This window comes from Emydura macquarii, unplaced genomic scaffold (genome assembly GCF_026122565.2).
Source record: "Emydura macquarii macquarii isolate MOO-44397 ecotype Brisbane River unplaced genomic scaffold, CSIRO-AGI_Emac_v2 contig_2473, whole genome shotgun sequence".
Classification (NCBI taxonomy): domain Eukaryota; kingdom Metazoa; phylum Chordata; order Testudines; family Chelidae; genus Emydura; species Emydura macquarii.
Genome location: NW_027132610.1, coordinates 39,864,609 through 40,008,787, shown reverse-complemented (window position 1 = coordinate 40,008,787; position 144,179 = coordinate 39,864,609). Strand labels below are relative to the sequence as shown.

Below are 144,179 nucleotides of genomic sequence, written 5' to 3'. Positions count from 1 at the left end.
GACACGCTGGGGCAATCAGTATGACAGGAGCTTCATCATGAGGAATTTTGTATGCTACTCTTGATACTAATGGGATTGATGGGAATGCATATAGTAGTGTTGCTCTCCATTTAAGGAGGAAGGCGTCCCCTAGAAATTGGGGTCCTATCTCAGCTCTCAAGCAAAAGCGAGGGCATTTTCTGTTTGCTGTTGTTGCACACAGGTCTATTGTTGGGACTCCCCATAGTTCGAATATAGCATGTAGCACTGTTTTGTTCAGTTCCCATTCATGTTCTTGAAAGAATTTTCTGCTCAGCACGTCTGCCACTGTGTTCATACAACCAGGGAGGTATGAGGCTGAGATGTTTATCTTGTGGCCTTGTAAGGGTGTGGCTCTGTGCCCCCTCTATTCTCCCCTTAGTAACCATCATACTGTATATAGTTATAGGGAATCCATCCCTATTGTTAACATTGAGATGGGCCCCTGTCAATCAGGAGCCTTGGGTCAAAAGGTCAGGTCAGGCAGTTGGCTTAATCTGCCTAGTAACATAAAGCTGACCTATCAGAGGCCAGGATCATCTCTGAGGTGCCGTGCGCAAAACACCAGCATACCGTGTGCACAAGTAGAGTGCCGGGTGCAAAACCCAGTACGGCGGGAAATCCCTGTCTTGTGATTGGGTATGGGAAGCCCCTGTAAGGTTATATAAGGCCTGTGTGACCGACAGTTGGGGCTGTCCATCTGAGAGACAGTGTGGAGGGAGGATAGTTCCAACTGTGGTTTATAGGTATTTGGGTAGGAATCATCGGACCAGGAGGAGAAGAAGAGGTTACCATTAAGGAAGAGAAGTAGATGAGAGTAGCGAGGAAGAGAAGTAGACGGAGACTAGATCGATAACATCAACGCCAGGAGGTGAAGAAATAACCGTGAGAGAGAGACTTTGGGGAATCACCAAGGGTTGCGTTTATTAAGGTTTGGGTCCTGGGGTTCAGCCCCACATATGTTCTGACCCCTGTGTTCTTGTTTTGTTGTCACCTTAATAAATTGTCACTCTTTGTTTTCGAAGAAGGATCCCCTGACTGCGTGTTTGTTCATCGCCTGAGCACGTAGTTAAATAACGTCAGGGTCAAGACCCCTCACTCTGGCTTCGGGAGGGAGGGTATTTTAGGACACTGGCCCTTTTAGACCCCTTCTTTCAGAACAGCCTAGGCACCATTTCCACAGTCTTATGGCTTCCAAACATAAGGAGTAGGATTGGGCACCAAGCAGTCTGCTGGTTTATGTAGAACATGCAAGCGATATTTTCAGTCATCATTTGCACTAACCTGTCTGCATTCTGCAGAAGAAAGTGTAAACACGCGTTGCACACTGCCTGTAACTCAAGTAGACTGATGTGCAGATGAGCTTCTGTAGGTGACTACTGCCCCTGGATAGTGCAATGTTGCATATGGGCACCCCACCCAATTAGCAAGACGTCTGTTGTGATTATCATTGATGGTGGTTCTCATTGGAATGGCATCCTGTTGCAAACATTTTTTGGTTTCATCCACCAATGTAGTGAGTCTTTGATTTTGGGAGGTAATACCAATTTTTTGTTTAGGCTGTGCTTGTTCGGAGTGTAGACTGAATGTAGCCATCCTTGCAGGCAGCACACAGTGGCTGCCATATGCCCCAAAATTTGCAGGCAGGTATGTGCTACAATATACAGACTGGTCGTAATTACAGAGATGATATTTGTTAGTGTGTGGAATCTGTGTGTTGGTAATGATGCTCTGGCCTCTATGGACATGAGGTGTGCCCCTATGAATTCCAGTTGTTGCACGGGTATCATGGTTGATTTCTTCTCATTTATTTGTAATCCTAGGCTTTGAAAGAGGTAGATGGTCCTCTGTGTGTTGTTTAATGCCTCTGATCGCGTGCGACTTCTCAAGAGGCAGTCATCTAGGTATGGGAATAGGATATTCTCATGACTGAAAGGGTCTTGGAGAAGACCTGTGGTACTGTAGGATGTGGTTCAGGCCCCCTATACTGTTCTTCCCCACCTTGTATATAGTTGTGTGACCTTGTATATAGTATACCTCAGAGACTCTACCAGCACCTGTCAATCTTCCGAGAAGGGTCAAGAGTTCATGCCAGTTGGCACGTTCATTAACATAAATAAGTCAGATTAGCCAATAGAAAGAGACCACGTTCCCTTAAGGGCCGTATGCAAAGGCATTGGTGCCGTGTGCACATTAGAGGGCCGTGTGCAGTCCCTCAGCAGGGGCGGGAAATCCTGTTGACCTGATTGGTTCTCAGGAACCATCGCCAGCCTATATAAGATCTTGGCTGACGACAGTTGCTGTCTGCCGCCTTGCAGAGCGAACGCGTGAGGGTGTGATAGAAAGACTTGGTTGTAGGATTGGGGTAGGCTCGCCAAAGACCAGGACGAGAAGCAGACGCTGCCAGGACGAGAAGCAGACGTTACCAAACAGACGGCACCTCCATCCGGAGAAGAGAAACTGTGAGACTGTGTATAATATCTGAGACACGAAGCCCTTGGGTTATTATTCTGGGACCTTGGGTTAAGCCCTACTTACCTTTTGTGACCCTGTTGATCCCCTAATAAATTTGTTATTGTTTTCGAAGAACTCTTGGTATTGGACTATATTTCTGACTGCCCGCTGGGACCCATATTGCATGGGAGGAAAGGTACCTGCGATCCCTCCTTTTGAGGCTAACAAATTGGCGACCGCGGCAGGACTTTCCAGTCAGAAATATATTAATTAAAGGCAGGACCCTCAAATTCTTTATTGAATTCGGAAAATCCCCTGGTTTTATTATTTGAAATAGAGTGAGTCACAAGCAGTCTCAACTGCGTGGGAGGGACCCCCGGCACTAACAAAAGGATCTGATCACCCCTTTTGGGAGACCGCCCCGTCCCGCGTCAGTGCCGTCCACCGTCCGTTAACCCCCGTGAACCCCTACCAGGACATTAATTTGGGGACGCCTAAATTGTGTTCTGTCCGCGTGTGTCATCCGCACTGCATGGTTGTAACCCGTAGCCGGTGTGGCCGAAAACCCCCGACTGCATGATTCGTCTCCCCGGGAAGAGGGCAGAGGACCCTTTGATTTGAATAGGCTTGGAAGGCATTGCACCTGTAGCCTGTTGTGGTCCGGAGGATGGAATACAACAGGCAAGACTTATGCAAAGAAAACCTTTATTTAGGGAAAGAGGAAATACAAAACGCGTCTAGAGACGACTCACCCAATCACCGCGCCAGCTTACAACATAAGCCGGGTCTGACAAGCTTCGGTGGGCTATCAGAGACAGTCAATGTCTGGGTCATCTGAAGCACTGTCCCCCCCCGCCACAGGAGTTTTATTAGATCCCAAGGGACGTGTCTTGACTGCCCCCTTCTGGTCCCACCAATACTGATATGATTTGAGAGAGTCATATCTTATTTCCTGATACGTGACTGCCCGCTATCAACCTAATGGTGGATAGTAAGTTGTTTGATGCATCCTGACCATTTTTCCCGCCATTAGAAATTAACATGGCTTCTCCTCCCCCGATCCTAACGGTACGCTGTGGCTCACTCCACCCTTTGATTCTCTCAAATCATTCATCATAGAATAACAATAAAAGTTACAGTAAAAATGGTAAACGCCTGGAACTGTAATAATTAATGCATAAGGAACCTTTAAGCCATAAGGCGAACTGGCGAAGAAGAAGAGGTGATGACTCATATCCAGTGGTGTTCGTATCCCACTGTATTTATAGGTGCTTGTATAATTCGGATATTAATAAGGTTTGCAGTACATCGAGTAACTAACATTTTTAACAAACTACACAGTATGATAAAGAGTAAGAAAATTCCCACTCCCCAAAGTAAGTATTCAAGAATATTTCGTCCCCACAACCCTAGTTTGGTGGCAGCCCATTCCCAAAGTGACCATCCTCGCATGGAGTTAATTTCGGAGGCTGTTTTCCTTATATTTTTAACTACCTCAGTTACATTACCAGAATAGTCAGGTATGAAGGTACAGCATGGCCCCCCTTTTATTAAAGCACACACACCTCCCTGTTCTGCGAGGAGATAATCCAAAGCCAAACGATTTTCCAAAGTCATTTCTCTGTTAGCTTTTGCTTCGTCCTTAACTAAAGTCAAACCGGTAGCTGTATCATTAGCTATGGTCTCTAGGGCATGAGCCAATTCCGTAACTCACTGATCTACAATGAATGACCCTACACCTGGTGATAATAAACCGAGACTTCGAAGCAGATTCTTCCACCATGCTGGTGCTCGTTTTGGTCGTGATGGCCACTGTTCAGGGAGTTCAGAGTCATTAAACAACGCCCCAGGTCCTAGCAGAGCTAATCCAAAGGTACAGCGTCCCGACCAGGCTTCGGGCCATCCTGAATAACCATGCTGGCCACAAATGAGGAGATGTCCGGCCCTACTTGATCGAATAATATTAGGGTCAGTACAATAATATGTTTCAGCGTCAGAATTAGTATATCTCCATAAACAGACCTGTCCATCAACAGAACCACTGGGGGCATTCCAATGCCAAGTCTCGTTTTTATCGGCGCAGCTTAAGGCTCCAGCCATAAGATTCCAGACGTATGGCAGCCTATGAGTGCAATCAGGATCGGTGATGTTCCATGGCAATAAACCTCGTCTAGTCACTTCTGCAGCTGATAAGATAGAACCATCGGTGTGTTACCCTTCAGATCCTATCCAGGTAAACTCGGATTGACAGGTCTCCCTGAAAGCATCAATCGCTTTGCTCTAGGCGCTGGAATAAAGGGGTCTCAATCAAATCTGTTCCAAAACAAACTCATTTATTAAAGGTGACAGTAATGTACAGGGGCCAAAACGTGTATATGAATGAATCCCAGGACCCTTTAACCAACAATACAACCCATGGCAGATGTTTCCCCAATGTCTCTCTTTTAACACTCCTCACAATATTGCTTCGCCTCCTGGCGCTGGCCTTCGATCTGGTCAGATGGTATCCGTCTACTTCCTTTCCTGGTCTGACAGTCACGATTTAATAACAACGAAGCAACAACAGAACAAAACAGCAACAGCAGCAGTAGCCAGCCAGTCAGCATAAGCGTACGCAGCCTTATATAACTTCGCCCGGGTCTCTAACAGCCAATCACCTGGTCGGGATTTCCCGCTGGTGGCCGGATTTGCGCACGACACCACCCTTTTCGCACGGCACACTTAGGTTTTTGTGTCCACGGCACCTCAGGGTTGATGGACTCCCTGGTTGGCTGTCCTGGTCAGGCAGTTAGTCATTTGAACTTCCTGACCTTTGCCCAAGTGGCAGATTGGCTCTTTCATTTATAGCCACTAGAGACTCCACAACTATGTACAAACCTATATACAGGAAGGGAGGGTGTACTGCAGGGGGACAGAGCCACACCTTACAGGTGAGGGCAGCATGAGTGGCGTTAATAGTTAAATGACATCGTTCCTGGGTTCCTAAAAATATTCTTCCTGGTCCGGGTGCCACTTCCCAACATATTTCAGCTTGAGACAGAGGGTCATTGAAGAATACATGATGGAACAAGGGGCTTATTCCCCAAGCACGATCCTTAGTTGCAAGCTCTTCTGACCACTCTTCAAAGTCTGTTAAATTTCCTTCTATAGGGGAGAGGGAGAAAGGGGATTCATTGGCTGACGGGGGCTGTCGCCCACACACCCAACATCTAGATAGCCTCAGGGCCTTGGCGACCACAATAGTGGTCGTCACAAAGGTATTATCCCGCCAATCTTTGTCCTCCCCTGGGAATGAGCGCCACCAAGCTCCCTGTACCGTTATCATAGTTACAGCAATAAGTGCGAGAATCATCCCGCCCTTATAATCGTGGTTTGCAACACACAATGAAAATGAGAACAATTAATACAGCAGTAGTAAACAAAATAATAGCTGGAGGGTATGATAAGTCAGTCCAGAACTTTAAGTTGGTCCACTGGTCTTGTTGGGTCCACCAGTCGTTCGGTTCAAAGAGATACTACCTCTAGGACAACCACCTAGAGGAGATTAGCACTTCCCTCCCTGAATCATCAATAGCCACCCAGTGCCCTCCCCGAATTGGTTTTGCCAAAATCACTGACATAGATCCTCGTTTTGGGTGTTTAACTTTCACCGCCTGACCCACACATAATTTTGAATGAATGTTATATTTCATTGTTCCCGGTGCTATGGGCTCATCCGTAGAGGTGAATGCCTTCCAGAGTGGAGAGCCTGTACGACCTTGTCGGTTATTTAAGGCAGTTACAGAGGGGTATAAGACTGCTCCCCATCCCTTCAGAGGGAAAGAGGTACCGGGTGGCAACCGATTAGTCATCTGTGATTTTAACATTCCGTTCCAACGTTCAATAAGACCATTAGATTGCGGGTGATATGGGATATGATACACCCAGCGTATACCTTGATTATGGGCCCACTGTTTTACAATGGCATTTTTAAAATGCGAGCCATTGTCTGATTGTATCTCAGCTGGCCGGGGAAGGTGAGAGAACCATTGCGATAAACCTTGGATAACTGCCTCAGCAGTAGCTGACCGACATGGGTATACCATGCCGAGTCCGCTAAGGATCTCAACCCCGGTAAGGACATAACGCCACCCCTTGGAAGCAACTGGGAGAGGGCCAATAAAATCAACCTGCCATGCCGACCAAGGAAGTTTGCCATCTCGAAGATTAGCAAAAATCTGGCCATCATGGGTGGTCTGTCGACGATTGCAACATACCGGGCAAGCTGAGATTACATCCTTTACGTCTTGCCAAGTGAAAGACCAAGCTCTCAAACGCGCTTGTTTCATGAGATCTTCCTCCCCCGAATGACCCAAAGACATATGAAGCCACTCTAGTAAATTGCGATCAGGACTAGTATGAACAATGGCAACCACGGCGTGGACCATATTATTCCAGTGGGCAGCATCTCCGGTGTTAATAGACCGCTGGTGAGCCGAGACATGGCTGATGGCAATGTCTCGAGTACGAGCTATTGACAACAGCTCACGCCACCACTCCTGTCGCCAGACAGCCTTTCTTCGCAGCTCCCACCCTCGGGCTTCCCAATCTACTACCCACTTAGTGGCCCCTGCCCATACAGCAAAAGAATCAGTGTAAATGTAGTCTGCTCCAGCACGAGCGGCCAAGAGAGCTGCAAATAATTCAGCCTCCTGAGCAGTGCCATCAATTTCTTCACGGAGGGTCTGACCCGTTGTGGGTTCAATTGCACCAGCTACCCCCTTCCAGGTGGCTTTAATTCGTTTTGCACTACCATCAGTAAACCAGACACCTTTCCAATTTTGGGAATCGGGACCAAAAGATGTGACAGGAGGAGCATCACGAATAGGGGAAGGGGGAGACATAGAAACACCGGGTTCACCTTCCCGCCAAGGAATGTAAACTTCTGTAAGTTTACTAGTCAGTGGGGGTTTACCTTCTGTCCATGCTCGATGAGCGATATACATAATCAGTTTATGCATAGTACTGGCATTAGCAGTACCTTGTGGAATGGGGCGTGATTCTCTGATTCCCTTTAGAATGGGAATAGGAACTCTAAGTTCAACAGGGTCCTCCTGGGTGATGTCAGCAGTTCCCAACAGAGCTGCATGTGTGGCCACGACCATCTTTTCCCATGGAGAGTATCGCTCCTGAGCTTCCTGCCATCGTTTGCTACCAAACATAATAGGGAGCTCCACTGGTTTTCCCGACCCCCGTTGCCATAAACCAAAGGTATAACCATGGTTCGAGATATTAACATGTAGAGAAAAGGGAAGACCAGTTTGTATCGGTCCGAGAGCTTGGAATTGCTCCACGGAGGTGAGTAAAGTACGTAGGGCATTCTCGTGTACCTCTGTCCAATGCCAGGTTGATCGCTTCTTAAGAAGATCATAAAGTGGGCGTGCCACAAGGGCAAAAGCAGGAACATGGTGCCTCCAAAACCCCAATGTCCCGCGTACAGCCCTGAGGTCTTTAACTGATTGGGGAGTAGCCAGGGTTTTGAATTCAGACAGAGCCTCCTCAGGAATTAGCTCCCTACCCCCAACCCACTTAATTCCTAAGAAAATGACCTCTCTAGCGGGCCCCTGACGCTTAACGGCTGGAATGACAATATCCAAGGATTCCAGATGGGAGATCACTGCAGTCATGGCATGTGTCACAACATCCTCGGTGGGGCCCCCAAAAAGGATATCATCGATATATTGATATAATTTCACCCCTTGAGGAAGTGGGATCGTTATTAATTCTCGGGCAAGCATTGCATGGGCGATAGTGGGGCTGTGGACAAATCCCTGGGGCAAGCGAGTAAAAGTGTATTGGAGCCCTTTCCATGTAAATGCAAACCGCTCACTGTCTCCGGGCTGCAGGGGGATCATAAAAAACATATCTTTTTAAAACATATCTTTAATATCGATCGCAGCCAACCATGAATGGTTAGCGCGCTCGATCTCAAACTTTAATTCTAGTATGGAGGGTACGGCGGCATGTAGGGGGTCGGTAGCCTTATTTACTGCTCGGTAATCCACCGTTAATCACCATCCTCCATTAGGTTTTCGCACAGGCCATACAGGAGAGTTGTATGGAGAATGTGTAGGAATTATAATACCCCTCTGCACAAGGTCAGTAACTAAATTGGAAACAGCCTCAGTGGCTGTAGGATCGATTCGATACTGTCGGGTATGGACCAATGCGGTGGGAGGCAACGGTGGGGCTGGCTGAAGAAGGTAGACTGCTGAGTTAGAAGCAGCCTCAGCAGGAATCCACTTTCCCCATGTACCTGACAAAGCATGACAGCGCAACAGATCCATTCCAATAATCTCGTCTCCCCCATGACGGACCACCTCTGCCCAGGTAGGTTGGCGGTCCCCAGGTCCGCGTAACTGCTGGAGGGATAGCTGTCATGTGTCCAGAAGCAGCCTTGGCCAAACGTCGGCGCCCCCCATCAGATGCCACTAAACTTAGGGGGTTTCTCCCAACGCCCTGCTGGTCCAGAAGGTCACTAATAGCCAGTTGTTCTGTGGTGGTCTCAAATTGGTCGATAGTAGACCATGAAGGTATTTTGAATTCACGTTCATCCCTGGGCAGTGCGCGAACCATGCCTAGAGCTGCTTCCCAGAGAGTAAAAATGCCTCCTGTCGTTTCGGGTGGTGCTACGAGTTGTACCTCTGGGCCGAGGGAAAGAACTGCCACTTCTGCCTCATTCAAATATGTCAAGGCAGCTCCAGTGCGCCATAAACAGCTAAGCCACTCTATCCAGCGCTCACCCGGTTTCTTATGAAAGCGATCACTCAAATTACATAATTGTTCCCCCGTATATACCTGAACTCGTCGGGTACCCAGCTGACTCACTATGGTTGCTGCCGAGTCGGGAGGGCTAATTTGCCTCCCCTGCCGCCTCCCAGTCCCTGGCCCCCTCTGAGAGCTCCGTGGATGGTGGTCAGTTAGCTCCTCCTTAATTACGGGGTATAAAGGTATTGGACCCTCTAGTTGTTCTGTATAGGGAGGTGCCAGCTCATCCTCCTTTCCAAGGTCAGGTAGTAAATCAGAGTTGGGTCTGGGACTAAGAACATCACCGTCCCAGTCGCCATCTTCCTCGTCCCGGTAAATGGTAGCCCGAATTTGAGCTTCAGTAACCGGACGACAACGCTGAGCTTCCAAGGCTCTCTGCGTCATTGGGATCAATTTCCTTTCTAAAAGGGAAACCTGCCCCTGGGTAGCTAAGCAATTAGAGCGCCAAGCAGCGGCATCTCATTCTGCTCCAGCTCGAGAATCCTCTGCCTTATGCAGAGTCTCCTTTAAACCTTGTACTTCTGTGCATGCTGCATCTAATGCTTGACACAGAAGTCCTATGAAGGCATCCTTGCCTTTTCCCCGTCTACATTGACTGGCCTTTTGCCACTGAGTAAATTCAGCTTTAAGATCTTCGGAGGAACCCCAATGCTCCTTAATCCATTCCCCCACCCACTGTGGGGAACCCCATCCTAGCTCCTTTCCCCAACTATCAAAGAGTTGCCTGAAGGATCCCATCCTGTTCGTGACGCCAATTAATGTGGTCCGGAGGATGGAATACAACAGGCAAGACTTATGCAAAGAAAACCTTTATTTAGGGAAAGGGGAAATACAAAACGCGTCTAGAGACGACTCACCCAATCACCGCGCCAGCTTACAACATAAGCCGGGTCTGACAAGCTTCGGTGGGCTATCAGAGACAGTCAATGTCTGGGTCATCTGAAGCACTGTCCCCCCCTGCCACAGGAGTTTTATTAGATCCCAAGGGACGTGTCTTGACTGCCCCCTTCTGGTCCCACCAATACTGATATGATTTGAGAGAGTCATATCTTATTTCCTGATACGTGACTGCCCGCTATCAACCTAATGGTGGATAGTAAGTTGTTTGATGCATCCTGACCATTTTTCCCGCCATTAGAAATTAACATGGCTTCTCCTCCCCCGATCCTAACGGTACGCTGTGGCTCACCTGTCACGAGCCCGAAAGGCCGGCAGAGCTGGGGATTGGAGGGAGAGACTGCCCGTCCGATTGAACCGTCTGGTGAGAGGCCGAAACCCTCGGGGATCCGGCGGGAAAAGTCTGGTGAGAAGCCGAAAACCTCCGGGATCCAGCAAAGGTATAAGTCCGGTTCGGGAACAAAACTCCCGTGGACCCGGCATCCTGCGGTGGGACGGACACAGTATCCGAGCCGCATAGCGTTGTAGAAGGCCGAAAACCTTGCCACAGTAAACCGCTAGTTTTAAAAAGGGAGTACGGACCGAAAATCCGCCCTTGGATAAAGACGGTGCGTACTGTGACGCCATTTTGGGACAGTGTCAAGGACATCTCTCTGACACTGAGGCGAATTGTCTGTGAGGCGAAAGCCGCCATTTTTTAATCGACCCAACGGTCAATTCAAACCGTTAAAGAACCATCTGAGATTCTCGGGTGGATATTTGTGAAAAATCGTAGCATCTGAGATTCTCAGGTGTCTATTAGTAAAAGGTAATCTAGTGGTAGTGTGTAATAGAAGCACACTGTAAAAATGAATACTAACATTACCACAGGAACATCAAGGAAAATGAGCAGGAGTGAGCGGAAAAATAAAATTCAATTTGAGTGCGATTTCATTGATTATGCCAAAATAATGATGTATGGGAAGGTGTTGATTTTGGGGAGGTAGCACCCCTGCAGGTACTAATTGATCAGTGGAAGGACTTTGTCACCAACAAACCTAAACCCACTAAGAAATTAAAGAAAAGATCTATGCTATATGGATTGGTTAAGGTGGTAAAAGCTTTGGAAAAGGCTAATCGGAACCTTAATGACAAGCTCAGCACGGGAGCCGCAACGCTCGCCGCTTGCGAGGCCCGAGTGCTCGAACTTCAAAAATCAATCGAATACGGTAATGCGGACCGTCGCCGTATCGACGAAGGTGCTGCTGTCAGGGAACTGACTCAGCGTAAACAGATAGAGAGGCTGGAGGCTAAAGAAGCCATAATTTCTAAGGATTTAAAATCAAAAGATAAACAATTAAATAAAATGACAGAAAGTTTTAAAGATTCTCAGGCTGCGGTCAAGCATCTGTTAATAGAATTGAAAGAGGCTACTACCTCTGGGAATCCTGAAAGCCATAGGCAGTGTCAGAAGCAAATAGGACAACTGCAAACTCAATTAAGGGAAGCAAGGGGGCTTCTTAATAGCAAACCGGCAATGCACCCTATTAAAAAGGTCACGTTTAAGGATGATCGATATAGCTCAAATGAATCATTGGTATCTGAAGATTGTGATTATGATTCAGATTATTGCCCGGATTTCTGGAATAATCCTGAACCGTCAGCACCTATCGATCATGATCTTGAAATACCGATTAACCCTTTGACCACCACAATTGTAAAAAGACCTGGTCGGGATGACATCACCCGTCAAGAGGTTAAGAGTTATTCACCTGAACAGGCCAGAGCTATGGGGAAAACCTTAGGCCCTTTGAGCCGGGAAACGGTAGTTAATTGGCTTGCTCGAGTGGGGGAAACCCTGTACCTTCAGTGGATGATGCGGTGGCCTTGACTCGAGAGTGCATGGCGCAGGAAGAATTTGCCAGCCTACCTGCAGACCTACAATTGGGATCTTTACCAAGCATGACAGAGTTTTTAACAAGAATTTTAAATTTCTACAAACCTGGGCAGAGTATATTTGGCCTCTTTTATAATGAGAGACAACAAGCCCATGAGAGACCCGAACAATACATGTTAAGAAAGAAACTCCTCTACAAGTTATCAGGAGCAAATTTCATGGACACTCCAGGTTTTCAAGAAGAACTGGTACGAGGTTTGGCACCTGCTATGAAGCTAGCCCTGAGCGCAATTGACCCTACCGAAATGACGCTAAATGAAATTGAGGAGAAGGTCAGAACAGCTCATGATCTTCACGACGAGGCTTAAGGTAGGAGGGTACCGTCCCGTAATGCTCATAATACAAGAGAAACATCAGGAATGGGAAACAGAAATTTCGGTATGCCTCAGCAAAGTAAATACGACAAGAACTTCAATGACACCTACCGGAGAAAAGGAAACATCAGAATCGGTCAAGTGAATACGCCATCGTCTGAAAGAAGCAAATACGGTAATGGGAAAACGTATGGTAAAAGCCCGCAAAGAAGCTCATCTCTGGACCGGAAAGACTTCAGAAAAAATAATAATGGACAGAACAATCAACGATCAAGTAATACTGATTGGGAAGAAAGAGCTTCTTTAAGACGAGCAGTTTTTCAGCATCTGTTAAAGTATGAGAAGTTTGATGATATCAACGGGCTACCAATAAACGAACTGATTCACCTTTTGAATAAACATGAGACAGGACAAGGCTTTGGTCCCAGCAGCAAGGAACGTAAACCCAATTTGCAATGAAGATACCGAGTTCCTCTGGCTCCCATTAAAGAAGTTAATGAAATAGAAGAAGACCAGTGGGGGAGACCAGTAGTAAACACCATCATTGAGGGGAACTTCGGAAAACATGCAGTAAAAATGCTGGTCGATACAGGAGCAGCAGCTTCTGTAATCTCAAATCAAAATTCTACTAATCAAAATGAGTTTCCTATTCAAGCTTGGAAACAACTTGAAGGCTTCAACGGGAAGACATCCTTGGTCCCATTTACAACGAAATTGAAATACAGTATTGGAAGTATGACAGGTTATGCATCATTTGGAATAAAGAACTTGGGAGAAGTTGGAATCCTAGGAAATGATATTCTAACTAAATTAGGTATTATAATTTATATTCCCAATAAACGCTTATGGAGCAGAGGTGGAGATTTGATCCCATATCAGATCTCAGATACCTGTAGAATCAACGCAATAAAATATCCTGATGAAATACAGTTGCCAACATGGGAAAAAGACATCGAGCAAATTACACAAAAATGGATAAAAATATTTTCCACCCACAAGCTACAATGTGGAAAAATCAATCAAGAAATCATGGTATTGGGACCAGACCCAAAACCTCAAAGACAATATCAGTATCCAGTCCAAGCCCAGGCAAGTCTCCATAAAGTAATTAAAACACTAATGGACCAACATGTCATCGTGTCAACCAGTAGTCCCTGTAACGCCCCATTGTGGCCGGTTAAGAAAGCAGATGGTGTATCCTGGCGCATGACAATAGACTATCATGCCTTAAACAAGATCACTCCACGAATGACGCCAGTAGTTGCAAAATTTCCCGATATCATGTCAAAAATCAGTGAGGGAAATAGATGGTTTTCTGTTTTAGACCTAGGAAACGCCTTTTTCAGCATCCCAATTCATCCGGATTGTTGGCATAAGTTTGCCTTTACATTTGCTGAGGAGCAATACACGTTTACCAGGCTCCCTCAAGGATTTCATAATAGTCCGACCATATGCCACAAAGCTGTAGCAGGCATGTGGAAAGAATTTAAAGACCGTGAACATGTAGTTTCCTACGTCGATGATATCTTAATAATGACCAAGACAAAAGCTGACAATCTCCGTGTATTAAATAATGTATTGCAGAAAGTATATGAAACCGGATTTGTCATAAATCCAGAAAAGGCGCAATTGGTTTCGAAGCAAGTGACACACCTAGGGGTAACTCTGGGTATTGAAGGCAGAAGTCCAAACGCGCAACGCATAGAATTGATAAGCCGACTACCCATTCCAACTGATGTCAGCGCTTTGAGATCCTTTTTAGGTCTAACTGGATTCTCAAGAGACTTTATATACCAATATTCAATGATCGCCAGACCTTTATATAAATTGTTAAGAAAGAATAACGATTGGGAATGGGGAGAAGATCAACAAAACGCATTCGTCACTTTGAAACAATCATTGATGTCAGCACCAGCTTTAGCATATCCGGACCTGTCCAAACCTTTCCTGTTGCAACTTGGAGCCACAGAGAACAGCATCAGTGCTATCTTAGCACAAAAACAAAATGAAAAGGAAAAGGTAATAGCTTATGCGTCGCGCAACTTAAACAACATTGAAGAACAGTATACTGCGTGCGAGAAAGAAGTTTTAGCACTAGTTTGGGCCCTTGCCCATTGGGAGTACTTGATCGGACTGTCGCCTGTGGTGTTAAAAACTAAACACACTCCCACGAAATACGTTTTAACTGGGAAAATTAATAACGGCAAAGTAAGTAGTCCCAGACTTGCAGGATGGACTCTTGCATTAGTAAATAGAGACATCTCCATCACGGATCCTAATGCGAATGTATTAGCGCCCTATGCATTGATCATTCAAGGAGCAGAGCATCAGTGCCCAATTCCATCCGAAATGATATCACACATTGAATCTCCATTCAAAGTAATCAAGGAAAAAGATATATAATTGCAGGAAACAAACATCTGGGCTACTGACGGTAGTGTAACCCATGGGTCCTAGACCCTATACTGCCCCTCCCCTGTATATAGTTCAGTCATCTTTTATATAGTAGCCATTAGAGAATCGCATTTAGATAAGGTCAAAAGTTCAGCCAAGGTGGCAGTTATGTTTACAGATTCATAAGATAGGAACCAATCAGATGGCGCCAGCACCACTAGGGGGCCATGTGCAAACCTTAGAGGGCCGTGTGCACAAACGGCAGGGCCGTGTGCAAAAGGCATGTGAGGCGGGAAAATCCCCTTCACTGATTGGTGCTCAGACTCCTCTGAGAACCTATATATAGACCTGGCCAACGGTTCGGTGTGTGTGTGTGTTTGGTTGGGTGTGTGTGTGCATGTATGTTTCTGGTCGGTTTAGCGTGTTTAGTTGTGTGTAAGAGCTTGGGTTATTGTGGGTTGGTTAGATTTGGTTGTAGATACGGGTAGGAACATCGAGGAAGAGAAGAAGACGACAGCGGACCGGGAGTAGAAGCAGACGCATTGATGGTTGATGACACCACCAGCTCGGTGAAGAAAGAGCGTGAGACTGGTTAAAACCTAGAGACATACTCACCTGATTGGATCCCTGTATACCATCCTAGTTATATGTGACTCTGTTTCCCCCTTTTTAATAAATCAGTTTTGTTTTCGAAGCATATTGATTGACAGCATATTCTTCCGGTCCTGCGGGCCCCTACCACTGGGGTAAGGGAACCCTCCTTCTGGTGAATTGGGCTTAGCCAGTGATACTCGTGGTCAGGGTTAGGCTAACAAATTGGCGACCACGAAGGGACCCTTAACTGGAAGAATATAATTAAATGAGAGCCGGACTCTCCAGTTTTGATTTATTTGGAAACAGTATAAAGGTCTTGGGGATCCTCCCACGCCGAGGACAGATCTTACCTAAGGGACTGATCACTCCTGGGAAAGACTGGTAGTACACCGTCTGCCTTGGAAAAACCTACAGCCAATAGTTCCGTTTGGGGACGCTCAAACTGGATTTCCCCCCCAATAGACTCACGGAACATCATTATCCCACCACCACATCCGGTGTCGGAGGGACCGAAAACCCCTCCGGGATCGTTATTTTTGTATTAAAATAAAGGACAAGGTGGTCCTGCTTGGATCGGCCTAAGAGCCGTTTGAAAAGGCATAGCGCCTAGAGCCTGACGTGAGCCCGGAAGGCCGTCAGTGCAGGGAATTAGCAGGAGAGACTGCCCGGCCAATATTGGATCGGCGGGAGAGACTGCCCGACCGGTAGAACTGTACGAGAATGGGCCGAAAACCTTAAGGATTTGTACAGGGAAAAATTGAAAAGAGGCCGAAAACCTCTACAATATAAGTCCGGCTAGGGATCGCGTTCCCGGAGACCCGGCGTTGAAACAGGCTTGGACTGCCAGCCTTGAAAGGTGTTGCCGCGGGCCGAAAACCCGTTAGACGTCATTAGGGATCAGCGGGGAAAGAAAGACCCACTGACGTCCTTAATCTCTTTGGGGAAAGAAAGACCCATTGAGGGAACGGTTAAACCTTTGGGGAAAGAAAGACCCATTGGGAAAGTAAGTGCACTCCTTGGGGAAAGAAAGACCCATTGAGGGAGCGGTTAAACTTTTGGGGAAAGAAAGACCCATTAAGTAACCATTACGCCATAAGCGCCCTGTGGGAAAAGAAAAACCCACAGAGAAACCACCATTTTGAGCCTCGTATAAGGCGTGAGAGCTTGTGAAAGCCAGTGAACTGCCATATCAAGTGGCACTTTAAAAAAACAGCTTAAATTTTAAGGTTTTGAATTTCAGGTTATCCTGAGGGTGAACGGTTTACCGTAACCCCTGGACATCATTTTGCAGATCTAATATAAGTCCAATCACTTTTTACATACTCGCTTATATTAGCTAGTACCACGTTTTACACGGTATCTTCTAATATAAGCGCAACTAAAAACTAAGCATGAGTACTACAACGGAAACAACAATGAAGATGAGCAGGAGGATGGAGACAAATAAAATATCTTTTGAATATGATTTCAATGAATTTACTAAAGGAATGAATGTATGGGAAACAACTGATTTTGGGGAACTAGCCCCTATGAAAGTTTTGATAAAGCAATGGGAGGCATTTGTATCTGGGAAGCCTAAACCCAATAAAAAGCAAAAGAAAAGGGCAATGCTATTTGGATTTTTGAATGTGGTAAATGCTCTGGAGCTTGCCAATGGCAAATTGCAAGAACAGTTAAGCACGGGAGCCGCGGCACTTTTTGCCAGCGAGGCCCGAGTGCGGGAATTGGAACAAACAGTCCAGTGTGGTAATATAGATAAGCGCCGCACTGAGGAGATAGCTGCTGTCAGGGAGCTGACGCAGCGAGGCCAAATCGAAAGGTTAGAGGAAAGAGAGGCCCTGGCCACAAAAGAATTAAAGATTAAAGAAAAACAATTAAACAAAATCATGCAGGAGTTTAAAGACTCCCAGTCAGCTGTAAAAAGGTTGCTGGTGGAGTTGAAGGAAACTTCTGCCTCCAAAACGGGAAAAGAGCATGTACATTGCCAGAAGCAATTAGACCAACTGCAGCAGCAGCTGAGTGAGGCCAGGGGCTGTTACAAACCAAAACGGGTTCCCTCCATGTTAAAAAGGTGCACTTTAAAGATTCATTCTATGATTCCCAAGAATCAATTGTGTCTGACGATTATGATTCTGATTACCCCGATTTATGGGATAATATTGAACCATCGGCACCTAACAATTATGATAATGATGATAAATTACCTATCAATCCATTGATGACCACTATTGTAAAGCGACCAGGTCGGGATGACATCACCCGACAAGAGGTGAAAAGCTATTCACCAGACCAGGCCAGAGTAATGGGGAAGACCTTGGGCCCATTGAGCCGGGATACGGTCGTAAATTGGCTTTCCAGGGTGGGGGAAACCCTATATATACAGGTGGATGATGCGGTGGCCTTGATTAGGGAATGCATGTCCCCTGAAGAGTTCGCCAGCTTACCCTCGGATGTACAGCTAGGTACAGTTCCTAACTTAACTGAGTTTTTAATGAGAATTTTACAATTCTTCAAACCGGGAGCCAGTATTATAGGACTCTATTACAATGAGAGGCAATTAAACACAGAAAGGCCAGAACAGTATATATTAAGGAAAAAACTGCTATACAAGCTGTCTGGCGCAAATTTTATGGACACTCCGGGATTTCGAGAGGAGGTGGTCAGAGGTCTTGCACCTGCAATGAAGCTCGCGTTAAGCGCCGTGGATCCAACCGAGTTAACATTAACAGAGTTAGAGGAAAAGGTACGAATAGCACATGATCTCCACAACGAAGCATATGGAAGAAAGCCACAATACCGTAATACTTCTAATGAGAGGTCCAGCGAACGACAAAGATATGGAAGTGGTAATCGGAACGTGAACGTACCTACCTCAAATAAATACGACAAGGAGTTCAATGATACTTACCAACGAAAAGGCCATATACGAATCAACCAAGTTAATGCGCCCTCTGCTGAGAGAAGTCGAGTAAACGATAGAAGAGTTCCAAACAAAGGGGATAATAAACAACGAGCTACCTCTTTAGACAGGAGAGACTTCAGGAAGCCTGACTTCAGAAGCAATAATCAGGGCACCAACAATAACAACTGGGAAGAAAAGGCATCCCTGCGTCGAGCAATTTTTCAACGACTGCTAAAGTTTGAGCGATTTGATGATATTAATGGACTACCTCTCTCAGAATTAATGAGATTATTGACAAAGCATGAATCTGGAAGAATTCCACCTACAGATAATAAGAATCATCGTCCAAATTTACAGTGAAGTTGCCGAGTCCCTCTAGCCCCAATCAAAGAAGTTTCGAAATTTGAAGAAGATCAATGGGGTAGACCCATTGTAAAAATGATCATTGAGGGGGATTTCGGAGAAAGAAGCCTAAAGATGTTGGTCGACACTGGGGCGGCGGCCTCCATCATTAGTGAAAATCAATCAGAGAAGAAAATCAGCTGGCCTATTCAATCGTGGAAAAGGCTTGAAGGTTTCAATGGAGCAACATCCCTAGTACCATTCACAAAGGAGCTAAAATGTAAAATAGGAACTATGGATTGCAGAACATCATTCGGAGTTAAAAATTTAAACGACGTGGGAATCATCGGGAACAACATCTTAATGAAGCTGGGAATAATAATTGATATACCCAACCGCTGCTTATGGAGCCGAGGAGGGGATTTAATTCCACTGCAAATCTCCAACAATCACCGGATCAGTGCAATTAAGTACCCGGATGTGATCAAGATGCCTGCGTGGGAAGAAGATGTAAATCAAGTAGTACAAAGATGGATTGAGGTATTTGCCAAGCATAAATTACAATGCGGGAAGATTCAGGAAGAGGTGATGGTAATAGGACCAGACCCGCCTCCGCAAAAGCAGTACCCATATCCTATCCAGGCACAGGCAAGCCTACACCAAGTAATTGATGTATTGATGGACCAGAAGGTAATCATACCCACGACTAGTGCTTGCAACGCGCCGCTGTGGCCGGTAAGAAAGGCGGATGGATCGTCATGGAGGATGACAATAGACTACAGAGCGTTAAATAAGATCACGCCGAGAATGGCACCCGTGGTAGCAAAATTCCCACACATTATGTCAAAAATAAAAGAAGGAGCAAAATGGTTCTCAGTACTGGATCTGGGCAATGCGTTTTTTAGCATCCCCTTGCATCCAGACTGCTGGCACAAATTTGCTTTTACCTTTAACAATGAACAATATACTTTTACTCGATTACCTCAAGTATTCCACAATAGTCCTACAATTTGTCACCGAAACGTCACCCGAATGTGGAAAGAATTAAAAAATAAGGAACATGTGGTTTCCTACGTAGACGACATACTAATCATGACGCACACTAGACTAGAAAATTTACAAGTATTAAATGATGTCTTGCAACGGATATATGAGACAGGGTTCATAATTAACCCACAGAAGGCTCAACTGGTTTCTGAATCTGTGACGTACCTAGGAGTAACCCTAGGGGCCGAAGGCAGAAGCCCAGATAGCCAACGAGTGGAAATTATTTCCAGATTACCAGCACCTACTGATGTAAGCACCTTGAGATCCTTTCTCGGGCTTACTGGATTCTCTCGAGATTTTATTTATAAATACTCCGAGATAGCAAAACCCTTATACAAGTTGCTAAGGAAGAATATAGAATGGGAGTGGACCGAGGAACAACAGAATGCCTTCGTCACTTTAAAAAGAGCACTAATGGACGCGCCTGCCCTCGCATACCCAGATTCCTCAAAACCTTTTACCCTGCAGTTAGGGGCCAATGAAATCAGTATAAGTACAATACTAGCTCAAGTCCAGAATGGGAAAGAAAAAGTAATAGGGTATGCATCTAGAAATCTATCTACTGTGGAGGAACAATATTCCTCATGTGAAAAGGAAGTATTAGCGTTGGTATGGGCACTTTCCCATTGGGAATATATTATTGGGTTATCCCCTATTATTTTAAAGACGAGGCATACCCCGACAAAATATGTATTGACGGGTAAGATAAACAACGGAAAAGTTAGTAGCCCTAGGTTAGCTGCCTGGACACTAGCATTAGTGAATCGAGAAGTGTCAGTGGCAGATCCTAGTAGCACTTTATTAGCACCTTATGCACTTATTTTGCAAGGTGTGGAACATAACTGTCCTATCCCTACAGAGATTACAACGTACCTAGAATCACCGTTTGAACTAGTTAAAGAAAAGGCAATTATGATAAAAGATCATTGTATATGGGCGACAGACGGAAGTAGTTATTATATACAGGGTGTTCCATCTGCGGGTTATGCTGCCATCCAATTGGATACTAACCATATACTACAAGGACGAGTTAGACCTCCGTCGGCACAACTGGGCAAGGTAATAGCAGTAGCCGCTGTGCTTGAAGTATCTGTGCTGGAAAAATCAATTGTAATAGTACTAGATTCAGATTGGGTTCTGCGAGCATTATTAGATTGGATGCCAGTATGGCTTCAACATGAAATGAAGTCAAGTGATGTGAAACCTGTTATGCATGCCCAGCATCTACAATATATCTGGAATATAGCCACTAAAAGGCAGAGCAAAATACAGCTGTGCAAAATAAAAGCTCATTCAAAGTCCAAGTCAAAACTGCAGGAATTAAATCAGAAAGCAGATTCACTGGCCAAAGAAGCGGTCACTATGGATGATACTAAACTATGGATACGTCCTTACATGGAAGCTGCTAAAGTATGTGCAATTACTAGAAGTAAGACCAATGTTGTAAAGGATGAATCAAATCTACCGGACATCGCCACCCTGCAATCATTGGACCCCGATATACAAGAGTTACTGAATAAGGGCCAACATAAATTATGGACTATTTATAGAAATAAAGATAATCTAATCATGGCATGTAATAAAGAATACGACTTACCGGTAATTGTCATGCCTGCACTTTTGAGGAAAGAATTAATTAGTTTAGCTCATAATCAAGGCCATTTCGGGGCTGAAAAAGTGGTGAATAGAATTTTAAACATAGCATGGTGGCCCGCCATCAACGACGATGTCTGTCGATTCATAAATAACTGTTTACAATGTGCTGCTAACAATGCGGACTCTAGAATAATCAAAGGACCATACCAGCATCAAAAGATCGTGGGTCCATGGGAACGCATCCAGTTAGATTATATAGGACCGTTACCAATCACTGCCAGAGGTTTTAAATATGTTTTAGTAATTGTTGACAGCTTTTCCAAGTGGATAGAGGCCTATCCGACACGTAACAATACGGCCCTAACAACCGCAAAGAAATTAGTAAATGAAACTATTGCCAGGTTCGGCATTCCAAATACCATCGATTCCGATCAAGGCCCCCACTTCATTGGAGAGGTCATTAAACACCTGAGTATAGCTCTCGGTATTAATTGGAAACTGCATATTGCAGGCCACCCACAATCATCGGGGTTGGTAGAACGATCCAATCGCACGCTCAAGGCTGCGATGAGAAAAGTGGTGAATAGTTCAGGGAAAAATTGGGATCAACAGCTCCCAATAATACTAATGGCGATTAGATCAACTATTGGGTCGCATGGGTTCACTCCCCATGAAATAGTTACAGGTCGCAAAATGAGAACCCCAGAAATTTGGTGGGTTCAAGGAGGGGTGCCTCCGGACGAATTTCAAAATAATATTAAAATGTCTGAATGGGTACGACAATTACTAGATCATATAGCACAGATACAAATTAAGGTTGCACACCAATTAGGCACCAATATAAAAACCATGAATCATAAGTTAGACAACAAATTTAAATACGTGCAGTGGCAAATTGGAGACAAAGTACTATATAAATGGTTTAGTGAGACCGGACATGTATTAAGCCCAAGATGGGTAGGACCATTTTCTATTGTTAATAAGGCTAGCCCTACGGTCTATCAACTGGCAATAAAGGACCACAAGGGAAACACGTGGTTAAAGTGGTTCCATTCCACACAGCTCAAGCAATGGAAAGGAACCTCTGAAGCACCTTTAAACTCTGATTGATAGAATAGTAAATAAAAACGATTAATATGTAATTAATGTTCCTTTACTATTCTAGGAGGGGATATATGCGGAACCCCAACCACTCTGTGGCCGCCATCCAAGCAGCCAAGTGGAATAATATCAACAATTATTACGACCTTGACAAAATCCAAGGCCAAATATGTTTTACCATCGCAATTTTGTTACTTCTATTGTTAATTATATGCTGGAAACCACGATTGTAATGTTGATAAGCATGATTATAGTTTTATGGAATAATTATGTGGTGAGTTTACAAATAACGCAAGGCCAGGTATTTCGATGTAAGGCCATTAACGTTGCACCAAGGGAGCGTAATCTGTCCGTAAAAGGGGAAAGACCTTTTCCATCTTCGGAAAGGATAGTTGATATCTTTACGGGAATGGAGGAAGGATCGTGCAATATTTACTGGAACCAAATGCTATCAAAAATCCCAAATATTGAGGATAAAAACCACTCCTCTTTACATAAGGAAATTCGCACGGCCATCATTATGGGGCAACTTTTTAGAGACAAAAAGAAAAAGGATGAATGTATGTGGTATACCCCATATGAGGCCATTTTTAATAAATCAATTACGTGCGAAAAAGTAAACATGAACCCCGAGCATTGTGTAGAGATGAGATGGTACACCCCTAAAATTATGACGGAAGGCATACATAGCTTCTATTTTGAGGCAACTATGGTCGAGGCTAACAAATCTCTGGACATACTAGTATATTTTGGAGAACAACTGAAAATGGTATCAATTCCATGTAGACGAGCACAAACGCCAACAAAAGGGTTTGGGATAACAAATCCCCACTGTGAAGACAGCAGATCGAACCCAAATTGGCTATGCAAAACGGACATATTAATATCAGTAACACCATCTGATTCAGGCCAATGGATCGCCTATGGGCCATGGGAATCGCATTGGTCCCAGGATCACATCGTAGTAGGAGAACCGATTGTAACAAAAGGTGGACCCGTAGTCGTAGGGAGACAACTTAAAAGAAAGGTGCTGATTCAGCCCCAGTACGCTCTTATCCACCTAGATATAGATATGGACGTAAGATTAAATGAGGAACTGCCAATCTGTAACTCATATACTAAGGCCATCCGACAAGGCTGGGCCAATTGGATACAGAATATAGACAGTACTTTCTATAGAGGAAAAAGAGATCTCGTTAGCACTCTCCTCGGAGGTGTGGGAACGGGACTAGGTGCTGTAAACACCATAGATCTCAAATACTGGCTTCTAAGCTAGGAAGAGTTGGGACAGATTTAAATAACTTAGACCACCCGTTGGGTACATCCCTCACAGAATTATCAAGTATTCAGCACAAAGTCACGGACCTATTGCCAACATGGTTTAAAATTAGACAGCAAGACTTTAGTGCAATAATAAAAGCCGTGGGAACCCTACAGGGTAATATATCTCTCGCCATTGCTTGTTCTCAAGCGCAAATATGGGCTCAGACTTTGGCACAGAATATTATTAGAGATGGTATGGAGGGAATCATTCCTCCCGAACTGAAAAAAATAGTTATCCAATACGGATTAGGAGATTTTGAATCACAACACAGTGAATGGTGGAAACTAGTGCACTTTTCTATGACCCCTGAACAGGTCAAGGCCCACATACTAACTATTAAAAATGCACAGGAGGCGTGGATTTATCCCATCATCCCTATGGGCATTTTCGTTAACAGCACTTTATTATGGCCTGAGGACCTTCCCAAATGGGTTGTGTACAAAGACAATAAGTGGTACGCCACTAACATGCAAGCTTGCACAGGGGAAAAGGGATTGGGATATTCTTGCGTACAAGAATATCTGGATCCAAATGAATTGTGTTTTCAAGAGACTGGAAAGTGCCATTACAAACTGATGAATGCACCAAATACCTCAATGATAGTTTCCATAAATACCTCATGTGTTTGTATCCGTACCTTATGTCCTATACTCACTGTAAACATCAAGTATAACGTTTATGTAATTAATCATGAAAATATTTGTCTCTGTAATGTGTATAGTGTAAGCGGGTGCGACTTAAATTTTGTTCAAACGCGAGTCACCCTGACTGATATCTACGAGCACTATTCACTTTATAAAGGGATAGAGCCTGTACACCTAGGCACTAATATATCGTTGCTACAGCAACTTATTAGCCATCTGGAAATGCTATATCATCTACAAGCATTGAAGGATGAGGGAAGAGATATAGACTTGGCGGTCCATCATTCTGCCATGCAAATAGAGGCGATACTAGACCGAATTAAGAAAACTACTAAGGATAGCTGGTGGTTTCGCTTTTTAAATCCTGAAGCCAACCAGTACGGAAGTTGGAAGGTAATATTTACACCAGTCGTACTCATTTGCATCATCCAAGGAGTAGTGTTCGGATTTATCTTCCATTTGTATATACGTGTACATAGACTTATGTTGTTAGCCGGGTCTAGACCCACTTTTGTACAGTTTAAAAATGATGCGGACCCTTCTTGATTCTCATAGAAGGCCCCCCATCAAGGAGGGGAATTGTAACCCATGGGTCCTAGACCCTATACTGCCCCTCCCCTGTATATAGTTCAGTTATCTTTTATATAGTAGCCATTAGAGAATCGCATTTAGATAAGGTCAAAAGTTCAGCCAAGGTGGCAGTTATGTTTACATATTCATAAGATAGGAACCAATCAGATGGCGCCAGCACCTCTAGGGGGCCGTGTGCAAACCTTAGAGGGCCGTGTGCACAAACGGCAGGGCCGTGTGCAAAAGGCATGAGAGGCGGGAAAATCCCCTTCACTGATTGGTGCTCAGACTCCTCTGAGAACCTATATATAGACCTAACCAACGGTTCTCGGTGTGTGTGTCGGTGTGTGTCAGAGTGGGTGTTTGGTTGTGTGTAAGTAGTGTGAGAGCTTTGGGTTATTGTGGGTTGGTTAGATTTAGTTGTAGATACGGGTAGGAACATCGAGGAAGAGAAGAAGACGACAGCGGACCTGGAGTAGAAGCAGACGCATTGACGGTTGACGACACCACCAGCTTGGTGAAGAAAGAGCGTGAGACTGGTTAAAACCTAGAGACATACTCACCGGATTGGATCCTTGTATACCATCCTAGTTCATATGTGACCCTGTTTCCCCCTTTTTAATAAATCAGTTTTGTTTTCGAAGCATATTGATTGATAGTATATTCTTCCGGTCCTGCGGGCCCCTACCACTGGGGTAAGGGAACCCTCCTTCTGGTGAATTGGGCTTAGCCAGTGATACTCGTGGTCAGGGTTAGGCTAACAGTAGGTACAGAATTAAATACACTTAAACATCCATTAGGAACCTCCTTAACTGAACTTTCGAAAATACAACATAGAGTAACTGACTTGCTGCCATTATGGATTCATACTAGGCAACAAGATATGGAAAACATAATAAAAACAATAGAAACCGTACAAGGGAATTTGTCATTAGCACTCGCTTGTTCACAAGCACAAATATGGGCCCAAACCATAGCCCAAGACCTAATCCAAGATGGACTAGAAGGTATCATATCACCGGAACTAAGAAAAATAATGTTTCAATACGGTATGGGAGAATTTGAACTGAGCCATCCAGAATGGTGGAAACTTGTGCATTTTACATTCACTAATGAACAAATAGAGGCCCACGTATTGACTATAAAAAGTGCCAAAGAAGTATGGATATATCCAATTATTCCCATGGGTATACTTATTAATGATTCCATGCTCTGGCCTGAGGATCTACCAAGGTGGGTGGTCCACCATGAAGGAAAGTGGCAAGCCACAAACTTGCAGGCGTGTACGGGAGAGAAAGGGCTCGGGTACACGTGCGAGCAGGAATATGTTGATCCCAATGAACTGTGTTTCCAAAATGTGGGTAAATGTAATTACAAGCTTGTAAAACCTCCAGAAAAATCAATGTTAGTCTCTGTTAATGTGTCTTGTATTTGTGTACGAACATCATGCAAAACTCTAATTGTAAATGTAAAGTTTAACATCTCCGTACCAGACAATGAAAATCTCTGTATTTGTAAAGTGTACAGTGTAAAAGGCTGTGATATCAATTTCGTACAACAACAGGTATCTATAGTTAACATCTATGCACATTATAAATTATACGAGGGTATTGAACCAATATTGCTGGGAACTAATGTCACTTTATTGAAACAACTGGTAACACATCCGGGACTGAAAGAGCAACTAAATAAACTAAAAGAACAGGGTAGAGAAGTGGATGTAGCGGTCCATCATTCCTCTTCCCAAATAGAAAATGTTTTAGACAGGGTAAAAACAGCAAGTGCAAGGAGCTGGTGGGCCAAGTTCTTTGCACCTGACCAAAGTCAATTCACTACTTGGAAAATGATTTTTACCCCTGTTGTTCTCTTATGTATTATACAAGTGGTTGTGTTTATTTTGTTGTTTCATATGTATATGACAATAAGGAAGTTAAGGGGATTAACGTGGACCAGATCCACCCATGTTGTTTACCGTAGTGATGGGGATCCATCGCTTTGGATCGAAGGACCCCATCAAGGAGGGGAAGTGTAAGGTGGCTCTGGCCCCTGCTCGCTCCCCCTCCCTTCCTGTAAATAGATATGTATATAGTTATAGAGCTCTTAGAGTCTCTAGTGGCTGTACATAAAAGAGACCTGTCAGTCACTCTGGAAAAGTCAGAAGTTCAGGCTGACCAACTGCCATGATTAGCATAAAGACCAGTGATAGCCAATCAGGGAGTCCATCGACCCTGTGGTGCCGTGTGCACAGAACACAGTGTGCCGTGCGCATAGAGTAGTGTCGGGTGCAGAGCCTGTCACTGGCAGGAAATCCCGAAGATGTGATTGGCTCTGGGAAAACCCCAAGAGTCTATATGTGGCTTGGACGCCTGGCAGTTGGGGCTGTTCCTTGACCCTCAGACCTGGCAGTTGGGGCTGTTCCTTACTATTCCTTGATCCTCTGCTGTTCCTTGCTGGTCCGTCGGCTGTTTCTTGTGGTTTGCTGTGAGAGGTTCGTTTCGGTGGTGTCGTACTAAGGAGGAGAAGATTCGACGGACATGGAAGAGAAGCAGACGGGGTGCCATCAGACCAGATCGGAGACCAATGCCAGGAGGCGAAGAGTGATTGTGAGGAGTGTAAAAGAGACATTGGGCAACATAACCCACGGGTTGTTATTGGTTTAAGGGTCCTGGGGTTTATCCCCATATCAGTTTTGACCCCTGTACATTATTATAATTTGCTGTCCCTTCAATAAACACGTTTTGTTTTGGAAAAGACCCTAGTAAGACTGTTAAACCAACGCCTAGAGCAAGCCGATTGATGGCTTCAGGGAGACCCTCAATCTGAGCTTACCCCGGTAGGGATCTGAAAGGGTAACAGGACCAGGTGATGGGCTCCTTCAAGGTAGTGCTACCATTCTGCAAAGAGGTTTTCTATCAACAAGTCTGTGACCTGTGGGTCTTAGACCCCATACTGCCCCTCTCCCTTGTATATAGTTCGGTTATCTTTTTATATTAGTCAATAGAGAATCCATTTAGTGGGGTTAAAAGTTCAGCCCAGGTGGCAGTTGAATTTAAATATGTATTAGAAAAGGACCAATCAGGTCGGCCATACAACATTAGAGGGCCGTGTGTATAATCTAAGGGCCGTGTGCAGAGTCCTTGGGGGCCGTGTGCAAAGGTCCTCTGAGGCGGGAAAATCCTGCACTCTGATTGGATTTCAGAGTCTTCTGAGATCATATAGAAGACCTAACCAACGGTTCTCGGTGTGTGTGTGTGTGTGCGCGTGTGTGAGAGTGTTCGGTTCTGCGTGGTGGGTCTGTTTGATGTGTGTTAGGTTTTGGTATCATCGCGGGAGGTAGATCTGGTTGTAGGAGCGGGTAGGATAATATCGAGGACGAGAAGAAGACGAGGAAAACCAGGACGAGAAGCAGACGAGTAGACGGGAGAAGACATCGCCAGCCCGGTGAAGCAAAGGCGTGAGCGTGGTTTAAAATCAAAGAGACACTTACCTGATTGGATCCCTGTCCCATCCTAGTTTACATGTGACCCTGTTTCCCCCTTATAATAAATCAGTTTGTTTTCGAAGCACATTTGGCCTGATCGTTATATTCTTCTGGTCCTGCGGGCCTCTATCACTGGGGTAAGGGGACCCTCCTTCTGCGAAAACTTGGGCTTAGCCAGCGACACCCTTGGTCGTGGTGCTAACAAATTGGCGACCACGAAGGGACCCTTAACTAGAAGAATATAATTTGACTGAGAGCTGGACTCTCAATTTAGGTTTATTTTGGAAACAGTCTAAAGGTCTCGGGATCCTCCCATGCTGAGGAATATATACAGGTTCTACCTAAGGGACTGATCACCCTGGGGAAGACTGGTATTGTACCGTCTGTACTGGAAAAGCCTTCAGCCACCATTTTCGTTTGGGGACGCCCAAACTGAATTCCCTCCCTCCTATACACTTACAGAACATCGGTAACCCACCAACCACACCCGGTGTCGGAGCGGGCCGAAAACCCCTTCGGCATCGTGATTCTTACTTGAAATAAAGGGCAAAGTGGCCCTCTGTAAGGACAAAGTGGTCCTATTTGAATTGGCTTGAGAGCCGTTTGGAAAAAGGCATTGCGCCTAAGCCTGACGCGAGCCCGAAAGGCCGTCAGAGCGGGGAATTGGCGGGAGAGACTGCCCCGCCAATATTTGGATCGGCGGGAGAGACTGCCCGACCGGTGAGACTGCACAGGGATCTGGGCAGGTGCGAGACTGGGGAGAGGCCGAAAACCTCTACGATCCAGCAATACAAGTCCGGCTAGGGATCGTGTTCCCGGGGACCCGGCATTGAGTAAGGCTTGGGTTTCCAGCCTTGAAAAGGTGTTGCCGCGGGCCGAAAACCCGTTCGGTCGTAATCCGCCATTGAACTCTGTGGGGAAAGAAAGACCCACTGAGAAAAACGTACTACGCCATTGTGCCCTGTGGGGAAAGAAAGACCCGCAGAGGGAACCACCATTTTGAGCCTTGTACAAGGCTTGGTAAGCTCCTAAGAGCCAGTAAACCGCCATCTTGGGTGGCACACTTGAAAAGCAGTTTAAGTTTAAAATATTTGAATTTCAAGTTACCTTGGGTGTTACGGTAAACCGCTTTGCAATCACACAGATATAAAAAAAAAAAAAAAACGGTACAAAAAGTGAGTGGGCTTATATTACACACTACCACGTTTAGAGCGGTACCATTTAATATAAGCACAACAGGAAAATTGGTAAAGAGTACTACGATGGAGACAACTATGAAGCTGAGCAGGAGGAGGGAGTCTAATAAAATATCTTTTCAGAATGACTTTAATGAATTTACTAAGGGTATTAACATCTGGGAAACAACTGATTTCGGGGAATTAGCCCCTATGAAGGTTTTAATTAAACAGTGGGAGGAATTTACATCTGGAAAGCCTAAACCAAATAAGAAACAAAAGAAAAGGGCGATGTTGTTTGGGTTCCTAAATGTTGTGAACGCATTAGAACTTGCCAATGGCAACTTACAGGGGAAATTGAGCACGGGAGCCGCGGCACTCACTGCCAGCGAGGCCCGAGTGCGGGAGTTAGAACAAATGATTCAGTGTGGTAATGTGGACAAGCGCCGCACTGAAGAAATAGCTGCTGTCAGGGAGCTGACACAGCGAGGTCAAATTGAACGTTTGGAGGAGAGAGAGGCTATGGCCAGTAGGGAATTAAAAATCAAGGAGAAACAGTTAAATAAAATCATGGAGGAATTTAAAGATTCGCAGGCAGCTGTGAAACGGTTGCTTGTCTAAAAGAACTAATCCGTTGACCACGACCATAGTAAAACGACCCGGTCGGGATGATATCACCCGACAAGAGGTGAAGAGCTATTCACCAGAGCAGGCCAGAGCAATGGGGAAGACCTTGGGCCCATTGAGCCGGGAAACGGTCGTAAATTGGCTTTCCAGGGTGGGGAAACCCTATACATCCAGGTGGATGATGCGGTGGCATTGATCAGAGAGTGCATGTCCCCTGAAGAATTCGCTAGTCTCCCCTCAGATGTGCAATTAGGAACTGTGCCTAACATAACGGAGTTCTTAACTAAAATCCTGCAGTTCTTTAAACCTGGAGCCAGCACTATAGGGCTTTATTATAATGAAAGACAGTCAAATTCGGAAAGACCAGAACAGTACATCTTAAGAAAGAAATTATTATACAAACTGTCTGGTGCTAATTTCATGGATACTCCTGGGTTCAGGGAGGAGGTTGTCAGAGGTCTAGCTCCGGCTATGAAGCTTGCTTTAAGCGCCGTAGATCCAACAGAATTAACCCTGCAAGAGCTGGAGGAAAAAGTCAGAATAGCACACGACCTCCATAATGAAGCCTATGGAAGGAAGCCTCAATACTGAACTACCTCAAGTGAGCGACCTAACGAACGGCAGAGATCAGGTTATGGAAGTGGTAACCGAAATTCGGGAGCGTCAACATCTAGCAGATACGACAAAGAATTCAACGACACCTATCAGAGGAAAGGCAATGTGAGAGTCAATCAAGTAAATGCTCCCCATGCTGATAGAAATAGATTCAGCAACAGAAGAGTACCAGGCAAAGATGCTGACAGACAACGAGCTACCTCTCTGGATAGAAGAGACTTTCGGAAACCTGATTCCAGAAACAGCAATCAACAAGTAAATGAGAACAACTGGGAGGAGAAAGCATCCCTCCGCAGAGTGATTTTTCAGCGTTTACTGAAATTTGAACGTTTTGATGACATCAATGGATTGCCACTCCCAGAATTAATCAGATTGCTAACAAAACACGAATCAGGAAGAGCTCCATCAACAGACAACAAGAACCAGCGTCCCAACCTACAATGAAGTTGCCGAGTCCCTCTAGCCCCAATCAAGGAAGTGTCTAAATTCGAAGAGGATCAATGGGGCAGACCCATTGTGAAAATGACTATTGAGGGGGATTTCGGTGTAAAAAGTCTAAAAATGTTGGTCGACACTGGGGCAGCGGCCTCCATTATTAGTGAAGATCCATCGGAGAAGAAAATTAATTGGCCCATTAAATCTTGGAAATGACTCGAGGGATTTAATGGAGCGACATCGCTAGTACCGTTCACCAAAGACTTGAAGTGTAAGATTGGAACCATGGATTGTAAGACCTCATTTGGAATCAAGGACCTAAACGACGTGGGAATCATTGGAAATAACATCTTGACGAAGCTTGGAATCATTATCGACATACCTAATTGCTGCCTGTGGAGTAGAGGAGGGGATCTAATTCCATTACAGATCTCCAATACACACCGAATAAGTGCAATAAAGTACCCAGATGCAATTACTATGCCTACATGGGATGAAGATGTTAACCAGATTGTGCAGAAATGGATCAAGGTATTTTCTACGCACAAGTTACAATGTGGAAAGATCCAGAAGGAGGTAAATGTAACAGGACCGGACCCACCCCCGCAGAAGCAATACCAGTATCCCATCCAGGCCCAGGCAAGCCTGCATCAAGTAACTAACGTGTTAATGGAACAAAAAGTGATTGTACCGACCACCAGTACCTGCAATGCACCTTTATGGCCGGTGAAGAAAGCAGATGGCACCTCGTGGAGGATGACGATAGACTACCGAGCCTTAAACAAGATCACGCCAAGGATGACATCGGTTGTGGCGAAATTCCCATACATAATGTCGAAGATTAAAGAAGGAGCCAAGTGGTTTTCCGTGCTAGATCTGGGCAATGCTTTCTTCAGCATCCCTTTGCACCCGAATTGCTGGCACAAATTCGCATTCACGTTCAACGACGAGCAATACACGTTTACAAGACTCCCACAAGGATTTCACAACAGCCCAACTATCTGCCACAAAAATGTTGCAAAAATGTGGAAAGAATTTAAAAATAAAGAACACGTGATTTCCTATGTGGATGATATATTAATCATGACTCAGACTAGATTAGAAAACCTACAGGTACTTAATGATGTGCTGCAAAAAATATACGAAACAGGGTTTATCATTAACCCACAAAAGGCCCAGTTGGTTTCTACGTCAGTGACGTACCTAGGGGTAACCCTAGGGGCCGAAGGTAGAAGCCCGGATAGCCAGAGAGTGGAAGTCATCTCTAAATTACCGATTCCATCAGACGTAAGCACTTTAAGATCATTCCTCGGACTTACAGGATTTTCCAGGGATTTCATATATAAATACTCGGAGATAGCCAGGCCACTATACAAGCTATTGAGAAAGAACATCGAGTGGGAATGGACTGAGGAGCAACAGAACGCCTTTGTAAACTTGAAGAAAGTGCTAATGGAAGCACCAGCACTTGCATATCCCGATTCATCTAAACCTTTTACCCTGCAACTAGGGGCCAATGAAGTAAGCATTAGTGCAATATTGGCTCAGGTCCAAAATGGAAAAGAAAAAGTAATAGGATATGCATCCAGGAATTTGTCAACAGTTGAGAAGCAAACTCATCTTGCGAGAAGGAGGTGCTAGCATTGGTGTGGGCACTCTCCCATTGGGAGTACATCATCGGGTTGTCCCCAATTATTTTGAAAACAAAGCACACCCCAACAAAATATGTGTTGACAGGAAAGATAAATAATGGTAAGGTGAGCAGCCCTAGGTTAGCTGATTGGACACTGGCGCTAGTTAACAGGGAAGTGTCAGTTGTCGATCCTAACAGCACTTTATTAGCACCTTACGCATTAATTCTTCAGGGTGTTGAGCACAACTGTCCCATTCCTACTGAAATCACAACTTGCATAGAATCTCCGTTTGAATTAATAAAGGAAAAATCAATCATGATGGAAAACCAATGCATATGGGCTACTGACGGCAGTAGCTATTATATACAAGGTATTCCGTCAGCAGGCTATGCTGCTATACAACTTAAAACTAATCAAACACTACAGGGACGGGTTAGACCTCCGTCAGCACAATTAGGTGAAGTAATAGCAGTGGCCGCTGTGATTGAAGTATCTTCAACGGTAAAGTCGGTTGTAATAGTGATGGACTCAGATTGGGTTCTACGAGCTCTGTTAGACTGGATGCCAGTATGGCTTCAGCATGGAATGAGATCTAGCGATGGGAAGCCTGTAATGCATGCCCAGCATTTGCAAAACATCTGGGATATGGCTAGCAAAAGACAAGATAAGATACAGCTGTGTAAGATTAAAGCTCATTCCAAATCAAAGTCTAAATTACAAGAACTAAATCAAAGAGCAGATCTACTTGCTAAAGAGGCGGTCACTATGGATGACAGTAGATTGTGGATAAGACCCTATATGGAAGCTGCTAAACTATGTGCAATCACCAGAAGTAAGGCAAAGGCCGTAAAAGACGAATCGAACCTACCTGACATCGCCACTTTACAAACACTGGACCCCAAAATACAAGAGCTGCTAAATAAAGGCCAACATAAATCATGGACGATTTACATGAGCAAAGACAATTTAATTATGGCATGCAACAAGGAATACGATCTACCTGTAATTGTAATGCCTGCACTTTTAAGAAAGGAACTCATCAGTCTAGCTCATAATCAAGGCCATTTTGGGGCAGAAAAGGTTGTAAATAGAATTTTAAATATAGCATGGTGGCCCACAATAAATGAAGATGTCACTCTATTTATCAACAATTGCTTACAATGTGCCGCAAACAATGCAGATTCTAGAATAATAAAAGGACCTTATCAACACCAACAAATCGTGGGACCATGGGAACGTATCCAACTCGATTATATAGGACCGTTGCCCACCACAGCCAGAGGCTTCAAGTATCTATTAGTCATCATCGACAGTTTTTCTAAATGGGTAGAAGCCTACCCGACCCGGAACAATACGGCCCTGACAACGGCTAAAAGATTAGTCAATGAAACTATCGCCAGGTTTGGTATCCCTCAAACAATTGATTCTGATCAAGGCCCCCACTTCATTGGAGAGGTCATTAAACACCTGAGTATAGCTCTCGGTATCAATTGGAAACTGCACATTGCAGGCCACCCTCAATCATCGGGGTTGGTCGAAAGAACAAATCGCACGCTCAAGGCTGCGATGAGGAAAATGGTGAATAGTTCAGGGAAAAATTGGGATCAACAACTACCCATAATACTTATGGCTATAAGATCTACTATTGGGTCACACGGGTTCACCCCACATGAAATAGTCACTGGTCGGAAAATGAGGACCCCAGAGATTTGGTGGGTTCAAGGAGGGGTGCCCCTGGATGAGTTCCAAAACAATGTTAAGATGTCTGAATGGGTACGGCAGTTAATAGATCACATAGCCCAAGTGCAAACCAGAGTGGCACATCAACTCGGTACAAATATAAAAACTATGAACCATAAATTAGATAATAAATTCAAATATGTGCAATGGGAAATCGGACAAAAGGTACTATATAAGTGGTTCAGTGAGACTGGACACGTGCTAAGTCCAAGGTGGGTAGGCCCGTTTCCCATCGTAAATAAAGCCAGCCCCACAGTCTACCAATTAGCCATCAAAGATCATAAGGGCAAAATGTGGCTAAAATGGTTCCATTCAACCCAGCTTAAACAATGGAGAGGTAAATCTGAGACATCCCTTGATTCCAATCAAAAAGAATAGTAATTAATAACAATGTTCTTTTACTATTCTAGGAGGGGAATACATGCTGGTCCTTAACCACTCTGTGGCAGCCACCAAAGCAGCCGAGTGGAGCAATCCCAACAACTATTACAACCTTGATAAGATCCAAGGCCAGATATGTTTTATAATCGCGGTTTGGTTAATTCTGCTGTTAATTGTCTGCTGGAAACCACGATTATGATTTTGATGATTATGATTGTATGGATAATCTGGTGGAATAATTATGTTGTATGTATCCAAATACCATCGGGCCAGATATTCAGATGTAAGGCCATCAATGTTGCACCAAGAGAACGCAATTTATCTGTAAAAGGGGAAAAACCTTTTCCTTCCTCGGAAAGAATAGTAGACATCTTTACGGGGATGGAGGAGAACTCCTGTAACATTTACTGGAATCAGAAGTGATCCGAAACCCCGAATATAGACATTGCTGCTAGAAACCACTCTTCTTTGCACAAAGAAACTCGAACAGCCATCATCATGGGGCAACTGTTTAGAAACAAAAAGATTGCGAACAAATGTATCTGGTACACTCCGTTTGAAGCAATCTTTAATAGAACAATTCAGTGTGAAGCTGTAAATATGAGCCCCGAGCGCTGTATCGAGATGAGGTGGTATACCCCTAAAATCATGATGGAGGGTACGCATAGCTTTCTTTTTGAGGCGACTATGGTCAATACCACCAAAGCCATGGACGTAATGATATATTTAGGTGAACAAGTGAAAGAAATACAAGCTCCATGTAGAAGGCTACAAACATCAAAGAAAGGGTTCGGAATAATAAACCCCCATTGTGAGAGTAGCAGACCAGAGCCTAGATGGCTATGTACGACAGACATACCAATTAAAATGACACCATCCGACTCAGGTCAATGGGTCACATATGGACAATGGGAGTCACACTGGTCTCAGGACCACATTGTGGTGGGAGAACCCATTGTTACAAAAAGTGGGCCTGTGGTAGTAGGAAGGCAGCTAAAGAGGAAAGTACTAATCCAACCGCAGTACGCCCTCATTCATTTGGACATAGATCTAGACGTAAGATTAGACATGGAGATGCCTATTTGCAACTCATACACCAAAGTCATTAGACAGGGTTGGATTAACTGGTTACAAAATGTAGATAACACCCTACGCAGAGGAAAAAGAGACATAGTTAGCACTCTCCTAGGAGGTTTGGGAACTGGATTGGGAGCAGTAAACACCATAGATCTAGAAGTGTTAGCTTCCAAACTAGGACGAGTCGGGACCGATTTGAATAATCTAGATCACCCGTTGGGTACATCGCTTACGGAGTTATCTAGTATCCAACATAAGGTTACGGACCTATTACCAGCATGGTTCCGGACTAGACAACAAGACTTAAGTACATTACTGAAGGCTGTGGGAACCCTACAGGGCAATATATCTTTAGCCCTTGCCTGCTCTCAGGCACAGATCTGGGCTCAAACTTTAGCGCAGAGCATTATACGAGATGGCATGGAGGGAATCATTTCCCCCGAAATGAGAAAAATTGTTACCCAGTATGGGTTAGGGGACTTTGAGTTAGACCATAGTGAGTGGTGGAAGCTGGTGCACTTTTCCATGACCCCTGAACAGGTCAAAGCACATATATTGACCATTAAACAAGCCGAGGAGGCGTGGATTTATCCCGTCATCCCCATGGGGATACTAATAAATAGCACTTTATTATGGCCTGAAGACCTCCCTAAATGGGTTGTGTACAAGAATAACAAATGGTATGCTACTAACATGCAAGCGTGCACAGGGGAAAAGGGTTTAGGGTACTCGTGTGCACAAGAATATCTGGACCCTAATGAGCTATGCTTCCAAGAAACGGGAAAGTGTTACTATAAGTTAATGAAAGCACCAAATACCTCCATGTTAATATCTGTAAATACCTCATGTGTTTGTGTTCGAACTCAATGTCCCACGCTTACTGTAAATATTAAGTATAACATCTCTATAAACAACCAAGAAAACCTATGTTTATGCAATGTATATAGCGTGTACGGGTGCGACTTAAATTTTGTACAAAGTAGAGTTACCTTGGTGGACATTTATGAACACTATACACTATATAAAGGTATAGAGCCCGTGCAACTAGGCACCAATCTGTCGTTACTACAGCAACTCATTAGCCATCCTGAAATGCTGCGGCAGTTGCAAGCACTGAAGGATGAAGGACGGGAAATAGATTTGGCTGTGCACCATTCAGCCACACAAATTGAGACAATCTTAGACCGAATTAAAAAGACAAGTAAAGATAGCTGGTGGTTTCGATTTTTAAACCCCGAAGCCAGCCAGTATAGTAGCTGGAAAGTAATGTTTACACCCGTTGTGTTAATTTGTGTCGTTCAAGGAATAGTATTCGTGTTTATCTTTCATTTATATGTAACTGTAAATAAACTTAGACTGTTAGCTGGGTCTAGACCCACGTTTATTAAATTCAAAAATGATGAGGATCCTTCCCTGTTTTTCAGCGAAGGAACCGATCAAGGAGGGGAACTGTGTCCTGTGGGTCTTAGACCCCATACTGCCCCTCTCCCTTGTATATAGTTCGGTTATCTTTTTATATTAGTCAATAGAGAATCCATTTAGTGGGGTTAAAAGTTCAGCCCAGGTGGCAGTTGAATTTAAATATGTATTAGAAAAGGACCAATCAGGTCGGCCATACAACATTAGAGGGCCGTGTGTATAATCTAAGGGCCGTGTGCAGAGTCCTTGGGGGCCGTGTGCAAAGGTCCTCTGAGGCGGGAAAATCCTGCACTCTGATTGGATTTCAGAGTCTTCTGAGATCATATAGAAGACCTAACCAACGGTTCTCGGTCGGTGTGTGTGTGCGCGTGTGAGAGTGTTCGGTTCTGCGTGGTGGGTCTGTTTGATGTGTGTTAGGTTTTGGTATCATCGCGGGAGGTAGATCTGGTTGTAGGAGCGGGTAGGATAATATCGAGGACGAGAAGAAGACGAGGAAAACCAGGACGAGAAGCAGACGAGTAGACGGGAGAAGACATCGCCAGCCCGGTGAAGCAAAGGCGTGAGTGTGGTTTAAAATCAAAGAGACACTTACCTGATTGGATCCCTGTCCCATCCTAGTTTACATGTGACCCTGTTTCCCCCTTATAATAAATCAGTTTGTTTTCGAAGCACATTTGGCCTGATCGTTATATTCTTCTGGTCCTGCGGGCCTCTACCACTGGGGTAAGGGGACCCTCCTTCTGTGAAAACTTGGGCTTAGCCAGCGACACCCTTGGTCGTGGTGCTAACAAGTCTTCCTTAACAAGTATTTTGTAGTTTAGTTCTGCATGGGTGAGCTTGCTGAGTAATAAGCGCATGGGTGTAACACAGGACCAAGTCGCTGGGAGAGGACAGCCCCGATTACCTTACTGCATAGTTTCTCAACCTGTGTTACGCATACCCCTGGGGGAACATGAGACACAGGCAGGGGGTACGCAGAGAAAAACCCAGTGAAGGGAGGTGGGTGGCAGCCACTGACTTCTGAGGAAACCAGGCAGCACCGCTGGCTTCCTGCCTAGTCCCACCTCCTAGCTGGAAGCCGGGCAGCAGCCGTCCCAGTCCTGGGAAGTCTCCCATTCCCTGGCTTGAAGATGGACGGCAGCTGCCTGCCCACATCCCTGGGTCCCAGCCTGTGAAGAAGCCTCCTCAGCCCCAGCACGGATTAGGTGGCAGTCGCCCACTTCCCAGGCTGGCAGCCAGGCGGCAGCCGCCTGCAACTTGCCCGGGTGGCAGCTCCCCTCCCTGGCGCAAAGCCCGGTGCCCAGAAAGCCAGGTGGAGAGCCCAGCAGCTCTCCCAGTCCTGGAGGCGGGTTCTACCCGCAGGCTTACTTTTCAATTTTACTGCTCTAGCTGAGCAATGAAATTGACAACTATGACAGCCCCAGATTTTATCAGTATAAAAATCTTAAGAGGGGCTCACACAGTGTGATTTGCCCTAGGCCTGCACCCCTCCTAGGGATGGCCATAGGGAGTGCAGCTCTCCACTCTGGTGGGCCACTAGTGCCTGTTCATACCTCAAGTTCCCACCTGTGTGAGGAGAACACTACATGACCCCACCATCAGGCCATAGTGATTGGCTGGCGTTGACCTTTGCTCCTATATGGAGAAAGGGGAGGAGGAAGGATGGGAGAAACAGCAGGGGGTTTTGTGATCTGTTACAGCCATTCAGCATTGCAGAACTCAGAACTCTCCTGTTTTATGAGAAACACAGTTGTCCAGCGGTAAAGGGGAAAAAGATTGTATTTCTCAGAGTGAAAAATTGAGTGTTGGGGTACTTATTAACATTTTCAGAAGTTAGGAGGTACTCGCTACTTAAAAGGTTGAGAAACACTGCCTTACTGGAGGCATCAGCTTCTACAAAGAAGTCTTCTGTGACATCTCGGTAAGCCAACGTGGATGCTGTAATAAACATCAGTTTCAACTGATTGAATGCATACTGGGCCTCAGAAAGACCAATAGAAGTGGGCATTTTGCCAGAGGAGAGAAGCGCGGGGCTCGACTTGTTTTGCAAAATTCCGAATAAATCGTTGATAAAAATTGGCGAACCCACAAAGACTTGCAGGTCGTGTACTGTGTGGGAAATCAGCCAATCTTGGATGGGTGAAACTTTGTACGCTCCATCAGAATCCCTTCTTGGCATAAGATGAAGCCCAAGTACTCTGTGGAGCCATCTTTGAAGGCACGCTTCTAGAACTTGGCCTAAAGGCCACGCTGTTGTAAGTGTTCTAGGACCTTTCAAATGTGAGTGATATGCTGTTCAGGATAGTTAGAGAAGATCAATATGTAGTCTACATAGACTACTACTTACTGGTCCAATATGTCTCAGAATATATTTTTTTTAATAAATAGTGGAAGGTGGTCAGGACAGTGGTCTATCCAAGGGATATTATAAGATATTTGTAGCGGCCATACCATGTTTGGAAGGTGGTCTTCCATTTGTCATATTCTCTGATTCACATGAGATTGTATGTCCCTTGGAAATCCAACTTAGTGAATATATAGGCAGCTTCCATGCAATCCTGCAACTCCCAGGAATCAGGGTAATGGGTAACAATTCCTGATAGTTATCTGATTCAATGCATAGTAATCAATGCAGAGTCAGAGACTGCCATCCGTCTTCCTGACTAAAAGGACTGTGCTAGCTGGTAAGGTCAACTTGCAGATAAACCATAGGGCCAGGTCCTCCTAAAGGTATTCTCAGAGTGCTGTCAGTTCAGTTTCAGACATGGCATAGATTTGTTCAAAAGATATTTTTGCAGGTGGCTGCAGCTCTGTTGGGCAGTCATAGTCCTGGTGCAGAGGCAGGATTTCTGCATTCTTCTTTTCAAAAACATCCATGTAGTCTTGGAGTTCAGATATGGCTCCAATGAAGGTTCTGCCTGGGTAGTCGCCCCCATCTGAACCTCTCAAGGTTCAGATGCTGAGATAGGAGCTACTGGTCCCTAACAGTGCTGCTAACAAAACACTGATGACAAACAGACATCCTGTGCTTGCCACCACATAAACAGGTTGTGGAGGGCCAGCTAAGAAATATTGAGGATCATGGGAAAGTGCAGAGAATGAATCTTGCCAAATTGTAATGTTTCTCAGTATCCCTGAATCACAGCTTCCAGAGGAACCATTTCCTCTGTTACTGGGCTAGAACACAAAGGGGAATCGTCCCTTGCAGAACAATCTGAAATGTTAGCCATTATGTTCCTCATCATCATCATCAGTGGCCATCATCCTGGCACTTCCCAAAGACTACATCTCTCCCCCCTCCCACATACAGGTTGGGATACAGCTTTTATAACAGGTTATGCTGACGCCACTATGTTTAAGGTATATTCATTAGGGGTTTTTCCCCTCTTCCTTATTTGTATTTCCTCACTTTATTATTTAAGGAGTCCTTCTCCTATAGGCTAGTATATTAATGATCTCAACTTACCATGTATGTCAATTCCTTGCCATGACACACTTGTGGTCAGATATCTGTAAATGTTAGCTCATGTTCCTGTGGTTGGATGATGTTGTTATAGACTAAATTCCCCCTCATACTTTATTTCCAGTTCTCCAAAACTTAGAGGTGACCATTAGGTCATTTATCTGTGCCAAAGTTCATAAGCCCCAAGCCTTATGCTAACTGCTGAAGCCAATATCTTACAGGATACAGGCCTGTAGATTCCTTGAATTACTGCTGAACATGAGGGCAAGGCAATAAATATAATAAAGGCAAGCTAGTCCTATGAGCTACACAGCTCACATTCACCTGCACTGGCTCAGCAGGAGGCAGTGGCAAAAACGTCATGGTATCCAGACTGGACAGTTGCAAGTCCCGCATTTTTTCCTTCCTTTGTTGCCATAACCAAATATCTACATGGATGGCAATGTGCATGATGGCATCCAGCTATGTGAGCATCTCTACCTGGGCTAATTCATCTTTAACTTTTTCTTGCAGGCCCTACTGGAACTGGTACACCTCTGTCACCTCATTCCAGTCTGTATCAGCGGTGTGGTGGTGGTGGAATAGCATGGCATAGGAGGCTATCGTGCCCTGCCCCCATCATAGTTTCCGTAGGGCAGCCTCTGCTATTCAAGTTCAGTGCAGATTTTCAAATAATACTGACATGGCTTGAAAGAAGACTTCACAGTTCAACAACATGAGCTGTCACACTCCAAGAAGGGGGAGGCCGAGTCCTCTGTTTCCCCAGACGGCAGGCTGATGGCCAGGCTCACCTTTGCACAATCAATATTATAAGACTGAGGCTGCGTCATGAACAGGAGGCAGCAATGGTTTATAAACCCTTGGAATTCCTGGCAATTACTATCAAACTGTTCCAGCAGTTTTATCAGGGAACAGGGCTGCATGAGCCGGTGTCTGGAGTGTGATGTTTTCAGCACACAACTTGCTCCTGCAAAAGCTGGTTCTCCGAAGTCAGCTGGACAACCCAGGCCTGCAGGGCTTAGTTGTCCACCTGAAGGCGAGCGGCCCACCTGAGCATGTCTGGTGCTCCCAAAAGGTTAGCTAGGTCCATTCTGCTTGCAATGGGCCCCCACCTGTGGCCTAAGTGGTCCACACAAGCTGTCATGACCACACCAGCATCATAACAGCACCAGCCTGGTAGTTTGAAGGATTTAACACTCTCATGACCAGGACAGGGGTAGTCTGACCTAGTGGTCCAAGCAGGAGGCAGCAGTCAGGCCAGGTCAGACACAAGGATGTCAGAGTCTGAGATAGGCACCTTAAATGTGGGGTGACCTGGCCCACGCTAGCTGATCGTCCCCGCACTGGCCCAGCAGCATTTCTGGCCGGTGGCCATGGCCAGTATCCTGCAGGTGGAGGCGAGTCATGCTGCGCCTCATTAAGAGGCGGTTCAAATACCACTAGCCAGAGCAAAACGTTGCCCAAACTGCGACACAATCACTCTCCCCGCCGGCTTCAGGGCCTATCGCAGGGCTTCGGCTGGCTTGGTTGTAAAACCCTAGGGGTCATCCTAGGGGCGCGGCTACAGGTCCGCCCCCTGTCCAAGCCGCCCCAGGGGCCTGGCAGCGAGAGGAAAGACCAACCGCCCCCCGAGCAACGACTCGCCGCTCGCTGTTCGTTAGAACGGAGTGACCGTGACCCAACAGACAAGAGAGCACCAGCACTTTGGCGGCGGCGGCGCGCGCACGCAGTTACTCTCGCGCTCTATTCTCGCGCCCGACCCGAGGGCGGGATTTGTCACCGGCCGCGCGCTCGCGAGGCCCCACACGACATACCCAAGCCAGCCAGCAGGGCAAGCCTGGCTGCCGCCATTTTGGCTCGTGTCTGTGGGGAGGAGCGGCTTCCGCTGCCGTGAAATAAACAAGGGGGGAAGCGAACCGCGCGGAAACAAAAGAGCGGAGTGGGTGGGGCCGTTGCGGGGAGTTCGGCACTGCTTGCTGGAGCCGCTGATGTGGCGGGAGCCGAGGCGCCAGTGGTTCTCGGGCCCGGGTTAATGTGAAACGCAGCAGGGAGAGGGAGCCCCCGCCGCAGTCAGGTGAGGGGGGCTGACGTCCTGAGGGGAGGGGTGATGGCCCGTCTTTTCTCCCAGCTGCTCGGGGCAGTGGCCGCCTCTGCTTGGAGGACGCGTTGTGATTGGTGGACGGGGGGGGGCGGAGGTAGAGGGAGCTAGAGCTCGGCGTTGGTAGCTCCCTCTGCTTCGCTCGGGGCTGGGCAGTAAGTGTGTAGGTAGCAGCGGTGCCCCGGTGCTCGGCGCGGCGCAGCCTGGGTGGCCCGCGCTCTCGCTGCCCGTCCGTGCTGCCTTGAGCCGGCGCGCTGGGCTGAACCGAACCGAACACGCGCACCCCGCTGAGGCGCACGGACACCTCCTGTCAGCGTGCCGCCTGGCGGGGGCGGGCCGGCGTGTCTTCCAAGTCAAAATTGGGCACGAGGCCGAGGGGTGTAAGCCAGCTGAGGCAGGGCCGCTTTTCTGCTTATTTGCAAAGCATCCCGTGCGCTGATGTTGCTTCCTATTGAAGAACAACGATAAACTTCCCGGGCTGTAGTTGTAGGTACGGCCTCATTGCTTGCCCAGGACCCAGGCGTTAGTACGCCAGCCCTTGTTCCCTTTCACGCGCTTTTCATCCCAAATGTGAAGCTAAACAGCCAACTCAGCATCTGTTCAGTGCCTTTGAAAGTACTAGCCTTGCGTTACAAATCTTCACGGTCATCGGTAGGCTTATATTGTGTCTGTACCTTCCCCAACATTCAAAACATGAACGTTAACATCTAATTATTTCATGTCTTAACTGCTGCATGATTGTTTTGGGAGTATGGTTGCATTGCAAGCACGTTATTGTAGGAAACGCTCAAATTTGGAGTTTGGGAAAACCGTGGATGCCAAATAAAATAATCTGTACTGAGAAATCGCTTTAGAAAACGTCTTGATGAATCACATAAGCAGAAAAAAGTATTGAATGAAGCTAAATATTTTCTGCAGTGATACATCGTTATTGCTTGTTTTACACTATATCTTTTTCAGCCAAGTTCATTACAGGCAATGATTGGAAATAATTTGTCAGTGACATTGTGTCCTAGGCAAGCTGGACAGTAGGGTTAGTACTTTAAGCATGATGGTAAATGTTAATTACTGTATACTCAAACGACACACCCATGTTGTGATTTTTTTATCATAGTGAAAATGTTACATTTGCTGTGTCTAGTGTTTACTTTTACTGTTTGATGTTATCTGTAATTGTTCCTTGATTCAATATGGTTGAATGTTTGGTAGTTCAGAAACACAAGGCCAAGTTCAGTTAACAACCTGACTGTGTGAATTTTTTTCCCCTTAAATTTAGTCGGCAAGAAGAATGGCCTTGTTTTCCTTAATGACATCCATTTATTTTGTTTGTTAAATATGGCTTTGGATTTTTTTGTGGACAAATTACACTTTTTACTTTTTTTATTTATTGTTGGAACTGGTCTCAGCATTGCAACCTACAGTTACTTATAAAAAAAAAAAAAGTCCTGATATCTTAATCATGTGTAAAATAAAAATGATCTGTTCCTACATTTTATTGCTTCAAAAATTACACTGTGACGGAACTGTGTGCTCAAGTGCAAAAAGCTTATATAGTACTTTTAAAGGCTAATGATGCTTACTGTCTATGTTCAATTCTGTGTGCGCTATAGATTTCAGTAATTGAGAGTTTTCAGAAATTAATTTTGTTTCCCCCAGTTCCGGACTGTGGCATATCGACTCAATGGTACACTTGTGCCTGGAAAATAGAGAACCAGAAGTCATTATCCATGCAGCCCCTGCAGTGATCCAGTTGGCACTCCTTTATATTCTTTATACACTGATACTTTAGGCAATCTAGTAGGCACCCTGTTGACTATGAGATGCTTCTGTGGCAGTTAATCTAACCTTGATTAAACCTGAATTTTAATTAATCTGCCTGTACAGTTGCAGAATACTATTTTTTGCTCCCCCATGGAATGGATGCAAATACACTATTCATTACTATGCTGGTCCCTTTGCTTCCTCCTGTACAAATAAAAAGCCATCCACAGGTGGCCAGACATTGCAGATGAATAGTCTGTTGTAGCACAGTAATAATGACTTACTGCAGGCTTATGTTCATGAGTTTATGGATCATTATGGATAAATCAAATAGGTACACAAACATTCTCCTGCAGCAATGCTTTATCAAAGCAAACTTGCACTTTGAGTTCTGCTAATTCTAGGATAGAACAGGGAATTTGAAAGGATAAGGGAGGTGCAAACTACACATGATATCAAACGCTATGTATGCTCAGATTTGATTATTTATTACAAACAGCATCAGATCATACTTACCCTCTCTGTTACTTTGATTCATGCTAAAAATAACTATATGAACAATAGAGTTGTGATGGGGAGGGGAGGTTAGCTAGAAAATGTAGTTAAGGGAGTGTTAAATATTCCTTAGCATAAAAAGATACATAAAGTAAAGAATGTCATTGTGTACCTATATCTGTGATAAATGATTCACTTATTTTGTCAACTATAATGCTTTTTTTATAAATGTTAGTTGAAATATTTAGCATATAAAAATGTGTGGGGAATTGCACCAATAACTTTCCAAGCTTCAAATTGATGATATGTTGTTGACCTTAACCATAGTACCTGAATGTTCATTTTCTGTCTGAAGATGGTGTCTTTCTTTTTACGGAAAGTTTTTTTTTTTTTGTGGTTTAGGAGTTTTTAGGTTATAAATACCAAGTTTTTCCTGTAGGACTACCCCGATATTTGGAGGACTGGAAATGAGATTTTACAGGAGGCTGTGTCAGTTTACTGTGATCTCATGTCCCAAGTCTTTGAAAGACTGCTGAGCTCAGGACCTGATGTTTGTTAACAAATCCTTGGGGTTGTTTTTTATTTGTTTTAACTTTATTATGCTATTTTAATACATCATGAAATATTTATTAATGGGCACAAACTGTTTTAACTTTGATTTTGAGGCCGATATCTCTAAGTCATAAAAATATCTTAAATGTTTTGATTTAAAATGGGTTCACAAAATTTGACTCTAAATTTTAGACCTGTGCATAACAACTTGTTTCCTTAATTTATTATTTTTCCCCATAATAGGCAAAGCAAGGTAGAACTTGTATAACAGCATGTTTTAGAAGAAATGCATACTGTTGAGAATTAGGTAACTGTTTGCCATATCACATTTATTCAACTTTTTAGAATAGATCTAATTAGGATGTAAACTGTGGTGCTCAGCCAGATGTTTAACCCAAGAATGAAACTACAGTAGTATTTGTGAAATGTAGCTGTTGAGCAACAGCAAAGAAGGTGCCAGTTGAATGGACCTGGAACCAGAACTATTTTTTTCACCCTAAAACGTGCTGGTCAAATAAGAATTGAGACACATTGATTGGGGAGAGCATATAGAATAGCAAGAGCAACAGCTCTTGTGAAGAGTTTCTTGTAGGGTCCAAGGAAGAGTGCACACGTAACAATGCCTTCATGCTAGGAGTGAGATATTAAGTGCAACTGGACATTCTCAAAACAGTGAAATTGGCTAGGTAGAGAGTGCACTCAAACCCAGAATTAAACACCCTGAAAAGAGTTTTTTCTCCACTCTTTTGGTTACATTAATCTTAAATTTTATTTGTAACAGTTGGAGGTATGGTGCTTTCAGATGGTAAGGTAATATCCAAGATGACTTCTTTCAGATTTATAAAAGAAAAGAGACATCATTAGGTAGCATAGAAATAAATTGATAGTTCCTATTTTGAAAATAATTTTTCACCTCATCATTTTCCATTTTTTTCAGTTTTGACTTGTTTTTGATGTAGCAAGAGGAAACTATTCTCTTGTGAAAATTCTATCCTGTGATTTGTATTACTTCGGTGCCTGGAATCAGGACGCCATTGTGCTGAATGTACTTAATGTCTTTATATTCTGTGGGTGTATGTAGATGGGTTTTTTTAATTTTTTTTTTTTTTTTTTTTTTTTAGTTTTTACAGAATGAAACGAGGAAGGAAAAATAGTGAGGCCAACAATAGTTCATCAGAGGAGGAGCTTGGAGAAGAATCTAAGAAACAGAAGACTACAGATGAAGAATCCACTGAAGTCTCTCAGAGTCCTGATTGGGGTAACCTCCTTCCAGACATTATCCTGCAGGTGTTTCAGTATTTACCTCTTCTTGATCGTGCTCATGCATCACAAGTCTGCCGAAGATGGAATCAGGTGTTTCATATGCCTGATCTGTGGAGATGTTTTGAGTTTGAACTGAATCAACCAGCTACATCTTATTTGAGGGCAACACATCCTGATCTTATAAAACAGATTATTAAAAGGCATTCCAATCATCTACAGTATGTTAGCTTCAAGGTAACAACTTTTTACATTTTTGAAAATGAGTAATGAAAAAAATTAATTTGCATTTCAAATCAGGTTTGAAATTGAACAAGTTAATTACAGTTCTATTTAATTTAAAGAATTCTTAATACTCCTTTTTATTTTTGTATGAAATAGTGGGAGATGATAAATTAGTATTTCTTTAATACTCCATAATAGCTTTCACATGTTTGATAGTTTTCGTAGTTATTCAGATAAATTTCACAATGCGTTGTAAGAGATTTCACTTATCCAAGGAGCAATATTGGAAAAAACTTAGCATTATTGATTGTCAGTGAATAATGACTATACACAGCAGTGAACAAAGCATTTTAGCATAATGACATGTTTCCTGATTCACTTAAAAGAGCAATTTCTATTTTAAGTGACAGTAAATGTAAGTGCAAAGTTAAAAGACCATCCTAATCATGAATATTGTCAATATAAAGGGATATGAGTACTTGTGATTTTGATGTGTCTGTTGTACAAGGAAACATTCTGAAGAAAGGAAAGGAACTTGATGAGTGGAAGGGGTTTAATAAGATATAAAGTACATACACTTTTCATTTGACAAGTCAGTAGTTTGTGCAGTGGTGTTACAGGGAAGAGGTTATTTGGCGTGGAGAGTTGGCAGTTAGTGGATTTATCACAATATATATTCTTTTGTATTTTGCGGGGGGGGGGGGGGGGAGGTCATTTTTTTTTTTCTGGCCTGCGACAGCAGAAAATTACACTTGAATTCCTGCATATAATGCTTCTTTTGGGACCTAACCCAAGCAGGAAGTGATGTGGGTAGTAGCAGAATTATTGACCTGTGGAGATGGATGAATAGATGAACAGGGAAAGGAAGAAGCATATGGCAGCATGAAAGAGAGGGAGTTGTGTGGTTGAAACAGAAGGAAAAATGCACACAGTGGGGATATGAGAATGGAAAAAGGAACAGACTGAAATAGGGGATGTGGTGGTAAAATGCAAAAACAAGTGGGAAAGATTGGCAGAAATCAAATACGAAAGGAACAGAAAGACCTAGCCCTGATCTAGAGTAGCTTGTGTAACTCCCGTCGACTGCTGTGCTTCCCTTCTGCACGCTGTCTTCACCGCACTGTGCGCGGTTCCCGTCGACACAGCGCTACGCCGCTTGAGGGGGTGGATTTACTGTGTTGACTTCCTGATCGATTGAGCAGGTCTACACTGACCGCTCAATCAATCCAGAAAGATCAATCTGATGGTGGCGACTTTGCCGCCATCAGTATAGACATACCCCTAGAAAAGAGAAATTGGAGAGGTGAATCATAAACAGATGAATTATTTAGGGCTAATCTACACTGAAAACTTGTATCATCATGGCTACGTCTTAGAGGTGTGAAAAATCCATGCCCTTGAGACATAGCTATGCCGACCAAACCCCAAATAAAGAAAGCACTAGGTCAATGGAAGAATTATTCCGTCAATCTAGCTACCACCTCTAAGGGAGGTGGATTAACTAGTTATGGGAGAACCCTCTGCTGTTGCCTTAGTGACTGTCTACATGGAAGTATTACAGCAGTGCCATTGTAGCATTTTAAGTGTACCTATAACCTTAGTCTTAGGGTGGAGATGTTAGGTTTTCCTTTAGTAAACAATCTGCAGAAGACTGGCTGAATTGGTAGCTAGAAGAAACTCAAATATTTTGCCTAAAATGTTGGTGTATTTATTTTCCCCAATCCCATTTGAAAGGGCATGTGGATGCGTGCGTGCCTTTGTAATTTGCTCCCCCTCCTCTTCTTGTATCCACACAAATTAAATTAAAATCTTGGTGCTGTGTAGGTTTTGACCTAGATTGGGAGAGTAAACAAAACATCCAAACCCACAACTCAGTCCACATCAATGAGACTTGCTGTTTTTGTTGGGATCTGTGAATGGGAATATAGCAGGGTTCCTCGTCAGGATTGTAATGTGTTGGCAGAGTACTAGAAGGAAACTTGCATGTAGTCTGGCGATTGTAGCCTGGCTCTAGCCTGTATAATAAATTTATAATTAAATTTATAAATTTTAAATTTGCTCTCCAGTTCACCCCAAAATTGTCATTTAACAGCCTCTTATATTTTCATTTAATTTTAAATGGGCAAAAGCAAAGGCTACCGTATTCCTTAACATGCGCTGCTAATTTATTCCCAGATAATAATGCTTTACCTCTCTAAAGACCAAGCTCTGAATCCATGGGAGATGCTGTTTATCTTGCCCGCCTGCATTCCTTCTAAATAAGGCTGAGGAGACTTAATAGGGCAGCTTTAGAGTTTAAGAAAGACTCGTTAGCCACATACAGTGTACCTGTAGGACTGTGTTTGAAGTTGTGGCTATGGCTTAGGTAAAGACCCCTAGTAGTCAAACAATGACTGCAGATTGGTCAGCCAAGTGATATTGTGCAAGGGAGAGGGAGTTCAACAGATTCAACTAGATGATCATTTCTTGTTAAATTTACAGGTATTTTTTATTACTGCTTTTACATTTTGGTGAACTACTTAATGTATTATAAAAACAAAATCGGGAATCCAAGTGAGTTGAATGAGAATTAATTCACTGTTAGTTTGGTATTCTTTTAATCTTCAAATACCGAACACCAAACCTGGTTTAAGACATGAGTGAAAAAGTTGTGACCTTAATCTGTATTTCTACATATCATTAACCATCTCCACCATTTGGCTTAAAGGAATAAAGTCCATTTGAAACCTGACATTTTGGTCTGAAAATTCTATACCTCCTAAAGTTAGGGGGGGAAATAGTTTTTTTCATCTTATTTTATATTTACTGATAGTTAGCATCTTGACAGGAAGTGTAATTAATACACTACTCTCAGAAGAACCCTGCATATGGTCTTTCCCAGAGCATATAAGAATTGTTTACCTGTAACAGTAAAACTAATATTTAACAGATAGCACAGCAGCATATAAACAGAGGGAAGGGGAAAGAAGAGGGAGGCCTGAATATTTTTGGTAGTGTTACTCGGTTCAATACAATAACCTTTTAAAAATAGACAAGCCAAAAAAAGAAGCCCCTATTAGATTTTTTTATAGGAATTTTTTTTAAGATGTGTGTGCTATTTAAAGGTTGGTCTATCAGATGCTTTTTTTAAAAGTAGTCAATTTCAAGAAAGTCGAACCAATGTCCTTTTAACACAGTATGACTGCTTGAAAACCTTTAAATTAGAGAAGCCTGGGAGAAATATATCAGGACAAGGTTAATACATAATGGAAAACTCAGCAGGAAATGATCACCTAGTTGAACCAGTTAACTGCCCCTGCCTTCACTTCATAAGTTTATTTTAAGGGTAATTTAAACAGGAGAACCAGTGAAAGAGTATTATATGGCCTGCAGTCCTTTCTGTTTCCCCCTTCTAGATGCATTTCTTTCTGTTTAGAACCCTTCTACCAACTAAACTTTTTATTCTAAACTTCCACTGTGGTAATTGCCATGTGACTTTTATCCAGCTGTATGGTTGGGAGCTACCTGGGCCAGTGAGAAGTACCTGCTTCTTTTTACCCAAGACCATTATCTATGTGTAGAAGTAACCTGTTCAATCATTTCCCTCTCTCACTCTGCCTTTTAGAGGTACCGTGTCTCACATCACTCTTCATGGAGCAGCTACATCCCATACAGGACAGACTTGCAATAATAGGTTCATCACTGTGTCTGTCTGCAAGCGAGGCACATAACTTAAAGTGTAGTGCTAGTCCAAAAAGTGACATGGTAAAAATAGCACCACCTCACTCAACAGAACTGCTCCTGTATGTGTTCACTCATTACTGTCATTGACTAAAATTGGATTGGGCAATTGACTGGTCCAAAAATAATTTAGTCAATAGACCAATCAGATGTTGGTCAAATACTTTAAAGCACTAACTTATTTGAACAGTAACAAAAAGGAATAAGATTTTGTGGTCTCCAGTAGGTTTAGCCTTAAATACTCAAGCCTAGTTACAAAAAAAATATTACTTAAGTTATTTTAACTCCAAAAAATGAAAAACACAATGGAATAAAGTCCTAAAAAACTAAAGTGAAAGAATTACCTTTGAAATATTACATTAGGATTTACATGTGAACATTATTCAGACTGAACAGTTACAAAAGAAAGAAAATGAAATTAAACAGAAATAAAACAAACACAGCAACTACAAAAAATAATTGTTAAATGTACTTATGCTGGGTAAGGAGCAGGCCACCTCTTCAAGCATCCTGCTTCTATTATCTTTTTCTTTATCACCTTCAGCTGCTTCATCTGTATCTCTGTCGTCATTGTCAAAATCATCAGTATCTCCTTCCTTTTCATCTGATCAATATTAAGTCAATTCTTCATGTGCCATTTTCTTCTTGTGATACATAGTCACCAGCTTCCCCGCAGTGGAGAGTTTCTGTCTGCTTCTGAGTTTTGAATGGATAATTCTCCAAATTAACCACTCTTGTTATGCACATATAGTAGTACTTGAAAGTGTTAAAATAATTTCTCCCATTGTAGCTAGAGTGCAGAGAGGATACAACCCTTTCCATCATGATGGAGCAAATTGTTTTGATTCAAGTGCTGGGATTGTACTCCATAGTGTTTTACAACTGAATGGGCTTCTTGCTTTATAACTTGCTACATCCATCAGAGTTGTTTGTATATTCTTTAAAAATGTACAATAGCCAATTTGAGGTTACAAGCTGAATCAGATTCATCATGAGAAAGGTCTTGGCTGGGGAAGCATCATAAGATAGGCAGCATTATGTGCAGGGGAGTGATCACTTGATTTCTCCCCTCCCCCCCCCAGGATATTATTTTCTGTCTATTTTTCTTACACTTTCATAAGTGGACAGTATTTTCACACACACACTTTTTTTAATGTTCAGGAACTCGTTCTTAGCATTGGACAATGTAGAACTATCCTTTTCCATATTCTGAAAGGATTGAGCTACGGGTTCAAGCAGTAAAATGAGATTTGCATCCAAAAAACATTGTCATGAAGTATATCAGAGCAAATTACTTGGGACAACACTCAGGCACTCCTTCAGCAACTGCATGAAGAGCCGCCTTGAATATTTAAAGATCTTTGTAACTTTTAATATAAGATATCCATTAAATATGACAAGACTAACTTGGTGTGGATGAAATTGAGTGCAATACTAAATGATGCTGAAAAATGGCACCTGCTGCTGGTTTTTTAAATACTTGAAAATGCCTTTCATTTTTGACATGTGATAAGAAAGTTGTTAGACAGTCACAATCACCTGTAAAGAGCTGCATCATATGGGCAGCACATCCATAACACAAGTAAATGCTCATTTATGAACAAAGCTCAAGCAGTTTTCATGTTAGCCATGTTGTCTGTCACAACTGAAATAACTTTCCATTGATCCAATTAATTCAATATATTTTTAAACTGGTCGGCAATACATTGGGCTGTGTCATGTGGTGATGCTCAGTTGTGCATTGGAATGAGTAAAACCACTGGTTGTGGAGTTGTTACCATGAAGTTAGTGACACCTTATTTCCAATAGTACTCCATCCGTCAAACACTAGAAACACGTGAGAAGTTTGCACAATAAGAACACCAAATCTTTTTCATCTCATCCACTTCAGCATTCAGAAGACTTTCTGTAAGTTGTTTCCAACTTGGTACTTTGTAAATTGGATGCAAATTATGAAAAAATACAAGCATTTAATGGTGAATGAAATGGTTTATTTATGCCAACAATACCTCTAACAAACTTAGCCAAGTTTGTTTTTTCTAGTCCTGGGACATTCAATCCAAAAACCTCTTAGTACCAACTTAATGAGCATCTGAAGACTTTCCAGGAGTGGGAATTTTCAATGCTGAAGCAGGTAGAATAGCAAAATTCTTATTAGAAGATGGAGAAATAGAATTAGCTTCACTTTCATTTGAGAGACAGGGTGGGTGAGGTAATACCTTTTATTGGACCAACTTCTGTTGGTGAGAAATACAAGCTTTTGAGCTTACACAGAGCTCTTCTTTAGGTTTGGGAAACCCACTCAGAGTGTCACAGCTAAATGCAAGGTGGAACAGGTTGCTTAGCATAAGTAGTTAGCACATCTTTTAAGGGACCATTCGAGGTGAAGTGTCCTGTTAACACCTTCTCCCCTAGTCATGGAGGGGAGGCAGGTTGGGGGTTAATAGTGGCTTATAGATCGTCAAACCTATAAATCCAGTCTCTCTATTCAGATCATGATTTTTGATGTCTAGCAAAGTTACAAATTTAAGCTCCCAGGCTTGCCTTTTGAAGATGTTGTGCAGATTTTCTTTGAGAATGAGGACTGAGAAGTTACATACAGAATGATCTATACTGCATCTGAAATCTTTAATAAAGGAGAGGCTTACTGCTTATGCATCTCTTCTCTTTGTCTTGAGGGGAAGGGTTAAATGAGCAGGAACCCTCCCCCTCTCCATTGTTTGTCTCTATATGTTTGTTTAGTCAGTTCAGATTGCAAGCTCCTTGGGGCAGGGACTTTGTCTTTAACATGTTTAATGTGCTTTGTAAACTGCCATGTATATGATAGCCTGGTATATAAATAAAGATATATATACATACTAGTTACATTTGTTGACCCTCTTCGTTCAAATCTAGAGGATAATAAGGTGACAAGGAATAGCCAAGAACAAATCATGATTGGCCAAGAACAAATCATGCCAAAAAACTGAGTTTGATTCTGGGATGTATTAACTGGAGTGGTGTATATAAGATACAGGAGGTAATTGTTCCTGCTCTACTTAGCACTCATGAGGACTTATTTGGAGTACTATGTCCAGTTTTGGGCACCACACTTTAAGAAACGTGAACAAACTGAACAGTCCAAAAATAAAAAGGAAAGGTTGAGAGAACAGGGCATTTTTAGATGAGAGAAGGTGGAGGAGTGAACATAAAAACAATCCTCAAATACATAAAAGGTAGTTATATAAAAAGGGTAGTGATCAATTGATTTCCCCATGCCCCAGGGATAGGACAAGACGAAGTCAGCGTAGGGTGCCTGCTGATGTAATTTAGTACTTTGATACCATTGCTTGGTGGGTGGAGTTGACTTGACTGTGGTAACATGCCAGGGTGGATAGGTCAGCTCTTGTTTGGCTTGGTTCCTTAATGGCTGAGAGGTCTCAGATGGTTGTATTGGGCAAATGTATTGAGGGTACTCTCATGAGGGGTGCCACAATTTTATGTTACCTCTTTTTTTAAATGTGCATATGGTACTGTGAGAGGCTAATGAGGTATGGTTGATACCCAAGTTTGTCTCCATTTTGCTTGATCTCAGAGGAAGGGGACTGAGTCTGTTATCCAGTGTCCAATGGCATGCACAAGAACAAGATTAGACTAATCCAGAAAAGATGCCGATGTGGATAATTTGGGAGAAAAACATGGAAGTTATTGCTGAAGTTTCAGCTTCTTTAATTAGAGCATGTGTGCCCATTGTTTCTCAAGTTCTTAATTTAATGATTTGGTGAGAACAGCTTCTGCTTTTAGATGAAGTAGCAGCTGTGGCCAGGAGAGCTATTTCGCATCTACACTTGACTAGAGGATCCACTTTTCTTTTGTATGCAGTTCTTGATACTATGTCTGTCACTTGAAAGTTAGATTACTGTAGTGTTCTCTAGATTGAGTTTACATTTTAAGTCCCTTTTGGAAGGTGAAAGTGACACAGAATACAACTACCCACTTACTGAATGGCATGGTTGGCAGGAGGATCTGACCCCCATTATTATTCACACAGCTTGCTAGCTGACTTTCAAGTAGAATTTAGTGTTAGATTTCAGCCTGTAAAGACCTAACTGACACTGATATCTGCCCAGTTGAAAGGAAGCCTTTTTCCCAAGCAGTACTCTGACAGATGAGATCAGCAGAGGTGCTCAGACTGACTCTCTTTTTGTAATTATGGGAGAGGTACCAGTAGGATATTGACTATGAGGCACCTTCAGATTTGGAATTCTTTTCCCTTCTTTGTGGCTCTGATGCCCAGATCTGAAATAGTCCTGATCTGTTGGACTTTGTTACATGCTGTCCAGCATATCTGTTTTCTAGGGCTTTCAGTGAGGAGGAGAACATAAAAGAAATGGGATAGAATGTAAGACTGAATGGGTATTGGCTTGTTTATCACTTGATGCAGGTTGGATTTTGTAAGAGAATAGGCTGGCTGTGGTGCTTTATTGTAGTAACTAACTTTGTATGTAATTTTTAAGTGATGGCGAGTGATAACTGAACATTTGATAAGCACCTTTTTTAAGAAATGTAAATTGAGAATATTCAGTGTAGTATTAGTAAGACACACTCATGGGACCCTATAATGAGATTTTTATACTTTTCAAAGTAGAACTGCAGTTAAAGAAAAGATATTCTGTTTGACCTCTTTCTTGCAAAGTTTGTTTGCTTGATGTGGTATCTTCCTGGACTAATAAATGGTTTGTTTCCATTTAAGGTGGACAGCAGCAAGGAATCAGCAGAAGCAGCTTGTGATATTTTATCACAACTTGTGAATTGCTCTTTAAAAACACTTGGACTAATTTCAACTGCTCGACCAAGCTTCATGGATTTACCTAAGGTAGTTTTTGCATGTTTTAGTTTATATATAGAAAGACTATAGTGGTATGTGTGATACTGATATCACTTGAAAGTATATAGCTTTAACGTAGTAAGTTCTTTAGGGCTTCATCTGTTCCTGGGAGCTTTTAAAATTCAGGCACTGAGACTCAGTACTTACAATCAATAGAGTTCTAGTTAAATCTATCTGCATCATTTGGGTATCTACAGTACCTGCTAAACTTCCCAAATCTTTTCCCAACGTGTGTGTTTCAGTGTAAAAATCTGTGAAATATTCTCTAGCAACGTAGTCCTGGTCAGGAATCTGGAGGGGCTATTGAGGTGGTGTGTGTAATAACCTAGCGAGTTAGAGTGAGAGAGACAGACACACAATCTGTATATAAAATAGATGTAAGGCCAGACGGGACCATTTTGGTCAGCTAGTCTGACCTCCTGCATAATACAGGACATAGAAATTCACTCAGCAATTCCTGCATCAAGCCAACAACTTCTGTTTGAACTAGAACATATTTTTTAGAAATATATCTGATTTTGATGTCAAGACTTGAAGTGATGGAGAGTCCATTGCCTCCCTAAGTAAGTTGTTCCAATGATTAATGACCATCACTGTTAAAACTTTGCACCTTATCTCTAATGTGACTTGGTCTATCTTCAGTTTTCAGCTATTCGATTTTGCTATGCCTCTGCTAGATTAAAGAGCTCTCCACTACCAGAAATCTCCCCATCCATATAGATGCTTATAAACAGTAACAAGAATCACATCTTGGCCTTCTCTTAGATAAACTCTTTAGTATGTCACTATAAAGTGGATTTTCCAGACCATGAATCATTCTTGTGGCTCTTTTCTGAACTCCTTTCCAGCTTTTCAGTATCCTTTTTGAACACCAGAAGTGGACATAGTGTCACTAATGCCATATATAGTGATAATAACTTTTCCTTACATCTACTGTGTATTCTCCTGCTTATACATTCACAAATCACCTTACTCTTTTTGTACTGATTTTTATGGGGAGCTTTTGTTGGTGCCATTCAGTCTCATTCCTTACCTAAATACTGTCCCCATCTGTGGGACCTATGATCTTTGTTCCTAGGTGTATGACCTTACATTTGGCTGTATTAAAACATCTGTTGTTCAAATTAGCCCAGTTTCCCAGTCGATCTAGATAGCTTTGTAATACTGACCTATCCTTATTATTTCCCCTCACATACTAACTTTTGTTGTTTGCAAACTTCACCAGCAATGAATTTATAAATTTTCCAAACTGTTGATTGCTATTGAATAGAATGGGACAACAACAGATCCTTGTAGCACATCAGTAGAAACAGCCCCATTGGAGGAGGATTCCCCATATATAATTACTACTTGATCTGTAAGGTAGCCAGTTTTTAATCCAATTAATGTGGGCTACATGGATTGTTTTAGTAGTACTAACTTATTTTATTGGAATGTGAATGTCGTGTGACTTCACAGAAGTTTAAATACGTTGTTCCAATATAGTTAATTTTATCAACCAAGTTTCTAATATGAAATGATATAAAGTTTAACAAAATAACTTAAAAAAATGTTGATAGGCAATAATAATGCAATCATTCTTTAATTTACTGATTATGTACTTTAGCATGCTTTCTGTGACTTTGCCCTGGACCAGTGTCAAACTAACTGGCCTATTTTTACCTGAGCCATCCATCCCATGCACATTTAAAAAAAAAATTGACACTACATTAGCTCTTCTCAGTTCCTGTGGAATTTTGCCAGTATTACAAGACTTGTTAAATATCAGTGACTTGGCCCTCCTTGGCCAAATCTTTTTAAACTCTTGTGTGAAAGTTTTCTGTTCTTAGATTATAAATGTTTAACTTTGATGGTTCCTTCCTAGTTACTGTTGGCAAAGAAAGTACTGTTTTCTGACTGATAGATATGTCTACATCAGCCTGCTTTTTTCCAAAAACAGATCAGAAATCTGTTCCCATTATGTATACATGCATAAAAGGCAGGAGCATTCTGTAACTAAGTGGAGCTGATAGTGATGCCTACAGATAAAATTACCTAATACTTCTGTTTTGAACTCCTGTGTTCACTTGCTTATAACTTTTGCCATTCTGTAATTTGGGCTGAAAATATCCATACTTGCTCTTCGACTGAATCTTTTTGAAAGCTTCAACAAAAAACTGTCCTGAGAAAGTCCAGGAAAAATACATAGTTTTGCTAAAGCTAATTTTTTTCCCCTGCAATGTCTTTGACAAGGTGTAGTGATTCAGATATCTGTGTATGGGGCATTAGCTAATCTATCCTTCAGTGTCTGGTAGGTTTTCCTCTTCAGTGAACAGCATTATCATCTGGCTGTGTTGTTCATGGTGTTGCAGCAGCATATGTGCTGCTCACAGGATTCTCAATAGCAGCAGTGACCATTGAGAAGAGTAGTCAGTTTTCATTTTGCATCTTGAGAAGCAAAGGCATTGGAGCTGTCTATCTGCAGATTTAGGAATACAGCACTCTTTGGATTATACTTGATTCTTCAAGTGATTGCATATGTTCATTACACTTCAGGTGTATGCGCGTCTAGTGCACCAGAGCTGGAGATGTTTTTCACATAACTACCTATGGGAGTGGCACATGCGCCCTCCACACCATTGTACTGCTAGCTGAGGTACAATGGGTTGTATCCACCCCAACCTCCCTCAGTTCCTTCTAACTGATTGTTAATTGAACAGCCTGCACTTTTCTGCAGGAGTTTCTTTCTTTATGAATAGTTAGTTTATATTTGTTAGTATAGTGGTACTCGTGTTTATTTGTATGGTTTTTGTTTCCTGTCTTTAGGCTTAGTGTTAGATCTCCTCCTCTCAGGAGATAAGGCGCTGACATTGGGTACTGGGTATGCCTCGGTCCCCAGGTTTTAAGTCTGTACTGAAAGCAGGAAATCCAGAGTTGGTTAGTGACCCTCATTCTCTGTGCCTGAAGTGTTTGGGTGAGGGCCAGGTTTGTGACCAGTGCCATGTTTGTAGAGACTTCAAGCCCTATACTAAAACGGACAGAGCTGAGGCTTCACATCCTAATGGAGGTTGCCTTGCATCCTCCCTCTGAGCTCAGCCACTGGTACACTCATTGGGTGGGTCAGCCCCATCTAGAAGTGCTCCTCCAGACAGCACCATCTTTCCTCCTAGAAGAACTTCTGAGTGGAGGCAGTGTTCCTCTTCTCTGGTGCCGCATAAGAAATCATATGACCACTGATCTTTAAAAGCTGGAAGGCTTCCTCCTCTTAGGAAATCCTTGCAGGAGGAAGGGTACTGGAGGTACAGTGCCAGCCATAGCTTGGCACTTCCCAGTACCATATATCACTGTGTTCTGTCAACCATAGTAGTTTACTCCAGCAACTACCTTGGTGCCATCAAGACTGGCTCCTATGAATGTTCATGCTTCCTCGATACAGCGGGGATTGAACCAAGGATGCCTCTCAGTTCCACAATTCCAGAGACTCTCTGCCTCTCAGTACTGGACTCTGCTTGTCTAGGATGCAGTCTTATTGGTACTGGTCGCCTCACAAGCTTTGGTCCAGCCTGTGTCAATTGGGGCATCTCATTCTACTCTGGCTTTTGAGCAGCAGCCCTCGGTACTGATGACAGTCAAGGCTTCAGTACAGGCAGCCCCTGGCCATCCAGCGCCATCACAGGATAAAGTGTATGCTGTCCCCAGTTCTGAGCTGACTACATCAAATCATTGGCACCAAACAGTATCGCACAACCTTGACTATTGGACTACTCCATGTTTTCCTGGGAGTCAGAGGTTGGGCCTTGCGTAGCGAGTTCTGCAACAAGAGGCCTTGCATTCCTTTGCCCTCATCAGGAAGATCCAGGTCTGATCCAGGAAGACACTTGTTCTCAGACATATTGAGCCCTTCTGTCAAGAAAACGATAATACCTCAGGAATCTGACCTAATATTTCAAAGTGTCAGGTGTTGCATGCCAATCCATCCATTTTGCACCTGAGAGCCTGGATGCTCAGTGGTTAATGCCTCAGGAAGTAGAGTTCGGTCGGGGTTTAAAATATCCTTTAAATAGCAGAAAATGATCCACTAGATACTTACCTGATGACATGAAAGCATTTTTCAGTATGGTCTCAGCAGAAAGGTATTTAATGTTTGCGTACTTCCATCAGTGTATTCTGGGTTGTTTGCCTAAAAGTAGATGAAAGTTCACCTGGCAGCCATGCTTCTGTCCAGTTCAGGAATGGTCAGTCTTTTTCTAACCCCATAATTATCCATTTTTTGAAAGGTTTGGACAGGCTATGTTCCCATATCACAGAGCACTCACTTCTCTGGAATTTAATTTTGTGCTGGCAACTCTAAGGGGAGCCAGAGCTGGTAGATAATGTTGTTGGTGGCTGTTACCTCAGCTGGGAGGGTAAAAGAGTTGCACGTATTGGTTGCTGCCCAGCCCTAAATACAATATTTTTATAAGGAAAAAGTTACACTCTTATCCTAAATTCCTGATTAAAGTGAACTGACTTTCACCTTAATCTACTTGCTATCCTTTTTTCCAAAGCCCCATTCCTGTAGGGAGGAAGAAATGCTGCAAACTTTGGATGTCAGCATGTTAGCTTTCTGTTTGGACAGAACCTAGCCCTTTAGGAGATCTCCTTAGTTGTTTCCTTTGCCGACAGAATGAAGGGCCTTCATGTTTCTACAGAGAGTATAGCCTTTGGGATTTCATCTTGTATTTGCATATGCTAGGACATTGCCAAAGTCCCTACATCTAGCAGTTTTAGCACACTCTACAAGAACTCAAGAGGCTTCTCTGCATTTCTGAGTCATCTGTAAGGGAAATCTGTAAAGCTGCAACTTGGTGATCTCTCACAAAACATGCTGTTAGCATTCAAGGGATGATGACAAATTCAGACATGTAGTTTTATAGTCATCATTCAGTAGACTCTGAAAGTGAAACCCTCTTCTGGGCTGAATTGCTTGTGACTCACCTGCAGTGGTATGAACATGCAATCCCTTTAAGAGGAAAAATCAGTTACTAACCTGTTCTGTAACTGTTGTACTTTGAGATGTTGCGCATGTCCATTCCATGACCCCACCCTCTTTTTCCCTCTATATCAGAGTCTTTTTTAGTAAGAAGGAACTGATAAGGAGCCAAATTCACCCCTTTATACCCTTGGCTGGTAGCATAAGAGTGTCAAGGGGCATGTGCCACCCCAATGGGTACCACTATGGGAAGAACATATCCAGCCCTAGCACACTGGTCTGCTCACACACCTGAAGTGGAATGCATATGTGAAATACATTTCAAAGAACAGTTACAAAACATGTTAATTTTTTTACACATCTGGAAGACTGTCTTCACAGTTATAAGGGTTAGGATGGTCTGGGTGACTTATGATACACAGGAGTTCAGACTAGATGATCTGGTGTTCCCTCCTGGCCTTAAACTCTGGCATCTTTCTATTTTAATAATTTTTATTAAATTTCAGACTTGTATTTTTGCTAAACTTTTCTTTGTACGTAGATAGTGTTTTAGTATAGATCTTTAATAATTGCAGTTTTCTTTCATATATGAGTCTCTGGACTGGAGGATGTTGCTTTGAAAGTAATCTTGCAAGTAATCTTCAGAGCTTACTAGGATTTTCAGGTTCATTATTCAATTTGTGCACTTGTATAGTCACTTCGAGTTTCAGAGAACTGCATTTTTTTTTCTGTCCCAATTCCTGAGTTTCTGTTAATGTTCATGTTGAATATTATCAATGACCATCCATAGACATGGATTTATAACAAAAACTACATACTTGATCTTTTAAAAAAGGAAAAAAAAAACCTAGTCAGTTTTACCTAGTTTAAAACCTAGTTTTACTGTCTAGTATTGCTTTTGCCTTTGATATCTCTTGAAATAAAATGGATGCAGCAATATTAACTATTGTAGTAGCTGTTAAAGAAAAATATAGGCTATATGTGAAGATGTAAAGAAACATTGGGTTTTGAAAATATATTTGTAATGTTTCACATCCTTGTTTTACTATTACTATTTTTCTCCTTTCTGCAGTCACACTTTATCTCTGCACTGACAGTGGTGTTTGTAAACTCCAAATCCCTCTCTTCGCTTAAGATAGATGATACACCAGTAGATGATCCATCCCTCAAAGTACTAGTGGCGAACAACAGTGATACGCTCAAACTATTAAAAATGAGCAGTTGTCCTCATGTTTCTCCTGCAGGTGAGCTACCCTGTGTTGGTTTAAAAATGTAATTTTTTAAACACAGTCTGAACTATTCAGCAAGCTTCTTAAAAATTGGTGGGTTTTTTGATTACTATTTTACAGTCTCTGACACTTTAATAAATACTTGTTCCATTGTCTTTGTTCCATAAGAATAGCAAAACTGTATGTCTGGAATTACTCTGACTAGTACTGAAACATAGTATATGACCATCATGGACAAATAATTTTGAGCTGCTTGGGGGTGGGCAGGGTGGATAAAAATTTTAAAAATTTCTTTTTACAAATAAACCAATTTGAAATTGACAGCCGGTAAGACCTCAGTTTACCATAATCTCTTAATCATTTTTAAGTTACATTTTTTAAAAAATTAAGCATATATGTTTGCTGCTAAATTCCTAAAATTAAACTGGAAGTTACTGGCTCAGCACCTAAAACCACAGTTTGTTGAAGAGCTAAACCAAATTTTGATAGCAGTATTCTCTTCTGCAGGTGCAGAACAAATATTTTCTTCACTTCAGTTTGTTCAGTGACTAGTTCATTCTAAGTTAAGAACCTTATTAGGAGTTGAAAAAACAAGAAAACTGGTTTTCATTTTCTAGTCTAAGAAAAAACTAGGTGTGAGAGAATGAGATTAATTCTAAAATCTTAAAGGACATGGTGACCAGAAACGTTCAGTTCATTAGCTACAGATGATACATCCTTTGTTTAATCAGTTTTTATCAATTTTTAACTTTTTTTCTGTGTGTAGCCAGCACATTAAAGGTGTTTTATTTAACCAATAAGAATTTAAAAGGCTGTTTTAGTGTATTTTAAAAATAAATTCCAATTTCCATCCAACTAGTGCATGATCTAAATAAAAATTAATCTAGTAAATAAATGCATCATTCACCATTTTCTAACATAAAGTAAAAATTAATCTGTATACGCTATATAATAGATTAAATAAATGTGTATAGATAAGTGTATTCTGATAATCAAAAAGAAGTACCAGTTTTATTGTAAAGTTTTTTATATAGTTGCAAATCCACATATTTTAATGGCTACCAACTATGAGAATAAACTTTTCTTTAGGAAAATAACATGTATAAATACAAAACAAGATTAAAATCAGTGATTTAAATCATTTTCCAACTTATTGATTTAAATCCATCCACCCTGAGGGAGGATAAAGGGGAGGAAATCTTTTAAAAGGCTAAACCCAATTTGTCGAGTTAAAATGGGTTGACAACTCTCTCGCGTTTCACTGGAAGTAGAATACATTCTCAGATATTTCAGAATGAGAGTGGTTGAATTTCTCCACTGCAGTTCATTATGACTATGACATGAATTAAGAAGTGCCATGGATTTCCTTGTTCTGAAAGAGCAATTTTATCCTTTTATTTGAAAACAAGAAATTAGACAACACAACATCAAAGGGGTGAGGCTGTATAACACATCTTCTGACATTGACCATTCTATTTCTCTACCACAATGAAAGGGTCTGTTGCAAGGGTGAAGCTAGTTTGTGCAGTAGACAGAGTATTCTCAAGAAGCTAATTCAAGACTGTAAAACTTTCTCCTGCAGGAACTAAAAACTACCTTAAATTTCATTATTTTCTGTTCCAAAAGCAATGCATGTTTTGAGCTTGCTTTCATAAATAGCACATCAGCTTAAAAAGACAAACATTTTCCCAGAGGAAGATAAAATAGCAGAAACCACACAAGATATTATTCACTTTAATTTATCTTTGGAAAGTACTTGGACACCAGGGTGATGAGTGTAATGGGAAAACCTGAATGAAACAGTAATTTTTAATTACTACATATAAAATTTACCAGTACAATGCTGGGTAAAGATGTAAGTAAAACAGGATAGTCTGCCCAGAATTCCCAGAAGTCACAATGTAATTTATATGGTGGTATTTGGATGTGTAGCTTTTCACAAATAAGGGTATATATTGTTTCAATATGGAGAAATCTTCAGAATTCCAAATGGAGTGCCAGTATCTTTAAACTTTTTTAATCACATTTTCAACAAGACACTGATTTGTACAATATCACAGCCACTAAAATAACTTTTTCTTTTTTCTGGATTGCTACTGATACATAGTAAATTTTTGTAATAGGTATTTGACAGTACTTTGCTTTCATGATCTTAGAAAATTATCTTGTATCAATTTATATTACAATGGCCTGGATTAAATTTAAATAATTTAGGAGGGAAATGGCATTTCCTTTTTAAGAAATAGAGCAATACTGTTGCCCTTTTGTGAGATGGTGGAATGGAGCAAAATGAAATAGTGACAAAACAATGGATGGTGCTAAGCAACTGGCAAAATAACTCAGCTGGGAGGCATAGCTGAGGCCATGTGTGCCTGGATAAAGAATGAAACTGACTGGAAATGAGCTAGCATGTGGACACTTGGCTTCATATTATGTTTGAGCTCCAGAATTAAAAAATGTTGGAAAATCTTGAATCTGTTTGTTTGAACCAGAGCAGCCAAGAGTGATCCATAAGGTAGCCACATCTAGATGACTAAAATGGCAATAAGATATATTTTAGAAGTGAAGTTAACGGTAAATTCAACACAAGATCAACATTCATGATGAGATATGACCAGTGAAGTGGTTACATAAGTGGAGGCAGTGCCCTGGGAAGAATAATGTAGACACCATAAAGGCCCAACTATTATAAGGATGAAAGAAGGCTGGGATAAAGCAGGGAATTTCATCCCAAAGCTGCTATGAGTATTCTTATTTACAACATGGAGATGATATAGAAGTTTGGATTGAGGGAAGCGGGGAAAAAATTATATAATTATGATTTCTTGTATCTGATAGATGGCTATTGAATTCTTCTCACCATCTGACCCTTAGCTGCTATAGGAACAATACTGCCAAAGAACTTTGCAAAGTACAGTAACTGTAACTTGTAAATCACCACTCTTATGCTGTTTTGTTACCTGAAATACCAGCAAATGTGGGGTTAGGTCCTCATTTTTAATAATCCTGCTTCACATTTTTTCATATAGAGTGAAAGCACTGTTAGTGCAGATTGTCTTGGAAGGAAACCAATTAAGTTTTATTTGGTAAATAAAGGAGTTTTGATTATAAGAATTGTCACCTGAAATTATTCAAGTTGGTAAAGTCCAGTGATAGAAAAAGAATCCATTGATTTCAAATTTATTAAAGTTCCAAGATGCAGTTTGATATTTTCTTTGCAGAGGAGCTAGTTATCAGGAGGTTGTAAAGTTCTAGTTACCTTAGGTACGTACAGGGTCCTATCTCATCAATGTAGTATCTGATTGCCTCATAATCTTCAATGTATTTATCTTCACTATACCCCTGTGATGTGGGGAAGTACACTCATCCCCATTTTACAGATGGGGAACTGAGGCATAGAGGCCCAGATCCGCAAAGGTATTTAGGCTGAAAACTTCCATTGACATTTGGAGCCTAATGCCTTTTGTGGACCTGGGCCAGAGAGTCTAGAGACCAAGTGCTCAAAAGGAGCTAGGTGCCCAAATTCCAGTTTTAGGACCACTGTGATGTACAAAATTCCCTCTGAAACAAACCATTACACTGTAGAGTCACTTTCATGCTTGTGCTTTCTCTCTCTCTGGCCCAAATGACTGTGAGAGCACAAGCATGAGAATCACTCTAATCACCAGGCTGTAGAGCATTCTCCAGGATGTGGGAACCCAGGATCCAGTCCCCCTGCTCCAATGATTCTTTCATTATTTATCCACAGTGGAACTGCTTCAACAGGAGAGACTGAGACTCCATACAATGAATATCCCAAGTGTTAGAGCACTCATCTGAGAGGTGGAAGATCCCTTCTAGTTTCCTCTTCCACCTAAGAGGGAGAAGGGATTTGAACAGGAATCTGCCACATCTCATATTAGTACCAAAACCACTGGCTCCTTTGTCTACCCTCCCTCCTGCCATCCCCCAGGTTTCTTGGTAGAATGCCATAGGCACCCTAACTCAAAAGAGGGATCCTGACTGAGAATTGCAAGCAGAGACAAGTCAAGGCTGCAAAGAGGACCCTAAGTGCCTATCTCTGAGAGAAGAGAGTGTCGTATACACCCCTCTGGTCAGCACCTCCCATTGTCTAATTTAAGCAACTCCTTGCCTTGTCTGCTGGCTTTTGTGAATTGTAGTCTGTGTATCTCTCTCTGGATTTGTTGTATAGGAATCTAGGTGCCTAACTCAGGCTTTGTGAATTGCAGTGATTTTTCCATGTGTCTGAAAGTTAGGCATTTGTGGCATGGTCTAAACTACAGTTAGGTCAAAATAAGGCAGTTCTGTTGCCTTAACTCTGTAAGCATCTACATTAAAATGTCCCACCTGCTAATGTAAGTCACCTGCTACACCAGCTTAACTCCACTTCTGCATAAGGTGTAGCACTTAACGCAGTGTCACCCTAACTACACTGAATTGTTTACATTGCCTGCTGCTGCCCCAGGCTGACTCCTAGAACCCTGCTGCCATGGGACTCACAGCTTGGGGTGGCAGGGCTCTAGCTGTCAGCAAGGCGGGGGCTCTGGCAGTTAGCCCAGGGCAATGGGGCTCCAGCTGTTAGCCCCACAGGGCTAGGAGTTTGGCTGCCCTCCCCCATGTCCCACTTAAATTTGTGTAAGCGCTCCTGGTGAGGATGTGCACCACCAACAAAAGGTGGGTAGTGTGGACATGACCAGCCAATTTAATTGCTGCAGTGACTGCAGGCGACCTAACTTAAGTTGACCTAAGTTTATAGTGTAGACATGCCCTGTGATGTCACAGCACCTAAATCCTTTTGAGCATTTAGTTCTAAGTTACTTGCCTAGGGTCACAGGATGCTTGTGACAGAGTAGGAATCTCCTGCACTGCAGGCTAGTGCTCTAACCACTTGACATTCCTTCCTCTCTGATTCATTATGGAGGCACCAGCGATAGCTCTGTGGTTGAGTTCTGCAGTTTATATTGTTTGAATTACAGACAGTCACCTGACCATGATAGTTACCAGTCCCCAGGAGTTTCTATTATGATCTTCATATTTTCCCTTATTAGACTTCAAAAATAACACTTCAGAAAGGATTACATTTCACTAAGTGCTGTTTTAGGAAACATTTTCCTTTCTAACAAAAATATGAACATTTGTAATATTACCATGAACTATTCTTACTCTCAGGTCTTACAATATCTCTGTGTGTATTCCTTCAGTTTTTTCACAGGATTATTGGGAAAGAAGGCACTCTGACACTTGTATTTCAGTGTGTAAATTACATAGAATTCTGGGGTTCAGTAATTAAGCTTTTGAGTTCCTTTACTTTATACGCCAATCTTTACGAAGCTGAATAATTTCACTCAAGTTTAATCTTAAAATTGTCTTTATTCCCAAAATTAATGTTCATATTTGCATTATTTTTACAGGAATTTAAATAGAAAAGACACTTTAGGTAGGCAACAGGAGGAATTAAATGGTAAGATATTAAAATGAATTTAACTGGTATACACTAAATGTGGCATTAAAGTGACAGATTCGAGAATATTTTGGATATAATTAAAAGTATTTTACATTTAATGTTTTTGATCCTGAGATAGAAAATGCTTAAGTGTTGTTGTAGTGTTGAAGACATCAGTATATTTTCAGGATCCATATTTTGAGTAAGTACAGCTTGAGTGAAAATTCTTTAGAGGTTTGACCAATTTTTTTTTCCATATTGCAAAATTGTAGCTTAGTTTTTCAGCTAAAAATTTCAGTTCAGAATCAAATGTTAATTTCCTGTAGATAAACGACATTGGACCATACTTAGCTTAAACATGCAAAACCCAAAGGCTGTATATAGTGGGGATTTTTTTAAAGATCCTTACCAACTGTAGTAGTTAAATTTTACCATAGAATGGGACTGCAAATACCAAGTACAGGGAATACCTCATAAAATATGGGGTGATAGATTTTTTTTATTGGCACTGTCTATGTGCTACTTAGGCAATGCTGCTGCTTTACAGGAAGAAGTGAGCACTCTGAAGGGCAAAAAAAAAAAAAAAAAAAAAATCCACAGTAACATAGACACTCAAGAAGTTGCTGTCCCCAAATTTCAGTTCCCTCCTTTCAATCCTGCTACAGCTATTCAGGCTTAGAAGGGCTGTAGTAATGTCCTAAGTGGACAGAGTGTGAAACGGGTCTCCTTACACTTGGGGTGGGGGAAAACCACCTAAAAGCCTAGCTCTTCACTTGGAGCTTGTTAGTCTCACCCCAGATCCTGCAGAATTCATGCCTCCTAATTGCCGCTCTAAAGTTAGTTGTGAGCTCCATATTTCCACTATTTTTGTTTAGGGAACTCTATCCCAAATCACTCAGTGATTGCTGGAGGTGAAAGGAGAGACTCTTCAGCCAACAGGCTCCCTGTGTAACACCTGACGCCTGCGTAAACTAATAGTAGGGAGACTTGTTTTCAACTGTGGTATTGATGTCTTTTTTAAATTCTTTTCTGATAAGGAATCTTCCCAGAGAGATGTTTATCTTTTTTCCTCACCTCCACTGATGGTACTGGGGTGAATACATTAAAGTCAGTGCATCCTCCCTCACACTAACAACATACAGTAATTTGGCAGGACATTCAGATTACATGTAGAGATGTGCTGCTACTTAAGGTGTCAGAGGCCAATGAAAAGTGCAATAGCCACTTCCAGAGCACAGGCTATGCAGAAGCGGACATCATTTTATTCTTGATAATCCCTCTGTTCTCAGATTTACTATACCTTTTTCTTATATTTGAACTTTTGACACTGCACAGAACAATCACTGCATAATATGAATACATTTGACATACTGAAATTGTGTCCCACAACAAAACATACAACATGGTGTGGTAATTAATGATTTGCAAGTGTAAAAGAAAACGTGGGTGCAATCATTAGTGTGTGTATATACCTTACTGTGTATGTACAGAGAATACATTCTAGTACAGCCATGAAAACGTCTTACAGTAGGAGTTTGAGATCAGTGAATTACTCACAAGGATGTTTATCAACATCCTATCATCTAAATTAATTTTATTTCAATGTCTGTAACTCAATAACAAGTATCCTAGCTTACCCTGGATTTTGTACTTCAGAACTTCTGCTTCGTTTAACATGCAAAAACTAATTTTTGTTTGAGGTTAAATTCAAGAAAACTTGTTTTGATAAGATCTTTTACATGAAGACAAATTAACTAACATTATGATGTTCTTTTCAAGGTATCCTTTGTGTGGCTGACCAATGTCATGGTTTACGTGAGTTGGCACTGAACTACCATCTCTTGAGTGATGAGCTTCTGCTTGCTTTGTCTTCTGAGAAACATGTCCGATTAGAACATTTGCGCATTGATGTAGTCAGTGAGAATCCTGGACAGACTCACTTCCACACAATTCAGAAGAGCAGCTGGGATGCTTTCATCAAGCATTCTCCCAAAGTAAACTTAGTCATGTACTTTTTCTTATATGAAGAGGAGTTTGACCCATTCTTCCGTTATGAAACTCCTGTCACCCACCTTTACTTTGGGAGGTCAGTAAGCAAAGATGTAGTTGGTCGTGTTGGAATGACATGTCCTCGATTGGTTGAACTGGTTGTGTGTGCCAATGGATTACGGCCACTAGATGAAGAACTGATTCGTATTGCAGAACGCTGTAAAAATCTGTCGGCTATTGGCCTAGGGGAGTGTGAAGTCTCTTGCAGTGCCTTTGTTGAGTTTGTGAAGATGTGTGGTGGCCGCCTCTCTCAGCTGTCTATAATGGAGGAAGTCTTGATTCCTGATCAGAAGTACAGCTTGGAGCAGATTCACTGGGAAGTGTCAAAGCATCTTGGTAGAGTCTGGTTTCCAGACATGATGCCCACATGGTAAGGTCCTTAAAGACTTCAGGACATGTGGAATAGCACCTTAAATTTGCTTATCACAAGCTTATTTAATACAGTTTTTATTGTAATGTCACCGCTTTGATTAGAAAATTGATGTCCTATTTAGCACTCATTTCTGAAATTCACATTTTCTATGTTTAAATCTGGATATTCTCGAAACCCCTTTCATCCAAATAAAATTAGTCTGTTTTAGGTTTGCTCACTTTGCCATTGACAGTTACCCTAAATTTATGTAGAAAATAAAATTTTGAAACATTGACATATTTAAAAGCTGTGGTTGCAAAATATTAGCTATGAATTACAATATTACAAAACAAAAATATCTGTGTTTTAATGTAGATATTAATAGTGAACATGACTGATTTGTTTTGACTTACAATGGGAGATGAGATTGAATGCTTTTACCACAGACTAAAGCGGTTACCTAGTGTTCAAATGATGTGAACTGCCTAAACTACAGAATTCTGAGATTAAATGGAGCATTTAGTAGGCTATGAAACCCATACTTTACATAGTAGTAAAATTAGGAGGAAAGACCAATGCACAGAAATGTAGTTTAGACACTTTAAAAATATTAAATTTGTTTATTTGATTTCTGATTATTAAATCTATAAAATACATTGTGTACAAATTAGTAATGAAGGTTAACCAAAAGCTTTTTCCTCTATGCAGTTTTTAATGTAAACTTGACATTTTTAGGGTCTTCTGGTCCATTCCTAAACTTCTTCTAAGGTATTAATTATAGCTCAGGAAGCTGAAGCGTTTTTGGAAGAAATTTTAGATATGCTCTGTTGTGATACTGGTGGGAATTGGCAGGCTTTTCTCAAAAGTTAAAAACAGTCTTGCAGCATTTGATTAGATACAGTACTGTATGTATTTCTAGGTAAGAGGAAGCTAAAAATGTGTAGAGAAATGTTCAATGTAATAATGGCTGTTGAAGCAAAGAGAATAGAGCAGAGTGAACACTGAGCTTTAAACGGAGTCCAAGGAGCCATTTGACAAAAAAAACATCTTGGAAGACCCATTGAGTGCTTACAAATTTAAGAGAAAAATGGCTTTATAATTAAATTTCCTGAACTATATATAAATTGCTATTCTGTAAATCTATCTTCAGATATGTTTGTATATGAAGTGAATGTTTGATAGTTATCCTTTTTTGTATCCTTTATTTCAACTAGTTTCAAATCATTTCATATTTAAAACTCAAAGAGCAGCAAACTTGTGGGAAATAGAGCAATATGCAGAAATTAGATGTACAGTTTCACAAAACTAATGTTTATAAATTTTCTATCAAAGAAAATGCTAGCCTACAATGAACTTTGCTGGTGGCATGCTTTTCATCTTTGGATTGTACAGTTCTTGTACTTAAGTAGATTTTGTTTACTTCTAATGTTTACTGTGCTCTAAATGTATAGTTTGAGGATAAAATATAACATTTATAATATGGGCATATTTAAGTTCATAATGTTTTTGAGCAAGTACTGCTCAGTGGACTGACATCTTAATAAAGCTGTATGTTTCTGTATAGCGATTAAGCATCATTTTATTAGTAGGCAATTTTTTGTATTAGAATTTGTTAAAATAGAGCACTATAAATTGCTTTTATTTGTACAAAGTTGTCAGTATACTTAGTCCCTAAAAGAATGTTAAGTTTTTTGATATTTTAATACTCGATATTCCTTTGCTTTTATTTGTAAGTATGGGTCTTTGGTACTTCAAATGGTCACAGTCTGAGTGGTGATACTATAATGCCATTGCAAGATTTCCTAGGCAATAACTTGTTACTAGTGATTACTTCAAGTATGCATGTAACAGAATCTCTTCCAGTAATGTGACTAAAGTCTTGTTCGGAGAGGTGAGCAATGCAGAAGTAGGGCCAAATCCTGGTGCTAATGTTGGAGCATGGTAAACAGTATTAGACCACTATTTACTTCATTGGCTGAGAATGATTGTGGAAAGTAAAGCAGTTAACATACACCCCAGTCACCTCAGATTGCCATATCCCTAGGAATTTAATCCATTTGAGCTCCATCATTCTGCTTCAAACACGCTGTTCACTATTGGATCCTGAGGAGAAAAGATGCCAAGTAGAGGGAGGCTTCTGAAGCATAATTAGAAAGTCAATTGCCCCCTGGCTGAGTTAATTTTTCATCCTATGCAATTATAAAAATAAGTTTGACATGAGGGTTTGGCTTTTTTTAAAATGAAAATGGAGAAAACAATACATAGGACACTGGCTGAAGCAGTTTTTGTATCTTCAAGTGAAATCAAACAGTATTGGCATAAACATGATGAATAGTATTTTAATACAGTAGAACCTCAGTTATGAACATCAGAGTTACGAACTAACTGTTCAACCCACACCTCATTTGGAATTAGAAATACACAATCAGGCAGTAGCAAAGGGAGAAAACAAAATAAATACACTATAGTACTGTGTTAAACATAAACTACTAAAAATTAAAGGGAAAGGTTTTAAAAGAAAAAAGATTTGACAAGGTAAACTTTCTGTGCTTGTTTCATTTAAATCAAGATAGTTAAAAGCAGCATTTTTCTTCTGCATAGTAAAGTTTCAAAGCTATATTGAGTTAACATTCAGCTGTAAACTTTTGAAAGAACAACCCTAAACTTTTGTTCAGAGTTACGAACAACCTCCATTCCTGAGGTGTTTGTAATTCTGAGGTTCTACTGTAGTGTAATAGTATTAAACTTGAAGCAATGTTGGTCAGAAAAGGGAAACACCTTGGAGAAGTGGACAAGACATTCCACCTTCCATTGAAAATATTCAGCCCCTATTCCAAGTGGTGACAAAGCATTCTCAGATTAGGGGAGCCAGCTGTGGCTCTAATGTTCAGAGAGGATCAGGCGCATCAGACTGGTTGTCTCCAGGAAAACCTTCATCTTCAAAAAGGCCTCTCCCTGCCCTAAATGAAACTCACATTCTTCTTCGAGTGATTGCTCATTTCCATTCCACTATAGGTGAGTGCACACCACCGTGCATGGTTCCCGAAACTTTTTTCCCCTTAGCAGACCCCATAGGGCCAGCTCTGGTGCCCCCTGGAGTCCCACGCACATGCCGTGGTATGTGAGGCACTGCTGACCCTACGCCCCTCAGTTCCTTTTTTCCGCCCATGATGGTTGCTGGAACTAGCCTTGCTCTCTGCAAGTATTATTCCTCCTCTTTGAACTCTGTACGTTAGTTTTAAGTAGTTGTTAAGTAGTATTAAGTGTTGTCAGATAGTAAGTGCTTCAGGGACTTACAGCGGCCGGGCCATGCCCTGGTCGCCTGGATTAAACCGGGTGCCTCCTGCGGGAAGGCTTTCCCGCTCAGTGACACACTCACACACACACACACACACACACACACACACCCCTGTCGATCGGGGCCTTAAGTGCCTGGGGGAAGAGCACAGGAAAGATAAATGCAAGATCTGCAGGGCTTTTAAACCATGGACTCAAAAGGAGCAAGAGATCTGGTTAAAAGCCCTGCTCATAGAGGCAGCGCTCCGCCCGGCATTCAAGCCGTCCATCTCAGCACCGAGCGTCACCTCAGTGCAGACTGCACCGCCGGCACCGACCTCAACTCGGCACTGAGCAACATCCCTGGTGCTGAAAAAGAAACAGTGTGCAGAGCACGGACGCTCCCCTGCGCCGTCAGTACAGGCAGAGTCGAGTGCAGAGATGCACCGGCCATGGCCCATTGAGTTTTTTTTCTCTGGTGCCTGCATCTCCAGTCAGGGAGCCTCCCCCGAATCCTGGGAGTGGGAGAGTGCCCATGCTGATGCCATCGACACCGGAGGCTTTTCAGATGGCAAAAGCCTTGTTGGCCTTGCCTACGCCACCGCCGCAAGTCATCAGTACCAAGATGCCGCTCGCTCCGGTACCGAGAGCTCTTCGGAGTGTCTCTCTCCGTCAGCACCGCTCGCGGCGATGGATGTGGTCCTTGTCGTCATCCACATTGGAGGCGTCAAGAGAACAGTCCCCAGCATGGCACCCGGGACCGAGGACGGGTATGGCACCACTGGTCTAGTGGCTTAGGGTCCCACAAGGGGGACAGTCATCAGGACAGCTGATGCCCCCACAAGGCATCGCAACAGGTGGCGCAGTCAGCCCCAGTTTTGCCCCAGGGACCATGGCCGCAACAATGACCTTATTGGGCCCCATAGGGCATCCAGATGGGACCAGGGCCCCAATCCACCCTGTCAGCGGGGGTTCAGTCCGTGCCCCCGGCACATGAGAAGACCCATAGACACCACTCCTTGGACGAGGAGTCGGACCCCATGGAGGGACCCTCTATGACCTCATCCCTTCATCAGGTAGGGGAGCACCTGCAGGACGTGCCTCGGCAGTCCTCTTCCTCCTCCCCGGACGAGGCAGTCTCCTGGGACCACATAGCCCCACTGGAGGATTTCAGGGCACACCAGGAGCTGCTCAAGAGGGTGGCCTCTAACTTGGGGCTGGAAGTCAAGGAGTTAGTGGAGGCTGATGATACCGTCTTCAATGTGCTGGCGGCTGCTGCCCCAGTGAGAGTGGCCCTACCAGTCCTTGATAGGGTCCTCAAAATTGTTAAGGCCCTGTGGCAAACTCCTTCTTCGGTCGCCCCTACGTTGAAGGTGGCTGAGAAGAAGTACTATGTCCCAGCCAAAGGGTTCAAGTATTTGTTCATTCACCCGGCCCTGGGAACCCTGGTGGTAGACGCAGCCAACAAGCAGGACAGGCAAGGTCAGCCTGGTTCCACTCCCAAGAACAAAGACGACAAAAAGCTGTATTTGTTTGGAAGAAAAATTTATTCCACGGCAGCCCTGCAGTTCAGGATTGCCAACCATCAGGCCCTCCTGGGGAGATATAATTTTAATTTGTGGGACTCCCTGAGGCGGTTTGCTGAGGCATTGCCCTAGGACCAGGCCGCAGACTTCACCACCATCCTGGATGAAGGAATCATGGTGGCTAGGGCAGCGCTCCAAACATCCAGTGATGCTGCTGACTCGGCGGGTAGGGCCATAGCCTCCACCATTTCCATGAGGAGGTGCTCATGGCTGCAATCCTCAGACCTGTCCTAGGAGGTGCAGCAATCGATCCAGGACCTCCCCTTGGATGGGTCGGCCCTGTTCTCCGATCAGACCGATGAGAAGCTGTACAGTCTGAAGGACTCCAGGGCCACGCTTTGCTCCCTGGGCCTGTACATGCCCCAGGCTTCCAGCCGGCAGTCACGGCAGCAGCAGCAGCAACCAAGGCCTCTGCCTAGGCCCTTTCAACCCTACAGAAATAGGGACAGAAATAGGGGGTTTAGAAGACTAAATCAGCCCCCCAGGGGGTCAGGCAATTGGAGGAGGCAGTTTAGATGGTGCACCCAAGAGTGGTGCCCCTACTGCTCTCCTGGATTCGCCCCACCCATTCCTAAACAGGTTGAGGCCCTTCTATCCCGAATGGGCAAAGATTATGTTAGACCGTTGGGTCCTTGAGATAGTCTCAGGGGGCTACGCTATATGGTTTACTTCCAGCTCCCCCAACAACTCCCTCATCCCTCTTCAGGGACCCCTCTCATGAGCAACTACTCTTGCAGGAGGTGGACACCCTTCTCAACATAGGAGTGGTGGTTATGGTTCTTCAAGGGGGAAGGGGTTCTATTGGAGGTACTTCCTCATCCTCAAGGCAAAGGGGGGTCTGAGACCTATATTAGATGTGTCGTCTAAACAAATATGTCAAACGACTCAGGTTTCACATGGTTTCCCTAGTCTCCATGATCCTTTCCCTGGATCCAGGAGGCTGGTATGCTGCCTTCGACCTCAAGGACGCATACTTTCATGTGTCCATCCTCCCCAGCCCCAGGCGCTTCCTCCACTTCACGGTGGCTGGCTCCCACTACCAATTTACAGCCCTGCCCTTTGGCCTATCTTCGGCTCCAAGGGTGTTCTCTAAATGCATGGCAGTAGTGGCGGCCCACCTGAGGCGAAAAGGGTGTGCAAATCTTCCCTTACCTGGATGATTGGCTGATCAGGGGCAGGTCCAGGTCCCAAGTGCAGGAGAGTGTGACCCTCACTTGCCCTACGTGCAGCAGGCTGGGACTGCTCATAAACGAGCAGAAGTCCACGCTAACCCCAGTGCAGCGTATAGAATTCATTGGGGCCACCCTGGACGCCGCCCAGGCCAGAGCCTTCCTGCCTCAGCCACGTTTCAAGGCGATGGTCTCTATCATCTCCCAGCTGCACCAATGCCCCCTGACAACAGCCAGGCACTGCCTACAGCTGTTAGGCCACATGGCGGCCTGCATATACATAGTGAGACTAGCTCGCCTGAGGCTCAGACCACTTCAGGCGTGGTTGGCCTCGGTATATATGCTGAGCAGACGCCCACTGGATCAGGTGGTCACAGTTCCCTCGCCCGTCCTAGCCTCCCTAGAGTGGTGGAGGTCTCCCAGAGCAGTGTTGAAGGGCGTTCCATTCAGGGAACTGGTCCCGTCGGTCACGCTAATCTCTGACACCTCAGATGTGGGAGGGGGAGCCCACATCAGCGCCAACCTGAGCACTCGGGCTCTGGTCGGGGGAGGAGAGGCGCCTGCACATCAACGTAAAGGAGCTGAGGGCTATTCGCCTAGCATGCAGAGTGTTCCTCCGATTCCTGACAAGCAGAGTGACGCAGGGGCTGACGGACAACACCGCAGCTGTTTTATATAAACAGGCAGGGAGGGGTGCGCTCCTCGGCACTCTGCGAGGAAGCTACCTGTCTGTGAGACTTTGCTGTGAAGCATGACTTCCACTTGTCTGCCTCTCACCTACTGGGAGTGAGGAACGATGAGGCGGATCGCCTCAGCAGGTCGTTTCTACCCCGCCACGACTGGTCGCTGCACCCGGAGGTAGTGACTACAATCTTCCAGAAGTGGGGTGTTCCCCAACTGGACCTATTCGCATCGGCCTGGACCGCAAAGTGCCTGAGGTTCTGCTTGCTACGGGGTTGTGAGACTGGGTCGATTTCTGACGCGTTCCTCATCGACTGGACGGGGACCCTCATGTACACGTTCCTGCCCATTCCACTCCTGCCCAAGGTCCTGCTGAAAATAAAGAGGGACAGGGTGGACGTTATACTCATCGCTCCGGCCTGGCCGAGACAGCACTGGTTCAGCATGCTGCTGGACCTTTCGATTGCCCCGCCCATGGAGCTTCCAAGGCGGCATGATCTTGTCTCCCAGGACCATGGTTGCCTGTTGCAGCCGGACCTGGACTCCCTGCACCTCCCGGCCTGGAGGCTTTGTGGCTGACGGAGGGAGAGAGAGCCTGCTCGGTGCAGGTCCAACAAGTTCTGCTGGGCAGCAGGAAACCTTCTACACAGGTTGTGTATCGGGCTAAGTGGAAACGGTTTACTTCTTGGGCGGAATCCCAGGGCATTCCGCCCAGCCCAGCCTACTCAATCCTGGAGTACCTGCTCCAGCTAAAGCGCCAGGGTCTGGCGTTGGCCTCACTGAAGGTTCACTTGGCAGCCATTTCGGCCTTCCATCAGCTGCTAGAGGGGAGATCCCTGTTCTCCCATCCCCCGTCGGTCAGGTTCCTCAAGGGGGTGGAGAGGCTGTATCCACAGGTCCGCGACCCGGTGCCTCCCTGGCCCTTTCGGGACTCACAGGGCCCCCTTTGAACTCAGGGCTTCATGCCTTCTGCTCATGCTTTCATGGAAGGTAGCCTTCCTGGTGGCCATTACTTCAGCTAGGAGGGTCTCTGAAATTAGGGCCTTGACCTCCGAGCCCCCTTATACAATATTTTATAAGGATAAGGTGCAGTTGAGGCCACATCCAGCCTTCCTACCCAAGGTGGTTTCCCAATATCATTGTAACCAAGATATTTTTCTCCCTGTGTTTAACACCCCTGCTTTAAAGGCTAGTACCAGATGCTTCAGAGAAACCCTGCAGCAGACAGCTATGGGATACCAGCTTTCAGGAAAATTCCTTCTCACCCCTGAGAGACTGCTTCAGGCCTAAAGCGTGAGGGTTTAATATCCTTGACAAAACAGTTGCATTTGCTCTAACTACTCTACCTATTCCTGTGAGCTACATAAATCCTGATCCTTTGATCCACGGAGGCTCTTACGGCCAACAATCGGTGTCGTTGCATCAATGCAAAAGGGCCAAGATTTAAAAAACTGGGAGCCTAAATGTAGATTCCTAAACAACAAATCTGATTTTCAGCCAGGCTCAGCATAGTGCCTCTCCTCCACAAACTAACAAAAGGCAACAACATACTTGGCCAAGGAAAGCTTGAAATGGGGGGTAAACTCTGCCAGTGAGGTTCATGGGTTGATTATAGTAAGAAGTTGCAGCAGCACAGCTTCACCAATTATTGAAATTAGGGCTAATTACCAGTGTAGCTAACACCTTACTAATCTTGAGTGAACTGAATCTTTTGTGAACTTCCTTTTGTTTGTAGACAAACACCAAGAATACATCAGTTTGAAATTCTGCCCTGGCCTTCCTGCCTTTCATTAAGCATGGTTTGAGTAGGGTAGGCTGAGAACATGAAAATTTCAGTGCCTCATGTGAAAATTTCCCTCTTTAGAGTAATGAGGGCGGCAGATCCATGATGCTGGGGATTTCTGCTTTATGCAGTGTTGGAGGCACATCTGACCTGTCAGTCAGTGGCAGGGTGGAGGGGGCAAACCTGCCAATAGAGATGTTTCCACAGCCCAGACAATGGCTAACCACTCTATATCAGGCCATGTCTGCACTGCGAACTTTGGTCGATGCAAGTTACATTGGTGTACAGCTGCCAAAGTTAGTAAAGTGCTTGTATGCATGCAAGCTGGGCTGCTTGGATTGGCATTGCATGTACTCACCAGGTGTGCGTGTATAAATGCAAAGTGTGCTGCACCACAGGTAGATATCGCAGTGTGCCACACACCACCATTGGGCGCAGTGCGTTCCATGAAATTTTCAGTATGTAGTGGGGATTAGATCTCTGGGCATGAGTGGTCAAGTTTCCAGCATGCAACTTTTGCATCCCATAACTTCCACACCTTTTTAAAAAAAAATCCCACAAATGTATGCGGCACTTTTCAGCAGCATGGCCCCTGTAGAGCTCTGTGCTTGTCGCATCTATGTCGCAAATACAGGATGCACAAGCCTCTTGCATTGGCACCTACAGAAAGGACCACAGAAGAGGACAATAATTTCTTCAAGGAAAGATTGCTAAGGGACATAGCAAAAAACAATTCAAGGTGGTTGTTGGCATTCATGGAGTAGTTGCAGCTAGTGGTGCACTGCTTCTGGGCCCAATAAATGAACACTGACTGGTGGGATTGTATCGTAATGCAGCTTTGGGACGATGAGCTATGGCTGCAGAATTTTCAGCTGCAAAAGGTCACATTCCTGGAGCTCTGGCCTGAACTCTCCCCAGACCTCCAGCAAAGGGACGTTTGAATCAGAGCTGCACTGATCATTGAGAAGTGAGTGGCAATCGCACTCTGGAAGCTTGCAACGCCGGCTTGCCACCCATTAGTAGGGTCTCACTTTGAGTTGGAAAATCCCATGTGTGTGTGTGTAGGGACATCAGTCATCTTTGTTATGCAGCAATGGGGCTCCTGAACTGCAGTGGAGTGATAGATGGCATGGACATCCCTATTTTGGCACCAGCCCTCCTTGCAGCAGAGTACATCAGCGGAAAGGGCTACTTTGCTACTGGTTATACAAACGTTTGTGGATCACCAGGGATGCTTCAGTGATACCAATATGGGCTGGCCCTGACACATGCATCTTTAAGAGCACAGAACTGTTCAAACAGCTGTAAGTAGGGCCAGTCTTTCCTGACTGGCAGATCACTATTGGTGATATTAAAATGCCAATAGTGATTCTGGGGGATCTTTGCCACCATGACAGCACCAAAGAATGAGTCAACGACTGCCTCATCAGGTGCAGACTGATTGTTGAACGGGCTTTTGGTAGAGTGAAGGAATGCTGCAGTGTTTAAGCACTAGATTAGATCTCAGTGAGAAAAATATCCCAATGGTTCTAGCTGTTTGTTGTCTTACATATCGGTGAGACAAAAGGTATGACTAAGCAAAGAAAAACTCATGGCTGGTCCATGCCTGCTCACTTGGGCTGGGGCTATTTCATTGCTGTGTAAACTTCTATGATTGGGCTGGAGCCTGAACTCTGGGACCCTCCCATCCCACAGGATTATAGAGCCTTGGCCCCGGCCCAAGCCCAGAAGTGTACACAGCAATGAACCAGTCCCATAGACTGAGTCCTGCAAGCACAAGTCAGCTAGCATGGCCCAGTCCTGGGGAATGTAGTTGCTATATAGACTACACAAAGGGGCAGAAGCTGCCACTGGGGTGGACAGCAGAGGCAGAATGGCTGTCGTCTGAGTGTGAGCTTCCAGACACAAGGGTCATTGCAAGAACTCACCATGAAGCTAAGTGACTGAGGAAGGCTTTGAAAAAGCACTGCGGTGGTCAGCTACAGTAGTGCTCTGTGCTAAACGGTTCTCTGCGCCTGAAGCTTTGGCTGCAGCAGGCATTGGGTTGTGCTTGCTGTACACTTATAACTATGCCTGTGTTTTACTGAAGCCACAAATTATGTGGTACTTGCTGTACATTTCTAAATATGGGTTTCTTTTGAACCTAGGGGTTCTGTGGTGCTCTACCTTTACAAGTAGTGGTGGGCCTTTGACTAAGCCTATGCATGCTGCACTATGGGTTGGAAACAGATTTTATTTTAAAAGCTATACATTTATTGAATGGTAAAAACAGTGCAGAAAAACAAATTGCAAAAAACAGGCACCGCAATACAAACTAAACAATTTAATGGGACTTTGCAATTTGGCAGCAACCATTTCTGTCCCTTTCAGTGCCCAAAGTCTGTTGCAGCTACTCCTACACCAACTGTGGTTTTCCTTGCTGTCCATCCACACCAGCGTAGATATGTGGCCCCCTCGTGCCATGTGGAATGCTGAGGCAGGTGGGGAACTGTTAGCAAGGAGTTCTTTAAGGACTACAGAGGCTGGGGAGTCCAGTATTTTTGGACCTGTAGATCAGCCAGGGTCTGTAGCATTTGTGTTTGCAGTCAGAGGTGTCCTATGATATCCTGCTGCATCTCCCTCTTTTTCCTAGGCCTTTCTCCTGTCTGCTTTTTCCTTCTCCATGCTGTCTGCCATGTTAGCCCTCCTAGCCCTTTGTTCGTGGTCTGATGCAGCAGTGGCTAGCAGGATCTTCCTCCCTTGTCCTCCTCTTCTGCCTCAGGATCAGGCGTTCTGTGGTGTTGGAGGGGGCATCCCTCAGGGCTGCAACAGCTGTAGCTGCTGATAGGTATCATTTGATTTACAGTCACAACAGAAAGGGAAAGAAGTTTTAAAACTTCCTCCTCTTTTTCCCCTTAAAACTTGTAATAAGACATGCCTATGAATACACCAGCTTCTTAGTACCTCTGCACAGCATTGCTTTCCAGTCCTAGCCATGGTACCTAGGGGCTGGTGGGGTTTAGAAGGAAGGAATTTTAGGTGTATGAAACAAAAATTAAGTCCCTATTCCACGTGTAAGGGCATAGAGCAATGTTACTGTTGGCACTGTTTTCTACATGCATGGTTTTAGCTGATACTTCACTCCTGAGGGTGAGAAAGGTATGAAGAGCTCAGCTGCAACTGGCATCATGAAGCCATCACGTTTACTGCAATAGTTTCACGTAAACTTTTCCCATTGTGGCATGGGAAAGTGTCCTATCATGGAGGAAGAAGGAAGGCAGCCATCCCTAGAAATTTTTGGGAAAGAATTGGGGAGTAGTTCCTTGAAAGTTCCATCAAGATCTCTCAGGAGACTACAGACATCCCCCTGTGCATAAAGTATTTCACACAGCCCCTACCCCTACCCACAACAGAGGAGTGAAACGCAGATAATTACTGCTTTGTTGCATTATTATCTCTTCTTGTATAAGTAAAACACGGAGAAGTCAATGCTTGTGGCATGATAGCTTGGGGCTGGGCTAGGCACCATCTTTAAATAGTGTCGGGGAAAACATAGGCACGATTACCTGAGGTCCCTTCCCCTTCAGCAGGCTCCTCCGTTTTCAACTGGTCAGACAGGCTAGACTGTGATGTAGTTTTGAACTGGTACTGGCCCCTGATGTGGCTGGACCTCACCCCCGCCCCCAGCTGTGACTCCCATTTGCTGTCCAGGGCAAGGACCTCAGGCTTAGGCTCCCTCCTGCAGTGTTTTGTGAGGTGCTGGTAGGGTCTCTGGTAAACATGGCATGTAGCTCATAGACATTGCAAATCTGCAGCTCGGCACCAGCTCACTTGTTGGAGTCCTTGGCCTTGCACCATGCCTGCCACAGTTCCTTTGTTTCCATGCAGCACGGCTGCTGATCCGTCGTACCTCTTTGCCTGCATCCCTGCTGCAGATGTCCACATTTGTATGGCTGGGCTGTAGTTGGGCTTGTACTGGACTCTTCTCCCTATAGGCCCAGGAGCGCCAATACCAGCGATCTACTCCAGGCAGTGCTGTGTCTAGTGCATGAAGCTGCAGTGGTCAGTTGCATACGATGGAGAACTGATGGGTGCGTGTGCCAACGTGGGCAATCAGAAAAAGGCATTTCAAAAATACATAAAGGGTTTTGAAAGGGGGGCGGGGGGGGGGCTTTGGGTCTCCATGACACATGGGCAATGAACTTACACTTGTGATATAAGCAAGCAGTGTTACAGGGAATGGGCCATTGTGCACCAACTGCTGTTGCAGTCAATATAAGTCATGCAGTGTCTACATTCACCCTGTGTTGACTTCTGTCGGTCACCCATGGCACTACGCTGTTCAGAAAGGTGGTTTTACTGCATTGCCATAACCAGGGGCTTATGTCAGCAGGAGACAAATTTAAGCATAGCAACATATACAAATAGGGCTACACAAGGTGACTTACACTGACCTAAACTTTGTTTTGTAGTATGAACTATGTTACCCAAAGGGACACTGCTATGAAAATCCTAATAGCAGGGAGCTGTGGACCTCATGAAAATTTTATCTATCCCTTATTAAAAATTTTGGTTCTTGAAATAGAGATTTACAGATACAACCTCTGCTGACTATTACATGGAGAAAGATAAGGAATATTTACTGCACCTCAAAGTTTGTTCAGTATATTCCTTGCTCTGCAAAAATATTGGTCTATTAATCTTACTATTCACTTTCATAGCAGCGTCCTTTTGGGTAACATAGTTCATACAGATGTATACAGTGGCAAAAGAGGGTTCTTACCAAGATGCTGCAGTGGTGAGCACCCCCTTCTATCACAGCCCACATCAGAAAACGATTGGCTGACCAGATGGCTACTTTGTATGAGGCATGTTTTCTTCCCATGACATTGCAACAACTGAAGGAGTGAGCTCTTACTCTCTAAAAGATAGTTATGGTTTTTGACTTGTATGCCTCTGAGACACACACTTTTAACTACCTGCGAATGGAAGCTTGAAGCCTTCTTCGTTACCATCTGATGCATGCTTTGTTGTGCTTTTAGCCTTCTAAGCAAACCAATATTCACCTAAACTAGATAGGAAATGTTAAGGAGAGGTGTGCCCTAAGCCACTGGTGATCAACATTTTAGAATTTGAACCCATATCTCCAGGGGAATGCCCCAAACCCTGGGCTATGGGAAATCCTAGGGTTGGTGTTTTCCATATCAGAGCCCTAACCACTGAGCTTTCTGGCCTAATGACTTAAATTTACACAAAAGTACACTGGTTTCAAGAGAAGACACACCCCACAGCCAGTAGTTAAGAGAGTGCTTGGCAACAGGGGTTCATAGCCCTGCTCCATATTAGCCAGCAGGGGGTCCTAAAGCCAGGGTCTCCCACAAAACAGGTACTCAGCACACGTTTAGGACAGTTTCTCTACCCCTTTCTTCACAGCCTTCTCCATCATGCTACACTCCATGACAGTGAGTTGGTCTGCATTCCTGCAGCTGTGGAGGCAAAGTGGTGGGCTTCTCAGAGGTGGAGCTACACCTCCCCTGTGACTGACAGGTGTGGTCCCCTCCAAAGCCATGTAGAGCAGGACCATAATGACACAAATCTGTGGCCCTCCTAAGGAACTATCCTGTGACTTATTCTGAACTCTAAGAGCTGGCCAAAACGTGACATCTGATTTGCCTCTGAAAGGAAGGGGGCATTGTTAAGATGTCCTGCAGGGGCACTCTCTCCAGGAAGGCCGTAGACAAGGCTTGAGCTCTGGTTGAGTGCGCTGTGATGGTTCCCGGAAGCAGCACCCTTGCCTGCTCATAGCAGAACTTGATGCATGATGTAATCCATGAGGAGATGCGCGGGGTGGAGACACGTGAGCCTTTCATCCGGTCTGCCACTGCAACGAAGAGCTGCATCTATTTCCAGAACAACTTTGTATGCTCGATGTAGAAGGCCAGGGCTCGTCTCACGTCCAGCGAATGCCATCTCCTCTCCTCCTCCGAACTGGGCGCCAGAGGATACAATGCCATAAGATCTCACGACAGCGCGCACTGCTGCTAGAGGGTACAACGCCGCGAGATCTCATGGCAGCGGGTGCTGGCGCCAGAGGGTACAACGCCGCGAGATGTCGCGGCATGGCGTGCTGCGGCCAGAGAGTACGACGCCATGAGGCCTCGCGGTGTCGCGCACTGCCATGAGATCTGTGTCACACGCTGTGTGCACGAGACACAGCACTCCAAAACTGCCTAGTATTTCGATTTATGGTATGTATGGGTCACTTGAAGTACATTTAATTCCCATCTGGCCCACCACAGCAAATGAGTTTGACACCCCTGCTTTAAAGTGACAGAATGCTGCATGAGGTAGACTGCTATCCTGACCACTGCTATGTTCCTAAAATTAGTGCTAATCACAGCTAAAACCTAACACAAAGGAAACAAATGTAAAGCCAGATTGAGTGAAAGACCAAAGGCAATGAAAGGCAGGGGTGGGTAATGCAGGAGTCATCCAGAACTGGTTGCTGGTTTTCAACCTCTCCCCTCTCCCGGGTAGCACTATACAGAAGGAAGCCATCCTTTGCTAGAAGCTCCCTTAAGCTCAGGCAGAGCCAGTCAAGCTGTTCTCTTTGGGGCTCTCCTAGGCTGGCAATCAACATAGCAGCCAGAGCTGCTGCTGCTCCAGGGATCTCTCCCCTGTTCCTCCCCAGAGTAACACACCTGATTTAAATACAAGAGCTTAAAAGTCATAGTGCCCCGCTCAAGGAACACATTTTTCAATTCATGCTTAAGTACATGTTTTCTTCTTAAACAATCACCCTTGGCAGGCAATGGACTGGACACAGCTACTCTAAACCAACTCATGTACCACCTGATAGTAGTCCCCCATACTGCACTTTGAAATCACTTTTATGTAGTTGACAGGATAACCTTCAAAATGTTAACCAATGGAATTATGTTTATGAACAGCTTTAGACATTAGTTCTAAAATGTGTGAATTGCTCCTATTCATGCTACAGTCTACTGCACATAGTTGGCAAACACTAACTTTCCTTTGCTAGTCTTCAGAACAGAATACTCAAGCTAACTGTACTACTTTATAGCTGGAGGCAATAGCAGATAATGAGTTAATCAACACTCTCCACTCCAGATCTGCCCAAAACAGGAGGAAAAGAAAAAAGACGTGGCATCAAGTGACTTTAATGCCGATATCTGTCGCCTGTTCAGTCAGTGACACGCATACTAAACAGACTATTAAAAAGCACTAGTATCTTTCATACCTATCAAAAATAATTTTAAATAATTAAGATTTATCAATATTTTAGCTAAATATGGCTCCGACAGCTCTCTACAAGAGACTCCATCTCCTGCATATGAAAAAACACTTAAGTATCATACTTTTGAACAAGTTTTTTTTAAAAGCCATACAAGTGCTGTAGTCCTTAGGACTATGGTACATTCTTATTGATCTAATTCATGTCTAAATCAGGCTTTTTTTTAAGAGACATGTTAGACTTTAAGTAGAAAGATTATGCAGCAAGACTTCTAGCAGTACTCTGACAGCCACTAACAACTGCTTATTCTTGAAGAGGTGGGGGTTCCTTTACAAAAATGAATCAATACTCTCATTTCATATTCCTTCAACTCTGTGAATATGAATTTTTAAAGGCATCATGGCTGGCCAAATTCCTTCACAAACGGCAAGCTTAAGGGGAAACAAATCCAAAGCATAGGCCTGACAAATGTAATTTACTTTAATTTAAATTGAGAAGAAAATGATTGCTACAATAGCCCTTTGATGGGGAAGGACCCTGCCAGGGGCTGTGGAGTGCCATTTACAGTATGTGTATGCGGAGGGGAAGGTCATAATGGTTTTCCCCCCTTCCCCAATTCTCCTTTTCCATTCTCAGGCACCACCCCCTCACCTCCCAGCAGCCTTATCACACTGGCCCATGATCTCCTACAGCCACCCCCTCCAAAGCTGAGTCAGTAGTGTTGAGACTCTGTGTGTGAGGTGGCTGTGCCACTCAGATAATCCCAGCAAACCCTCCATCATGATGGAGGGGCAGCAGGGCCAAATCTGAGTGAATGTAGTTGTGACCTGGCTACTTACATTTAGCCTGGCTAAAAGTGGTTGGGCTATGGCCTCGGTGGCCCTGACTCCACGGCATATGGACCGTACCATGATTTGTGTTGGCTAGTCAGTTCCAGTCCTTCTTTCATTTGTGTAGGAGAGACATGTTGGATCTGAGAGGGAGCCAGCCTTATATATGCTTTCTTTAGTAATTCTGGTAAGGTCAGACTGTCCAAAAATAAAAGAAAACACCCCATCACCTTCTCACAAACAAAGGAGTCATCAGCATGACAGATGAAATCTACCAACAGCTCTCAACCCAGATCCATGTCTGCTGACTTCATCACATTCCAGGACAACTGGTCCCAAATCCGTCCTTTCAAATGTGAAACATACAGTGTTCCAGTACGTCTAAAGTACATTTTTGATGGAATCAAGCTAGCAAGCACCTGTGTCTGCTGGTAGCCAGCTCCTGAAGACTCCCCTCTTTAAGAAGTAGGTCCAGCAGGTCCAAACCCCTTGAGGAATCTGGGGCTGTAATGCAGCTAGCAAGAAAGGGGACTCATTCTTCACCCCAGGCAGGGCAGAACAGTCAGTGAATATCCATAGAACCTACATCCAAAAAAGCCTTCCCATTGCAAGCACAGTTTAAGTTAGCTGCCAGCGCTGCAGTAATCTTACCAATATAACATCAACATCCTTAGGAACACCCTGGAGAAAGGCCATTTTTGGTACTAATGAAACAATTACAAACCAATCCATGTATTGTCTTCATTAGGTAAAGGGATCTCTTCATAAGTTATTCTGATGTAAGGGGACTTCATAGGTAAAAGCCAGTATTCTAAGTTATAAAAGAGATAAAACTGGTGGTTCAAGATGACTTGATCTACTATTTTTAAGACATTCAAGAAGAACTCTTTAACAGGCTGATGAGGTTTGAATAGATAGTAGAAATCTCTTATGGCTGCAGCCACTGTCTTGTTTCCTAGAGGTCCAAAAATAGATGTTTCATTCCCCAAATAAATGGGTTCTCCAGTAAACAAAGTAATGCTGGTGTAATTTGTTTGCATCTTCTTAAATACAGCCCCTAACTCGGCCAACTTCTGGTATGTCCTTAATATAAATTTCGAGCATTCATAGGATTCAAACCACACTACTGCATCCTTGTCAGGACTTGCTCGAACTGTCCAGGTCTCATAGTAAATGCCAGTATCATTGTCATATTTTACCCATTTTGCCATTTGGTTAAACATTGTTCCTGTAAAAAATAAAAATAGGATATCTCCATAAGCATTATGGAAAACTATACTGTCAAATGCATACAATTAATAGATTACAAGGATCGAAGGCACCACTGTGATCATCTAGTTTGACCTCCTGTATAAAACAGACCATAGAACTTCCCCCAAATAATTCATAAGCATGTTTAGAAAAACATCCAAACTTCATTTAAAAATGGTCAGTCATGGGGCTCGGTAACCTGTGCCAATGATTAATTACCCTCACTGTTGAAATGGACACCTTATTTCCAGTCTGACTTTCTCTAGCTTCAACTTCCAGCCATTGGATCATTTATACTTTTGTCCGCTAGACTAAGGAGTCCACTGGTAAACCTTCACCCCATGGAAATATTTACAAACTGTAATTAAATCACCCCTTGACCATCTCTTTGTTAAGGGAAATAGACTGAAAGAGATCAATCTATCACGATTAGACATGTTTTCTAAACCTTTAATCAGTCTCTTGGCTTCAATATCTTTCTTGAATTGTGGGCACCAGAATTGGACACAGTATTCCAGCAGTGATCGCACCAGTGCCAAATACAGAGAGAAAATAACAGGGCCATAAAACTGAGGGCCCCCTGTTTATGCATCTCAGGATTGCATTAGCTCTTTGCCCACAGCATCACACGGGAAGCTCATACTCAGCTGTTTATCCACCGTGACTCCAAAATCATTTTCAGAGTCACTGCTTCCCAGGATAGAGTCCCCCATCATGTATGGCCTACTTTCTTTGTGCCTAGATGTAGACATTTACATTTAGCCGTATTAAAACACATATTGTTTGCTTGCACCCACTATATGAATCAGTGACCTGCCCTCTTCATTATTTATCACTCCCCCTGTTTTTGTGTCATCTGCAAACTTTATCAATGATCACTTTATGTTTTCTCCCAGATCACTAGTAAAAATATTAAATAGCATAGGGCCAAGAACCTATCCGTGTGGGATCCCACTGGAAACACACCCCTTCGATGATGATTCCCAGTTTACAATTACATTTTGAGACCTATCAGTTAGACAATTTTTAATCCATTTAATGTGTGCCATGTGAATTCTAGTTTTAGTTTTTTAATCAAAATGTCACGCGGTGCCAAGTCAAAAGCCTTTCAGAACTCTAACTCAGCAGTATTCCTTTATCAACCAAACTTGGTACCGTTTTTTGATGAGATTACAAATTAGTCTGACCGATATCTTGCGCAGTTAGAATTATGTAAATTAAGTTCCATTAAGAAATCCTATATTGTGAATAGGCAACAGCCTGGCACAACAGAGATAACTACAAAGCATCACCTAGATGATAATGAAGTTGGGGAGTTTAGCATAAATCAGGAGGGATGAATAATGCCCTAGTGGCAGAGGCTCTTTGTTTAAATAAACATTTTTAAAATTGCTTTTCCTATTTCAGCCCTCTGCTTCCTTACCGGCTACAGCTCTAGGCTTAGCACCACTTTCTCCACCTACTCCCATGATTAAAAGATCTTGTCTGATTCTATTTTACATATGTAATTATAGGCAGAGCAAGTAGCACTGCCTATAGTTAAGGTTGCCGAATACTGCCCATTATAATACTCTGCTTTTCATTACTTAAAAAACTGTGTTGAACTTTAACCTTTCAGACTGAAATTTTCCATGCTTCTTCTCCACAAGATGCCGATCTGAAGTGGGAACAAAACATCTTTCTGCTTCACCATTCTAGATTCAACATACAATTTTAAATAGCTCTTCCCATGGCAGAGGGAAGGTCCGGGTCAGGAGGTAACTTATTTTCATTCCTGCCCCATGCATTTTCCTTAAGTATAAAGTGCCTCTATTCTTTTATATAAGCAATTTTGTAAATGAGATAATAGTTTTTTCCCCAAATATTTACACTGTACAGCTATTTAATAGTCCACAATTAAAAATGCTCACACGTATCTAATAACTTGGCCTGTGTCTCTGACAACTCCTCATGGATATCTAGTCATCGGCTCTAGCTCAACACGGCTAGAACAGAGCTCTTAATCTCCACACCACCACCACCAACTCCTCCCCCCATCCCCATTTGTTGGTGGTGGTGTGGAGATAAAGAGCTCTGTTCTAGCCGTGTTGAGCTACAGCCGATGACTAGATATCCCTGAGGAGTGAGGAAGGTACCTCACAAATAATATTTCACCCTACTAATACCCATAGTACAGGTCAAAATATGTTATGATCAACAGTACCAGAGGCTACCAACAGATCTGAAAGAACTGGCATGGACATCTGATCAAGGTGGAGGAGGCCCATGTGTTTAGTTAGTTAAGGCTCTGTCACACTATATGGGTTGCTGTTTACTTCTTAGCAGCATCAGTCAGATGGAATCTGCAGACTCAAAGGTTGATGTGCCAGGTTGATGAAAATGGAAGGGAACTTAGGTAGAATAGAATAACACATCATATTAGCATTTGAAGCACATAGGTCTGTAGTTTTAATCTGACTCTCGCTGCTTAGAAAGAAAAGATGCCTGCAAAGTGTGCCAGCACCTCAGCAGGCTAGGTGAATACACTGTTTACTTCTATACATTTCATTTAAAAGGCAGCAGATTCCTGTATGTATGAGCTTTGCATGATATTTGTTCAGTATTTATTATGGAGAGTATCATTTTTATTCTAGCATTTCAGTTTCACATTGAGGGGCCATGATTCGTCCATAATGTAGATTGAATTGAGAAGCTATTTTGGTGAGCAAAATAAAAAGACTAACTATAATAAATACTCCACTTGTTCTGCAATATGTGATAGATAGGCCTATTATTGCTACTGAGGTTATTTGTAGTTTTATGATACAGCAGTTGAAAAACAGAATTGAGTGACTGTAGCTGTTCTTGAGAGCATTTCCTGTTATGTCCTACTTATCTGTTCGAGAGCACAACACAATTCTCTCCATTTTTCCATTTAAAAATTAATCTGCCACTTCACAGCAGGAGGTTATGTTCCAGTGCAAGTGTATGAAAAGAGCCCCGAAGGGTTCAGTGTAAGCTGTTTTGCTATTTTTACACTCAAAAGACTCAACTATTCTTGCACAGGTGCTGATGTGACATAGCAAGCAATTCTCACTTAACAGCATCTTTTTAGCGTGGGTTATTCAAAGGACAGCATTACCATATCATTTCCTATATTAAGAAAATTACAAGAGTAATATTTCAATTTCAAATTAAAAGCTTCAATCACTCTGCATTGCCAATGACCTACAAAAAGTGAGTGGAAAGATACTGTATGACCTGAATGCGAGATAGCTTTTGTACATTATAGTATTAGTGTCACCACAGGATTCCAAAATCTACCTGATATAGTGGTCACCAGGACCAAGGTCCCATTTTCCTTCCAATGTGCATCATCTATTCCTTCATAAAAGCAGGCAGCTCCCTGATTACACCAGAATGGTGCATCCATGTCAGGCCGGAGATGCGGAAATGTGCAGTTGCCAAGCTGGAAGAGTTCGTACCATTCCATTGTGTAGTTTTTGCCAGTTATAGAGCTCTTGAAGCCAACAGCATCATGCATAATTTTCTGAGTAAAAGTCATGAAAACAAAGAATAAAAGATCTTGTAATGCGAACTTCAGTTTGCATTACTTAGCTACATTACAGTAGGTTAGAAAACAGGGTACTGTAGTGAGATGTGCCATATTAAATTACACGAACATTGATTCACATCATACTTGTCTGTAGCATGCACCTACTTCCATTTGCAAACCTGTAGCCAGTGGCAATTATGAAGTAGATATTCAATGATCCAAATTGTGGAACAAGGATCTTTAAAATCAACAAACAAAGCTTCTTTGGGGGAATCAATCCTGTGCAAAATAATGAAAACTATTTTTGAGAACTACAAGGAAATGTTCATTTTAAAAATCAAATATAAATGAGCCACAGGTCAGACTGCAGCTGGTTTCCTAGATCAGACAAATATCATTCATGTTCATACAAAATTTAATTCAAATCAGACTTTGTTTACTGTGAGATCTTCCTTCTTCATTAAAAAAAAAAAACTGTAGCGGTATAAGATTAACAAGATCTTTCCTACACACTAGCCAGACATTTTGTCATAAAGGACCAATAGCAAAGTGTTCTTTGTAAGTGATGTTAAAGTCAATGCAAAAATGCAAATAAATGCAAGTAAATGCACACACAATACATTTTCAATGCTTGGTATGTAAGGGCAAAAATACCAAGTCATGCTCTTTTCCTAATCGGTCTTGAATCACTTCCGTAAATCTAGTTTCAAGGTTAGCAGTTTTCTGATACCCTAATCCTAGCCCATAGCCTCCAGTACCCCACTCGAGAGTACTGAAATATTACAATGGATGAAGTCCTATTGTTGACACTTGCTGCTGAATTTAACTCATTTGCAATTAGTAATTTTTGTTAAATGAAAGCATCACCTTACCAAATGTCCAAGCAGATCACCGTATTTAAATTCCCACACTGGAGCCTGTAATCGATAGACTTCAATGACATCCTCATCTTTCATCACTGGAATGGGACAGCCAGTAGGACAGAACGTGTAACGAGCTTGACAGTAGGGATCTGTTTTCGGACGGTAATCAAAACGCCTACGTTTAAAAACAAAAGCATGGAAAACTCTCAGTGTAGCTTCAGAGCAAAGTTAGGATGTCACAAAGACTCTTACTTTAAGAGCAGTTTCCAAAATAGACTCTAATGCCCTGATTTTTAGAAGTTCTGAGTACCTGGAGCTCCCACTAAAGTCAATGCGAGGTATGGGTGTGCAGCACTCCTAAAAGTCATAAGTCTCCAATCCTGCAAACACTTACACAAGTGAGTTCATAAGATTACTCAGATGCATGTTTGCAGAACTGAGGCTTAAAACTGCATCTTCAGTGTGTGAGTGCAAGTGAATAACAACATTTAGATGTCTAACGGGGGAAACAATATTAATTGCACTGTAATGTCCTTGCATGGGCAAGACTGTGGACAGGAGATTAGAGGTTGGTTCCAGACCTGTTTCAAAATGTGGTCCTAAGTGCTTATTTACACAAGGAAATTGACCAGCATAGCTATTCTGGAATTCAGCACTCAGTTCACAGTCCCCATGTGGATAAACGATTCCAAAATAATTACTCCACTCTGTGAGCAAAGTAATTATTCTAGAATGAAATCACTTTCATTCTTCAACAGTGTTGATAAAAAGGAGCTACTCTGCAATAGCTAAATTATATCAGAACAACTATTTGGAATAATGATGACAGTCAATTTCCCCCATGTAAACAAGGTCTAAGAGTCTGAATTCCACCCATCTCTTCTAAAGATTTTCAGCTCTCCCAGCTCTAAAATCATTCTAGGTAATCATACCTTGTTTTCACGAAAACTAGAAAACTGATTCTACTTGTATAGTGCTTTCACTATAGAACCTGCTGAAGCATTCTGGGAAAACCATTATTTTTCCACTGCAAAAGTTCTTCCAATAACTTCACATTCTACTCTAACTCACTCACTATATTTCACTTAAATCCTGTTGCTCCTCACATTAAATTAGAAAGAGCATCCAAATCACAAAACTTAAATGTTCTTTCCCCCCCCTTTACAATAGCAAGATATTAATATGTTTATTTCAAAAAAGTTATGAGATGATCAGGCCCACATATGCTTACGGTTTGATTTTGTTTCACAAGTTTGAGGTTATAGGGCCTAATTCTGCACCCCTTCCCACCCCCATTAACTTCAGTGGATAGAGGAATAATCCCTGTTACTATCTGTTTTATGTTTCAGTAATCAGTCTTTGCTGGCCCCCTATATGCACACTAGATGTAATAGTTAACACCCTGTTCCACCCCTCCCACAAGTTCTTTTCCACATAAGTTAGACAAAACTTCTACACATATTACTGTCCCTTCTCCCAAAATCCTCCTACAATCACATGCAAAATTCTATTTGTTTGTTACATGTACAGGCTACGGAGCAGGATTGGAACATCCTGCCAGACACAGAATTTCCTGTGTGCAGTTGTAAGCTCCAGCTATTTTGGGGGGGGGGGGGGGGGGGGGGGGGGGGGGAGAAATACAGAATTGAGTCCTGAATATTCTTCCAATGTAATTTTGACTGCAGGATTTCTTTGAGGCTTTTGTATTTGTTAATTTAAAATAAAAAAAAATAATCAACCAGATTAAAATTTGTTGTGGACTGCATATAGTTTAATACAATTAAATCAATGAGACTACTCCTGGTATTAAAGGTAAGCACATGTGTGTTTCCAGGATTGGTATCTAATTTAATGTATCTACATTAAATAAAGTTAATTAGATCACATGCATTAAAGTGTGTGTGTATTTGTACGTGTGAAAATTATGAATATATTTGGTTCAGCAGAAATGGCTGCAGACACTCAAAGGCCAACCTAGGAAAATTAAAAAGTGGCTATGCAAAAATATCACCTTCAACAGATCAGCTCCCTGTGTGTATTCAGAATCATATCTTCTCACTTTATTACAATAAATATTTTATTTTAATTTAATTCAAGAAAAAAATTTCTATGGCACAATTAATTTCTGTTATCACCGAAGAGTCCATACAGCCATAGAACAGTAAGCAGGATTGGTTCATGCATCAATAACAATGGTTAACTAAGTTCCAATTACAAAATATTTTGACCTGATTTTCTGAGGCCTCTGGCACCTGCAGCTCCTGCTTAATGATGAGAATTAAATGATAAGTATCACTAAAAATTAGGGCACTTCTTAATATTTGTGGCCATGATTCACCAGCTAGAAAGAACCCGGGTTGATTTTTCAGATTCCAGGTCAAGCCTACAGGAACTACCCTCTTACTCGTAAACTGAGCAAATTTGATATGATGCCACTGACAAACAAGGAATTACTTCTTTTTTTAAATTGTTTAGAGAAATTCCCAAACTTTAAAATGTTTAAATAAATTTTAAACAAAGGTCCAGTTGTAGCCAGTAGGGAATCTTTATTCCAGTTTTATAATCTCTCTGGAAATCTTAGTTTTAAATGGAAAGCCTGACGGTTCTTTAACTATATCACTGTCAACATCTCATTATGTACAATAATGAAATGTGATGATCGAGTCTACCAAACTAGAACAGGTATCAAAAAAAGGCACAGGAGGTCTCACTTACACAGTCCTTTTGCAAACTAGATTTACTAATGCATTAGAACTATTAAAATTGACTAAAATGATTCAAGGAGTCCTGACACACATGCTCCAATTTTTAGGGCACTTAAATAACACTCTTAGAAGATGGAAAATCATTGAAAAAAGAAATCAGTGGTGACCTCAACACCTTTCAGCAATGTAACTGATTTTCAGGCTTGCTCTTGACTCATTACACACTTCCTCATTCTGGATTGAGGATTTTGAAAAGCAAAAAACTACTCTTAATTAGTTACACAATATTTCACAAAACTTTTTGCCAGCTCAAAGCAGATAAGCCCAGTGACTTCATAGAATCATGAGACCTGTTTTCAGACACTGCCCCTGAGTTATTTTGGGTGGTTGTTTTTTAAGAGTCTACCTTCTGCAGGCAGAAGAAAGGAAGTTGCTGCAGTTTCTATTCTTGAAGAGGTCAGAGATGGCTTACTTTATAATGTGCTGTACATAAGAATGGCCATACTGGGTCAGACCAATGGTTCATGTAGCCCAGTATCCTGTCTTCTGCCAATGGCCAGTGTCAGATGCTTCAAAGGGAATGAACAGAACAGGGCAATTTCAAGTGATCCATCCCATCAGCCATTCCCAGCTTCTAGCAGTTGGAGGTTTAGGGACACCCAGAGCATGGCATTGCATCCCTGACCATCTTGGCTAATAGCCACTGATGAACCTATCCTCCACGAACGTATCTAATTCTTTTTTTTCAATCCAGTTCTACTTCTGGCCTTCACAATGGCAATGAGTTCCACAGGCTGACTGTGTGTTCTGTGAAGTTGTACTTCCTTTTGTTGCTGTTAAATCCGCTGACTATTAATTTCGTTGGGTGACCTTTAGTTCTTGTGTTATATGAAGAGGTAAATAAGCACTTCCCCATTCACTTTCTCCATACCATTTATGATTTTACAGACCTCTTTCATATTCCCCCTTAGTCATCTCTTTTCTAAGATGAAAAGTCCCAGTGTTTCCTAATCATTTTAGTTGCCCTTCTCTGTACTTTTTCCAATTTTAATATCACTGAATAAAATTAATAGTCAGCAGGTTTTAAGCAAACATAAGAAAATACTCCTTCACACAACATTCAGCCACAGAAACTCATTGCCAAGAGAAGTTGTGAAGTATAACTGGGCTCAAAAAAGGAATTAGGTAAGATCATGAAGGATAGGTCTATCAACGACTATTAGCCAAGATGATCAGGGAGGCAATCCCATGCTCTGGGTGGCCCTAAATCACGGACTGCTAGAAGCTGGGACTGGACAACGGAGGGTGCATCACTCAATAAATACCCTCTTCTGTTCACTCCCTCTGAAGCATCTGGCACCTACTGTCCGATGTTTTAAGGCACTGAGCAAAACTGCAACTTGCAACCCGTTACTCACTTGTGCAGTCCCTACGGACCCAAGTTAGCCTTTGATTTCAGGAAGAGCTACTTGGACAAGCAGGGCCTCCTCCTGGGGGTGTCTGTGTGACTAGCCGCTTCCGCAATGAAATCCAGGGGCCAAATCCAACTCAAGGAGACGTGTGCCTGCAGCGCTGCGGGCTGACGCTCAACCGAGGCCTTTTAAACGGTGGGATTCCCTGCCCAAGGAAGCTTTCAAAGCAGGTCTGGTTTGCACACACTCACACAAAGAGGAGAGGGAAACGGCTCTCAACAGTGGCTAAGAACAAACTGGAAGTGCGTGCGTGTGTGTGTGTGTATACACATACATATATACACACACACACACCCCTCAAACAAAGTGAGCGAGACTTGCTGGGGCTCCCTGTGTGTGCGGGCTACTCACCTATAAGGCACAGGCCACTTGCCCTGCTGCTGGGGCTGAGATCCTGCAAAGGAGGAACGAGGCATACCAGCCACGAGCAGCAGCAGCAGCAGCTCCCCGAGCCCCATCTCACGGCGCACAGCCCCACACCGCCAGTAGGCCCTAGGCACTGAGCCGGACGCCCGAATACACACACATAGAGTGAGCTGCTGCTGCAGCGCTGGGCGGGGCTTTGGCTCAGTCTGGAATCCGAATCCGAATCCGCATCCGCTGCCTGTCACATGGGCTCCGTGACTCGGCCGGGGGCGGGGGGGGGACGACGGACGCGAGCTGTTTGCGCACGTGATCCACACCAGGCAGCCCGCCCCCGCCGCCAGCCAGCTGCAGTATCCTCTTGTCGCCGCCGCCGCGCGCCTGTTCCCTTCCCACGTTGCTGGATCCTGGATCTTGCGCGCCCCGGACCGGCCAGAGCCTAATGCGGGCTGCCCCGGGCCTGAGGGTGAGGGTGGGGGTGGGTTTCCCGCCCGGCAGCTGGAGCTGGAAATCCTGGGACTCTCACTCTCTGGAGGTGCCTTCTTTTCTTAATACAATTAAAAACGGAGTTGAAGACACGCTGCTCGGTGCCCTGGGGCAGACAGATCAATACAAAGCAGCACCTTTCCATTTGTGTCTGACAGAGAGCCAGAGACCAGGAGAAACAGAAAGAAAGGGGCAAGTGAGCACCTCTGCAGCAACTGAGTTCTTAGGGGAGGGCGTGAGACTGTGTAAAGCTGCATGAAGAAACAAGGCATTAATAGTCACAGACTTGATAAGGAAGCAACAGCTGCTATGTTACTAAAACTGCCTTTGCCAAAACAGCTCTGCATGCTACTTACGTTTCCAGGCAGTCATCTGCCAGCATATAAACAGATAATATGTCATCCAATCAGAAATGTATTAGCGTAGCTGGATCACCGCAGATGAATCTGATTCCAGTAGTTTGGCTGATCCCATCAGCATACTGAAACAGTGGCCTATTTAGAGATTGTTCCATGGGAGTTAATTCAAAGCTCAGCTGGATTCATTTTGAAAAATACACAACAGCTTTTACAGCCATATAAAAGCAGATCTAAGACCCTATGAGCCATGCAGATTACAATGCATTTTCAGTTATAATACTGCAGTAATACAGGAGAGGAAATAAGCTGTGCCTGTTTGAGTTTGGTGCTTGCTATTACTATTCCCAACTGAATGATTTAATGAAGGACGGAGACTTCAAGTAGCCACATAAAAGAAACCAGAGAGCTTGTGACAGGCTGTCATTGGGGAAAAAATAATCCAAAACTAGAAGAATGGTTCCAAAAAATATGTGAAGTGGCTACAGAAAAACTATTGCAGTGGTTACATACCAGCGAAATAGACAAGAAGACAAATAGCTACCCGGATATGTGATTACCATCTATTCAATACTAAAAGTACAGTTGCCTTCAAAAAATCAGTGCACACCTGTCCAACATTTTTTAATATTAACCTTTGATAGACATGCCTGATTTGATAAATATGAGTAGAGCAAGTTTCACTCAGTTTAATTAAATCAGCAGAAACAACACATCATGGATGGGGTAAAGAGGCTCGATCTGTAATATGGTAACACCTTGTTAAATAGATTGGATGATTATATTACTGAATAATGTTTCTTGAAATAAAAAAAAGGTCACTCTTGTTTATTATTATTATTATTATTATTTTGTTTCTGATATTTACATGGCAATGATTTATAAACCTGTTAAAACTTCCTAAATAAATAAATAGTTTGGAAAGAAATGAGAGACCGTGGATTGCAGCAACTGCCAGCAGACAAAGCTTAGAAAGCTTATTGTCAAAAGCAGGCTCTACATTTGCATGCTCAGGGCACACAATTTTAGGTTAAAACAAAATTTCACTGTCCTTCACTATAATACTCTTTCTGCATTTTCTCAGTCCAAATCCTCATATTTTCTACGTCTGCATTTGTTCATGCCAGATTCTTTAATAGCTTGTTGCTGCTGATCCAAAATCATAGGCTAGAAACTTTCATCATAGAATCATAGAATCATAGAGTTGGAAGGGACCTCAGGAGGTCATCTAGTCCAACCCCCTGCTCAAAGCAGGACTAACCTCTGCTATATCATCCCAACCAGGGCTTTGTCAAGCCGCAGCTTAAAAACCTCTAAAGATGGAGATTCCACCACCTCCCTAGGTAACCCATTCCAGTGCTTCACCACCCTCCTAGTAAAAAACTTTTTCCTAATGTCCAACCTAGACCTACCCCACTGCAACTTGAGACCGTTGCTCCTTGTTCTGTCATCTGCCACCACCGAGAACAGCCTAGCCCCATCCTCCCTAGAACCCCCTTTCAGGTAGTTAAAGGCCGCTATCAAATCCCCCTCATTCTTCTCTTTTGCAGACTAAACAAGCCCAGTTCCCTCAGCCTCTCCTCATAAGTCCTGTGCTCCAGCCCCCTAATCATTTTTGTTGCCCTCCGCTGGACCCTCTCCAACTTGTCCACATCCTTTTTGTAGTGGGGGGCCCAAAACTGGACACAATATTCTAAATGCGGCCTCACCAATGCCGAATAGAGGGGAATAATCACTTCCCGTGACCTGCTGGCAATGCCCCTCCTAATGCAGCCCAATATGCCATTGGCCTTCTTGCCAGCCAGGGCACACTGCTGACTCATATCCAGCTTTTTATCCACTGTTACCCCCAGGTCCTTTTCTGCAGAGCTGCTGCCCAGCTCGTCGGTCCCCAGTCTATAGCTGTGCATGGGATTCTTTCTTCCTAAGTGGAGGACTCTGCACTTTTCTTTGTTGAACCTCATTAGATTTCTTTTGGCCCAATCCTCCAGTTTGTTTAGGTCACTCTGTATCCTATCCCTACCTTGCAGGGTATCTTTGATGTATGCTGTTTCCAGTACTGTCTCAACCTAGCCTTTAAATGTGCATACAGTTTGGGATGACCATCTTTTACTGAACTACAGAATTCAGTATTTGCAAATGCAAATAAGGTCAGATGTATGCACAGAAGCACTGAAAGTTCATATGAGTAAGGAAGAATGATTTGTTACCACTGGAAAGCACCTGAGTATGTACAGTTCCAGAGGGGTAGCCGTGTTAGTCCGTTTTCAGCAAAACAACTAGAATTCTGTGGCACCTTATAGACTAACAAATTTATTTGAGCATAAGCTTTCGTGGGCCCAAATAAATTTGTTAGTCTTTAAGGTGCCACAGAACCCTCGTTGTTTTGAGTATGTACAGATTGTAGTAATGCAGTTACTGCTCATGCTAATCAAAATATGATTTCTTTAGACAGGTTTTGTGTATACTGTGATAAGCCAAAGAAAAGTAGGAAAATGAGATATTTTTACAGTGCATGAATCATGCCAATTATTATATAAATAGTTTTATTCAGTATTATACTGAACATGGTCAGGAGGATTAGAATGGTTTGGGCAAGTGTGTTGATTTACCATGAAGAGTATGTTTGACAATGAATTAGATGGTTTAATTAATAGGCCAATTTCCTACTTAATATATAGGCTACGAAAAGAACCTATAAATTGACAATGTTGAGAAATCATTTTATGAGTTTAATTACCTTCCCCCCAGTCATACTTTTAAATTGATTCAGGTAGTAGTATACCATAATGATAGAGTTATTCTATAAGAGTGAAAATAAATGCAGTGGAAAACAGAGCATGATTTATTTCTTACAAAAAGTTGCATTCATATTCCATTCTCACTCATTACAGCAGGCGGAAAGCTCATATGAGTAAGTAAGAATGATTTGTTACCATGTGTAGAGTGGAAATTTCATTTGACTATAAAGGTCCCTAATTACAGTTGTAATATTTCAATCCACCAGCATCACCTTAATGAAAAGTGACATCAAGTTGGACACCAGTATGGGGGCTCAGGGTTAGAGACTAAACCAGACTGCATCCTGTCTTAATTTGAATTTTGTAACCAGGAAAAAAACTTTAGGGTCAGATTTTTAAAGGACTTCTCGTGCAAAACTCACTCTTTCACATGCAAAACCTTTTTTTTTTTTTTTTTTTTTTTTTTTTGTATATAGATCAGGTAGTCAGGTGCCTGATTTATGCCTGGACCAGTTTTGCACATATAGGCCTCAAGCCTGCAAAGTTTCCTGCCCTTGCTTAATTTTACACACTGTGTAGTCCCATTGAAATCAGTATGTACATAAATCTCTGCAGCAGCGGGGCCATGATATGAATACGGATTATGTGCCTTGAAAACTGGACCTAAATGTATTTACTGAGCATCATCTGCAGCTGGATATTCATAATTTGTCACAGCACCAGTTTGTCTAGCATGAGATACAGACACTACAGCCCCCAGGACACCATGAAGTTCCATCTGTTGAGCGCCGTAGATGATATGCTTCCTGGGGTAGGTGACCAGCTTCTTTGCTTTTCTGAGCAGCGCCTAGCACAACAGGACCCTGCTCTTTGTCTGGTGTTGCTCGGTGCTGCTACAGGAATAAAAAAATGATAATCTGATTATTAATACCGCAGACCCCCCAAGCGGATTAAGAACTTTACAGGCCTCGTTCCCTTTGCAGACACTGTTTTGCCCTTTCCTATTGACTTCACTCCTGATCAACACATTCACCCTCCCTGCCCCCGTCACCCGCAGCCCTCCCCTGAGGCTCGGATTGGACGCAGACGGAGATGCTCCTCGGGGGCCCCTCTAGTGCTTACTACAAAGGACACCTGGGAAAAAGCAGCGTCTGGGTGCGCACGCAGCGGCGTGCAGGGGCCTGGAGTGTTTAACTCCCTCCCGATCTTCAAGCCAAGCGGCGCCCGCAGTCTGTAAAGCGGCCTGCAGGGGGGCTGGGCCGGCGGCACTGACCTAGCAGCGAGGCATGGGGAAGCGGGTGGCCCTGGTGCTGGCCGGCTGCGGGGTGTTCGATGGCAGCGAGGTGCACGAGGCCTCGGCCGCCCTGGTTCATCTCAGCAGGGGCGGAGCGCAGGTGAGAGCGGAGCCGCGTTGCAGCGCGCCGGGGAGGGGAGCGGCTCCGGCCGCGGGCCGGGAAGCCGTGCCGTGCTGCTGCAGCAGGCCTTTGCTGGGCCTGATCCCTGGGCCAGCTGCTGCTGCTGCTACAGCACGGATCGGGACCTTCCACCTGCCTCAGTCCAAAGGGGCCGCTGGCCGGTGCCTCTAGCAGCGGGACGCTCCCCGCCCGGCAGGCTGCAGAAGCCGAGATCTGGTGAGGCAGAAGACTGCAGTGAAAGGGCCGGGGAGGGGGCTCTCTTCCCCCAGCCTGCCTCCTCCTCTCCCGCGCCCCTCCGCAGCTTAGGGACAGAAAACGTGTGAAAAACGGATTTGGCAAGTAGCGGTGGCCCTGGGTTAAAAACTCTGATCCAAATACCTGCTTCCGCCTCCCCCCCACTTTAGATCTAGAGCCGGAGCCAGATTTTGCTGCTAGCCTGTGTTTTGGGCTGAATCCGATTCTTGGGTGAGGTTTTGACCTGGATCCAGATTTTGTGCCTTGGTCCTATCTCTGTGTTAAAACAACAGAGAAGGGCCTCATCTCAGCTGCACATAACAGATAACGAAGTGCTGGGCCTAGACAACAGTAGCGGGGGTCAGTTTGGGTCTGAGTACAGATTCAAGACGATGACTGAAAAGTTCCAGAGGGGTAGCCATGTTAGTCTGTATACAGCAAAAACAACGAGAGTTCTGTGGCACTTTAAAGGCTAACAAATTTAATTTCTGCAGGCATTAGCATAAGTGGGTTACAGTCCACGAAAGCTTAGGCCTGCAGAAATTAAATTTGTTAGCCTTTAAAGTGCTGCAGAACTCTCGTTGTTAAGACTGTGACTGAAGGCTAGACATTAGATATCGCTTATGATTTTGTACAGCCGCAGCATGTAACAGGTGAAAACAGGAACCTGAAAAGCATGCTCTGTAACAGCTATGTAAAAATATCAACAATGCCACTTTCTCGCGGCTTCATAATTTTTCATGCAGACTTCTAAAGGCTTGTTGAAGAAATGCATTCTTCCTTTAAAACCATTAGCAAAAAGATAGGTTGCTGAATGAAAATGCAGTTCCCATGGCAGTGAGCTATGACTGATTTTGAGGTGGAAAGCACATTTTCATAAATAGAGGGGGAGGAAGCAGAAAAATAGCTAAAAAAAATTATGCTTTCTAGAAACATTTTTTTAAAAGTTTGTTCCAATATGATTTTTTTTTCCTCTACGTCTCTTTAGGCTCTTAGCCAAAGCACAACTAAAGTCTATCCACTGATTTCAGTGGGTGTTGGATCAGGTCTCTAGTGCAGAGTTAATACATTTCTTAATGAGTTTCTTAGGTGCATAAGTCCCTTGATGCAGTGTTTCTCAACCCTTTAAATAGCAAGTACCCCCTAACTTCTGAAAATTTTAATAAGTACCCCAACACTCAATTTTCCACAGGATTTTATATTTACAGACTAATGTAAGCCATACGTTGGAAGAAGAGCTGAGTATATAAGGCTGTGATATGATAGATGTCAGATCTAGTGTGGGTACTGTTACCACCTTTATACCAGGGGTGCGCAACTCAAGTAGGTAGCTGGGCTAGAGGTAACGTTGGCCAAAGCTAGGAGGCTTTGAGTGGTATGCCAATGCTGGGGAATATAAAGCGCTGCACCAAAGTTTTTGTCATAGATTTGAGAGGAGGAAGGGGTGAGAGAGAGACAGGAAAAGAGGGTAACTGGTGAAATCTGGGGCTGATCAGCTAGAGCAGTGAAATTGACAAGTTTTCTGGGCACTGGGCTTTGGGGGCTGGCTGCCACCTGGGCAAGTTGCAGACGACTGCCAGCCTGGGAGGTGGGTGACTGCCACTCAATCTGATCTGGGGCAGAGGAGGCTTCCGTGTCGGCTGGGAACCCAGGGATGTGGGCAGGCAGCTGTCCCTCAGCTCAGAGCTGGGGTGCGGGTGGCTGCCACCCAGCTGCAAGCCCAGCTCACAAGATGCAGAAGGCTGCCACTAGACTCCCACCTGGAAGCTGGGACCCAGTGGGAAGTAGGGGGGCTGCTGTCTGCCTCCCCCAGAAGCTTACAGCTGCTGCCTGCCTCCTAGCTGGGAGCTGTGACCGGGTGGGAAGTGGGCTGCTGCTGCCCACCTCCTCTTCACTCTGATTTTTTCCCCGGGTACTATGCCTTGATGGATCTGGGCCTAAACACACACGTCTCAGTTTCAGGCTCTGCTGTGATCCCCAAAACCCGTGCTAAGCTGCTGCCTAAACTCACTTAGCACCCAGTGTTTAATTTGTAATGAAAGCAGTAGCAGGGCTCAAGCAACTGTATTACTTTCATAAGCGATGCGGCAAGCCCAGAGGTGCCAGGGCCATGAACTGCCCTTCCCAGCCCTGGCACAAATTAAGCACTGTCAGCACCTACATTTTCACTGAAAAGGTGCCTAAGTGCCTTAATTTCTGCCTCTGAGCACATGCACTGTGGGCTCCTGCCTAAGCCTGGGGAAAGGTAGGATGAACATCTATCTTATCTGCAGGGTCTGATCTGATAGGTGTGCTCAGAGGCTGCCTACCAGATCTGGTCCCATTCAAAATCTGGGGTGCTGGAAGAGGTGGCAGCAGTGCCCACCTTATAACTTTTAGTCCACTTGTTAGATCACTCACTTGGGTTGTGGGAGACCCAGGTTCAATTCTGCCCTGACTGATAGGGAGAGAGATTTTTGAACAGGGGTCTCCCACCTCTCATGAAAGTACCTTAAAAACTGAGCCATGTGGTATTCCAGTGTGGGGCTCCATCAGTTTTTCCTGTTGAAACTGTTTCATTTTGGATGAATAATGAAAGAATCATTGGAACAGAGGGACTAGACTCTGGGTGCCCCACTTCCTAAGTGACTGCTCTAACCACAACCACTTCTCCTCCTGCCATTTGTTGTGGAGTGAGGCAGGCACCTAAGCTGCCTGACTCTGGAGAAGGGTTCCCAACTGTGGATCGCAACCAGAGATAGGCAGCTCCCTGCAGCCCAGAGTTAGGTGCCCAACTCTGTGAATGGGTTGGGGCTTAGGACACACTCCTGTCCTTAGCATCATTGATTGGCTATCTTAGGTGTCTCCCCACGTAATGTGCTGGCTTTTGTGGTCCGATTCTTAGACATCTCTCTCTCCCAATCCAGTATTCTTTGGTAAGTGTCTCTAGTTTGTTAGTGAAGTTGTTGAATTGATATGATCCCTATGGCTTTACAGCTACAATATTTTTCTCCTCTTTATTTCTGTTTCCCTATACAACCCATTTAATTCTCTTTCTGTATTTTAGGTAAAGATATTTGCGCCCAACATTGAGCAGATGCATGTAGTGGATCATTTCAGAGGAAGTCCTACAGAAGAGAAGAGAAATGTGCTAGTTGAAAGTGCCAGGCTAGCAAGAGGCAACATTCAAGATCTGGCTGAACTTAAAGTGGGTGAATTTGATGCAGTCATTTTCCCAGGTGAGTTTCATTTTAAAAACAAATTGAAAATGATCCACCACCATAAAATGTAATTATAAATAACTGCTTTAACTTCCTGTAGCTAACATTTTACAAATCCCTTTTAAATAAAGGACATTCTCAAGTTTGACGGATCCAGAATCTTTCTTATAAATATGGATTTTGTAGAGGGTCTCAAAATACTTTTAAATACAAATTATTCAGTATAGCCATCTTTGTTAGGTGAGTATTGTTACCCCAATGTATAGGTATCGGGATGCTGGGTTTAATGTTAGCGTGCACATCACATTGTTCCTTCCTTCTCCCTAAAAGTCTGGTTATCTCCAGTTCCCTACCTATGGACAAGGACAGAGTGCAGAGGAAGAGCAGAGCAGTGACTTGCCATCGTACAACACTTCCTGTACTTTATTGACTCTAAAATGGTTGCCAGAGTGTCTGTGATTGCCAGCTGGATGCCATTCCCTGTCTGACATTTTGTTTAAATTATAGCTCCACTTTGCTGCTGACATAACAACATACAGCACTTCTTTAACATAAGATCTGTGAATAAAAGAAGGTGCTTTCCAAATGTGGGTAATTATTATTTCCATTTTACAGAGGGGGAAACCAAGCCACATAGAGGTTATGTGACTTGCGCAAGGTCCCTTTCCAGACATGTCTATGAAACTTAAAGAACTAGCACCTCAATAGGCCATTAACAGCAGTAATATTTAAATCATGACCGCGTTTTCTGCGGTAGAGCCAGTAGAGGGAGCACAAGTATAATATTAATAAATCCATTTTGAGGGCTGTGGTGAGTTGGTAACATCATCACTGCTTCAGGTGCACGGGCAAGTTAACAAATTCCATATGAAGTTCATTCTCCATTAGAAATCTAGTGGAGGGGGCTGGGGAGAATGACCATTAAAGAAAAACAAACTATATTAACTTGAAGATTAAATCTTATTTTGGAACTTCCAAGATAATATTCAAAACCATGAGTAATGGGAATAGGATGAAAGCAAGAAATTAAAATACTGTCCCTTAAAATAGTTCTTGCAGTTCTATCATCCTTTATTATAGGAATGCCAATGGTTGTGTGCATTCTACAAGGAATCAAATATAATTGGATGATTATACTTGGTAATAAGTTTTTATTACTTTGATAATTTAAATTAGTGTAAATCCAGCAAATGAAATTGCAGTAAAATTTAATCTGTTTCTGCCCTGAAATGATGATGAAATGCAGACAGAAGGTTGCTTATTGAAGCACATCTTCAGAGATTCTTTTTTTAATAGCCAATTGGTTTATAATTCCCAAGAGATACTGCCCAAAACGCCTAATACTGCACTGTCTGTAAAAAGTGAGACATACTGTTAATAAAAACTATTAAGGCCAAAAAGAGTTCACAGAAAAACATTTTTTTTATAGTTGTTCATATCTTGAACTAAAACTTCCAAAAGAAATTTCTCTAGAGGATAAAGTACACTGTCCTTATCAATCTCCATTTTCTTCATGTGGCATATCTAGCAGACTTGTGCTTCTTGTACCAAAGAACCAGCAGGGATTATAACAGAGGATTCCTGCCTCATAAAGTAGCCTAGCCCACAATAAGAACTCTGAATCATATTTACAAGATGGATGGAGGCTTGATTTCCCTCTACAGTCATGAACTACACAAATATTGTCCAGTTTTCAATTTAATGTATCATCATTCTTAGGTTTAGTTTCTCTTTGTGTGTTGGTTGGTGCAGGTCAAGTGGTAAAACTTACTGGGGAGAGGCATGGGTTGAGTGGGTCTGAAGATTAAACTCTCCTCTCACCTCCTGAAGAGGATTGAGCCTCTTTGCTGAGGCATGTGGGAATGCTTGCACATCTGCTGCCTATGCAGTCTAGGATTTCAATTGTTAATGTTGTAAATCCAGCATGTTTTGCATGCTGAATGCTCACAGCCCACTAACTTAAAAAATGTAGATAATGTAGAATTTAAAAACTATGCTTTGGCTAAAAAATAAAAGGGTACAACATCCTTCTGGTCCTGTAGCTAGCTGATTGCTCTTAAGACTGCTTTAAATGTGAATTTATGCCTTTTCTCCCCCCCCCCCCAGGTGGATTTGGTGTAGCAAAGAATCTGTGTTCCTGGGCAGTGGATGGAAAGAACTGTACTATCAATGAGCTTGTGAAGTCCACTCTTCAGGCTTTCCATAGTGCTAAGAAACCCATTGGTTTGTGCTGCATATCCCCAGTGCTGGCAGCTAAAGTCTTCCCAGGTTGTGAAGTCACAGTTGGCCATGATAAAAATGTAGATGGAAGGTAAGAAAGGGTTAAAGACATTTTTATTTTGTTATATGCACAAAATATCACAGGACTATGATGTCACATTCTCTGGGGGAATGTTATTAGTCACATTCTTTCTCTTATTTTACACTGTCCATTTCATAATGATGGTAGGAAATCCACTTTTTGGAGCAAGTGGACTGAATGTATGAGGCTAGTTGGCTTGTTATGCACTTGAGGGGCATAGTAATTTACCCCTAACCAAGAAATACACTGGTCCAGTACTTGTCTGCTAACAACATCCTCAGTTGCATTACACTTTTTTTTTTTTTTTTAATTCTGGCTAAGGGATATATGTTTCAGAGCACAATCAGGTGCCTGTGGTAAGGAATCAACTTCTCCTCTTGACATGGTTTTCCAGAACTGTCCAGTTTGCATTATCCTTGTGTCTTCCCTGAAGCATCTGCAACTGAGCCAGTGCTGGATTAGATGGACCATTGGCTCGATTCAGTATGGTAGTTCTGTGTTTACAGATGTTAAACGTGGCTGCTGGCAGACATCCAAGTGACAGCACTGAGTAATTTTAACAGAACCTTGGGCCCAGATCATTCATTTGCCATTCTCCTTGCTCTCATTGTTTTAATGGAATTGCCTTTGCTGGTGGGAGGGGTTTGAGGGCATGGGCATTGGTAGCAGCTGAGTAGGAAACCTAGCAGGAGTTAATGCTTCTTCAGGTAGGATATCTGTATGCAATTCTATAGCAGCTGCTTCACCCCCTGCTGGCTTATCTTTAAACAATCACTTCCCTGCAAATGTGGTGGAAGGTCTTCTAGAAGGGCCCAGAACAGGATTTAAAGTTGTTGAGAGTCTAGCACTTCCTCTGGATCCCTCAGGAGAATGTGCCTCTGAGTGCCAAAAGTTGTTATGACTAGCCTCTCTTCATAAATGCATCATAAGATTGTTAGCAGTTTTGCAGTTATGCAGATCATGGATTTGTAGTGTAGATAGCAAAACATTTTGCTTTGTCAAGATATCAGATCAGTGGTAGGTAGGGTGTGGGGAGAGTGAGTACTTTTCTTTGCTGAAGTCTCTGTAGATCTCAAATCTGGATCATAGATCCCTTCATATCATCACTGCTAAAAGTGATTTGAATATTTCTGTAATTCTCGCACTGAAGTGGTTATCACATGACTATCGTATGGCTACGTACAATATGTTTTTCCTTTTAATGCAGATCTTCTTGTTAACAGGTTTCCTGATACTGAAACAGCATCTGCTATAGCAGAACTTGGATGCACGCACATTTGCAAAGATGTAACTGAATCCCATGTGGATGCTGCCAACAAAATAGTCACTACTTGTGCTTTCATGTGCAAAGCCCCTTTGCATGAAATCTTTGATGGAATAGGAACAATGGTGGCAGAAGTCCTGAAACTCACCGAGGGACCGCTATGAGGTCTGGAATCCCCTGAAGCCCAAAGGACAATCAGTAAATATAAAACATTTACCTGTGCTTAACTGTATTAATAAAATAATGCAGCTAATGAGCTTCAGTCTGTTTTTAAGTCCTGCACCATGCCAACAACTGTAGAATTTTACCACCTTTTTTCCTCTTTATTTGAAATAGGCAGCATCTCTTGAGTTTTAGTTTGAGCCTGAATGTATTCAGAGATGTGGAAGACTTAGGAGTTTTTGTAATACTCAAGTATAATAAAATGTGACAGCAGAAAACAGGATTGAATTACTCAACTAGTTTGAAAGTGTGACAGATTTAAATCAAGCAGATGAACTAAATCAATATAGCCAAAACAAGAAAATAATCTGGGGTTTGTGATCCTGAGAGTCTTTAAACAAGCCTAATGCTACTATTTGGTACATTTGTAACAGATAAAAACCCTCTATATAGCTTTCAGAACAGCTAGACAAACCAGCATTGATAGTGTTTGCAATTTAACACAATTTTTTTGTTAAATCATCTTTTTTGGTCAAGTTACATTATCTTTGTTTTTAAATGAAATAATGAAGGAGTAAATTAGGAAGAGGAATTAATCCAGTTAGAGACGTTTCCACACACAAATTACAATGGCGAAACTTACTCCACCAAGTGGATTATAAGAATTCAAATATGTGGGTTCTCATCTAAGATCATAGAATAGAATCATAGAAGATTAGGATTGGAAGGGATCCCAGGGGGTCATATAGTCCAACCCCCTCCTCAAAGCAGGACCAACCCCAAATAAATCATTGCAGCCAGGGCTTTGCCAACCTCTGAGGATGGAGATTGTGTGTGGGCAGAAGTCAGCATTTCTTTTAGGCACAATCCTTCAAGAGATGTTAACTTCCATTAACTTCAGTCATAGTTAAGGGCACTAAAAACTTCACAGTATTTGGTTCAATGTCCCAATACACTAAGGTACATAGATGCCTCAGTCTCTGGTTTAGGCTCTGCTGCAATCTACAAAACTCCTGACCAACGATGTAGGTGCTTAAACTCCTCCAGCATCTAAGTTTTCAGGGTAAAAGTTCACTTATCTAAGTTTGTCTCTGAGCATGCACGCTGCTGCCTCACTGTAGGTGGTTGGACACCTATCTGTAGCCTAAGATCCAGATCAATCCACTAATCGGGGAAGATAGGCCGAGCCAGCAGGTCTGCTGAGAGGTCACCTACTGGATCAGCACCTTTCACAATCTGGCTGGAGGAGAAGATGGCACCCACCTTATACCTTTTAGCCCAATGGTTAAAGCACTTGCCTGGGATGTGGGAGACCAAGGTTCAGTTCCCAGCTGTGCATGACAGGAAGAAAGTATAGGAGTCTCCTGTCTCATAGGACAGTGTTCTAATCACTGAGCTATTCTGATGAGGGTCTCCCGCAATCTCATGTTAAAGCTGTTATCTCGTAGATAAATAATGAGAGAGTGATTGGATGAGGGGGACTGGACCTTGGGTAGCTCACTTTCCAGGTGGATGTCCTAACCACTCTTCTTTCTGCCCCAATAATTTTTCCACCAGGGATAACTATTTTACTTCTTTATCCACAATGGAAAAGTCATTGGGCCAGAGAGAGGCAGAATGACCCTGCAGCTTGGGGTAGGGGTACCCAGCTGGGCTATGGGAGAACCAGGGTCTAGTCCCCCAGCTCTAATTACTCATTCATTATTTATCCACAGAGAAACAGCTTCAATGAGATTGAGGGAGCCCTGTGACAGATATTGCAATCACGTGCAGTATCTTTGGGGAGACTTATTGTACTACATTTATGTAATACTGTGGGCAGGAAATGTATATAGTGTGTTCTCCTTTCTGGGAGGAGGGTTATTGCAGCATCTTTAGGAACTAAAACTAAGTGTGTGTGTATGTCTGAGGGGATGATTGCTCACCATATAAACACCACTGGAGACCTTCTGGGGAGGTTCACAGATACTTGTTCAAACTGGGATGAGAAATGAGGATGAGGAAACTGAAGAAAGGGCTTTTGCCATAAAAAACTGTTTAAACAGATGCCAGCAAATGGACAGAACCTTCTAAACAAGGCCCCCCAACCCTTCCAGAAAGGGACTTATTTGTAAGCTTTTAGCCCCATAGGACTTATTTGTAAGCTTTTAGCATGTGTATAGGAACTTCTGTTTAATTTTCTCTGGAATGCTTTTCTCTTAAGAACAAAGGCACTTTCTTCGAAGGAGCAGTGTGGTCACTTGTAACTGCGGCACTGTGCTGTTCATAGCTCTCAGAGAGAAAGTATAGGGACATCATGGTGTAAGATAGGGAGTTGTGCGGCCTTAGAACCATGATGAGGGTGGAGAAAGGTGATGGGTGTTTCTGCCCAAGAGAAGACAGCTGGGAACCTTATGTGGGTGTCCTCCCGAGACCATGGAGGGGGAACACCTGTACAGTTACCCTGAAGCTCTAACAGTAGCCCAACAGCAGAATATCCTGTACCCAAGGTGCTTCAAACACTCTAGGGCTAGTGGGATATCCCTGTTCAAATCCTTTCTTCCCCTCTGGCGGGGGTGGGGGGAAGAATTGAACCTGACTCTCCCACATCCCAGGTAAGCTAACCACTGAGTTATAAGGTGGGTGTTGCTGATCTCACTGCTGCCTCCTCTTCCAATGTAGACACCTGTCTCATTCCTTCAAGAAAGCCACCCTCCTCCAGGAAACATGGTCCTCTTTATGGGTTACTAAGCAGTAATAGGTGCTTATCTCTGTGAGAGAGGAGGGGCTTAAGTCATACTTCTTGTTGCCATCTCGTCTTGGCCGGGAGCTGCCTAAGCTAGCCTAGTGTGCTGGCATTTAAGGATCACATTCTAAGGTGCCTCTCTCCCCCCATTGGGAGCCCAGGTGCCTATCTTAAACTTGTGGATCACAGTGTTGTTCCTGTGATTTTTCTAGGTGCCTAAAAGGTAGCTATCACAATGCACAATGTTGTAATGCCTAAGTCCCTGTGTGAATCCAAGCCTATGTAGCTAGTTACGTGTGGTCTAACAGCCATTTGTATACTGTCCTGCAGAAGTTACTCATCTAGGTGAGCCTACTCTAGCTACAGAAGCTGGTCATTCTTTCAGTATAATAAATGTTTGAATTCTAATGTGCTGGTAGCTATGCCCAAAGGCCTCTGTCTACTATAACAAAATGCATGTAAACACGTGCTTTAATTGATCTCAAAAGCCATAACATGAGTGATCAGTGCAGGCTGGATATGAAAGTCCCTTGGGGATGGACGAGATCTGCCCCAAGAATAAATAGCTCATGTACAAAATTGAAACATCATAGAATGTCTTATTATATTTAGTAAAAATATTATACAAATATTTACAGCTTTTAGAAGTTGTATCACTACAAATACATTAACATCCACGCCTTCTGAAGGATCCTTCTAAACATTTAGGATCCTCCTAAACAATCTTGATTTTAAAACTTAGGCACCTAAATATGCAATTTAGACTCATAAATGTTATTAGAGATGCCTATGACTGTAGATGTCTATTTTTAGATCCTCAAATATGAAAATTAGGCCCTGAAAACAGAAAGCAAAGGATGCACGAGGCTTCCACAGTAAGACACAAGCACTGTTAAGCATGTGAACCAAGATATTATACATCTGCCTGCACTGTCACAATTATTGACTTAAAATATACATTTCTATACTGGAGAAAGGCAAATCTGATTTGACAGATTTCAATGTAAAATGTGCAAAGATGTGTTAGTAGAAGTGTTGTTAATTTAACAATATTATTTAAATCTTGATGTGTCCTTTTAAAAGTGAACCCCCCCCCGTTAAAACTTTCCTGGAATGACAGGTTAAACAGTCCCTGTGAATGATGCAAGTCTTGTGTACTGACAATGAGTAACAGGGGAAGCATCCTACAGGTACATCCCTTTGCATGTCTGGTCAGCTACATTGCAGCTGGAGGAGTGTGACTTGACTGATTAGAAAGCTATAGCGAAGTCAGCCTCAGAATTACCCAGAGCCAGCGCCACACAACTGTGAAACATGAGTGTGATTTTCAGCTATTGCAAGAACCAGATTGTCAAGAGTGAGTCCTTATCTTTTAAAGCAGCCAAATACAGAAACTAAAGAGGTATCTTATTGTTTATCATTGGTGTGATGTCATCCTTGCTTATACAAAATCAAGTTTGATGGGGAAGTTGGGATGTTTCTTGGAGAATACCATGCACTACAACTTTGTTGTCTTGGATTTTTCTTTTTGCACAGATAGCAATTTATAGCTAAAATATATATATTAAAAAATTTTATTCTCTATTTGACCCGCTATCAGCTGCTTCCTTCCTAGCAGCAGTGACTGCTCTATCCTTCCAAAATCCATGTCGTTGCTACCAAATCTTCTAATAGAGGTAGGATATTTAGGAAAAGGCTTTTGTTTCTGGAACCAGGATATCAGAGAACTGGTAGCAGGAATCCCGTCACCAGTGGTATTTTTGTGGAGTCTGCAGAGCATACTCTTCTAGTAATGGTATAAAGATAATGTAAGGGGACACTATCAGCACAGAAACTTTCTTCCAGCCGGTGGCACGGCTACAGTAGAACACAATCTTTCTAGCCAGAGCCACACTACTGGAATTAAATGCTGCTCATGTTACAGGAGTGCAACATGATAGAATTTTCTTTTCTTGATTTTTTTAAGTGTATAGGAGTAACTATGAGGATGTAAGTCAATAAATGTCCATTATTTTTTAAGATGAGCACATTTTTGAAAGTACTTTGGTTGACTGTGTTCCTTTAAGAAATTCACTTAACACAGAACAGTCTTCTACTTTTTCTAAATTATCCACAGTCTCAATAATTCCTTCTGCAGCTTCTGGTGAGAGCACCTGAGAAGCATTGGAGTGAAACTTTTTCTTTAGATCCTCTGTACTCAAAGGTTTCCTCCAGTGCCCATAGAATGTATCACAGCGTTCACTAAACACATTGCCATCCTGAAGAGTAACGTTTACCTCGCAATAAAGGTTCTCAAAGCTAGGTTTGTTATCAGAAGGATGCTCTAGCTGTGTTTTCTTGAGCAGCTCCTTTAACGCTGGCCTAGAAATGTTCTGATTGCTGAATGACTGAACCGAGATGCTGCCATCCAGCAGAGCAGTGCATACAGCAAACTGGAAAGAATGCCGAGCTTCGTGTTCAGAGCTGGGGAAAGGTCTGTTCACGTATCGAACATCTGGGACTTTGACAACAATTTTCTCAATTCTACTAATAGGGAGTGAGTCATCACCCTCCACAAGGTGCTTCCTCACTGAAGAGACTGCATCTGCTACCCAGTGTGTTCCAAGATGAGCAGGAAAACGCTTAATGGCCACATCTTGTTGATCCAACAGCCAGGAATAAGACTGTAAAGTTGGTAGAAAGTGGGGGGTATAGTCTGTATAAAAGGCACCCAACCCTGATTCCATGTCCAAAATCTGTTTGTTTCCTTGAAGACCCAGTGATGCTAAGCAAGCTGCTTCCAGGCCATGCCTAGCTGCATTGCCAATGTGGAGGGGTTTGGTTGGTGTTGCTGCATTAGCCATTGGAGCACCTGCATAAGAAGCAGCAATAGCCAAAGCATCTTTACATTTAAATGGGTCAAGTGCTAACAATTTAGCAGCAGCTGCTGCACTCCCCATGGTACCAACCACAGCTGGAGGATGAAACCTGAAAAAACAAAAAACAGCTCTTCATTACCATATTTCAGAAAGAGCTACATGAATTCTAGGAAAGAACTCCATAAGTGCCTCATCCAATTCTTATAGACTTTAGTGGGAGTTGTATCAGACCACAAACCATATATTTAAAAGCTCAGGATCCAGTCCAGTAGTCCTAACTCCAGAAAAGCTTCCATTTTGCGTAGATGTTGTACCAAAATGCTGTATATTATTATTTATGAACAGGCCCTCAAAAGAAAATAATGCAGAGGCAAAGCTCTTCAGAACCTCCAAACACAGTGGAAGCAGTGCAATTCTGCTGTAGAGTGGAAGAGCACAAAGTGTTTAGGGCAGACTTAATGGCTTTGGACTAGATTCACAAAGGTACTGAGGTACCTACCTGCGTAACCAACATTTAGAACCACTGGTGTTCTCAATACTGCTGCTCAGCTTACCTTGCAGGCAGCTATTTCCATCAGCAGACATGTGAAAAGCCAACTAAGTCCTGAAGTCACCCTCCTGCCACCATAGCTACTTGGAACCCCTGGCACAAGTTGAAACCCCAAGGCCCTGAAGCAGACTTCTCTAACCAGGTGTCTTTCTCCCCTCCTCCCTGCAATCTTGCCAATGGAGTCCAATCCTGTAGGCATTCTCAGAACATGCCTACAGGCTCAGGTCATGCATGAAAAAGTGTGTCGTCCCCCCCCACCACCAATCTGTGTCCAGAATACCAATGGACAATGCTTAGAGCAACACCTAAGTATCTGTGTGAATGTGGCCCTTTGTGACTGCTTTATCATACACCACTAACTCCCATACTCCAAGGGTAATGAGCAGCAGAGCAGCAAGAGCAGGGGGTTGCTTTGAACAGGGGGTTGGACTAGATGACCTCCTGAGGTCCGTTCCAACCCTAATCTTCTATGATTCTAAGAGAACTCTAAGGCAAAGCATACATTCTGGTGGAGAGGAATTTTTTCTTGAACTGCTGAGGCCATCTTCAATCTACAGCTGGGATTATGCTGAGCCCAAAGTTTGTCCTAGGGAAAGATGAATCCTCATTTCTGAGAACAAACGATTGTCTTCAGTTTCCATATTAAGACCTGAACAGATGCATTCCCATGTCTGATTGAAAATGACAGACTGAGATTTTCCCACCAGCATTGTTCTCCTTTCACTATTTTGAATCAATATAAAGGCTAATGGAGTCTTTTCAAATGTCCCACTGACTGCAGAGCAAACAGTGCACCCAAACTAAAAAGACACTGCCATTTATTGTGCTTCTAAAAGACAAAAATTATAATGGAGTGTTTTTGTTTTGTTTTTAAAGATTGGCTTCAATTCTTATTTTTATTTGACTTTCTGGATGGAGCAGCATAGAAAATAAGATTAGCTGTACAACTTCCATCACTTTGAATTCTGAAGTGGAATAGATGATAATGACCAATTGTCTCTAGCTATGAAAGAAATTAATTTATTCAGACTTTGTAAAATAGTATCACAAAAAGGCAGCTCTGGCTTGGTTTCTGAGAAAGTAATTGGAGATGGGAAATGAGCATTGGTTTCACCTCTTATGGTTCATTACCTTAAATATATTTAAAAATAAATAAATAAAGCACCTCCATTGAACCCAAACTGTATTTCAAATATCCTTTACATACCTTTTTGGAATGTTGCTGGCTTCATTGGAAAAGCGCATCAATCTGCCCTGTACTTCAATCCCTACGTTGAAAGCTAGAAGCAGGTCAAGGCCAGAGAATTTTTGCTTTGGTGGCAGGGCTTCTGATACAGCAATCAGAGCAGGAAGCACGGCCCCAGATGGGTGCGTGGCTGGATGCCATGTATCATCAAAATCCATTGAGTGAACCTTGTGGGAAAGAGAAAGGCCTTGATTTTGTAATCAGAGATTCATTGTCTCCTTGACAAGATCAACTAATCCCAAATGAAAAGATTTTAATTAATATAAATAAACGTTGAATAATTTAATTTTCTTTCAAGACAGCCCTTTATTTTTAGTTGTGCTTTTGTTTTATCATGTTATGCACAAAAATGACAATGAAAAGTGAGAATATGATAATATATACTTTTCAGAGAGAGGGCTTGATTCAGATCTCATTTTCACCAGCTTTATACCAGTGCAACTCTAAAGGCTTGTCTATTCTAGAAAGCTTTGTCAATTTAAATATACAGGTATAATTTAAGCAGCAAAAAAATCCTTGTGAGGACACAGTTATACCAGTATAAAATTACTTATACTGGCATATCTTATTCTGGTTCAGGGAGTGAAATAAGATATATTGTACAAGCACCTCTATGTATAACTGCATTCATGCTAGAGCTTATACTAGTTTATCTATAAAGATTCACAACCCGAACTGACAAAGCTATGCTGGTAAAAGGTTTCTAGTGTAGACAGCCCTAAGTGACAACAGAAGCAGGCTTATGAAAGCAGACATTATTTATTATGCAATAGTTTTATTACGTACCAAAAGAATGCTATTTCAGTTTCAAAACACTTGAAAGTTAGGAAATATCAGATTTCCAGTTGCTTGTGCAATTGTGTTTCTGTCCCTTTGTGCATCTATCCTGTGCACTGATTGACTGAAGCAGAGTTCTTCTAGGAAAATAGTATGTGACCATGTATTAAAGTCTGTACTATGTTTATGAACAAGGGCTAGAATTAAAATTGCATTGGCAACTATAAATCTGGCATTTCCTAGCTCTCAAGCACTTGACTTTGCATTCTAAACAACGTAGCTTTTTGTATGTAATTTTGGGAAAAGGAAAAGGTTAAAAACCAACTGTTATGTGCAGCTGTAGCAACCTCCTCAACTTGTATCATCAATGGCATTTCAGCCTCTCAGAACAGATTTCTATTACCTGAGCACCAGGACTGTGTCAGCTAGTAGCAGGAATGTTATCCCAGAGATGGGATGGGCCACCGGCCCCAGGGGGTATGTGCTGGATCCGTGGGGTATTTGGGGGGAGTCCTGCCCAGTCAGGCCTGGCTCCTCAACCCCCCTCCAGCTGCTCTGGCCGCTCACAGGTGTTCCCAGTACCGTTTGTGCTGTTGCTGCTGCTTTAGCAGCCCCATGAGCCCTGTACTTTAGAATGTTTGTGTGCGCCGTTATTATTTTGGCAGGCTGCCAAAGTTTTCCCGAGGAACTTAAGCCCCATAGGAAAAAGATGCTTTTAAACATTTTCTCAGCAAAACCTGGACAGAATTTAATGGGACAAACAAAAGACACTTTTCTTGCCTGAGGTTGCCTTGCCAAATTCCAAAGCCTGCTGCAGACAATGGGGATGTTAGCCCATCTCAAGAAAGGTGGCACAAATCTTTTATAATGGAAAATGTCAGGCAATCTAAATATAGGGTCACTACCAATGCCCCCTATAATTATGGTAACACAGAGAGCCTATTAGGTCCTTGTGTTACACACTGTACAAATAGAAGTGGATACTGTTCCTGTCCTGAAGAGTTTTGAGGTCAGCTATGAAAACATCCTGTCCTAATGGGAGCTGAAGATTATGCCTTATGCTGTGGGTGATGCAATTTCATTGGATGTTCAGTGAGGTCTTGGGTTTGACCTATGACCTTGATAAATGAAGGAATTATAACATATGTATTTGGACTATCTGAATGTATTAACTGTCAGACTTGAATACCTTCTTGACCATTAGGGGTGAAGGATATGCTAAGTGTCATTTCAAAAATAATTTGACCTACATTTGACAATGAAAGGTCTGATTGGATTTATGACCTCTTTGCCACACTAATTTGGGCATTCCTAATACACTGTTTCCCCAGATCGGCACCTTTCCTAGCTTTGAATGATTCAAAATAAGTCTAATTCAGATCTGGTGTAAGTGGGTGCAGTGCCATTGACATCAGATTGGCTCTGACTTTGGGCTAAATTTCTGAGGAGCCAATCCTCACTTTAGCGATAAAATTGAGCATGTACAACATGTATAGTTTTCTCAACATGTATGCCTAAAGATTAGGATATTATCTTGTATATATTCATGATTGCTATGATACCCCGTGTGTGTGTGAGCGTGATGTCTTTCTATATTATTGTCTGCTAGTTGTGAAATCTGGGTCCCATTGAAAGCAATGGGAGCTAGATCATTTTTGTGACATATAAGTACAGTGCCTAGCACAGTGTGGCCCTCACCTTTGATTATGGCCCCTCTATACCACCACAATACAAGTGTCATAAGATGGACAATGAAGTATAGTATTTCACCCTTAAAAATTAGTCCCTGAAATAAGGTTGAGGCACATTGGTAGGACAGTCTGGAAAGTTTTATACTGGTCGTAAATCTGGCATTAGCCACAAGGATGAAGTCAATTAACAAATGTAGTGAAAAATAAGTTTCAAATATCACTGCACACAGCATATAAGAGCAGACAGAATAGAGAGAGAAGATGTTTCTTACAGCTACTCCATTCACAAAAGCCGCATGCAGAGGAGGAAGTCTGAAATCCAAGTGACCCCAAACAGTGCTGGATGCCTCTGAACTGTAGATCTGGGAATAATTTGATATCATTTAATGCAAAATATTGAACTCAAGCATAACACAATACATTGTGTCTCACTCTTACTGTTTTCATTATTTACAAGGCAATTATTTTAACCAGCTGTTGAGATTAAATCATTGGAATAATCAGAATAACCAAAGGGTGCAGAAACATAGGGCCAGATTCTGATCACAGTAACCCCAGGGTATACGCAGACTAGTAATTTCCCTGAAGGTAATGGAGTTAGTTTTAGTAATGGAGTTAATCTGCATCCAGGCTGCTGTAACTGACACCAGAATTTGACTCTTTGGGACGGCACTGCACTCTCCCATGGGAGAGGAAAGCCTCAAGAACGTCCTGTCAGAGTGACTCCACTACAGTGTTCTATCAGGAGGTGTGGTGAGAAAGTTTGCTGTCCTGCAAACTAAATCGTGGGACCCACCCATCTACCCTGTAAATCTCAGGCGATTAGCAGGGGGCCAGGGCCATCAGCATGTAAGTTCTGTGCCTCCACAGTCTCTCTAGTCATTGGTATTCCCTCCTCCAAGTTCCACTGGCCACAGCTCCCAGGGACTTGAAGGAGGATCCCCAGTGCAAAGGGTCTCTGGAAAAAATAAGACATTCAGGCTTTTCTTTGCAATTTCCACTGGCTGCTGGGGTGAACAGTGTGTGGCCCCCTGCTTCTGAATAACCTGCACCACCCTTGGCCCACTACATTCCTGTCCCTCCCCTACCTGGATCCCTGAACCACCAGCTAAGTCTCCATGGGATTCAAGGGAAGGACAAAGTGCCACAGAGGCAGCTGAGCCCCAGTCAGCTTGGGAGGGTCTTCTCTGCACACAGACTTCTGGAACACAACCCCAGCCCACCATGGCCTCCCAAAATAAAACAATAGGTCTGAACCTCCTTTCATTTATGCCAAGAATGATTCCACTGAAGTGCAAAGAGTTTCCCTTGTGTGAAATTGGAGGGGAATCAGAGCCAAAGTATCGTATACAGCAGTATATTATGTACTAGAAATGACCTTAATAACTGTGCATTTAATATTACTGTATTCTATGCATTATAACATTTCAGAACAGTCATCTTAATATAGTTTGTTTTGCTGAAATCTTTCCTAGCATCTCAGAAGTGAGAGAAAGGACCTGATAGGTCATGTAGTCTATGCTTTGCTTGCTGTGCAGGGATTTTCCCTGTAGCATACTTTCTAGTGTTTTGTCCAGCCTAAGCTTAAGTAACTCAAGCAGTGGAGCTTCCCTACCCCCAAGAGAACTATTCCACCACCTAACACAGCTCACCACTGGGAATTTTTCCTTAATATCTTACATTTACTTTTTCCTCAATTTTCTTTTAGCTAGAAAACTTTTCTATAATGCAAAGTTCAAGCATCTTACTTTACTGTATTGTAGAACTTTGTGGAAGACCTCCGTGCTGGTACCCAGCAGCCCCACTCCTAGAGTATCCAGGATCATCCGTTTGCTTCTCTGAACGACTAGATCTGTCAGGTGGCTCGCATTCAAACCATGGATAACACCAGCAAAATTTTCAGTGACCGTCTGGGGGCGGAAAAGAGATGTCTTAATTGAAAAGAAAACATTAAAAATCTTCAGTCTTTTATTTCCACTAATGGTTTTTTCTTTATTCTTTAAAGTCTTAAATATGGCATTTTTAAAGTTCAGCCAATAATTTATACTGCCCCCATTGCTGTGTAGATGACTGATTTACACAAATTACATAAAGCCAACCAAAGGCTTGAGTTTGCTGAGTTTTGATCCACTTCCCCTGTGAGCACAGGGAAATGTTTTTGTTTTATTTCTCTCTCCATCTCCTTTCAACACCCACTGCTGCTTCCTTGTTTCTCTCATTGCCTTACTTCAATGTATGTTTGCAGCCATGTTTGTCCCAGGATTGGAGAGAAACAAGATGGGTGAGGTAAGCTCTTTTATTGGACCCCCCCCTCTGCCCACATGGCCCCTCCTCCATTTATGTCAGGCAAAGCGGCTTTGGTGGAGGAAGCACCATTGGTGGGTGGTAGAGCCTGTGCAGGAGACAGCAAACCCCCTCTGCCTGTTTTACACCATCTGGAGATTCTTCCTAAACCTGGAGAATTCTCCAGGGGGTTTCTCTGGGCCATCTAAATTCATTTTGCACTGCATAAGCAGACTGGAGCATTCAGCCCATCACCTCTATCTTGCCCAGGTTTAGTTTCAGCTTTTATGTGGGTGCTAATCTAGTTCTAGCACTGGCAGAGGTGAGAGTTGTTTGCTTGGGGCATTGAAGGAAATGCAGAGATTGGTTTCATCCAGCTATTGTTGGCACTGAAGTCAGTGACACCTCACAGTCTCCCCTAAATGTTAACTTGGATTGAGGAGAGGATTGAACCTTGGGTGATGGAAGAGGTCTTGGCATGGAGGTGCAGATGCCCATCTTGAGCCATTGGCTCAATATCATCTCAACTCTATTACAATACTTCAGAAAGAAATTTTCTTACATTAAGATGTATACTTTTTACACAGGTAACAATAGTGTTGAAATAATGCACTTTATTGGCGGCACAGATGCTCTCCATGATTCCTCCTATACCCAACTGCCCGCACTAACACAGATACAATGCTGTTTCCAGTGTGCTGACTCGATGGAAGCTACTACACATATGTCTACCTGAACTGGAACTTACACCCTGGCTGCACTGGAGATATACCTTATGTTATTTGGGCCTTGTAATGCCGAGCAGAGCAACATCTAAATACCTTTAAAAATCTGGGCCTTAGTCTCTCTGTGCTTCAGTTTCCCAGCTGTAAAACAGGGACAAAGAGCACTTCCTTACCTCACAAGAATCTGAGGATAAATACATTAAAGACTGTGAGGTGCTCAGATACTTCAGCAATGGGGTCCATAAGTACCAGATAGATGTGAAATTAGTTTGATGGTACAAGTCCAGATCTGGGTGGCCAATTGTCTAGCACAGAAACAATCAGGACAGCTGGTCTTAACTGACACCCTGTTGGTCAGTCTTAGTAAAAAGGCCAGTGATAGAACACACACAGACTTTTCAGCCCTAGAGGTGTTCTCTCCAGAAAAAGATTGATATTCTGAGAGTCCTTTGGACAGGGGTTTTCATTGCTGCTGTCTGTGGGGACCTGATATTTTAAGAATAAATAACATACTTCATTCGCTCGAGCTGTCAACCTGGTACCTTTTCCAAGAGTTATAGTCACTAAAAATACTTTTAGGAAATGTGAAATATACTGCTGCAAAAATAGTTCAGATTTGGGTTCCTCGTTTTCCAAGATGTGTCTAATTTACAGCACAATGATTAAATCATTCACTTGACCAGAATTTCCCCAATACACCAATAGAGCAAAATCCCTTAACATCCACAGTTTCCTGATTACTCCTCTTTCCCACTGACTTTTCTCAAAAATCCGTGTCTCTGAATATCAGGATTCACTCTGGCTAATATATTGATGGAACAAAGAAGAAATACACTTTTGAGTCTCAAATCTGTGTGAGTTTTTCCCTCTCTTTAGTTTTCATTGTTAAAGAACATAAGAAAATGAAAACAGATGAATTACAGGCCCTACAGGAGCCCAGTGAAGAAGGTACAGTGAAAACACAAAAAGATTAAAATGAAAAGACAGACTTAAAATACAGAAAAACAAAGCAATACCTTCGCCCACATGTTGCAATGGATGCCAACTAGTCCCTGAGGTGAAGCTATGAAAGGAACGGCACTGGGAAAGCTAGTAGAAAGCCTTTTCTATATATAAGGAGCTCTGGGCTTCTATATTTGTCATCCTTCCCCTTTCTTCTCTGCCCAAAAATTTCTCCCTTTCATCACCTCCAAACTTCCTCTGATTAACTTCCTCAACACCACAAACTGCTGGGACATATGGGGCAAGTTCATACATCATGTGAAAGGTGGCACGTTACATTGTTATATGGGTGTAAGATTATAAATTGGATGTAATTTATGCATGGAGCCCATGGAAGAAGGTGGCAGTTAATGTATGTGGCCCTCCCCCGATCACACTTCCACCAGCATGAATCATGAGTAACTCAGCTTGAAGGTAGTGCAGTTACACCACTGTCAAACCTGTGAGAGAGAAGAATCAGGTCCTGTGTGTGGCAGAGACATAACTTCCACTAGTGTTTCCCAACCTTTTTGGCTCCAGGGCCACAAATACCATTTTTACACCTCTGAAGAGCCACCAGTCTATCAACACATACAAAATGTATTGCCGTATACACCATTCAGGACTACAGATCACTACATATTTAAAGGAAACATTTTGATGCTACTGTGCTCATTTTTACATTCACTATTTTAGACCTACAAATTACTCACAGTATGTCACATCCTCACAGACGAAGCACTAGTGTAGATGAGTGACTGTCCCTACACACTGAAGCACATGGCCTGGCAGCTAAGTCAGGGTGGGTGGCCTGCAAAGTGCAGGCCAAATTGGAAGGCACTGACTTTTAGAGCCCTGCTCCTCCTCAAGCATGGCAGGGCCTGGTTCCTCTGCCCCTCCCCCACAGTGCAGCCAGACAGAAGGAGTTCAGCTAGGAGATCTCCCATCCCCCTGACTGCCGCAGAGAAACTGCCCATGTCCTGTAACCCCGTGCACTCCACCTGCAGTAGGCAGTGGCTCCCTTCTGCAGCAAGGGGAATGGGAGATCCGTGCTCTCCTCCCTCTGGCTCCAGCAGGGACCCCAGTGCCTATGGACCCAGGTGGAGTGCTTTGCCGTACTCCCTATACAGCCAGGGGCAGGGGAGCACTGATCTCCCATCCCCTTGGCTGCAGCAAGGAGCCTGCACTGATCTTATAGCCCCACGGCAAGGTGCTCTGTCTGGGTCCTTAGGGAGCGGCTCCCTTCTGCAGACAGCAGAAGGGGAGTGGTGGCCACTTTGAAAGACCCCGGGGGTTAATTTTGGCCCATGGGCCATGGGTTGGGAACCACTGACTTACACCATCCTGTTATGTTTTGTCCTGCTATACTCCTCTGTCTTCGTACCTGTAAATTATGTAACTTGGTACTTTGAGCTTTGTGCAATTAAAAGCTCAGCCAGACCATTGCATTAAGATAGCTGTTTGCATTTAAATGACCCTTTTTCAGACTGAGTCACTATGGTGTGCGCAGTGGAGATGGATGTTACCCCCTTGCACCTATGTGGGCTCCTGCACCCAATACAAAGGTTCCTCCCCCCCAGGTAAGGACAAGCATTGTTCATGCCCTAGAATCAAAGAGGTGTACGATTGGAAGGGACCTCAATAGGTCCTCTGGTCCAGTCCCCTGCACGTAAGGCAGGACTAAATGATAACTAGATCATTCCTGACATCACCTCCTTCAGGCGTTTAGCCTTGAGTAGGGGGCTCCAAGGTCCAAGTCCCACTATAGTCAAGGCTGTTCACAAGAAGGTTTAAATAATACATCTCTTGGCTGCCCTGGTCAAAGCCTTGCTGACCTTCTAGTTTGCACTGGCTCGTTCAATGCACCTAGTGAAAGAGGGTGGCTGCTGGCACCTTGCCCTCCTGCAAATCTTGTCCAGGTGGCTTCCCGCCACTGAGGAGCCAGCACCTGACTGTACAGCATTTATTTACTGCAGCATTCGTTATCATGGCCAGCGTTATTACCATTTACAAAGCAGAAGCTTTCAGACCATCCTGGCTTCAAGAAGTGCAGTCAGAAAATCTGAACCACAGTAGAATACAGTTTGTTTAATATGGTGTACTTGATCTGATGTGTCACTGTAAGTTAAAAAGATTATAAAGTAATTAAGGTGAATACCGCAGGACACAATTTATTACATTACAAATGTGCCATGCTGAGCTATAACAAAATGTTACAAATTACGAGAGAAATCATAAAAAACAGACAAAGTACTGGATAGTGACACTTAATTGAAATAAACATGGTTACAAACAATTTCTGAGCAAAACAAAGACCAAACACTGTTTTATCAATTAAAAAACGCCCTTCTATCTAATAATTAAAAGTATAGGAAATTCAAAGCAGAGTCTTGACTGTGTTACACATAACCACAAATTGCTGGCTTGTTCATGTAGCAAGTTTTAAAAAAACATAGCAAGTTTTGGGGTCCTAACTGATGCATCCTGTGCATGATCAATGGAAAATTTGGCCAGCATTTTTCTAAACAGCAGTGTGCTTGAAGAAGGAATATAGTTTGTTAGTATTTTTTCCATATACAAAGAGCAACATGACTAGACCAACTTCATTTTCAAAAATTGAGAAATATTATCAAGCCAGATGATAACAGAGATGCTGTCAGCTATTCATGATGGCAGAGGACTGAAAAAAGGGGACGTTTGTGGATTTTATCAATTTAATCCTCATTTTTTTTCTTCCTTTCTTTTAAATTCCCACTTTTCTGCCAGGAAGATACAAGAAATGTAGAGGCTTGAATTAAATATAAAGTTTACTAATCTTAAAGTTGTGTCATTCTGTTCTTGCTTTCCTTTCCCTTTGACATTTTTAATCCACACCCTCTTATCCCCTTTTCATTCTTTCCATCTGGGATAGAGTCTGATATAAGTAAAAACAACGAGAGTCCTGTAGCACTTTAAAGACTAACAAATTTAATTTCTGCAGGCATAAGCATCTGCAGGCATCTGCTAGGAGATGATCCCTCACTCGCTCAAGCCGTGGGAGGCAGACCTGTCCTTGCTTACAGACAGCCCCCCAGCCTGAAGCAAATACTCACCAGCAACCGTACACCATACAAAAAGAATACTAACCCAGGAACATACCCCTGCAACAAACCCCATTGCCAGCTCTGCCCGCACATTGACTCTAGTGACACCATCCCAGGTCCTAACCACATCAGCCACACCATAAGGAGCTCATTCACCTGCACATCTACTAATGTAATATATGCCATCATGTGCCAGCAATGCCCCTCTGCCATGTACATTGGCCAAACCGGACTGTCACTACACAAAGGAATAAATGGACACAAATCAATCAGACATAAAAAATGGTAACATCCATAAACCAGTAGGAGAACACTTCAATCTCCCAAGACACTCTGTAGCTGATTTGAAAGTTGCCATACTTCTACAAAAAAACTTCAAAAACAGACTTCAGCGAGAAACTGCAGAGCTGGAACTCATATGCAAACTTGACACAATCAAACTGGGTCTGAATAGAGACTTGGAATGGTTATCTCATTACAAGAAGTAATTGTCACTGTTTACACATTCTCACCTCCTAATCAATGGTTGTGAATAGGCCTCATCTACTCTAACTGAATGGACTTTGCTAACACCTACCCTCCCCATTGTTGTTCCTTACCCTTGGATGTATATATATACCCCCTTCTGATTTCTATTTCTTGCATCTGATGAAGTGGGTTGCAGCCCATGAAAGCTTATGTCTGCAGAAATTAAATTTATTAGTCTTTAAAGTGCTACAGGATTCTCATTTTTGCTGTATACAGACTAACACAGTTACCCCTCTGGAACTTCTGATATAAGTGAAATTCTAGCTTCCACTATGGCCTCTCTATGTCCCTGTGCAAACACAGAGTGTTGACCAACAAAGGGACATAAAAATCCCACAGCCACCTGGGGGAAAATTCCCCCAGTGCAGTCACTGTACAGTCCCCTCATAACTCCAATACAAGGGCATGCCATGGTTAGGCGGGGAATTCTCCATACTGAACACAGATGAGTAGCCCATAGGCAGTCCTGGACAAGAGAAGACGATAAAATAGAACAACTCTGACTGTTCTCACTGATGCTAGGGCAGTGGTGCACAAACTCTTCCAATCACGTCCCTCCTTACTATTCACAGAATTTGTCGCACTCCCTCCCCTGCCCACAAGACCTACTGCCATAATAGTGGGAGTGGGATAAAAATTCAACAAACAATGTGGGACTGGGTAGGAGTGGGTATTGTGGGAATTTAAAAAAAAAGTCCTCCCTCACTACAAACAACATGAATGCCCGGGCCAGCAGCTGCTGCTCTCTAGCCGCCCAGCTTTGAGGGCAGTAACACTGCCAGCAGCGCCACTGCCAGCGGCAGTGCAGAGGTAAGGGTGGCAATGGGGTGTTAGTAAGCCTGCTATGAGAAGTGATATTTGTATGTTTGTTTTTTAAAAGGGCAAAAGGCTGACATTTCTTTGCTACCCCCGCCCCCATTTGCACACCATTGTGCCAGGGAAAAAAGCTCAAAATGGGGATGGTGAAAGAATGTCAACCACCACTGGCCTCCAGGAAGCACAGCACAGAATCCCAGCCCATGGGTATATACGTAGAGTAACTCTATGAACTTTCAAAGGTTTTTACAAAGGAGGGCGGGTATCATTAACTGCAGTCTATAAGGGAATATTAGTGCAAAATACTTTCAAACACTTGTGATTGCAGGCAAAGGATCATATAAGGCCTATACACCGCTTAAGTTCTCAAAATAGGATTTCAATGGGACTTAAGTGCAGCATAAGCCTTGTGCTGGCCCTCCGCACGGGGTGAACTTCTTCGCTGATTTCCAGTCACAAACTAACTCCCTGCTGGTTTCTGGTATAACTTACCTACTTTCTGTAACATCACTGGTAAGATACATTTTTGAACACTTTGAGAAAATGACTTCAGTGGAGTTATATCAGGAACAGATTTAGCCTTTTACATGAAATGAACTTTTAAACTTCAAGTGGAACTATATAAAAATTATATAAAAGTAAATGACTTAGAAGACTGACAGAGGCTCACCATTTTGACAAAGGAAATCCTCTCCTTAGACATGCAGCAAACAGTTCTGCAATTTTGGTAGAAAATTGCTAACAAGCAAACATACTGGAAAGGCAAAAATGCACTAGTTTAATTTCACTTTCAACACTACACACAGCTATAAATGAAGCACATGCCAGTTACAGACTGAGGCGTTGTGCTACCCATGTCCCAGAGTTGCTTTTCTCCTGCTGACACATCATATTTTTCTTAAGCTGCTTCCTCTTCATTTTCCCATTGCTGTCTAAGGGCTAAACTCTGCCCACAGTTACCAACATACAATGATGGGAAATTGTATGTCGATAATAGAGGTCAGAACCTGACCCCTGAATCTTATGCTTTCTTTTGCACACAAATCAATTTTGCTTTGCTCTAGGTCACCTATGTACATGTGTCTCTGCTCATTGGTTGTGACAATAGGAGTACATGGAAGCAAATGCTTATATGCTCTGTTACTACAATTTGGTATATCTAATGGCTTTGCTAGGACATTTTAGGCATGTTGTAGGAGTGGGAATATTTCAGCCACATTTCAGCCTTCTCCTCACATAGAGTCTCTGTGAATGATCTGAATTAGTTGTTTTAGTCTATAGTTATCACAAGTACAGCTGTAACTCCTTGGATTTTTTAATTCATATCACAGACAGGCCTCCCATTTTCACAGTAGCACCAGGGAGAAGCTGCTGAGCTAGCCTACTCAAGTAGACAATAGCCAAAGGGAATTAAGATCAGCAAAAGAGGTGCCCGCACTGACTACATGACAAATGACAGCCTGAAATGTTTAACTTTTGAAATCATGTTAAATACTAAAGAGAAAAGTACTCTACTCTCGTAGCTCGGTTACTCACTTACGGTACGTCTTTACTGATGGCAGCAAACTACTCTGCTTCCGAATTTGAAGGGAACTGTAGATCAGGCCTTAGTTGCAAAACTGAAGACAGCTGAAACAAAGCCTACAAGTTACTTGCAACATCTGAGTTTCCCATTTCTTTTCCAACTTCTTCAAAACAAATATCAGAAGCATCATGCCCTATGCCAGTAAGTGTTTATCCAGGTCAGTGCGATAAGTTCAGGATATGTTCTTATCCTTCCCCTTTAGAAATAGCACTTATGTATAAAGAGGCAGCCTTTTAAAAAAGATTTAAATTGATTACATATACTGTAACTAACTAGCACTAACTATGAGAAAGTCAGTGTTAATTTACAGATGGGAACTAGATGTGGCTGTAACATAGCATCTTGTACAAAGGGGACCGAGCAATAATCTCAGCAGATTTAAGACTGGGTATCGTAAACTAGATACATGGTTCTCATGTAGGAACAGAGATGTGTTTGAGGTGAGCCAAAGAGTGCATTGTTGGGCTATCAAGAGAATCCATTTAACAGTGTTTATGGAACAATGTGACTTACCTTGAGAGAACAGTGACTGACAACAAAAGGTGACACCACAATTCTATGAAATTCCAACTGTGAAAACGTTATTCACTGAATTAAGCTGTTGCACTTGATCATAATACATTACTTCCCCCATTTCAGCTATGTATACAGCCTTTCCTGATCTCCTCCAAAGAAGATGCGGATAATTAATATTAATTAGGCCTAACTCTTTTTTAATCAAACCCTAAACTCTTCGTTAATCTTAAGAAATATACAATATACTGAGTAATACCAATAGTAGGATGGATAGTTGAAGCTTTTTAACCTGTGCTCTAGGTTCTGGTACACTGAAGACAGAATTTATTGAACATAAACATGTTCTCACTGAGATGACAGAAGCAGCTCCATGTATAATATACAGCCTAAGGCCATAAAAGTGTTGCAGGTACTGCGCATTGTGATCTGTCCAGGGACATTCAAGTAATTTGAGAAAAAGAAAATGTGTTGCATTCTGCAACTGGTAAAACAGCATGAGGCAATGTACATTTCTAAGGCACTAACATCAGATGCTTATACATTATCTATCTTTGGATGAGTATACAAGTGCCCAGGAAATATTGCTTAGTTTTCAGGCTGTTTTGCAATAAGACTGACAGTGTGAGAGTTATGGTCTAATAACATGACATGTCTTGGTGGTTATTAAGAATAGATTAAAGATTAAGTGTTGCAGATCATAATGAACACTAAGCAAAGCCTTAGTGTGATTAAATATTAATTTCTGAAAGGAAGACATTCAGCATTAGACAAATATTTGCATTATGAAGAAATAACTGCCAAAACTGGAAGGAAGTTTACTTTTGAGGCAAATACAGTAGAACTCCGTTTATCTGAACCTCCATTATCTGGCTCTCCATATTAATGGAACAACCAGCGTACAAACAGGATCATTACAAAGCATTAAAACATAGCCCTCTTCTTTATTTACAGAATACATGACCCATTACTTCTAGAAAAGAGGACCAGTTTTTAAAAATGCAGAAACGATCACTTTAAACTGCAACAAGCGGAGTTCCTTGTGATTATCATTTATGCATTTTTAACAACTGGTCCTCTTTACTAGAAGTAACGGTTCATGTACACTGTAAATAAAGAAGGGGTCTATGTTTTAACACTTCTCTGGGAGGAAGCAGCTAGTTTAAAAGCAACTCCACATCTTAAAATAACGGATAGACCGCTCTTTGCCCATTTTCCTGATTATCAGACCTGGCACTGGCAATTAGATCGGATAAACAGGGTTCTACTATAGCTCAAAATACTTAAAATGTTTTAATTAAACTTTTCTAAGAGGATCATTTAAACAAACTAATGATTCATTTTAAAAATGAATTTGATATTCTTAAGGATGGATTTCAGATCCTGGTTTTCCCTAAAGCCACTCATCTCTCATAGTGGGCACTGACATAGATACCAGTTTTCCTCTACTTTTTAATCCTTCATCTATTTCACAGAATAAAGGGGCTGATTCTACATCTTTTAGGCAGACAAGTAGTCCCCTTGACTACAACAGAAGTAAAAACTACTTGCATGAAAAGGTTGCAGGATCTAGCAATATCTGAGCTCACATAATATGTACTTACCTTTTTCCCCCATTACATTGCCTCTAAGACCTGCCTCTAGGTATATCAATTGATTTGAAATCAAAGGTGCAAAAAGTAGAAAGCTAGCTGTGGGGAACATAATATTTCTGTTTGTCATATAATTAAGTCTTGTAAAGATCATATGAATGATGATCATGCAGAGCCACACTGTGCAACCCTGACTCATTTTGGGGAACACTGACTCAAACTAGAAATCCCACTTTTCATGAGTAAGTGCTCACTGATCTGAGCTACGTAATTGGGCCCATAATGGTTTTATCTGTATAAATAGAAAAACCTTATTCCACATATCTATAATTTTAAACACAGTTTTGTTTCTTTTCAAAAACTAAACTAGACATTTCTATTGTTGGTAAAATTTTGCCATTTTAAAATTTTGTGGTTCCTTTAAAAAAAAAATAACGATGAAATGTTGCTTGGTTAGCCCTGCAGATCACTATGTGTTGGAATAATTGTTAATAATATTCAGGAGAAGACACAAGAGAAATATGGTACCTGCTTTATTAAGTTACAAAAGCAGGAGACTTGGAATGTTTTGGTTCATTCTAGAACTCCATCAACAGAACTACCACAACAGGATATTGAGTAACAATACTCAGCCCATGAAACATGCAAAAGGGATATTACCATCATTAAAGTAACTCTGATGGACGGATCATATCTGTGAAAGAGAGTTGGTGGGTGAGATAATATCTTTTATTGGACCAACTTCTGTTGGAGAGAGACATTCTTTCAAGCTTACACAAAGGTCTACTTTGGGTGTGGGAAATGTACTCAGCACATATTTCAAGGAACTATTTAATGGACCATTTCACAATTTACACTCTGAATTTAGCTCTAACTACTTCTGCTAATCCGTCTGTTCCACCTTGTGTTTAGTTGTGACACTCTGAGGGCAAGTCTTCACTTAAAATGCTGCATCAGCAACAGCTGTGCTGCTGTAGTGCTTTAATGAAGATGTTCTAAATTAAAATTCACTTTCCTGAGAGGCGTTAGCTATGTTGGCAGGAGAAGCTCTCCCACCGACGTAGCCCTGTCTACAGAGAGGATTAGATCGGTAAAACTATGTCGCTCAGGGTTGTGGATTTTTCACACCCCTGAGTGACGTAGTTATACCAATATAGGTCGGTAGTGCAGACCAGACTTGAGTACGTTTCCCAGACCTGAAGAAGAGGTCTGTGTATGCTTGAAAGTGTGTCTCTATCAACAGAAGTTGGTCCAATAAGATATATTACCTCAATCATGGGGCTAATACAGCTAGAAAACTGCACAGAGACAGACTCTTATCTAGCAACTACTAGAGAGTAACAAAAACCTTATGGGTAATAGAAACAACTTATATCACCCCAGTTGAGGATTCCTTCCTGGATGCAGAGCTGGTGTGGTCAATTCCTGCATCATCCCATGCAACTCCTTGCACAGGATTAGGTTTGGTAAGAGTATGTTCGGGTGTGACCAGGGTGGCTATCCCCAGCTGGCAGACAGTCCCTTGGGGACTCTTGCCAGCTTGCATAGGACAGAGTAGCTTCAGGCTGCTCTTATCTATGCTGGGTTGGTGTGGTGCTGGGCAGAGAATCAGGGAGGCATACCTAACTCCCTGACTATCTGCCCTTCTGTGTTTTGTGGATCTCTCTCCACAGCAGAGAACCTGGCCTATCTATTTTAGTAATCAGATTCTGACCCTAGCAGCACTTCTTGTTGTATCCCCATATTGTTTCCCACCATATCTGTACATGGGCATTGCTCGATCATTGTACTCTGCCAGATCACTAGAAGAAGACTAGTCTCACTCAAGCAGCTGCAGTTGCAGGAGATGCTTCATATTTTGAAGCTGTCTGCTGCAGAGCCAGGTATTGGGGCCAGTGATGTAACCCCACTTGTTTATCATGTCTCTAGACTGGCCAACTCCAGTGTGGAATAGATTAAGACAATGGTTGATCCAGGGTTGATCTACACCAGAAGGAAGGCGCTCGACTGGTGAGAGCTAGAGTGCACAGGCTACAGGTTGTTCTCTACTCATTTTCCATAACTGAACCATTGTCTGTTTGGGTGACAACATTAGGGATTTAACAGCGGCAAGAAAACTTTTGACATGACTTCAGTTGATTCAGCATCAGTGTTATATCATATAGCTGATGTCTTGAATCTGTGCATTGCCTTGTGTGCTCTACTCCACTAGCAACTTCCTGGCATATATCAGGTAGAGCAGCACCTGCAAAGATGTACAGGCTGTTGACTTGAGTAGTCGTAAGGCATCCTGTAATATAGCAGTGGGCTATATTAAGTACAGGGTCAAACTTCTTTGCATGAGCGGGATCATGCCCATACTGCACAGGAATATTCAGCAGAGTAGCAGCAAAGTACCATTGCTGTTGATCACAGAGTGAATGGGTCTGCACCTCATTTTGATGTAATCAGCTTGCTGAGAATGTTGTTTTGTATGCTCACCTTGGCTTTAGTTTTTAATGCAGAGAAAGAAGAATGTGCAGTCAAGTGTAACACTGAAGTATACAGGATTTATGGAACAAGTAAGTTCCATCCCAAGCCAGCTGATGTTGAGTTCAGGTTTGGCCTCTTAGTTTCTGAGATGAAATGCACTGACTTGCATCTCTGCTGGGTTTGCATGCAGTTTGTTGTCTTCCTAGTACTTGTCTAGCGTGTTAATTGCATTCAGCAGAGTCCTCATATGACAAACTCCTCATGCTGTGTGGTGATACACAGATCATCTGAGAAGATAAATCATCTTGTGCCAGGATAGCTTGGCTGCTCATTTGTGTGTGATGTTGAATAATATAAGTGTTAACGCACTACTTTATGGGAGGCCATTCTTCTATCATTGCCATCAATTCCAATTAGCACACATTCACGAAGAATCTTCTGTTCTCTAGTATCATCTGTATTAGCTTAGTGAAGTGGTTGTTCTTTGTTACCATTAGTACCTTGGAAAGGAGCCCACAATGACTGACTGTATCGTAAGTGGCTGAGAGATCAACAAACACCACTCTGTAATCAATCTCCTTTCATATCCATCTTCTATATATTGTGTCTAATTCAGAAGCTGACTAGAATGATCTGGGCAAAAGTCAGCCTGTTCATTGATAAGAGTGGTTCAATAACTAGAATGAGGTGATATACAAGTAGTCACTCAAACAATTAAAAAAAATATCACACAAGAATGAGATAGGCAGAAAGTCTGAGTCAGATGGTTCTTTACCAGGCTTCTAAAGGGCCCCTGCTTTGACTTGTTGCCAGATTTTCAGTATCTTGAGCTGGATGAGACATTAAACATTAAACTATTAAACATTATTATTATTATTATTATTATTAAACATACTCAGGAGCCACTTCCGTGTACATGAGCTGAAATTTTTAGCTGCTCAGTTCAGATGTCATCTAGGTCTACTGCTGTCCCTGTTTTCAGGGCATTGATATTTGCATCCAATTCCTTCATGAAGGACACCGTAAGATCTACATTGCTGGATGTATCCATGGTATTTGCTGAAGTGATGATCACTTGGTAGTGGTCCGCTTGACCTCCCCAGTGAGTAGCATTTGAGGGGTGATCTGATCAGAGGAGATGTTGAAATGTCTGCCATTCTTTGTAATATTGGACAGTCTACAGATGGTTGACCATGCTTATTTTTCTGTTATGGGTCATATCCATGGGTTTTATCAAATTCTGCCAGGATTTTAGGCATTCATGCAATTTCCGACCATGAATGTTCACCAGCAGCTACTGTCTCATCTCCACAGAGGTCTTGGAATTTTCACTTGTATACTCATACTGTATAAGAACCTCAGCCATGTTGGCCCAATCCTGCTTTTATGAAATACATGAAAGAACAGAGCCACAAACACGCTCCCCCTTCCTACCAAGAGGCACTTCAGCATGATACACTGTACCTTTAATCAAAAGCTAATACCTCAACTGACTCTTATTGTTCTACCCTTTGAAATGTTCACTTCAGTCTTTTTAAAATATTCATTTACTGCATATCATTGGAACAAATTCTCTGTAAGTCCTACATTCCAGTTTGACGTGGTTCCAAATCATATTATTTAGTTATAATTCAAGTCTGTCTTTACTTTGAATAATTCTATCTGTTTTAAGATGATTAGTAAAACCACTCCCTGACAATTTTATCTGTTGACTTTACCCACTTTCAGAATATTTGTAAAAATTCTATTTTATATGTGCTTAAATCAAAAATGAAATACTGTTTGCTTTAAAAAACATGTAAGTTCTTCAGCTAGGAGTTGGCTGAGTGATTGGAGTGTGAATGGCTGAGCAATTGAGATGGGTGTAGACAGGAAGAGTTATTGAACAATTGGTCTAAGTAAGGGATGTGGAAACATGATGAAGAAAACACCAGCCTCATCTCAAACATTTGAGGGCAGAAGAAAGGAGCGAAGATAATAACTTTTACCACTCAAATGGACTAAATTCAGCTATATCATCCCAGCCAGGGCTTTGTCAAGCCTCAGCTTAAAAACTTCTAAAGACGGAGATTCCACTACCTTACAACAGAGGTCATGCTTTACAGTATCATTAATACTGTGTACAGATCGCTAGATTTCACTTCAGAGGCAAAACTCTAGCGCTACACCTCACTGAGCTACCTAAGTCATACAGAGAGAGACTGTAGAGATAACTTACCCAAAAATGACATGCCACAGAATCAGCATTACAGATTTGGAAAATATTGAAGTTAACTTAGTTTTTTCATTCAGTAAGTGCCATTATCAATAAGGTTTCTTTATACACATTCTGTGGATCAACAACCACCATTTTCTTAAACAACCAAACATTGTACAACTCCCGTATGAGAAAATCCTAGAGTGAAATGCTGGCCCCACTGAAATCAATGGCAAACTGCAGTGGGGCCAGGTTTTTACTCTTATAGTGTAGGTAGCAGAGGCATAACCAATAGTGTTCTTTAGAAATATAATAGGACCCTATACAAATTACTTTAAAATCCATATATATTTAATAAATTATACCCTTTCTATAGTTTGGTTTAAAAAATCCCCAAAACTCTACAGAATTCTACACCAGGGATAAACTTCCTTATTGAATTCTATAGGTTGGATAAAAGAAAACTGACACCCAGGAAAAATACATTTAATTTTAAGGACTAATAAGAAGGAAGAAATAGTTTAAATGCAGCAAGGGTAGATACGCACAGACTAGTACACTGGCGGCTTTGAGAGGCTGACTGAAAGGTGAGGGTTCAAGCTGCAGGGTATGTTCTGCTGTATATCTTTCTGAGTGTTTAAAAGGTCTACCTCATGGAGATGAGCAGTAACAATTTAGCAAGAATGTGGACACCACTCAAAGAGATCAGAGCGCAGGATTTGCTGTAAATTCATGTCCACCATACCAATATGCTACAGTCTTGTTGTGGAGATAGCAGTGTGGGACATAAAGCTGCCATCTACCATGCCAGAAGAGCACCGTTATCTTTTGATGAGCCCTGCTATCTTTGGGGGTTAGACTTACTTGCCCTAATGAAAGACTAAAAGGGAGAGAGGAGACTTCAACAGTTTGCCTCTGTGAACTAATCAAAAGACTGTACTGAACCTTTTAGTGACACTTACTGTAATTTATTCCTTTTCTCACCCTTTCTGCTTGTAACAAGGCGCTGTGGCCCTCCTTGGAGCCTGGGCCTGAGGAAGAGTCACTCTGCCCACACTGGACAGAACCAGGCCCTGCAGGCCAAGCCACCCAGAAGCAGAGGGGTGGAACCAGGGCCAGGGTGGGAAGTATAAAAGGCAAGCCAAGCAACTCAGTCAGGGGGAAGTTGCTGCTGGAGGCAGATGCCTCTTCCCAGAAGCTGTGGCCTAGGCCTGACCCAGGCCCTGTGGCTGTTTGGTGCAACCGCACCAGAGCCTCCAACGCCTGTCTGAATTGCTGGGCCCGAGTGACTGGAGGGGCGGACCTGAGCTCACTGGGTGAGAGAAACCCCCTGAGGCTGGCCCTGATCTAGAGGAGCTGCCTGGTATGGAGGACCCACCAGCATGGATGGAAACTTATGGACCGGAAGAACCTCTGGGGCCCTGTGACCTGGAGGAGCTACCATCTGCAGATGACCCTGAGGAGTTTCTGGAACTGCCACTTGCTGGACATCCGCTCACCACCTCCCCCAGCAACCTGGAGGGAGCTAAGTGGCAGCAGGTACCCGGGGATTGGGTGGGAGGAAGTAGCCCAGGGACAGCTGACCAGAGAGTGGCTGAGTGTGACTGAGTCAGGCCTGGTCTACACTGGCAGCTTAGGTCAATTTAAAGTTCCTTAATTTGAATTACTTACTCCTGCGTCTACACTGATGCTACTGTTAATTCGAATTAAGGTGCTTGTAAAATCGAATTAATGAGACTACCTCTACAAGTGGTGTAGTGCCTAATTTGAATTTATTAATTTGATTTAGTGTCAGCGTAGATGCAATAGGACTTAATTTGAATTAATTGACCCCCTGAAGGTATCCCATAATGCCCCATTTTAAAGTCCCCTCCCCTCAAGCAGCCCTGGGAAGATTTGAATCTTCATTTCCTGTGCTTGCTGCCAGCATGGAGAGAGCTTTCCACTGTTCTCAGCATGGCTACTGCAAAGCCCAAATGCGCTCCAGCATGGACTCGACCAGAGGTCTTAGACCTCATCGGGCTGTGGGGCAAGGGGTCAGTTCTGGCTCAGCTCAGAGCCAGCAAAAGGAATCTGGACATTTATGGGAAGATATCCCAGGGCATGCTGGAGAAATGACAAAGAGGGACGCTCAGCAGTGCAGAGTGAAGATCAAGGAGCTGCGCCAGATGTATCAGAAAGCCAGGGAAGCTAACAGCCACCCCGGTTCCTCTCCCAAAACATGCAGGTTGTATGATGAGGTGCATGCTATTCTGGGGGGCGATCCCACCATGATGCCTCCCTGCAGCATCGATACCTCTGCTAGTTCACAGTCCATGAACAAAGAGGAGGACTCTGTGGAGGAAGCTGTGGAAAGCAGGGAGCATGAGAGCGGGGTGTCCATTCTCCCAGAAACTCAGGACTTATTCTTGATCCCAGAGCAGTCCACCAGCACACAGGACAGCACAAATGATACTGTGGAAGGCACATTTGGTGAGTTTTCTTTCTTATTAGCATTTCTGTCCACATTGGGTGTGGGGGACACGAGAGAGATTTCAGGCATTTCATTGCCTGTACTGGGTGGTAACCCAGGGCTCATTTGATTTCTGTGTTAAGAAACACTATGTTTATCAGTTATCACCTGGAAAATTTAATGTATGTAATCTGTTATCCTTCCCTCGCCTAGAAAAACTTTTCAGGGGAGGGTTGCCTTGTTCCTTCCTCCACAGCAGGAATCTTCTCTGCAATCAAGATAGGCAGCATCATGGCTTCTTCTGGTTTTTAAGCATTTCCCCCACACCCACAACAAGCCGTCTGTCCGTACTTGGTCTCTGAAAGGGTTTGAAATACAAGCAGAGAGAGGAAATCATTTGCTAGCTACATTGTTTCATGGTTTAATTTTGAAATAATAACATTTGTATCACTTCCTTCACTATGCTAACTCTGGCTCCCTTGTTGTTTTTCTTTCATTCTGTAGACACCTCAGCAGTGTACCGACCCTTAAGAAATGCTGCAGAAAGACTGTCTCAGATTAGAAAAAGGAGGGGAAAAAAAAAAAGATGTTTTCTGAGCTCATGAACACCTCAACATCTGCAGAGAGAGAGCAAAGAGCATGGAGGCTGACCTTGTCCAAGAGCACGGACAGGGTCGCAGACACTCATAGACAAATGCAGGAGACTAATCGCAGCACCACGCATGAGATACTGCAACTCCTGTGGGACCAGTCAGACCTGCTCCGGCGTCTTGTGGACCTTCAGGAGCAGAGGTAGGACACAGTCCCACTGCAGCCCCTCCACAATGCTCCTGAACCAAGGGCTATGCCGCCCTCCACCTCATCCCCCCACCATGAGGTCTTGGAGGAGGTAATCCAGGATGCAGTACGTGCTCTCCTCCATCCCAACAAGCTACCATCCTACTCCTGGAGACAGTGAATGAACCCTCAACCACCATTTCCCCCATGACATGAATGTTAAAAAATAAAGTTTTGCATCATTCAAAAACGTTTTTTATTAAATATTCTCTTGATCAGAAGGGATTGGTCGGGCACAGATATCAAAGGGGGATTGGGGTGGTTTCACCAAAGGCAAACAACATACTTGAACAGAAATCACTCCTGCATCTCATTGCAGAACCTGGTTTTCAAAGCTTCCCTAATGCAAAGTGCTCCGCCATTAGCTCTCAGCATATTGCTGGCATCTGGCTGCTCATAGGAGGTGGCCAGTCTTTCTGCCTCCATAGCCCAACCGTGGGGGAAACCTTTCCCCCTTCCCTTCACACACATTATGAAAAACACAACAAGCAGATATCACCGAAGGGACGTTCTTCTCACTCATGTCCAGCCTAGTGAGGAGACTCCTCCATCTATCCTTTAAACGCCCAAAGGCACATTCTACAACCATTCTGCAACTGCTTAATCTCTTATTAAAACACTCCTTGTCAAGGTGGCCGGTGTACGGCTTCATTAGCCAAGGGAGCAAGGGATAAACAGGATCCCCCAGGATCACTATGGGTATTTCCACACCCCCGATGTCAATTTTTTGGTCAGAGAAGAAAGTGCCTACCTGCCTTTTACAGAACAGCCCCGAGTTACAAAATATGTGAGCGTCATGCACCTTCCCAGACCACCCCACATTGATGTCTGTGAAATGACCGCTGTGATCCACAAGCCCCTGCAGGACCATGGCATAGTACCCCTTGCGATTTATGTACTCGGTCACCAGCTGTGCAGGTGCTAAGATGGGGATGTGTGTCCCATCAATGCCCCTTCTCCCCCACAGTTTGGGAAGTCCATCATGGCAAACCCCTCCACTATGTCCTGCACACTTCCCAAAGTCACTAGCCTTCTTAACAGAAGTCTATTGATGGCCCTGCACACCTGAATTATGGCAGCTCCCACTGTAGATTTACCAACTCCAAATTGATTCCCAACCGAGCGGTAACAGTTGGGGTTGCCAGCTTCCAGAGCATGATGGCGACTCTTTTTTCCACTATCATGGCTTTTCTCAAGCGAGTGTTCACGTGCTTCAGGGATGGTGCCAGTTCCGAGCCCAGTCCGAGGAAAGTTGCCTTTTGCATAAGAAAGTTTTGCAGCCACTGATCATCCCACAGTTACATAATGATGCGGTCCCACCAGTCTGTGCTTGTTTCCCTGCACCAGAACCTGCGGTCCACGGACTGCAGATGAAACGTTACAGCCTGCAGCAATCAGGAATTTTTCTGCTCGATGGCCTGTAGCAGGGTAGCCATGGTGGCATAGGTGTAGTACCTGCTTCACCTTCTTGCTCTTTTTCTAAAGTACTCCAGGATAAGCCACGTATTTGTCATGATCAGAATTACAGTGCAGGGTTCAGCTGGCTCCATGTCTCTGCAGCAATGGCGATGTGGGGAGTAAAAAAAGGGCGTGAAAAATCCTTTTCCTGTTTGTTTGGAGGGGGAAGGGTAGGGGAAGTGTTGCATCCTGGGACAAAGACATTCTTCCAAACAGCCACCATGGCTAGTTGCACTGTGGGATATCTACCCACATTACACTGCTTTCTAATTCGAATTAAGGCTGGCCAGTGTGAGTGCAAGAGACCGGCACAAACAGCGTAGTGTGTACTGTCTGCTGCGATCTCTAAAAATTGGCTGCTGAAAATCGAATTAAACTAATTCGAATTAGCACTGCAGTGTGGACATGGCCTTAGTCAGAGTGTTATGGCTGGATCCCCACTGACTCAGTGGCAAAATGCTTTGCCACTGATAGGACCCTGGGCGGGGACATAATGGAGTTGGGTGGGCCTGCATCCCCATCCCCCCGTCCCTAACCACCCTGGGAGTGCTTGGCGTCCTCTGCACGGCTGGCCAGAGGACCCCGAGCTTCACCAGCCCCACCTGACTGTAAGGTCAGGGGCTATAGACTACTGTACCTGCCCTGCCTGCTTGAGGGCTGGGGGCTATTGACTTCTTCGCCAGCTCTGCCCAACTTGAGGGCTGGGGACTGTAGACTGTATCGGCCTGCCCTGCCTTTGTACTTTCCAGTCCTGCTTGTGAACCAGGGACTAAAGACTCCCTTGCCTGCCCCGCCCTGCCTGAGGGCCGGGGGCAATAGACTGCTGACCCACCCTGCCTGTTGGAAGGCTGGGGATCATGGTCCCCTTACCAGCCCTGCCCTATGTAAGGGCCAAGGGGCTACAGATTGCCAGGGAAGCCAGCCCCAGGGGCTACCAACTCATAAACTGGGTGCTTATTCCCCTCAACAAAGGTACTGTGGCCCTCCTCGGAGCCTGGGCCTGAGGAAGGGTTGCTCTGCCCTGAATAGACCGTGCCTCCAGCCTACACTGCTCTTTCATATTTTCTCCTTCTCCTCTCCTTGTATGTGTGTCTATGTATGTATCTTTACTATGTAAGATATTAAGCTCCCTTTCCTTAAATGGTGTAATTTTGCTCCTTACTGCATGGGTGTTTTTTTTCTGTTCTGAAGTCTTTTTCTAATGTCATAGATTTTAAGGCCAGTACGATCCTTCAGTTGGTCTTCCTGTATAACAATGCATGCCATAGAAATTCAGCACTGCAATTCAATTTGTGACTGACAGGAGGTGCATTTTACAGTGTAAAGCATGAAGGATTCTTTCTTCAAGAATCAGGCAGCACAGACAATACTGGAGAGGTTTATTCATGATACCGGGAAGTCTGATAATTCAGCTTCAACTTCATGATGTTACAGTGGTCAATTATATACCCTTTCTTATTGATTACATAGTACATTTTAAATTCTTTATCTATTCACTTACAAATACAGACATCGTCCCATCCGGAGAGAACAGCAGTGATAATGGTCGTTACATACATGCAGAGACACTTTTAATCAACAGCAGTGCTAATTCAGAGTGGAGGATAGTGATAATTTGCATTTGCTGTAGAGCAACTCAAAATGCTAATGCATAATTCTGAAGTGGGAGCCCTCAGTTCCTCCAAGGTATGGTTCAGGGGGATTGCAAGGTGCAGTAGAGTGTGTGAAAGATGTATGTATTTTTAATATACATCTGTCTCTACCCTCTCTTCGTTCAAAATCAGAAGCAGGCAGTTCTTTTCGTGTGTCCAAAGCAGGACGATGCAGAAAGTATTGGTAGTTTTCACCCCCTCTCTAGTCTGACCCTGACACCCGCCTTCCCACTCTTATTTCCTTCTCCCACTTCCACCTGTCTTTTTCCATGGTGCCCTTATACAAGGAATGACTTTCTCAACCTGATTTGCCTAAGCATCACCTGTCCTTCAAATGATTTAAAAACTCACTTCTTGTGGTTCCCCGAAGTGGAGCATTTATAGGATCAATCATTTTAAACAAATTTACTCCTGTGTGTGGATTTCCCCAGCGTGTCCTGTCTGCCTGGCATCTCTCTTTTAGAATGTGAGCTTCCCTTCAGAACAGGGATATTCCTTATTTCTGTCAACTAGTACAGTGCCAAGCACATTGCTCAACAAATAGCCCAAATATTCCTTTTTGTATGACACAAATTATGCACCTGAATCCATATTTAAATAATAAATAAGCTCATATAGGTTTCTAAATGTAGATGCAGGTGTCTAGTCTTATGCAGTCAAAATTTGAAAATGTTGGCCTCAACATTCCCCCTTTTCCTCCCCTCCCCCCCCCCCCCCAAAAAAAAAAGCCCCAAAAAACAAAAAACCCCAACCTTTATATTTTTTACAGAAAGAAAAAGAAGACATCTGGCCAAATACATCCCTTGTGTGATTCTACTGAAGGTAATGGAATTACATCAGGGCTAAATATGGGACCCCTTTCTTTCTACCATGCTCTTTATTGGCCTTCTATTTCCCTGGCTGACCCTCCTAAATTCTGGCAAATGCAAGAAAATGAGTTGAATTTGAGAGGCTCATGGGATACCAGGAAGGTTTGGTAGATACTGTGGAGTTCCCCACTACATATGTCAGCAGTATTGCTGTGAAGGTCACCCTTCCCCCAGAGCCCTTACTGGTTAGGGGATGACCAGATGGGAAGAGATGGCCTCTCCATCCTGCCAAGAACTCTGGTTAGCTAGACAGCTGTCGGGAAACCCCACCCTACTCTGCTATCAGCTGTCCTCCCAGGAGGGGTGGGAGGACACCAATTGAGAAGAGATTACACTGGCTCTGGTGGGTGAGGGAGAGAGACTGGAGGCGACTTTGGATTATTTGCTGATGGAGTTTTAGTTTCTTTATGAAGCACTGACTTTATTATGCTCATGTTATCAGTTGCTTTTAATGATACTGTGATTCAATCCATGCTGATCAATGTTTTGGAACAGATGTGTGTTGGACTGATGAATGAATTCCTATCTTCCCAAAGGCTCCAGGAAGGATCTTTGGAAGTAACTGCCAGAGAAGGGAGCCAGCAGCATGATTAATGCCGTTCAGAGTCCTCATTTTTTAAATAATTTAATTAAAAATAAAATTAATGAAAGAAACTTATAATTTCCCTTTTACAAAATTGAAGGATCCCTTTACCCTCTTCCAAATTAAAAAACCACACACAAACACTACATAGTGGAGCAAATACGTACTATATTTATCACTGGTTAAAGGCATTTATATAATTTCTCTCAGAATTTGGAGGGTATGTTGATAGCCACTCCCATGAAGTTTGCAAGAACCTTTCCACTGCTTGTGGGCAGAAGTTCCGTGGTTGCTGGAACTTTAGCCATCTAGCATATTTCATGAAACAGCTTCTCTGTGATACTTCAAATACTAACACCGCTACCCCTCTGGAACTTGTGATACTCCAGTGCTTGGGAACAGACAACACTGCCGCCTACTGGCCTCAAAAAGCATTGGTCTCCTGCAAGTTAACCAATCTCCAGCACAGACAGTATGAGTCCCATATCAAACGTTAATGAATACAGTAAATAGCAGCTATGTCCTTTGCCAAACATCCTGGGACAAATTCTACATCAGGACAGTCCCTTATCAAATTTCAAAACAAAAACGAGCAACCTCCAACTCTTAGAAAAGAACCCATGCATTCACATTTTTGGCTGGTACAAAGGGTACATTCCTTACAGAGCTGTGCATTCTCAACCCCATCAGTGGGAGCTGAGGATACTCAGCACCTCCCAAGACTAAAGCTCATGATTTATATTTATAGACAGAGTTTTCAGCAGTGCTAATTCAGTGTGAAGGGCACTCATAACTGGCAGGATTGCTGG

The 144,179-nt window shown here is 43.0% G+C and overlaps 4 protein-coding genes across 11 annotated transcripts; 2 read left to right on the top strand and 2 right to left on the bottom strand.

Moving 5' to 3' along the window:
• Positions 1 to 42,183: 42,183 nt before the first annotated feature.
• Positions 42,184 to 71,550, top strand: FBXL3 (F-box and leucine rich repeat protein 3). 6 transcript variants are annotated; one of them, XM_067563261.1, is made up of 6 exons: positions 42,184 to 43,061; positions 46,137 to 46,200; positions 47,015 to 47,390; positions 55,831 to 55,953; positions 61,989 to 62,160; positions 69,368 to 71,550. In XM_067563261.1, exons 3-6 carry the CDS (start codon positions 47,025 to 47,027, stop codon positions 70,009 to 70,011), a joined length of 1,305 nt encoding a protein of 434 aa, XP_067419362.1. In that variant the 5' UTR covers positions 42,184 to 43,061; positions 46,137 to 46,200; positions 47,015 to 47,024; the 3' UTR covers positions 70,012 to 71,550. The 6 variants fall into 6 exon arrangements, with proteins under 6 accessions (XP_067419362.1, XP_067419363.1, XP_067419361.1 ...); XM_067563264.1 differs by lacking the exon at positions 42,184 to 43,061 and adding an exon at positions 43,169 to 43,575; XM_067563262.1 differs by lacking the exon at positions 46,137 to 46,200 and having other exon boundaries at positions 47,024 to 47,390.
• Positions 71,551 to 84,972: 13,422 nt separating this feature from the next.
• Positions 84,973 to 97,688, bottom strand: CLN5 (CLN5 intracellular trafficking protein). Of its 3 annotated transcripts, none has more exons than XM_067563258.1 (4): positions 97,580 to 97,688; positions 92,207 to 92,372; positions 91,103 to 91,328; positions 84,973 to 87,776 (listed from the first exon to the last, which is right to left on the bottom strand). In XM_067563258.1, the coding sequence occupies exons 1-4, from the start codon at positions 97,603 to 97,605 to the stop codon at positions 87,265 to 87,267; spliced, it is 930 nt and encodes a 309-aa protein (XP_067419359.1). In that variant the 5' UTR covers positions 97,606 to 97,688; the 3' UTR covers positions 84,973 to 87,264. The 3 variants fall into 3 exon arrangements, with proteins under 3 accessions (XP_067419359.1, XP_067419358.1, XP_067419360.1); XM_067563257.1 differs by lacking the exon at positions 97,580 to 97,688 and adding an exon at positions 96,726 to 97,557; XM_067563259.1 differs by lacking the exon at positions 97,580 to 97,688 and adding an exon at positions 96,321 to 96,354.
• Positions 97,689 to 101,435: 3,747 nt separating this feature from the next.
• Positions 101,436 to 108,991, top strand: LOC137163125 (glutamine amidotransferase-like class 1 domain-containing protein 3, mitochondrial). Its single transcript, XM_067563256.1, has 4 exons — positions 101,436 to 101,714; positions 105,016 to 105,187; positions 107,276 to 107,480; positions 108,695 to 108,991. The coding sequence occupies exons 1-4, from the start codon at positions 101,607 to 101,609 to the stop codon at positions 108,897 to 108,899; spliced, it is 690 nt and encodes a 229-aa protein (XP_067419357.1). The 5' UTR covers positions 101,436 to 101,606; the 3' UTR covers positions 108,900 to 108,991.
• Positions 108,992 to 112,214: 3,223 nt separating this feature from the next.
• ACOD1 (aconitate decarboxylase 1) lies at positions 112,215 to 122,780 on the bottom strand. Its single transcript, XM_067562785.1, has 5 exons — positions 122,769 to 122,780; positions 120,493 to 120,654; positions 119,017 to 119,106; positions 116,238 to 116,443; positions 112,215 to 114,589 (listed from the first exon to the last, which is right to left on the bottom strand). The coding sequence occupies exons 1-5, from the start codon at positions 122,778 to 122,780 to the stop codon at positions 113,638 to 113,640; spliced, it is 1,422 nt and encodes a 473-aa protein (XP_067418886.1). The 3' UTR covers positions 112,215 to 113,637.
• Between the last annotated feature and the right edge of the window lie 21,399 nt (positions 122,781 to 144,179).

Coding starts and splice junctions, on each gene's coding strand:
- FBXL3 (XM_067563262.1), top strand. CDS start 47,025: ATGAAACGAGGAAGGAAAAATAGTGAGGCCAACAATAGTTCATCAGAG. Junction 55,954..61,988: donor GCTTCATGGATTTACCTAAG/GTAGTTTTTGCA, acceptor TCCTTTCTGCAG/TCACACTTTATCTCTGCACT. Junction 62,161..69,367: donor TCCTCATGTTTCTCCTGCAG/GTGAGCTACCCT, acceptor GTTCTTTTCAAG/GTATCCTTTGTGTGGCTGAC.
- CLN5 (XM_067563257.1), bottom strand. CDS start 96,832: ATGGGGCTCGGGGAGCTGCTGCTGCTGCTGCTCGTGGCTGGTATGCCT. Junction 92,373..96,725: donor AAGTGGCCTGTGCCTTATAG/GTGAGTAGCCCG, acceptor TTTTAAACGTAG/GCGTTTTGATTACCGTCCGA. Junction 91,329..92,206: donor GTGATCTGCTTGGACATTTG/GTAAGGTGATGC, acceptor ACTTTTACTCAG/AAAATTATGCATGATGCTGT.
- LOC137163125 (XM_067563256.1), top strand. CDS start 101,607: ATGGGGAAGCGGGTGGCCCTGGTGCTGGCCGGCTGCGGGGTGTTCGAT. Junction 105,188..107,275: donor TGATGCAGTCATTTTCCCAG/GTGAGTTTCATT, acceptor CCCCCCCCCCAG/GTGGATTTGGTGTAGCAAAG. Junction 107,481..108,694: donor GATAAAAATGTAGATGGAAG/GTAAGAAAGGGT, acceptor TCTTGTTAACAG/GTTTCCTGATACTGAAACAG.
- ACOD1 (XM_067562785.1), bottom strand. Junction 119,107..120,492: donor AAGTTCTACAATACAGTAAA/GTAAGATGCTTG, acceptor AATTATTCCCAG/ATCTACAGTTCAGAGGCATC. Junction 114,590..116,237: donor GCCAGCAACATTCCAAAAAG/GTATGTAAAGGA, acceptor TTGTTTTTTCAG/GTTTCATCCTCCAGCTGTGG.